The sequence below is a fragment of the Adiantum capillus-veneris genome, chromosome 8 (assembly GCF_014529385.1).
Source record: "Adiantum capillus-veneris isolate H3 chromosome 8, ASM1452938v2, whole genome shotgun sequence".
In the NCBI taxonomy this organism is placed as follows: Eukaryota; Viridiplantae; Streptophyta; class Polypodiopsida; order Polypodiales; family Pteridaceae; genus Adiantum; species Adiantum capillus-veneris.
Window position 1 is genome coordinate 107,921,477 of NC_140938.1, and position 140,000 is coordinate 108,061,476.

The 140,000-nt window shown below is 43.7% G+C and overlaps 1 protein-coding gene across 1 annotated transcript; it reads right to left on the reverse strand.

Moving 5' to 3' along the window:
* Positions 1-39,962: 39,962 nt before the first annotated feature.
* On the reverse strand, positions 39,963-90,471 carry LOC147452732 (cilia- and flagella-associated protein 52-like). Its single transcript, XM_086519006.1, has 6 exons — positions 90,007-90,471; positions 43,351-43,446; positions 43,192-43,275; positions 42,783-43,073; positions 42,602-42,661; positions 39,963-40,244 (listed from the first exon to the last, which is right to left on the reverse strand). The coding sequence occupies exons 1-6, from the start codon at positions 90,133-90,135 to the stop codon at positions 39,963-39,965; spliced, it is 942 nt and encodes a 313-aa protein (XP_086375132.1). The 5' UTR covers positions 90,136-90,471.
* Between the last annotated feature and the right edge of the window lie 49,529 nt (positions 90,472-140,000).

The window sequence follows — 140,000 nt, forward strand, 5'->3', positions numbered from 1 at the left end:
GATTTACTCAAGATGGCACGTAGCCATTGCTTCTCCTCTCAGGTAGGGAGGAAAGCTTAAAGGAGAGACGAGTGCTGAAAAGCAGAACCTGTACTCGCAGAAAGAGATGGACAAGAACTCTTGAACAGAAGATGAACCAAAGGACCACCAAAAGATAAATTTAGAGTTACTAAACAGTAGCCGAGTGCGGAAGAAAAGGAAAGATGAAAGCAGAACTGATACCACATTGCATGGGGCCCGATCCAAATTAGATGAACGAAAGTATAAAACTTTGCCGCTCTTGGGGCAAAGAGAAAGATAAAGAAGCCCTCATTTTCTTTGATAGAGGAGCCAAGGCCAACTTCTTTTCACTTGAATTCGCGCCTCGACTTGGAATTACGCCCGACAGGTTGAGGCCACAGGCGGATGCAGTTCTAGCGGATGTTGCAATTACACCGATCATTGGCAAACTTCGTTTGCAATGTCAGGGGTGTTTAGGGCACGACGAATTCTATGTAATGCCCTTGGGAGGTTGTGAAGTCCTCCTAGGAATCCCTTGGTACCACAAGAACAACGCCGTGGTTGACTATCGGGGTACGAAAGCGACTTTTGGCAAATGCAGGGCAAGAGAGATTGTACTTGGTGAAATTTAGTTTCTTTACTCGATTTTTCTTGAAAGAACTGAAAATGATTGAAGGTCGAATATGTTTGACCTTGAAAAGAAACGACAAGATTTTTCTACAATAGAAGTTGACTATTCTCTGAAGACATATAAAGCGAGTTACTTCCTTTACGTCGTGAAGATCAAATGATTGATTCATGGTAGTACACCACCGAACCAGCCACCTTACAGCGTAAGCAGAGGCCAAGATAAAGAAACAATGAACCAGAACATATTTCCACATTACAAGGATTGATGATATACTTGACAGACTTCAGAATTCTACTTGCCGAATTGATATGAAGCGATTATCATCAGATCTGTAATTCTCCTGGAGATGTCTACAAGACAAGTTTCAGGACAACTTTTTGGATTTTCAGAGAATACCGATCATTTGTGGGTTTTCCAGATACTGAGGAAGCATAAATTGCTTATACATTTGAAAAAGAGCGAGTTGTTCTTGCCTGAGATACATTTCTTGGGACACATTGTCCCAACAAAAAAAGTACAGATAGATTTGGCCAAAAATGACACTATCCGCGATTGGCCTGACTTGAAGAATGTTCATGCAGTTAGAAGCTTCTTGGGCTTGTGTTCTTACTACCGGTGGTTCATTCAAAAATTTGCAGAGGTCACTTCCCCCTTTGCACATTGTGACACAGAAAGGAGTCCCTTTCTCATGGGGACCCACAGAGGTGATTGCCTTTCAGACATTGAAAGAGAAATTGACTACTGAACCAGTATCGACTTTGCCGGATTTGCAAAACTCATTCGAAGTGTATTGTGATGCTTGTGGTCGTAGTCTGGGTGAGGTCTTAATGCAAGAAGGCCATGTGATTGCCTATGAAAGCCGATTGTTTTCAAGGCCAGAATTGCCAGCACAGATTTATGAGAAAGAGCTATTGGCAGTGATCCATGCTCTTACTCAGTGGCGACATTACCTACTCGGAGCCGATTTCACGGTCTTTACTGATCATCACAGTTTACGCTACTTCTTGTCACAGAAGCAGCTTTCGAAAAAGCACATGCGGTGGGCCAACATCTTGTCACAGTTTCACTTCCAGATTGTCCATGTTCAAAGACAGAAGAACTTGTTGGCATCTGCTTTGTCCTAAAAGCCGTTAGTCTTGGCTATTTCCGCGATTCATCATAGAAGCATCGAGGTAATGGTTGATCACTATACCACACATCCAGATTTTTCGGATGTATTCACTCGAATACAGAATGGGGAGGTAGTAGCGGGATATTCCGTATGGGATGGGATGGCTACTTGATGAAGAAAACGATGTTGTGCGTTACACAGCCGTTGAGAGAAAAGGTTCTCACTGAAGGAAATTGTCCACCTTTTACGGGTCACCGCAGCATTGACACCACCTTGAAACGTGTGGAGTGTTACTTCTTTTGGCCAGACTCAAGAAGGATGTGGACGACTTTGTACGCAGTTGCTTTGTAACAGACTTGGACACTCCAAGTCAAAAATCAATCGCGACGACACCAAATAACCACTTCAAAACAATTCACATATCACAATAGATTTGCACTGGCCCGGCGGAGTTCTGTGCCTAGAGATATTGGCCCCAAAGACTAGAGCCCCTTTCGGTATTTCTTTTTATACAAATCAGTTCAAAGTACAAGAGAGTGGCTAGGGTTTCACTCTCAAACTCTGCGTCCAGATGCTCTAAGAAGTGAGGCCCTCACCACTAATTTAAAGGTTACAAGGGATGCCGAAAAGCAGAGCCCCAAAAGCTTCAAATCAAAAGCAATTGCTCTCTCTCTCTCACAGAGAGTCAAAACTTGAAAGCAAAAGCATTCTCTCTCTCTTTCTCATTAAGTAGAGAAAAAGCGAAATTTGCGTCGCTCATCATTTAAAAAATAAAATAAAATTATTTATTATTATTATTTTTTTTTAGCCTCCACGATTTCCGAAAATTAGGGTTTTTGGCAAAAATTAGGGTTTGCAGGAATTTTAGGGTTTTTGTTGTCCGCCACGTCATCACTTTGTGACATACCCCCCTCTTGAAAGCATTGTAATCGACCGCGATTACGCCTGCAAAACCGACAAAAGCCATAAACCGTCTTAGCAGACACTAACTGTTAGTACGTACGTACTAGGAACACACATCTAGCACATGTACAAAATCAACAGTCACATGACACGACATCACAAGACATCACATGACATTCAACATTCATTCGGATCTTAGACCATGATTTATCGGCAATGTAGCTAGCAATCACATCTAGGTCCAATCAGGACCTCAACGATGTCCGATTGACTAACCCCTATTGCAACCATGTCTATTCGAGATCAATCAGACCAAAATGCTACAGTCATTTCGTCTATCAGTTCCTACACTCACAAGAAGTCAAGAACAAATCAGTATCATTATCAGGAATTCCATTTCATAAAGTCATCCAGCAGAATACTGTCAGCTCTCAGTATCCCTGAAGCTCAAAGAGACATCAGTGACTTTAGTATCAAAATCAAGGCATCTGTTGACAAAGGAGCGGAGTGACTCCCCTCTTGTGCATCCCATTGCACTAGATCTCTGGCTAAGCTGAGTTTCTGGGTTCCGTTTGGAGTAGACTATACTAAACCAAAACATCAAGGTAAAGTTTCACAATCCGAGGAGTATCTGCTAGGTTCTCCTCCTCCATCCACTTCGCATCAAATGCAGGAAAGTTCTTGAACTAAACCAAGAACCGCCTTCGGACTTTACCTTTCTTCGTATCGTTATGTGCCAAAATCTGTTCAGGAACAAGGATCTCCTTGTTTTCTTCCACTTCGGGTTGCTCATCAAGCTCCCCATCATCGTGCACATCACCCTTAACAAGGTTCAAGAGACTCACATGCAATGCATTATGAATCCTCCAAGTATCTGGCAGTTTCAATCGGAAGGAGACATCATTTATCTTGTTAGTGATCTGGAAAGGTCCGTAGTATCGCATACTAAGCTTTGGAAAAAGCCTCTCCTTTCCCTTTCTCTTTCGTAGGCGTGCCTTGTCAAAAGTAAGAGCACCCAATCATCCTCCTTCAATTTTAAGTCGCGACGATGGCGATCCGCTGCCTTTTTCTGTCGTTCTTGAGACTCTTGCAAAGTCTCGCGAACCTTGGCAAAAGCCGTATCCAAATCTTGCGAATAGTCATCCGCTTCAAATATCTAATCTTTTGTGCTCCGGAAGGATGGAACCTTTGCAGCACTTTCAACAATCTCAAATGGCGTCTTCCCCGTCGAAGAGTGTATCGTGTTATTGTAGGCAAATTCCACCAAAGGTAAGTTCTTTTCCCATTGAGTCTTCTGATCCGAGATACAAGACTTCAATAAATCTAAAATCATTGAATTGGCAATCTCAAATTGCCCGTCAGTCTGCAAGTGGAACGATGACGAGAACTGCAACTACGTGCCAATGTTCTCCCAAATTGCCTTCCAAAACAAACTCATAAATCTAGGGTCTCTGTCGGAGACAATCGTCTCAGACGTGCCATGTAATCGGAAAATCATCGTGATCATTCTGTGTTCTTGGGAGATCAAAAATGAAATCCATTGCAATACTTTCCCAGGGGTGGGTGGGTATGGGTAAAGGCTGCAACAATCCATGTGCCTTATGCCTGTCAAACTTGACCTTCTGGCATATCAAGCAACTGTGCACAAACTCTTCCACATCCTTTTTGAGTCTCGGCCCAGAGAAGTATCTCTCTACCCCCTTCATGGTGGTAGCAATGCCGTGGTGACCCGTAAAAGGTGGACAGTGGCATTCAGTCATAACCTTATCCCTCAACGGCTGTGTAACGCACAACATAGTCTTTTTCATCAAGTAGCCTCCCCGAAGGGAGTATCCTGCTACTGTCTCCCCATCTCGTATCCGTGTGAAAATATCTGCAAAATCTGTATCTGTAGCATACTGATCGACCATATCCTCGAAGCTCCTATGATGTATCGCGGAAACAGCCAGAACCAACGGTTTCCGAGACAAAGCATCTGCCACCACATTCTTCTGTCCCTGCACATGGACAATCTGGAAGTGGAACTGTGACAAGATGTTCGCCCACCGCATCTGCTTTTCCGAAAGCTGCTTCTGTGACAAGAAGTAGCGCAAACTCTGATGGTCTGTAAAGACAGTAAAATCCGCTCCGAGTAGGTAATGCCGCCACTGAGTAAGAGCATGGATAACCATCAAAAGCTCTTTCTCATAAATCTGTGTTGTCATCTCCGGCCTAGAGAACAAACGGCTCTCGTACGCTATGACATGGCCTTCTTGCATCAAGACCGTACCCAAACTACGACCACAAGCATCACAATATACTTCAAATGACTTCTGCAAGTCCGGCAAAGTAAAAATAGGTCCCGTAGTCAATTTCTCTTTCAATGTCCGAAAGGCAGTCACCTTTGTGGGTCCCCACGAAAAAGGTACTCCTTTCTGTGTCAAGGTATGCAAAGGGGAAGCAACCTCTGCAAACTTTCGTATGAACCGCCTGTAGTACGAACACAGTCCCAAGAAGCTTCTAACTTCATGGACATTCCTCAAATCGGGCCAATCACGGATAGTCTCTATCTTGGCCGGGTCCATTTGCACTCCTGCTCTGCTGACACAATGTGTCGCAAAAAGTGTATCTCTGGTAGGAAAAATTCACTTTTCTTTGCATTAACCACTAACGTGTGATCTCGTAATGCCTGAAAGACTTGAAGCAGATGATCTCTGTGTTCTGCCTCATTCTTGGAGAAAACAATGATGTCATCAAAGAAAGTGCCAACAAATAGCCTGTACTCTCGAAAAATCCTGTCCATCATCCGGTTAAATGTCGCAAGAGTATTGGTTAATCCAAAAGGCATCACCAAAAGCTCAAATAACCCAAAAGTCGTCCGAAAAGCTATCTTGTAGACATCTCCTGGCGCTATCCTGATCTGATGATATCCACTCTTCAAGTCAATCCTGCTAAAGCACGAGGATCCCTGTAACCTGTCAAGTATATCATCGATCCTAGGAATCGGAAATCTGTTCTTGATGGTGATTTTGTTGAGAGCGCTATAATCGATGTACATTCTCCAAGATCCGTCTTTCTTCAAAACCAACAACACTCGAGAGCAATACGGTGAAGTACTAGGCTAGACAAGACCCTTTTCCAAGAGGTCCTTCACTGGGTTCATAATCTTTTCATTCTGTACTCGGCTCACACAGTAAGGTGGCCAATTCAGTGGCGTGCTTCCAGGTATCAGATCAATGGTTTGATCTTCAAGCCCTCTGAAAAGCAATCGGCATGAGTGTGGAGAAAAATCTTGGCGTTCTTTTGATCAGGTCAAAACATATTCAACCTTTATCCATCGTTTAGTTCTCTCCCAAAAGAATGAGTAAGAAACTGAAGTTCATCAAGTACAATCTCTAAGCCCTTCATTTATCAAAGTCGCTTTCTCGGCCCGGTAGTCAACCACGGCGTAGTTCTTGTGGTACCAAGGGATCCTGAGTAGAACGTCACTCGCGTGCCCTGAACACCCCTGTCATTGCAAAGGAAGTTTGCCAATGCTCGGTGTAATGGCAACATCCCATCCAGGTGCCAATCGAACTACCTCCGCCTGTGGCGTCAGTCTGTTGGGCGTAATTTCCAAATCAAGCCGCCAATTCCAAGTGAAAAGAAGTTTGCATTGGCTACTTCAAAAGAGCTTCCTGATCCTTCACTTTGCCCAAAAAGCGGCAAAGTTTGTACTTTCATTCATTAGATTTAGTGCAGGTCCCACGCCATGTGGTACCAGTTCTGTTTTTCTATCTGCCACGTTCCTTAGCTACTCTCGAACTCTCAGGCCTGTCGTCGTCTTTATCATGCTGTTATTTCTGTGCCTTTTTAGGGCCCTTCGCGGAGATATGTCCATGTTCCCCGCATCCAAAGCACTTCCCCTCTCTGATGAAGGGAGCTCTCTCCTCGGGAGTAAGCTTGGGTCATGCATCCTTTTTCTCTGGGTTGCTCTTTTTCTTTCTACTTTCATTCCCAAAAGTCTGTTCGGCTCGTTGTGTCATGGCCTCATCTGTGGGGTAGGTCAGACTGCCAGAGCGAATAGCAAAGCCCCGCTTCGCATGACTCATCAACTCCTGAATAGAAGCTGACTTCTGTTCCAAGCAGTGATCTCGGATCTCTGTAGGTAGACCCAAGGTAAACCGCTCAATCTGTTCTCTAAATGAGAAGAGGCGGGTAGAAAAGAGCTCCAGAATCTTTCACAATAAGCATTGATTGTGTCTTTCTTGGTCATCCGAAGATGGTTCCAAGCAGCTCATATATCTCGTTCATATTCTTGCGTCAACCAAGAAGAAACAAAAAGCTTTTCAAATTTCAGCCATTTAACTGGCGCACTCCTGTTTAAAAGAAGCGCGGACCACCAAGTACGAGCATTCCCCTTAAGGTAAGAGGTAGCTCTCCGAATCTTGGAGTGCTCTGAATAGCGTCCTCCCGCGAAAGCGATGTCAAACTGCTGTATAAAAGACAAAGCCTTCGAAGCATCTGAGTATCCTGAAAAGTATCAAACTTGATCGAGTGGCCACCTTCCTTAAACTCTCGGACTTTCTTGCTTTCATCTTCAAGAAAGTCATACTGGTTCGCTTTGTAAAAAAAATTATTCTTGTTCGCATAAAAGTTTCCATGATCAGAATCTGAGCTGTCTGTAGACAAGTCCTCAGTAGAACTGTCAGTCTCTGGGCGAGATGTAGCCTTCTTCTTGCCCTTTCCGAAGCTTTGTTTCTTGCTTCGCTTTTAACCTTTTCTGTCTTCTTCGCTCGAATCTAAAGAGCTAGAAGAACTATCAGAAAAAGAAGAAGAAGAAGAACTGGGTACTCCTTCAAATCGAACACGCTTCTTCTGTTTCTTTGCCTTGTCAAATGTCGACCGACGACCCAAATATCCCGGGAAGTCAGTGCCTTTCTTCTGCTTTTTGCCGTGCTTTTTGCTTTTATTTTGCACGTCGAAAAGCTGAGCAATCCGTGCATCAACCACGTTGTCTAGTTCCTTCTCCGTATATTTCTTGGAGGCAGAAGGTTTCTTGAGAGCAGGTTTCGGGAGTGGTGTTGTGGTTCTTTGCCACTCCATCTGTACCTCTTCCAAAGAGGTCTGGTTCATATATTTTTCCATCTTCGGGTCCTTGGCAAAATTGAGCATCATCTTTGTTGCATCGCCAATCAATTGACGACGCTCCATCTCTCTTTGCTCCGCCTGAGTAGGCCGAGGCGGGCCATACTCTCTGTCTGAATCTTCGTTGTGATCCCAACCCGCATCTCGAGATGCAGAGGGAGTCGACTGATCATTGCCTGAAGCCATAGGTGCCGCGGAAAAAAATAAAATTTCGGGGATCGGATTTCCCGTAGAAGAGAAATCGCCCGTGCTCTGATATCACTATAACAGACTTGGACACTCCAAGTCAAAAATCAATCGCGACAGCACCAAATAACCACTTCAAAACAATTCACAGATCACAATAGATTTGCACTGGCCCGGCGGAGTTCCGTGCCTAGAGATATTGGCCCCAAAGACTGGCGCCCCTTTCGGTATTTCTTTTTATATTAATCAGTTCAAAGTACAAGAGAGTGGCTAGGGTTTCACTCTCAGACTCTGCGTCCAGATGCTTTGAGAAGTGAGGCCCTCACCACTAATTTAAAGGTTACAAGGGATGCCCAAAAGCAGAGCCCCAAAAGCTTCAAATCAAAAGCAATTGCTCTCTCTCTCTCATAGAGAGTCAAAACTTGAAAGCAAAAGCATTCTCTCTGTTTTCTCATTATGTAGAGAAAAAGCGAAATTTGCGTCGCTCATCATTTTCAACCAAAAAAAAATAAAAAATTATTTTATTTTTTTAGCCTCCGCGATTTCCGACAATTAGGGTTTCTGGCAGAAATTAGGGTTTGCAGGAATATTAGGGTTTCTGCTGTCCGCCACGTCATCACTTTGTGACATGCTTGGTATGCCAAACGGTCAAGTTTGACAGGAATAAAGCACAGGGATTGTTATAGCCTTTACCCATTCCCACCCGCCCGTGGGAAAGTATTGCAATGGATTTCATCTTTGATCTCCCGAAGACACAAAGTGGGCATGATGGCCTTTGGACAATCATCAACTGATTCAGTAAGCAAGCTCACTCCTCTGCAGTAAAGAAGACAGTTAAGCCCGATCCTTTGTCAAAACTGTTCAAATATATGGCATGTCTGAGTCCATTGTTTCGGACAAAGATCCCCGATCTACTAGTTGTTTTGAACGGTAATCTGGGAGAACATTGGCACATGGTTGCAATTCTCGTCCTCGTTCCACCCGCAGACAGATGGGCAATTTAGAGATAGCCAATTCAATGGTTTTGAATTTGTTGAAGTCTTCTACTTTGGATCAAAAGACTACATGGGAAAAGTATTTGCCCTTGGTGGAGTTTGCCTACAACGACACACGGGAAAGACGCCATTTGAAGTGTTCGAGGGTGCTAAGAAGCTTCTTCAATTTCTAAGCACCTGAGACAAGATTCTTTTGAAGAAGATTTTTGAAACAAAGTCTAGTAGGCATGGAAGGCCATCTAGTTGTTTAATGGAGGAGAGGTCGTTCTCTTTTGACAACAATGACCAGATCAACAAGAAAACCAAGAAGTTCAAGGAAGGGAGTCAAGCCAAGACACCCATCGAGCCCTTGAGTTGAACAACAGTTTGACGTCGCCTTCTCTGGAGCGTGGTTCTCAGAACATTCCAGGGAGCGAAAGGCGGCATCTTACTTGAAAAGAACGATGAATATGCAAGAGATGTCATCATGCCTTGGCATCGCTTGCAAACGACTGAGAAAGATACATTGGATGACTACTGCGAGAGATTTTGGGATACTTGTCGAAGATTCTTTTGAAAGACCAGATTGAGCGGTTTTGCTATGGTTTGCTAAAGAGATTCAAGACTATCTTTAAACCAGAAGTCTGACTCCATGGGACATGACTAAGCAACGATTTGGAATGCATGCCGGCTCATTGATTTATGCGACGGACAGGATAGTATCAAAAAGGCAAGAGTTTTCCAGTGAAGAGAAAGAATCAAGGGAACCGGATGATACATCATCACAGGATTCTGGTGAATCAGAGGGTTCCGACAAACTAAGGAAACCATATGCAAGTTATTCAAAGGATTACAGAGAAAGAGGAATCAGATGATAGTGCCTCTTAGGGTTTCGATGATCGACTCTGACGTACCAATGGACAAGGAAGCGAAAGACGCTACCCGCAGGTCCCAGGGCACAAAGAAAGAAAGGAAAAAGGGAATCAACTGGTAGATCAAAACATTCCCTAGACCCAAGATAAGATTTTTGAAGCCGACCAGTACATAAGGGACTTAGACACTGCTTTTGCCAAGGTCTGGAAGGCTTTAGAGAAATCTCAAGAAAGACATAAGAAGGCAGCAAATTGACATCGTCGCGATTTGAAATTAAAGGAGGACGGTTGGGTGCTCTTACGTTTTGAGAAGACACGCCTAAGAAAACGAAAAGGAAAGGAGCGGCTTTTTCAAAGCTTGGTATGAGGTATTATGGAACTTTTCAAATAAAAGAAAAGATAAATGATGTCTCCTTTAGACTGAAGCTGCCCGATACTTGGAAGATTCACAATGCTTTGGAAGATTCACAATGCTTTTCATGTGAGTCTCTTGAAGCCTTTTAAAAGCGATATGCCCGATGATGGGGAGCCAGATGAGCAACCCGGAGTGGAGGAAAGCGTGGAGATACTCGTTCAAGAAGATATTGGCACACAAAGATAGAAAGATTAAAGGTAAAGTGATTAGGCGGTTCTTGGTTAAATTCAAGAACTATCCTTCATTGGATGCGAAGTGGATGGAGGAGGAGGACCTAGCAGATACTCCTCAGATTTTGGAACTTTAACTTGAAGCATTCGGTTTAGCATAGTCTACTCCGATAGAACCCCGACTTCAGCATGGGTGAATCTAGTGCAGCGGGCTTGCGCAAGAGGGGAGTCGCTCCGCTTCTTTGTCAACGGATTACCCCGATTTTGGAATAATCACTGATGTCCCTTTGGGTTTCAGGGATACTGCTGACACTATTTTGCTGTACGACTTTATGAACTAGAATTCCTAAAAATGAAACTAATTGATTTGTACTTGACTTGTTTGAGTGCAGGAACTAAAAGACGAAATGACTGCAGCATTTCGGTTTCATAAATCTTTATAGACATGATTGCAATAAGGATTAGTTAATAGGGCATCTGTGAGGTCCCGACTGGATCTAGATACGATTACTAAATACGTTGCCGATTAATCATGGTCTGAGATTTGGAAGGAATTTAAATGTGATTTGTCATGCGATGTCCTGTGATATCAAGTGATGTCTTGTGATGTCCGGTGATGTGACTGTCGATTTGTACAAGTGCTAAATGTGTTGTGTCTACTGCGTCTATACTAACAGTCAGTGTCTACTAAGACAGTCTATGGCCTCTGTCTGTTTTGTGGGCGTAATCGAGGGCGATTACAATTCATTCAAGAGGGGGGTATATCACAAATTGATGACGTGGCAGTGCAACCCGGACACACACATGGCAAAGTGATGATGTGGCTAATTGTATGGAAATCCTTGATTTTGCGCTGACAGCTGACATGGCAATACTGTACAAAAATCCCTTATTTTGCGCTGGCTACTACCGTGGCAGTACTGTGCAAAATTCCGTAATTTGTGCTGGCTGCTTTTTTACCAGTTTTTGAGGATCAGTTGCTTTTGGAACTTTTGCTTTTGAGTTTGATTGATTTTGGGACTTTGCTTTTGGCATCCCTTGTAAGAATAAAAGAGCCCTAAGGGCCTCACTCTTCAGGGCATCTGGACGCAGAGTCTGAGAGTGGAGGACCCTACGGGAGTTGTACTTTGCACAAAGATTAATATAAAAAGAAATACCGAAAGGAGCGCCAATCTTTAGGGCCAATACCTCTTGGCATGGAACTACGCCGGGTCGTGTCGTCTTTTTTGAATTGTTTTAAAGTGAATCTCTACTGTGTCGCGGTAGAATCTAGACTTGGGGTGTCCAAGTTTGTTACAGCATCAACTAGGAATTGAGACTGACATATTTATGAGAGTGCCAGCATAAGCCAGGATATGCCAGTTATGTCATCCCCACCAGTCATCACTTCTACAGAGGAATGGGGTCAGTATGCATCATCTCTCTACACAGTCTCGGGGTAGCCACCTCTTCCGGATCCGCCAAAGCCATGCCCACACACATGTGCTTTCTTTACGACCGAGATGGTAAAGAAGGCCATTGATAGGATGAGGACCAGGAGAGCATATGATCATGATGGCCTAGTAGCAAAGCATTTTATACATGCCAGAGATCTACTTGCAGAGCTCCTAGCAGTGATGTTCAACCGGGCCATGTGTGAGGGCCTACCTGATACTTGAGTTTGTCCACTATCGTACCTATCTTCAAGTCAGGAGACCCTATGGAGCCTGGGAACTACGACACCATCATGATTGGACACACATTGGCACTGTTGTACGCATCCATCCTTGAGCAGTAGTTGAGTAGATGGGTAGAGAGAGAGGGTGTGTGGACAACAGGACACACGGGTTTCAGGAGAGGTTTCTCTACTCTTGATCATATTCTGATACTCAAGGCCATTATTGAGGAAGGGAGATCGCGTGGGAGACATCTCTATTGTTGCTTTGTGGATTTCTCCAAAGACTTCAATACAGTGCCTAGAGCTAGATTGATGCGCAGACTACAGTAGATGGGGGTACCCAAAGAGTTGATTTGGCGGATCATGGCTCTGTAAAAGTCAATAGTGGGGCATGTACGCACTCCAGAGGGGATTTCTGAATTGGTTCACTCCACTACTGGGGTGAAACAGGGCTGCCCGTTATCCCCTACACTATTTGGCATATATGTGGATGAGGTTGTTGACTACATTGAGAGGGACAGTGATAGAGGAGTACAGTTGGCAGGGACATGGATTCCACTATTGTTATATGCTGATGTTATTGTGTTGATTTCTGACTCCCCGGAGGAGATGCAACATTCATTTAGATGCTTTGTACACATTTGCCCACGATAGTGGCTTCTCTGTTAACCTCCGGAAAACCAAGGTTATGGTGTTTAACACCACAGCACAGTGGGTCAGGTCGTCACCACCCACTTTTACGTATGTTTAGGAGACCGTGGAGTATAAAGATGCATACACCTATCTCGGGGTACTCTTAAGTGGACCGGTGTTTTCATTGAGGAGAGCAACAGAGACTAGATTGACGAGAGCTTATGCAGCCTTGGGAGGATTGGAGAAGATGAAGGTGCCATTTGAGATCAATGAAGGTGCTCCGAAGGTTCCACCCTTCCTAAGGGCTAATGATAAGATTTTTGAAGCCGACTAGTACACGAGGGACTTGGACACTGCTTTTGCCAAGGTCCGGGAGGCTTTAGCATTCATGGGGAGCCAGATGAGCAACCCAAAGTGGAGGAAAGCGAGGAGATACTCGTTCCAGAACAGATTTTGGCACACAATGACAAAAAGATAAAATGTAAAGTGATTAGGCGGTTCTTGGTTAAATTTAAGAACTACCTGCATTGGATGCGAAGTGGATGGAGGAGGAGGACCTAGCAGATACTCCTCAGATTTTGGAACTTTACCTTGAAGCATTCGGTTTAGCATAGTCTACTCCGATGGAACCCCGACTTCAGCGAGGGTGAATCTAGTGCAGCGCGTTTGCACAAGAGGGGAGTCACTCCGCTCCTTTGTCAACGGATTACCCCGATTTTGAATAGTCACTGATGTCTCCTTTGGGTTTCAGGGATACTAAAGGACTGAGTAGTATTTTGCTGTATGACTTTATAGCAGGAATTCCCAAAAATGAAATGGATTGATTTGTACTTGACTTGTTTGAGTGTAGGAACTAAAAGACAAAATGACTGCAGCATTTTGGTCTCATAAATCTCTATAGACATGATTGCAATAAGGATTCATTAATCGGGCATCCATGAGGTCCGGAAGGGATCTAGATGCGATTACTAAATACATTACCGATTGGTCATGGTCTGAAATTTGGAATGAATTTGTCTGTGATTTGTCATGTGATGTCCTGTGATGTCTGTTGATGTGATTGTCGTCTTGTACAAGTGCTAGATGTGTCGTGTCTAGTGCGTCGGTACTAACAATCGGTGTCTACTAAGACAGTTCATGGCCTCTGTCTGTTTTGCAGGCGTCTTCTTTCAAGAGGGAGGTATGTCACAAACTGGTGACATGGCAGGTCCACGGACACACACTACTGACGTGGAAGATTCCCGCAGAATGCGTCGACAGATTGACGTAGCAGTGCCGTACGGATCTCCGCAAATTCCACTGACTGTACGTACAACCGCAAAACGCATTGACATGCTGACGTGGCACAGCGTACGGAAATTACGCTGGCTGTTTTAGCAACTGTTGGAAGACCAGTTGCTTTTGGGAACTTTGTTTTTGAGTTTAAACTGATTTTGGGGCTCTGCTTTTGGGTATCCCTTGTAAGAATAAATAAGTCCTTTGGGACTCACTACTCAGAGGATCTGGACGCAGAGTCTGAGAGTGAGTACCCGTGGACTCTCTTGGACTTTACACATAGATTAATATAAAAACAAATACCAAAAGGGGCGCCAGTCTTTGGGGCCAATAACTCTTGGCACGGAACTACGCCGGGCCGTGTCGTCTTTTGTGAACCGTTTGAAGTGAATCTCTTCTGTGTCGCGGTAGAATCGTGACTTGGGGTGTCCAAGTTTGTTACAATGGCTAGTAAGTTCCGGGTCAGGACCCAAAGGTACTTCAAATAAAATTCCAGTAGACTTTTGGAAGCGCCAGCTTGCTCTGAATGCTCTTTTGTAGGACCGGTATGCTTTCAGAAAAGCACACGCCTGATGCTCTGATACCACTGGGTCACAAGACGGGCACCACGTGCCAATAGAAAAGAACAGACTGAACACACTTTTAGCACTTCAATAACAACTGAAACTAAAAGAGAGAGAGCACACGCCACATGGAGTGGCGGAATTCCATTCCAGAGTATTGGCCCCAAACCTTGGCGCCCCTTTTGGTATTTCTTTATATTGCATCAACACAGTACAAGCCGGTACTCCACGCTTTGCACCTTCTCCCACAAGTGTGTCAAAGAATGAGCCCTAGCCTCATATTTAAAGGCCTTGGCCATTAAAAGCAGTTATAGTGAAAAAGCTTCAAACTCAAACGCAACTGGCCCAAAAGCTGGCGCTGAAACTCAGCCAGCACAAATCACGGAAATCCGTACAGGCTGCCATGTCATCAGTCAGAGTGAAACGCAGAAATCCGTTCTGCCACGTCAGCAATCATCGAAAAACCCTTAATTCCGTACAGTTGCCACGTCACCAATCTCTCCACGTGTGTGTGTGGCCTTGCTTTATTTTAATGCCTTTATGTCACTTTGGGCCCCATCGGATGGGGTCCCACAAGTTGGTGGGAACTTCAACTTCTTCAGCTACTTCTTCTTAGGGTTTAGGCCCCTCAGTCGGGATCTGCATAGTGGCTCCGTTCTTCAGTGGCTTGACACATCAGCAGTTTGTGACATCCCCGCTTCTTGAAAGAAAGTAATCGTCCGCGATTACAGCATATCTGCAAAACAACTCAAGTTAGCTCAAAAAAAAATCCGAGGGTCATTCCGAGGGACAATCAGTTTGCTCTTTTTGTTAAGGAGTTGGTTTCTCCTTTCGTCAAGATCGGAACTCTTGATATTCCCGTATAGTTGCCACGCCACCAATCTCTCCGCGCGTGTGTGTGGCCTTGCTTTATTTTAATGCCTTTATGTCACTTTGGGCCCCATCGGATGGGGTCCCACAAGTTGGTGGGAACTTCAACTTCTTCAGCTACTTCTTCTTAGGGTTTAGGCCCCTCAGTCGAGATCTGCATAGTGGCTCCGTTCTTCAGTGGCTTGACACATCAGTAGTTTGTGACATCCCGACTTCTTGAAAGAAAGTAATCGTCCGCAATTATAGCATATCTGCAAAACAACTCAAGTTAGCTCAAAAAAAATTCCGAGGGTCATTCCGAGGGACAATGCGAGGGACAACCAGTTTGCTCTTTTTGTTAAGGAGTTGGCTTCTCCTTTCGTTCAGATCGGAACTCTTGATATTCCTACGTAGTAAAATTAGCCATCACACCCAGATCGCATTGATCTTCCGCGGGTGTCTGAATGCACTAAAATTAGATACCCAGGCAATCTCATCCAATTAGGAATATTCAGTGGTTGGCACATAACAATGCAACACAAATGCTCACATATACATGTTACAAGACATATAAACATAAAGTCGCCGATGAACACTCCCCCCGCAAATAACCATCCAGGTCTAGGCCATGAGCTGTTCAACGACTCCCTCATCACTCCTCCCACAAATAACCTAAAAAGGTCCGGGCCATGAGATATAGAGGCCTTTTACGACCAAACACCCCTTAGACCGCAGCCTGCGTCGTTTGAAGGTGCTGAGAGTAACCCTGCTCAAACATCTTAATACTCCCCCCGCAAATAACCATCCAAGTCCGGGCCATGAGTAAAAACAACACTTTTCAAACATTTAATACTCCCTCCGCAAATAACCACAAGGGTCCGGGCCATGAGTATGAACAGGCATTCTCAAACATCATTTCTCAGTACTCCACCCGGGAGTAAAATCACCAATCATTGAAACCGGTATTAAAACCAGAGTCAAACAATTCAAATCAGCACCAAGACAGGTTTAGCACAGATACCATCCATTCCAAACAGGATCACCAAACAAGTTCTCAAACAGAACTCAAACGTAAAGAGCAATCTCGACGTCAGACGAGCTCGAAAAGTCTACTGACTTTCCATCCTGAAACCTCCACCAAAAATTAGGGTTAGGTTCCTTCCATACGGTCGTAGCTGACCACAAACAGCATGGTCCGTCAACTCTTGAACAAACAGTCTTCCTCTGGCGGCGATGGTAGTCCCAAGACATAGCAATCACACCGGACCTCCAAGGTTATCAACAAGAGACACCTGCTCAAAGATGTCTAAAGACTGCAAGTTGTAATCTGTTAGGGTTTCTGCGGCAAGCATTCCAAGATACCCCACTTTGCCAGAAGTTGCACTCCGAAGGAAGTTGTCAGAAACCATATAATTTCGGGCAAATTTTTTTTTGAAAGCTTGCCAAGTCCTTGGAGTGAGCGGCTTGGTAGCTATATAGACTTCCACCACCGCATGACACTGCATCTGAGAAAAACAGCAACTCCAAACAAATCTTGGATCCTTCTTTGCAAGTGATCTTTATGGCTTATACCCTCTAAGACATGAGCGGTGAAGACGGGAGCGCGCCCGACGCACGATGAAATAAGGGTGGGAGTGGCTATCACAAACTGGTGACTTGGCAGGTCCCCAAACACACACTGCTGACGTGATTCCTGCAAAACGTGCCGACAAGCTGACGTGGCAGTGCCGTACGGATATCTACAAATTCCACTGACTGTACGGACAGCCGCAAAACGCACTGACATGCTGACGTGGCACTGTACGGAATTCCGTGATTTACGCTAATAAGCGTACGAAAATTACGCTCGCTATTTTAGCAACTTTTTGAAGACCAGTTGCTTTTGGGAACTTTGCTTTTGAGTTTTAACTGATTTTGGGGCTCTGCTTTTGGGCATCCCTGTAAGAATAAATAAGTCCTTTGGGACTCACTACTCAAAGCATCTGGACGTAGAGTCTGAGAGTGAGTACCCGCGGACTCTCTTGTATTTTGCACACAGATTAATATAAAAACAAATATTGAATGGGGCGCCAGTCTTTGGGGCCAATACCTCTTGGCAAGGAACTACCCTGGGCCGTGTTGTCTTTTGTGAACTGTTTGAAGTGAATCTCTTGTCGCAGTAAAATCTTGACTTGTGGTGTCTAAGTTTGCTACAGTGGTATCAGAGCACGGCCGATTTCTCTGCTACCGGGAAATCCGATCCTTCTCTCACGACACTTATGGATTCCAAAAAGAATCAGTCGACTTATTCTGCATTTGCTGATGCAAGAGGAGATTACGAAGAAGATTCAACCGAATTAACAGAGGAAGAGTATGGGCCATCTCGGCCTACTTAGTACAAACTTCAAGAGATGGAACGTCGACAGCAGGTTGATCAGTGCACAAAGCAGATGATTAAATTTGCGAAGGACCCTCAATTTGCAAAGTTTTTGTCTCAGCAATCCATCGCTGAAGTGCACACTCAGTGGCAGAAAGCCACCGAACCACCCATCAAACCGGCAATCAAGAAACCTCCTCCGAGGATGTTTACAAAACAAGAACTTCAAGAGGTGGTTCAGACTCAGGTCAGTCGGCTTTTGGGCGCGAACAATCAATCCAAAAAGCAAGTGAAAAAGTGCATGAAGGGGACTGACTACCCTAGTTATTTGGGCCGCCAATCTTCTTTTGCATCTACAAGAAAGCAGAAGAAGCACGTATGATTTGAAGGACTACCAAGTTCTTCTTCTTCCTCTTCTTCTGACAGTTCTTCTAGCTCTTCTAACTCGAGCAAGGAGGATAGTAAAGGCAAAAGGCGAAGCAAAAAGCAAAGCTTCGGAAAGGGCAAGAAAAAGGCAAAGAAACCTAGATTCCTCCCAGTTTCTGATAGCTCTACAGAGGAGCCATCCTCTGACAGTTCAGACCCAAATTGTTTTATGCAAAGAAGAAGCACTTCTACAGAGCCAACCAATATGACTTCCTCGAAGACAAAAGCAAGAAAGCAAAAGAAATCAAAGAAGGTGGACATTCGATAAAAATTGAATCCTTTTCTGGATTCCGAGATGCTCCGAGGGCTTTGGCCTTCATCCAGCAGTTTGACATAGCCTTCTCTGGAGCGCATTTCTTAGAGCACTCCAAATTTGGAGGGCTGCCTCTTTTCTAAAAGGCAATGCTAGAACATGGTGGTCCACTCTTCTTCTGAGAAAAGAAGCTCCAGTCAAGTGTGTAACAAACTGCTGACGTGTCGACCTACTGAAGAACGGAGCTACCGGCTGAGGGGCCTAAACCCTAGAAGAAGCAGAAGCAACAGAAGCAGAAGCAACAGAAGAAGCAGCAACAGATTTCCAGAAATTCTACTGATTGTTGACGTGGCAAAACTATACGGATTTCCGCTTTTCAGGCTAGCTGTGCTGACGTGGCAGAACTGTACGGATTTTCCTGTTTTGCGCTGGCTGATGACGTGGCAGGCTGTACGGATTTTCGTAAATTACGCTGGCAGCTTTTTGGCTTTGCTTTTGAACCAGATGCTTTTGACTTTGAAGGCTTTTTACTGTAAACTGCTTTTGGGGCCTAGGGCCTTTAAATATGAGGTTAGGGCTCATTCTCTGGCATGCTTCTTGGAGAAGGTGCAGAGTCTGGAGTACCGGCTTGTACTGTGTTGATGCAATATAAAGAAATACAGAAAGGGGCGCCAAGGTTTGGGGCCAATACTCTCTGGGGTGGAATTCCGCCACTTTGTGTCGCGTGTCGTCTCTCTGGAGAAGGTGCAGAGTCTGGAGTACCGGCTTGTACTGTGTTGATGCGATATAAAGAAATACCTAAAGGGACGCCAAGGTTTGGGGCCAATACTCTCTGAGGTGGAATTCCGCCACTCCGTGTTGCGTGTCGTTTCTCTCTCTTTCAGTTCAGTTGTTATTGAAGTGCTAAAAGTTTGTTCAGTCTGTTCTTTTCTATTGGCACGTGGTGCCCGTCTTGTGACAGTGGTATCAGAGCATAAGGCGTGTGCTTTTCTGAAAGCATACCGGTCCCACAAAAGAGCAGACAGAGCAAACCAAAGACTTCTGGAATTTATTCGAGGTATCTTCGTCCCCGAACCCCGACTTATTAGCCACTCCCACCCTTACTTCATCGCCCATCGGGCGCACTCCCGTCTTCACTGCTCAGTCTTACAGGGCATAAACCATTAAGATCACTTGCAAGACAAGGATCCAAGATTTGTTTCGAGCTGCTGTTTTTCTCAGAGATAGTACCATGCAGATGTTGATAGCTACCAAGCATCATACTCCAAGTACTTGGCAAGCTTTCAAGAAAAAATTTGCCCAAAGTTATATGGTTTCTGACATCTTCCTTCAGAGTGCAACTTCTGGCAGAGTGGGGTATCCTGAAATGCTTGCCATGGAAACCCTAGCAGATTATAACTTGAAGTTTCTCTACATCTCCCAGTAGATGTCTCTTCACGATCAGATGACGTTGGAGGTCCAGTGCGATTGCTATCTTGAGACTACCATCGCCGCCAAAGAAACACTGTTTCTCCAAGAGTTGATGGACCATGTTGTGCTCGGCTACGACCCTATGGAATGAACCTAACCCTAAATTTTTGGTGCAGATTTCAGGTTGGAAAGTCAGTCGACTTTTCGAGCTCGACTGATGTCAAGATTCCTTTTAAGTTTGAAATCTGTTTGAGAACTTGTTTGGTGATCCTGTTTGGAATTTGTTTGAAATGGATGGTATCTGTTTTGAACATGTCTTGGTGCCGACTTGAATAATTTGACTCTGGTTGTAATACTGGTTTCAATGATCGGTGAGTTTCCTCCCGGGTAAATAGTGAGAAATGATGTTTGAGAATGCTTGTTCATACTCATGGCCCGGACCCTTGTGGTTATTTACGGGGGGAGTATTGTTGTTGTGACTCCCGGCCTAGACCTGGGTGGTTATGCGGGAGGAGTATTAAGAAGTCTGAGCAGTGGTTACTCTCAGCACCTCCAAACCACGCAAGCCACGGTCTAGGGGGCGTTTGGTTGTAAAAGGCCTCTATATCTCCCGGCCCGGACCTTTTTAGGTTATGCGGGAGGAGTGATGAGGGAGTCGTTGAATATCTCCCGGCCCGGGCCTTGTGAGGTTATTGTTCATCGGCGGCCTTATGTTTCTATGTCTTGTAGCATGCATATGTGAGCACTTGTGTTGCATTGTGATGTGCCAACTACTGAATATTCCTAATTGGATGAGATTGCCTGGGTATGTAATTTTAGTGCATCAAGACACCCGTGGAAGATCAGTAAGGTCTGGGTGTGATGGCTAATTTTACTACGCCGGAATATCAAGAGTTCCGATCTGGACGAAAGGAGAAGCTAACTCCTTGATCAAAAGAGCCGAAAGGGGAAGCTAACTCCTTAACAAAAAGAGCAATCTGAATATCCCTCGGAATGACCCTCGGAAATTTTTTTGAGCTAACTTGAGTTGTTTTGCAGATATGCTGTAATCGCAGACGATTACTCTCTTTCAAGAAGGGGAGATGTAACAGACTGCTGACGTGTCGACCTACTGAAGAACGGAGCTACTGGCCGAGGGGCCTAAACCCTAGAAGAAGTAGAAGCAACAAAGAAAGCACCAACAGATTTCCGGAAATTCCGCTGACTGCTGACGTGGCAGAACTGCATGGATTTCCGCTTTTCACGCTGGCAGTGCTGACGTGGCAGAACTGTACGGATTTTCGCGTTTTGCATTGGCTGATGAAGTGGTAGGATGTACAGATTTCCATAAATTACGCTGGCAGCTTTTTGGCTTTGCTTTTGGATCAGATGCTTTTGAGTTTGAAGGCTTTTTACTGTAAACTGCTTTTGGGGTCTAGGGCCTTTAAATATGAGGTTAAGGCTCATTCTCTGGCATGCTTCCTGAGAAGGTGTAGAGTCTGGAGTACCGGCTTGTACTGTGTTGATGCAATATAAAGAAATACCAAAAGGGGTGTCAAGGTTTGGGGCCAATACTCTCCGGGGTGGAATTCCGCCACTCCGTGTCACGTGTCGTCTCTCTCTCTTTCACTTCAGTTGTCATTGAAGTGCTAAAAGTTTGTTCAGTCTGTTCTTTTCTATTGGCACGTGGTGCCCGTCTTGTGACAAAGTGGTTGAAATTCAAAAGGCTCTTTATTTCTTCTTGGCTGATCTGCGAGTACGAACGGGATATACGAACCGCTTGGAACCATCTTCGGATGACCAAGGGAGATTCTTTGGATGCTTATTGCGAGAAATTTTGGGACTCTTTTCTACCACCCTCTTCATTTAAGGTCTCTTTTAAGGAACAGATTGAGCGGTTTTGATGCAGACTCCCTACCGAGATCTGAGACTACTGCCTGCAACAAAAGTCAAATTCTATTCAAGAATTAATGGATCATGTGAAACGGGGTTTCTCGATACATTCGGGAAATTTGACTTACCCCATTGATGAGATCAAGAAGCCCTGATTTTGTTCGATGGAGGAGTCCAGGCCAACTTCATTTCACCTGAATTGGCGGCGCGGCTCGAGATTACACCCGACAGGATGGGACCACCAGCAGAGGCAGTTCTAGCGGCACCCGGATGGGACATAGCCATTACACCTATCATTGGCAAACTTCGGTTGCATTGTCAGGGGTATTTAGGGCACGAGGACTTCTACATAATGCCCTTGGAAGGTTGTGACGTCCTCCTAGGGGTCCCTTGGTACCATAAGAACAATACCTTGGTCGATTATCGGGCAAAGAAAGCAACTTTGACGAATGAAAAGGGCCGAAAAATTGTACTTGACGTAAAACTGAAGGGCGAGTCCGTCCCTATTGTATCGGCTTCGGCCATTTCCAAATGAATGAAATCCAGTCTCTTTGTTTACTCGATCTATTTGAAAGAGTTAAATGATGAACACAGAACGAACATGTCTGAACTTGATAAAGAACGCCAAGATTTTCTCCACACACATGCTGATTATTTCTCTGAGGGCCTGCCAGGCGAGTTGCCCCCATCTCGACCTGAGGATCCCACCATTGGTCTAAATCCTGGAAGCACACCATCGAACCTGCGACCTTACCGTGTTAGCCAAGCCCATAATGAAGAGATCATGAACCAAGTGAAAGACCTTCTGGAAAAGGGTCTTATCCTGCCGAGTACTTCACCCTACTGCTCTCCAATGTTGTTATTAAAGAAAGACGGATCTTGGAGAATGTGCATTGCTTACAGAGCTCTCAATAAAATCACAATCAAGAACAGATTTTCGATTCCAAGGATCGATGATATTCTTGACAGACTACAGGGATCCTCTTGTTTCAGCAGGATTGATTTGAAAAGCGGATATCGTCAGATCAGAATCATTCCGGGAGATGTCTACAAGACAGCCTTTCGGCCGAGCTTCGGTTTGTATGAATTCTTGGTGATGCCTTCTGGCCTTACCAATGCTCCAACGACTTTAAACTGAATGATGGATAGGATTTTCCGAGAGTATAGATCATTTGTCAGCACTTTCTTTGATGATAATATAGTCTTCTCCAAGGATGAAGCAGAACATAGACATCATATGCAACAGGTATTTCAGGCATTGTGAGATCACAAGTTAGTTATCAATGCCAAAAAAAGTGAATTTTTCTTGCCGGAGATACACTTTTTGGGACACATCGTCTCAACAGCAGGAGTACAGATGGACCCGGCCAAGATTGAGACTATACGTGATTGGCTGGATTTGAAGAATGTTCATGAAGTTATAAGCGTCTTGGACTGGCGGTTCATTCGAAAGTTTGCAGAGCTAGCTTCGCCGTTGCACGTATTGACACAGAAAGGAGTCCCTTTCTCATGCGGACCCACAGAGGTGACTGCCTTTCAGACACTGAAAGAAAAACTGACTACGGGACCAATGTTGACTTTGCCGGATTCGCAAAGGTCATTTGTAGTATATTGTGATGCTTGTGGTCGTAGTCTGGGAGCAGTCTTAATGCAAGAAGTCCATGTCATTGCCTATGAGAGCTGATTGTTTTCAAGGCCGGAATTGACACCATAGATTTATGAGAAAGAGCTTTTGGCAATGATCCATGCTCTTACTCAGCGCGACATTACCTACTCGCAGCCGATTTCACGGTCTTCACTGATCATCAGAGTTTACGCTACTTCTTGTCACAGAAGCAGCTTTCGAAAAAGCAGATGCGGTGGGCCAACATCTTGTCACAGTTTCACTTCCAGATTGTCCATGTTTAGGGACAGAAGAACTTGTTGGCATCTGCTTTGTCTTGGAAGCCGTTAGTCTTGGCTATTTCCGCGATTCATCATAGAAGCTTCGACGACATGGTTGATTAGTACGCCACATATCCGGATTTTTCCGATGTATTCACTCAAATACAAAATGGGGAGATAGTAGCGGGATATTCCATACGGGATGGCTACTTGATGAAGAAAACGATGTTGTGCGCTACACAGTCGTTGAGGGAAAAGGTTTTGACTGAGTGCCACTGTCCACCTTTTACGGGTCATCACGGCATCGACACCACCTTGAAAGGGGTGGAGCGTTACTTCTTTTGGTCGAGACTCGAGAAAGATGTGGACGACTTTGTACGCAGTTATTTAGTATGCCATAAGGTCAAGTTTGACAGGCATAAGGCACAAGGATTGTTACAGCCTTTACCCATTCCCACACGCCTCTCGGAAAGTATTCCAATGGATTTCATTTTTTATCTCCCGAAGACACAGTGTGGGCATGATGGCATTTGGACTGTCATCGATAGATTTAGCAAGCAACCTTACTTCATTCCAGTGAAGAAAACTGTCAAGCCGGGATTGAAAGGCATCGAGTGAGAGAGCTCGATGCTGCTGCACGCTCCCCCCCCCCTTGCGCCATCGCTCCCCCTCACCCCCCTTCTCCTCCTAACCCTCGCGCTACCCTTAGCCACCCCCGCGCTGCCCCCCCCCTCGCCCTCGCGCTGCACCCCCTCCCTCCTCCCGCCTTCGCGCTGTTTCCCCCACCCTGCCCAGCCCGCCACCTCCTGCCCCCTGCTGCCCGCCGCCCTCCCCCCCTAGCCCTCCCGCTGCCCCCCCCACTCCTTGGCTGTTTTCTCCCACCCCCCCCCCCCCCCCCCCCCCCCCCGCAGCCTTCTATACCCGTGCTCGCCTCCTTTTCCTTCCCTCCATCCCCCCCCTTTTTTTGTCCGCATTATCTCCGAAGGGTTTTCTGCGCCTGGCTCTGCAACACCTTTTCTTCGGACAAGTGTTCGGCGTTCTCGGCTGCAGATTGTTCTTCTCCGTCCGCTTCTTCGACTCAGCAGTAGACACAGATGGAGGCTCCAGCTCCGCCACAGAGAGACTCGCCTGAAGCCCCCTCGCCCGACCCCGCTGAGCCCACCATTCGACTTGCTCTTTCGCCGACAGAGCAAGCGAGCCTTGCCGCAGAGGTAGAGCGCTTGCAGGCGACTTCTGTCATCTGCAAGGTTCTCGGCACCCGTCCTAGCAGAGGAGAGCTGCGAGACCTTCTCCAGGCCCGCCTTCTCGCAGAGGTGGGCAAGATTTTGGATGTCCAGATCCTCGGACGGGGGTACTACCAGATCGAGTTCGAGACTTCCGAGATGGCCTCCAAGGTCATAGCTATGAGTCCACTCGCTATCCGAGCATCACGCGCCCACTTTCGACAGTGGCGACACGGTTTTGACCCGACTTCGGATGTGCTAGTAGAGGAGGCAGACATCCCCATCTCAGTCTGCTTTCCGGGTTTACGGAGGGAGTACCTTCCACTGCTCTCCAGGATTGGCTCCGCCATCAGGACTGTTCTGGAGACACCTCGTACGGCAGCATCAGTAGCTGCCAAGGCGGCCAGCATCCCTTCAGTTCGAGTTTTGGTCAGAGATACCCACACGCTCCCGAAGGTCATCCTTCTGCCTCGGGTGAGTGGGGGTTGGTTTAGGCAGAGTGTGGAGTACTCGGGTCTCCCGAACCAGTGCTTCATTTGCAGACAGATGGGCCACCTAGCGAAGGCCTGTCCACGGAGGAGGCCTCGACCTGCACCTCAGCCTCAGCCCCAGCCTGCCAAGGCTTGGCCGCAGCCTCAGCCAGCGACACAGCGCACAGATTCTGAGCCACCCTCCGAGCCTGGGGCTCCAGCGGAGGAGGGGTGGCAGCAGGCCCGTGGCCGTCGACTCCAGGGGCCACAGCGACAGCTTGGCACTCAGAGTGGCCCTCAGGTGCCTACTCAGCAGCAGTGGGTTCCCACGGGGAACCGCTTTGGTCCTCTTGAGCAGGAGGAGCCCCCTACGCCAGCCTCCTCTTCCGCTTCACCCTCGCCAGCCCCCCCACCTTCAGATTTCCCCTCTTCCTCCTCATCCCCTCCCCCGCCCTTTGCTCCCACCCACTCCTCACCTCGCCCCCCTGTCTCTGTCGCCCCGCCCCGCTTCTCTTCTCCTCCGCCCCCCCCAACTCCTTCTCCCCCTCCTCCTGCTTCAGTACCACAGTCGACTCAGGAGACTGGTCCCTCGCCGGCGGCTAGGAGATCTCTTGGCAGCGCTTTTGCCACGAGTCGCCTAGCGAGAGAGGGCCAGCCCTTCTTGCGGCCCCCTTTGCAGATTCAGACATCTTCCCTTGCAACTATCCCTCGTGGTCTGACGAGCATTGACCTCCGACGCCGCTGGGACTTCTTCGATTACGGATTCACTCGCTTTCTCGGCGATTCTGCAGCAAACCACGAGGCAGCCTGCTTCAGGGTCCACGCTCTGTTCCTCGCCGCTAGGGGGACAGAGGCCTTGGTTTCTCCTTTCCCCTCTGTGGTAGGACCGAGACAGAGTGGTCCCTCGACTCAGTGGTGGGATGGTTGCATACACAGGTTCTCGAGTTCTCTCACCACATGGGAGAACTTGGAGTTACAGATTTGCTGCAGGCTTTGTGGCCACTGGCCAAGTTTGTGGTGACACCCCCAGACTCAGCAGGATGTAGGCACATTGTGGTGTACTTTTTTGCTGATACACAGTGTTTGCCTTGCTATGTATACATACATGAGGACTCCTGGACAGAGGAGGTTGCTTTACGCACGGCTCGCTCTGCTTGGGCTTGGGCCAGGCACTCACTACAGGCTCGCCTATCTAGAGGACGCTCGGATGCGGATTACTCCCCATCCAAGCCTGCCTCGAACATAGCCCGTCTTGCTGCTGCGGCAGCATCTGTTCTCTCTCGCTCCCCATGAGGATCGTCTCGTGGAACGTGCAGGGATTAGGTGGGCCCCAGTTTCAGCGACAGCGGGGCCGATTGCGTCAGGAGCTTCAACGTTGCCTTGTGGAAGGAGAGATTGATCTCCTTATGCTTCAGGAGCACCATTTGTCTGAGAGCCGCATTCGGCGATGTGGTCAGATTTTGCGTGGACATTATGATACCTTTTGGTTAGCTGCTTTTGGACCTGGAGGCATCCAGGGTGGGGTATGTATGACTATTGCGGACTCATTGCAGCAGGCCATTGTGGGCAGAGGGATTATTGTGCCAGGCAGGGCTCAGTGGATTACTGTGCAGGTTCAGGGTGGCCTTGTGGGCTTCCTGAACATCTATGCGCCCAATGTGGCGAGTGCTCGTGCAGAGTTTTGGTCACAGATTGTTGAGTCTTTGCCACACGTTGACCATTGGTGTGTAGGAGGGGACTTCAACATGTTGGAGGACCCCTCTGACAGGATCGGAGGCAGCCATGCTACTGTGCATGGAGTCGAGTTAGCAGCTTGGGAGAGGTTGTGTATGACTTTGAGGGTCTCGGATACATGGCAGCATTCTGGCTTTGTGAGGCCTCCAGAGAGTCTTGCCTTCTCTAGATCAGACCGCAGAGTGGGAGGAGTGAATCTATCGCGGATAGATCGCTTCTACACTAGTGACCACTTCAGTGACTTGGGGGGATCAGTGGGCATCCTAGCAGGGACATCCTTCTCGGACCATGCACTAGCGATCCTCACAGTGGCAGACAGGCAGAGGTGTGGGAGCACGATGCTTCGCATCCCAGAGCGGGTCTTGTTGGACACAACACTCAGAGAGAGGGTAGAGGCTCTTTGGACACAGGGCATGGACAACCAGGCTCTACCGGCAGACAGAGTGGCCTTAGGCCTAGCTCAGCTTAGCCACTTTTTTCTCCAGGAGTCTTTGGCTCGACGGGCTGCAGCAAGAGAGGTGGAGCAGCGTCTCAGACGAGGCATTGCTTCACTACAGAGGATGCAGGAGCAGCATCCAGACAGTCCATGGTTGGAGGAGCAGTTACAGCAGGCTCGACAGGAGCTTGCTTGCACAGAGGAGAGGCGCCATGAGTTTGCCTTTCACCGACAGGCATCTCAGTGGACTCAGGTAGGTGACAGAGTGACAGGTGCTTTTTTTGAGACAGTAGGACCTCGGCACTCGCATGCCAAGGTCAATCAGCTGAGGAGACCCGATGGGTCAGTTGCTTGTGAGCCTGAGGATATGCGTGCAGTTGCTATTGACTTTTACCGTGAGCTACTGTCGGTTGAGCCCCAGTCAAAGAGATAGGATGCATGCAGGGAGCAGGTTTGGGGGCAGATGCCTTGTCTTGTGACTAAGGAGATGCGCCAGAGGCTGGAGATACCTCTTCAGCTTGAGGAGCTGCACACGGCTCTTAGGGCCCTTCCTCGTGGTAGCTGTCCAGGTGAGGATGGGCTGACTCCCAGCTTCTTCTTGGAGTACTGGGACTTGCTTGGCCCAGATCTTTGTAGTGCCTTTCAGTACATTCTGCACACAGGAGTGATGCCGGATAGCATGAGTGAGGGCCTGATTTACCTCATTCCAAAGGAGGGTGGCTCCTTGGATGAGATTCGACAGTGGCGCCCCATCACCATCCTCAACTCAGCCTACAAAATTCTTGCCAAGGCTCTGAGTTTGAGGATTCAGCCACTTTTGGAGAGCCTTATACATGGGACTCAGACAGGTTTTGTCAAGGAGCGCAGTATCCTTGACAACATCTTCACTTTCTGGGAGGCTTCTGCCTTGGCACGTCTCCGTGGGGAGGACCTTGTGATTCTTCTTCTCGATTTTGAGAAGGCATACGACAGAGTTGACTGGGACTTTCTAAAGGGCACGCTTCGCAGGATGGGCTTTTCAGATGCTTGGATCAGAGGGGTGTCAGCTTTGTACAGACAGGCTCACAGTCAGGTGCTTTTGGCAGGAGGTAGAGGTGAGCGCTTCATGCTCACACGATCGGTCAGACAATGTTGTCCTCTTGCCCCCTTTCTCTTTTTGTTCTATGCGGAGGCGATGAGCAAATTTTTGGTGTCACAGCAGGTTGGTTTGAGGGGCTTAGCACTCCCTATACGGGGAGATGAGCTTCTGGACGCTGAGTTTGCCGACGACTCAGCCTTGTACTTAGAGGGCCAGGAGGCCAATTTACACAGGTGTGGGCAGGCTCTAGAGACCTTCTGCTGTGCATCGGGCGCACTGATCAACTGGAGAAAGATAGTGGCTTTCTCGGTTGGCAGTGCTCCTGTGCCAGAGTGGATGCCAGGAGAGGGTTTCAGGTGGATTCCTCCAAGGACTGCAGTTCGATACTTGGGTTGTCAGGTTGGTTTGGATTTGTCCCCCGAGCAGCAGATTGCTCCTCTTCTCCTGTCCATCAGGAGAAAGCTGTTACACTGGAGCTCAGCACGACTTTCGCTGGCTGGTAGTGTAGTAGTTGCCAACCAGGTGTTGTTGGCAACTATGTGGTACATCACTTCTTACTGGATCTTCTCGAGTTCTTGGTAGAGAGGCTGATCAGGAACTTCCTTTGGTCAGGTTGCGACACTCAGGTTGCCCGAGCCAAGGTGGCTTGGTCGGTCATCACACTCCCTTGTTCTCAGGGAGGGCTTGGGATCATTGATCCAGCACAGCAGAGCAGAGCCCTTCTTGGGAAGTTCGTCGTCAGAGGACTTCTTCCAGGCGAGGAGCCCTGGAAGGAGTTCTTGTTGCAGAGGCTTCGTGCCAGGGTGCCTCAGTCAGGAGGCCCTTGGCAACCTTCGACCAGATGGATCTTTACAGAGTTGCGCCGAGTTGGTTTGAGCAGGAGACTGGAGGACCGATTCGCTGTGAGTTTGCTTCGCTCTTGGGAGCTCTTACGGCGTGGCCTAGAGCAGAGACAGCCGACATGCACGGAGGAGCGCCTACGACAGCCCCTCGTCTGGAACCCCATGGTTAGCACTCAGAGAGGCCACTTGGTTGGGAGTAGGCCTCATGTTTCTTGGGGTCCCATGGCAGCAGGTCCAGCGCGCTCTCTAGGTGACTGGCTAGAGTTCACAGGTTTGTCAGAGGAGGTGCAGGGTGTCCAGCTACAGGGCATGAGAGGGGTTCAGAGCATGTGTCAGGACATCTCAGAGTCAGTTCCAACTGAGTGGCTCACGCCTCTCGAGCGAGTAGCACCCCGATGGATGGGAGCCTTCACACGACTGGAGGTTCTCATCTCAGTCAGGGCTTGTTCAGAGACTGTCCCAGCCCTGTTCTTCGAGCTTCAGGGTGGGGGACGATTACAGCGAGTTACAGTAGAGGCCCCGCACGTAGCAGAGTGCTGTTTCCAGAGGATCCGAGTTGTGGGCATCTGTGGGAGGACTTGCATCAGACCCTGACCCAGCAGCTCTCGAGACAGGACACTGGAGGCTATGGGCTTGGGAGTGTTGTCCACTGGCACGAGTACATTGGGATCCTGGTGAGTGGCTTTGGAGGGACCCCTTCTCTTTTGCAGACCACCCAGGAGTCCCTTTCTTTCAGTACACTGTTCGGCTTGGACGTCATATACTTGCAGCGCAAAGAGAGGCCCGCCCCGCTGCAACACGGCATTGGCAAGAGGAGAGGGTCTCACAGTTGAGTTCTTGGCAACTTTTTAGCAGAGGCTGTGGGACTCCAGACAGCCGAGGCGCGTCACTTTGTTCCAGTGGTTGGTTGCACACAGAGCCACAGCAGTAGGGAGCTGGCTTGTGCATAGTGGTCTCTCGGCCGCATGTACAGCCTGTGACCAATTGGTGGAGAGTCAGCGACACTGTCTTTGGGACTGTCCCTCGGCCCAGCAGGTGTGGCTACGAGTTCTTCGGCTGATGCCTGCCCTCTCCACGGCTCGACAGTACACTTGGGGGGCAACGGCTTGGTCCACCCTCACGGGCCCGGCACTACAGTTTGAGCTATCTTCCACCAGCAGGATGATAGTGATACAGGGGGGGCGACCTACACTCCAGCCTGCTACAAACCTTACTCCACAGGAGTGGTGCAGTGAGAGAGAGGAGTGCTGGGAGCTCATCAGCGGCCTAGCTCTCTGGTTCATCTGGCGGGCCCGTTGTTTCCGCATCTTTGAGGCTCGCCCTGTGCCACCAGCAGAGACTGTTCGTGACTTTTGGCTAGAGCTGATCCATACTCTCAGGGGACAGCTTGAGGGACTACAGGGCAGCTCCGACCGCATGCGGGAGCGCCGCGAGGCTTTCCTTCGACTCTGGCGCCCTGGGCCTTTCTACACCATGGTCCAGGGGGTGCTCAGATGGCACTACTGTCCACCTGTGTGGCTCTTCCCTCCTCCCATCTCTTGATTTAGCCCCATTGTATATATGCTGTTTTTTCATTGGGAGAGTCTCCCCATCATGCTTGTTGTAGCCCTCTCTAGCGGAGGTGGATGTAGCCCTATGGGCAGTTTTCATTAACTAATAGAAGGATCTTTTTCTCGGAAAAAAAAAAATTGTCAAGCCGGATCATTTAGCGAGATTGTTCATTGCACAGATTTTCAAACTACATAGTATGCCTGAGACAATGGTCTCAAACAGAGGTCCCCGATTCACGAGTTTGTTTTGGAGGGCTATTTGAGAGAACATTGGCACACGGTTGCAATTCTCGTCATCTTTCCACCTGCAGACAGATGGGCAATCTCAGATTGCAAATTCAGTTGTACTAGATTCATTGCAGTCTTACATTTCTAATCAGAAGATTCAATGGGAAAAAATTTTGCCCTTGGTGGAATTTGCCTACAATAACACGATCAACTCTTTGACGGGGAAGGCGCCATTTGAGATCATTGAAGGTGCTCCGAAGGTTCCACCCTTCCTAAGCATTAAGGATAAGATTTTTCAAGCTGAAAGACTTGAACACTGCTTTTGCCAAGGTCCGGAAGGCTTTAGCAAAATCTCAGAAACGACACAAGAAGGTAGTAGATCGACACCGTCCCGATTTGAAATTAAAGAAAGACAATTGGGTGCTCTTACGTTTTGAAAAGGCATGCCTAAGAAAGAAAAAGGGAAAGGAGCGCCTTTTTCCAAAGCTTAGCATGAGGTATTATGGACCTTTCCACTTAAAAGAAAAGATAAATGAGGTCTCCTTTAGACTCAAGCTGCCCGATACTTGGAAGATTCACAATGCCTTTCATGTGAGTCTATTGAAGCCTTTTAAAGGCAATGTGCTCGATGATGGGGAGCCAGATGAGCAACCGGAAGTGGAGGAAAGCGAGGAAATACTCGTTCCAGAACAGATTTTGGCACACAAGGACAGAAAGATAAAAGGTAAAGTGATTAGGCGGTTCTTGGTTAAATTTAAGAACTACCTGCATTGGATGCCAAGTGGATGGAGGAGGAGGACCTAGCAGATACTCCTCAGATTTTGGAACTTTACCTTGAAGCATTCGGTTTAGCATAGTCTACTTCGATAGAACCCCGACTTCATCAAGTGTGAATCTAGAGCAACGGGTTTGCACAAGAGGGGATTCACTCCGCTCCTTTGTCACCGGATTACCCCGATTTTGAATAGAGTCACTTATGTCCCCTTTGGATTTCAGGGATACTAAAGGGCTGAGTAGTATTTTGTTGTATGACTTTATAACAGAAATTCCCAAAAATGAAATGGATTGATTTGTACTTGACTTGTTTGAGTGCAGGAACTGAAAGACGAAATGACTACACCATTTCGGTCTCATAAATATCTATAGAATAAGGATTAGTTAATCGGGCATCTGTGAGGTCCGGAATGCACCAAGATGCGATTATGCTGATTGGTCATGGTCTGAGATTTGGGATGAATTTGTCCGTGATTTGTCCTATGATGTACTGTGATGTACTGTGATGTCCGATGATGTGACTGTCGTCTTGTACAAGTGCTAGATGTGACGTGTCTAGTGCGTCGGTACGAACAATCAGTGTCCACTAAGACAGTTTATGGCCTCTATCTGCTTTGCAGGCGTATTCTTTCAAGAGGGGGGTATGTTACAAATTGGTGACGTGGCAGGTCCCCGGACACACACTACTGACGTGGCAGGTCCCCGCAGAACGCGCCGACAAGCTGACGTGGCAATGCCGTACGGATCTCAACAAATTCCGCTGACTGTACGAACGATCACAAAACTCGCTGACATGCTGACGTGGCACTGTACGAAATTCTGTGATTTACACTAACAGTGTACAAGATTTATGTTGGCTGTTTTAGCAACTGTTGGAAGACCAGTTGCTTTTGGGAACTTTGCTTTTGAGTTTAAACTGAGTTTGGCGCTCTGCTTTTGGGCATCCCTTGTAAGAATAAATAAGTCCTTTGGGACTTACTACTCAGAGCATCTGGAGGCAAAGTCTGAGAGTGAGTACCCGCGGACTCTCTTGTACTTTGCACACAGATTAATATACAAACAAATACCGAAAGGGGCGCCAATACTTTGGCCGAGGTAAGCATAAAGGCTGGATCTGTGCCTGAGCCCTCGTAAAAAAGATGGGGGCCGGGCATCGGCATCAACCATGAGACAGATCCCCAAGTAAGAAATCCATGCTGAACACCTACTCTGCTAAGTAGAAAGCAAACTGCAAGCCACACTACATGGGAAGCTGAGCATGACCAAAGACAGTGTGCAGATGACTCAGGGAGTCGTAAAGGACAGCGAGTACATAACGGATCATGACCCGTAGTAGCTAGGCAAGTCCCAACTGGAAGTCCCACATGCGCAATCATCCACATGAAAAAAGAAATACGATGAGCCGCATGTAAATCCCAGATGGCGGACCAAAACTGTTGCAGATAGGCATGAGAGAGACCTGAATGTAACCAGAAACACATACGAGTGGGCTGCTCTGGCTACTGTCTCATCAATGCTAACCGTCCAATCCTGAAAGTGTACTCAAAGAAGGATACAGGTGCACATGTAGGGTTAGAGTGAGGCCAATGTCACTCTCCTGGGTCCCAATATAGCTGAGATAGGGCACGACTCTCCCACACCCAAAGCCTCCAAAGTGCAGCATCAACTGAAGCGAAACGAGGGTCAACACAACGACGCTTCCCGCGGGAGCCAACTACTCTGATTGCCTCCCATCGAGCTCCGGGAAGGATAGGATGTGGAAAGGTGGCATCATATGTCAATCTAGCATGAATCCCCTTAGACTGGGCAGTATCAACTGTGAACAGCATGGTGTCTAAACAAACTAATAAGAGAGTGCTCTGAGCAAAGAGGCCTTCCCAGCTGCAATGGGGAGGCATCTGAACCGTGCCTCTCATGACTGCATCCCACTGTGAAGGAAGGGCGGTGTCAATCTCAAGCAATCTGTCTGCCACCCCACGACCAATGTCATAATGCTCTACCACAAAATCAGCATCTAGCATCCGTGTCTCATGAAACAACCGCATAGAGGCAGCAGGGCCAACGTAACAGGCAGCCCAATCAATGTGAGTCCGCTCTCCAAGCTGACGGGGTGGATCAACCGAAGAATCAAGAACTACAACATTTTAAATGAGAGGCTGGCGCTCAATCTCCTCACCACATGAGGGAGGTGAGCGTATGATAGCCCGTCGCATGGAAACCCAAATCTGAAGGAGTGATCGGATAAAGGGGGAGAGGGAGGTGGTGGACAAGGGGGCATCAGTAAAGAGAAAACGATACCCTGTCTGCCAAGTATGACCATCTCTAGTGCCGAGTCGTGGAGTGACTGTGCAAAGAGCGGCCTGAAGAAGCATCTTCCAAGCTTCTTGTCCGGGAAAAAGACCCCGAACAATAAGCTTGGTAAGAAGGGCGCGGCTCTGTAACTCTGGATCAATAATGCCAAGGCCTCCCTCTGACCTAGGACGAATGATCGTGGGCCAGCGGACTCGAGCACGGGTATCAATAGTCCTGTCTGTGCCACTCCATAAAAAGTTCCGCACTAGGCAGCGGAGCGGAGCTATCACACCAGAATGTAACATCCAGCAAGAAGCCATATACCATACTATAGCCAGAATGACCTGGTTGGCGACCAATGCACGACCAGCCAACGAAAGATGGCGTGAAGACCAATGGCATAGCTTCCTGTGAATAGACTGTAGCACGGGTGCAAACTGCTGCTGTGAGGTAACATGTAATCCAACCTGAAAGCCCAGATATCTGCATGTCTCACCCGGTCGCAGCCATGTGAAACCATCAGCTACCCCCTAAGTAGGTATGTCATCACTGCCGACCAGTAACCCATAGGATTTATGCCAATTAATGCGTGCACCACTGGCAATGCAAAAAACCTCTAGGGCCTCCCGCATGGCATCAAGAGCAGCTAGCAAATAGCGTAACATGAGCATAGTATCATCAGCAAACTCCTGATCGATAAGGTCTGGAGCTGTAGGTACTGGCATGGTCAAGCCACAAAATGCATGACTCTGAGCACAAAGAAAGTCGGACATAGTCTCTCCTACAAACAGATACAGATATGCTGCTAGAGGACATCCTTTACGGACAGATCGAGAAAGCTCGGCTAGCACTTGAGTCATCCCGACACCTAGCGCTACAAGGGGACACAGCATGTTGGTATGGACAAATGACATCATGGTTTCAGCCACACGGCTTCAACATGGATAGACTGCTTCCATTCCAGTACTCCTTGGATGCACCCTCCCTTTCTCTCACACGGATGGAGACCACTAGACTTATACGTCAGATACGACAAGTACATGGATACAGCCGCTACAGCATCTCCTCCAACTAACAGAGGATGGATATGTGATCACATCAGCCTATATGGACACTCATTTATCCTATGGGATACGATGTGCTATTGGTCAGATGCACACATCATTGCATCAGCTAGAGACTGAGAATGGCAGATTTAGGAGAGTACTAACAGAAGCCAGAGAGAGATTTGTCGCAGTCCAGTATACTACGAGATACGAGGCCTCTTTCACTGTCTATTCAAAGAAGACGTTGGACCGTTGACTAGAGTCATGAGATATCAAGATCAAAGATGCCTTAGGTTGTTTTTGTTAGATTACACCACTCTGCTGCTTCACAGGTCTAGGGCATACATGTGCGGCTAGTATGTCTCCGAGCTGGCCACCCATAGCCTAGGTTGCTCCTGGTCCGGCCACCTGAGTTTGGGGCCGGCCGGGCCGTCACTTTTGTCCGGGCGCCCACATATATTTCCATATATCATTTTTCTGTTGGGTCATGGGGATTTTTATCGGTCCTTGCCCTACTTCCCCTTGGGCACCTGTTTATGGAGCCAGACCCACTTCCACATCTCACAGAGATCACACATCTGATTGTATTGGGTCTTTTGCTCATGGTAGTCATGGGGGGCTGATCGCCTCCTCTTCACCATCTCTGGCGTTTGTGTCTTCTCTCTCTCTCTCTCTCTCTCTCTCTCTCTCTCTCTCTCTCTCTCTCTCTCTCTCTCTCTCTCTCTCTCTCTCTCTCTCTCTCTTCTGCACAGGCGCTCTCACATGGTATCAGCAGCTTCAAGCTCTGCCTGTTCTGAGGCACTACATCACATCAGGTTCTTCTCCCAAGGGCTAGATCAGCCAGCGTTTTTGCAAATTGGAGCCAAATCTGCCAACGTTTTTGCATCAGCTAGGCAAGCGAAGGAACGAGAGAATTTCTGTCGCGGAGGACCTCACCTCAATCTGCATTTTTTGCAAGAAACATCAGATCTGCTGATTTCCTTGCTAGCGCTACCATTTCTGGACATCTTTGTTGTGGAAAACCCATCCAGATCCATTTGCGTTTTTTACCTTCGTCTGCGTTTTTGGGTTTTCAACCCATTTTCGGCGGTTTTATTGGTCACTTTGTGTCGTTGACACCTTCCAGAAGTTGCTGGGCACCTAGGGTACCCATCAAGCCTTTGTTTTTTCAGCAAACAGAAGGTTTTTGGTGCCAAAAAGTGCAGCAAAAGTGGAAAGCAAATTGACCTGCGTTTTTGTAGCAGGAGGGCAGCGCTCATCGTCTGAACCCCGGATCTCGCCACCACCTACCCGGCTTTACATCTGGTGCATTGCCGGCAAGTATTATCTCCATCTTCATCAGATTTCAGCCATTATCCCTTGCTGTTTTCTCTGTTTTCAGCCCATCTGGGGCAGTGATAGTGATTCACCACCCTTCCCTACACCCTCTGCACCGGTCCAGACGCTACCGGGAGTGTACGAGCACGCTGAAAATCGTTGGACAGCAGCGTTTTCATCACCTTGCAGTTGCGTTTTTTGGTGGACAGCAGACACACGGCTTGTGTTTTTTTAAAGAGGATGAAGTTACCTCTTGCCAGGACACCATCCGATGGTGGTCCATGTAGTCTCTCAGTGACTGCTGCAGTACACGGTACCTTCGACATCAGCTTGATCATCTACGGGCGTACGATCCTTGGGATATCCTTCATTCCGGCCATCATTCGACGGTTGCGCACTCCAGCGGGGGTGGTGACTTGTGGTTTGCTATGGACACACCTATGCACTCATCAGAGGAGTTCACACAAGATATGGCCATGCTCATGGCATATGGGATTCCGACATTCCCAGAGAGGACACCACCATCTTGGGTGGACAGACACTTACCACTTGACGTCAACACGTCATATCACTTGCTTACCCAGGAGCATCTACATGGAATTAGGGAGAGGATCGTGGATCTCTTCTTGGGCAGGCTCATTGCTTGGATCTACAGACTGGAGTGGGACTTCAGTTCTTAAGACTCTCTTGGAAAGTTTACCCACAAGATGCGGGGGATCAGGCATCCCGCAACTACATTCTGAGTCACCCGGAGCTTGGCTTGGATGGTAGTGCAGTTGCTCTTCTACACTCCTGATCGTTTGGATTGCTACCTTCAGAGTTGCTTACACTCACCCTCCGTAACCTTACAAAACACACTTAATCCCCCAACCTGGGCAGTCAGCCACTCCCAGCTCATTCACATTGAGAGCCACACCGAGTTACGGTTTGGTATCGTTGTTGGCACGGATTCTGTTTTGATTGACACCGGAGGATTGGAGGCAAGAGATACAGGCAAGACGACGCAGACATCTTAGCCTGGCCTTTCCTCTTCTCACAGGATCTTCACAACACAGATTGCTCAGTCTAGCTTCCCTACTTCTACAAGATGATTACGGTGCTGACAACTTGGTTTGACCACACCTCTTCTCAGAGGTCCTTCACAGCGCAAACTGTTGAGTCTGGCTTTCCCCTCATCTTGGATTACCCTACCTACTGACAAGACACCATCCGGTGGTGGTCCGCGCGGTCTCTCGGTGATTGCTGCACCTTACTATAGCTTCTACAGTGCAGACTGCTTAGTCTGGCTTTCCTTGATTCGGAGGACGTTTACGGTGCAGATTGCTACATCTGGCCTTGCTAGAGTTTTACACAGCTTAGCCACCTGGCCACACTGGGTTGTAGGTTCATGCATTGACAGGCTTCCGGTCATTCGCATGATGGTTCTTAGGCTTCTCCATTTTCTCCAGACAGTTTGACTACAGACACCACAGATCCTATTGGGTAGGACACTTGCAGGTCTATTGGCACTTCTTTACGACAAGGAGTTGTTTTCACACTCAGTTCGGGACCTTCACGCAGTATCTTCACACTGCATTAGCGGAGTACAACAGTTTGCTACTGCACTTTACCAGGGAGATCTCTCGACGGTTCGAACACCCCAAAATACTGCTACACTCATGGAGTATTGTCCTTCAGTGGACATCGCAGCAGACATCTTCATCATTTGCCTCACATCTTTGGCTTCACGCGGTTTGTTCACCATCAGGTGCTGAGAGGGGGTGTTAGATTTACACCACTCTGCTGCTTCACAGGTCTAGGGCATACATGTACGGCTAGTATGTCTCCGGGCTGGCCACCCATAGCCTAGGTTTCTCTTGGTCCGGCCGCCCAAGTTTGGGGCCGGCCGCCCACTTTTGTCCGGGCTCCCACATATATTTCCATATATCATTTTTCTGTTGGGTCATGGGGATTTTTATCAAGCCTTGCCCTACCTCCCCTTGGGCACCTATTTATGGAGCCAAGGGGGTACCCACTTCCACATCTCACAGAAATCACACATCTGATTGTATTGGATCTTCTGCTCATGGTAGTCATGGGGTGCTGATCGCCCCCTCTTCACCATCTCTGGCGTTTGTGTCTACTCTCTCTCTCTCTCTCTCTCTCTCTCTCTCTCTCTCTCTCTCTCTCTCTCTCTCACACGCGCGCACTCTCACAGTTTTTGCTAGAGTTGTGCAGACACAGGGAAAGTCTCTTGAGGAGACCACGTAGCGGGAGACATTCACAGAGGGAGATCACTGACTTCTTTAGAGCAGGGACTCAACAGCCGGACGAGCATGCTTCGCAGCACACTTTACAGCCCACTTCTAGCAGAGGTATATTAGTGGACAGGGCCACTGAGCTCGAGAGAGCTAGACACCCACATCTACGGGGGCGACCACGACATCGACGGAGGCTCCAACAGAGAATCAGGACTAATCTAGCACGACATGGGAGATGCCCAGTACGATTATATACAGAGGCGGACATTGATGAAGCTCTTTAGCGACCGATGCAATACTCTCTCGGACAACGCCCGATGGCGGGCATCCTCGGGCATGGATGATGATGAGATGATGATTTTCAATCTAACTTTTTAGTCTTTTAATCTTTTAGTTTTAGTCTTTCACTTTACTTCATTTTATTTTTGTACCCAGACATTGGATTAGATCCACAAGGATTGTATCATTTTGGTCTCATAGGTCATTTTGGCCTTTTGAAGACGTTTAATATAACATTTCATTTCATTTCATTTCTCTCACTCACATCCACCAAGAGAGAGAGAGCTAACCCTCCTTGGAGAATAGGGAAAAGAAAAGCGAATAGAGAGTTCATACCAATGACCGAATATGGGCCAGAAGCTGGGTCCCCCCTCCCCCCCGGAGTATCTTTATGAACGGGGAAGAAAGAACACAAGCACATGAACCTGAAGGTGGGGCTTGACACCCACAGTCCGTTTTGAATCTTGATCTTGATGTAGCTTAGGAGAATCCTCTCCTTGATTGGATCTGGGCATGGCTTTCGACTTCCTATCTAATCCCTCTCTGCAATTTTTTTATTTATTTTTGGGCGAAATAACAAGGGCTTGGTACCCTTTTTGTATTACGTAATCAAATCACAGGCCCGAAGGCATTACATCAGTCTATAGGCACACAGAATAGCGGATCTGATAGTTAAAAAACCCAAGATAGCCATTTATTTTTCATTCTTGTATTGATCCTTAGGTTTTAACCCTTTGTCTTTCATGTTTATCTCGAGGGGGGGTTTCACTTCAGTTGTAACTTGTAATTTGGCTTCAACCATACTTCTAACTGGTATGTGGCCTATTATGTACAAGCCCCGTCCTTTTTTTAAATTTGAGAGAGAGAGAGAGAGAGAGAGAGAGAGAGAGAGAGAGAGAGAGAGAGGTCATTCGCACCTTACAAAGTAAAGATTGCAAACAGTAGTCCCCGCATAGAAATCAAATGATCCTGATTTCAAACTGTTGAATGCTGCCACGATCGATGTTACAGACCCTTCTAACTTAGTGGAGCAAACACACTTCAAGCTCTCGGCCTTCACAAGGGAAACAGTTCCATCGCCACCACCTGCTAACAAATCGCCAGTGGGAGTCACAGCACAATGTAAGATCCCCATCTCAATCTTCACTTTTGGGCCATTATGACGAAAGACTTTCGGTCCAAGACTAACCTATAAAATGAACCACCATGGACCTTTAGTAAGAAATAAAACCCAGAAATTTCAAATAGGGATTTAAATAGAACAAGTTACTGCCATCAGAAATATGTATTTTGAACACCCTAAGGGTGAGGACAACTTCCAAAAGTAAGGCCATCCTTACTGCTAGTAACTCAGAGTGGAAACATCGTGTACATTTAGAACTTGCTTTTCATTGATGAACCTAAGTAATACAATGAAAAAAAAGACTTATGCATCAAGCTGACAGCATATGTTACCCTACTATTCAAGTGAAAATGTGTACCATCCAGCAACCTGTGAAGTCACATAAAGCAATAACACAAAATAACAAACAATTTGAGGGCGTCATGAATTTGTGTATTGTCTATGCGGGCTGCACTGTAATACATATCTCACAATAAGGAACTTAAAACGTACATGATTGTGGTTCGTACCAAATGCCTACAAACATTTTGTCAAGCACTAAGTGCAAGCAATATCACCAGTCAATATTAAGACATCGTGGAAAAATGGAGCATTAAAAACAAGCATATGAAGGTGAAATGTGATTTTAAATTCTGAGTGCTGAAAAAACAGAGCTTTAGAGTTCTTATCAACCTAGCCCCGAGATTTGGCGTCTTAAAAATGTTGGGAAGGGGCAGACACGGCCATTTACATTTATCTAATTTTATTCCTTTGATTGAATTGATTTGATTGAGAGTAGTCCAAACAATTGGCAAGTGGCAATGAATCTTGCATTGCAAGAAACATTCTTTCATTCTCAAAGACAAATTTTTCCAGCTGCGAATTCAGTCCAAAGTCGAAACTGTTAGCTCATTCCGCTTGCTTTGTACTCTTTTGCAACAAAAGCGGGTTGTACTCTGTACTACAGTGTACGTGAAAATCCTATAGGTCCCTCTTATGGCCTGGCCAGATTAGGAAAGAAGTTCCACCAATCCATATGTTACATAGCCGAGGCCTACCCCCTATATATATTGACCCATTCCTACTAGACATCCTGCAGTGATTTTCAAACAATTATCAATGTTTATCTCCATGAATTGAACACCTGAATGTACCACTGCTGTGCAGTTCTAGAAAAGCTAACAATGCATCCCACAAAATTTCCAGGGTACATCAGAAGGGTTTCAGCATTCAATACACCTTTCAAATACACCAAGTTGAAATAGTATTGCTTGAAGGAGAAATACTACTCTTGAAAGTAGAAATTGAGGACACTCGTCCTGAATAGACCTCGGAACAATATCAACAGAACCATGAGATTGTCACGTAAAGTCACGTAAAGGTCACAAACTGCCCCTCTTGAAAGAAGAGCAATCGTTTGCAACTATATCTACAAAACTCAATCAAGTCAAGTCAAAAATATCCGAGGGTCATTCCGGGATCATTCCCGAGGGTCATTCAGTTTTCTCATTCCATATCGGAGCTCTTGATATTTTGGCGTAGCAACATTAGCCATCACACCCAGACCGCACTGATCTTTAAAGGGGCACTAAAGTCGCATAACGAGGCAATCTCACCCAATTTTGAAATATTCAGTGGTTGGCACATCACAATGCAACACAGATTATTACAAATGCAAGTATTGGACATAAAAACATAAAGTTGTTGATGAACACTCCTCCCAAACAAAGGTCCCAGGCCATGAGAAATTCAAAGACTCCCCCATTACTCTCCGGATAACCAAAGTCCCGAGCCATGAGATTTAGAGGCCTTCTGCAACCAAACGCTCCCCATACCGCAGCCGCGTCACTTGAGGTTCCAAGTAGAACTAAACGCATTTGTGAGGGGGAGGAGGAGGGGGAGGGATCAAAGGCAATCTATTGATGTTCCTGTGTTAATTAGTTACACCTATGCGAACCAAAATCACAAGAAACTATACTCAATATATAAGATACCAATATACAGGGGGAGGGGGAGGGACCAAAGGAAATCTATTGATGTTCCTGTGTTACTTAGTTACACCTATGCGAACCAAAATCACGTGAAACTATACTCAATATATGAGATACCAATATACAGGGGCAGGGGGAGGGGGAGGGAGCAAAGGCAATCTATTGATGTTCCTATGTTACTTAGTTACACCTATGCGAACCAAAATCCAAGTGGTATACCAATATATTGAGTTATACCAATACGACCATCATAAATGATATTGCTCAGAAGCCCCTGATTGTAGATAAAAAGATTTAATGAACCAATCAATGCACATATGTGGAAGACTGGACCAGATAAGACCACAAGGGCAAATTCTCCCCCATAGTTTCCCCAGATAATTATAAGAAAATTCTTTACCACAGGTTCCCAGCTTTAAGTGTGTCTAAAATAAAGAGTGACATTGAACAAACCTGCATTATGTCTCCTGATAAAGTGCCAGCATATACGAACTCATCATTGCCATCAATAACCTGAATACACAACAAAATAGCAATGTGCCAAAAAATATTACCATTGCTGCATTCTGAACTTGAAAACTATTCCATACAAATTAACAAAAAATTTCATAAACTTGTGTGAGAGAGAGATTACCAAGGATAGCATTGTCCGCCTCAATTTGCCAAAGTTGGCCTCCGTAGGTCTAAGTAAGCGCATTGCTACATCAAATTCCCAAATGACTATTTTCATGCCCCCTGCTGTAACAAGCTTGTCCTCTGTGGTGTTAAAGAATTTGACTGTTTGAGCATAGTCCACAGGGACAGGACTTCCACAAACTGCTTTTCCTGTTCTCACATTCCAAACAACTAGCTTGCCATCATCCTGCCCGCCCACTGAGGCAAGGTAATTTGCATCACATGAAAAGCTTAATGCCTCCACTTTCACCTAGAAGCATTATGACGAGGCCAGTTGGCAATGCTACATTAAAGAATAAGGCATACATGGAACAACCCTCTGAGATCCATTCAGGATTAAGGTCAATTGTTGTTATCATAAAACTTGCCTTGTGAAGTGACATCCGGTGAATAAGCTTTCGTGCTTCAACATCCCATATAATGATATCTGCTGTAAAACCCATGTAGTTTACCTGCCAGGAGAGATCTTAGATCAATCAAGACGTGGATAAATACTTAAAGGAGTGACTCCCTTTGAAAAATCAAACCTGCCCAGTAGCCAGATATTGACCATCTTTTGATAGGCAAAGGCATGAAACCCTGTTAGTATGGCCTTCTAAAAATTCTTGAGATCTATTATCTCCCTGTAGAAACACAAATATAAAAATTTCAACTCTCTCTCTCTCTCTCTCTCTCTCTCTCTCTCTCTCTCTCTCTCTCTCTCTCTCTGCTGCTGCTGCGCGCGCTGCTGCCTGCATTGCCCCCCCCCCCCCCCCCCCCCCCCCACAGCCAGAAAATCAGAGTGACGGGGGAAAAAAAAGGAAAATTTTCAGTTTTCAGTTGGAGATTTTTTGAAAGAAAGTGCAACAACCTCCAGGTTTACAAAAGGCAAAACAATTTTGACAAAAACTCTGCAGAAAATCAGAAAAGCAAACATCAAGAATGTATGATTGATTTGGGGAAACCCTATGTATACACTATGCGGGACAGGGATGTATGCGTGATGTGGACATAGTGGGTTGACTTGGCAGAAGTGCAGATTGTATTATTTTTTGATGGAGGTCATGATTGCTTCGCCGGTGTGTAAGCCCCATCCGAAGGCAACCTTTGTGCTTACAAACAAGCGGATTACACAAATGGAGAGGGAGATGAAAGATTGGAAAGCAGATATGGAGGGATGGTGGAAAGAGAAGGCCAACCTTCTTCAAATGTTTCTCAACGAAGGTGCGCAGTGGAAGAAAGAGAAAGAGGACCTGCACGCAAAGCTACAAGCACTTAAGGCGGAATCCAAAGCACTTAAAGAAGAGGTCTCAGCTCTCAAGCGAGAACTTGCGGATAGAGCGAGCAGTGGACTAGAGGAGGGGAAATTCCAGCCTTCGGTAGTAGAGGAAATCAAGGTCATCAAAGAGCAGGTACGGATGATCAAAGAGGAGGAGAAACAAAAGATGGTAAAGACGTCTTCGTGGATGGATGTGATCACGAAGACGCAAAAGAAGGCGGATGAGGCCGAGAAGTGGATAGAAGTCGCTAAGAAAGGCAAAGGGAAAGAAACCACATCTGTCCCCACTCCTACAATCATCAACATGACTCTAGAGGAAGAACAGCGAAGGAAAACTAGAGCTTTGCATATAAGAGTAACCGGTCTAAAAGACCGAGATGATGTGGAAGGGGAAGTTGCAGAACTTCTCCGCATGATGGGTAGTGAGGCTACTCATACAAAGGCATGGAGGGTGGGGAAGAAGACACAAGGGAATGGGGAGACTTCAAAAGGGAGAGCTTTAATCATCCCTTTCCCATCCATGGAGGCAAAGAAGGACTTCTTGAAGAAGCGTCCTACACTAAAGAAAACGGGCATATTCCTTGGAGATGACCTCACTCTCACACAGCTTGCGCATATGAGAGAGGTAATGCCAGAGATTCAAGCGGCAAGGGAGAAGGGAAAGACGGCCTTCTACAGAGATGGCCGGGTTGTGATTGTAGAGAGGCACTCCACATGACGGTGCGAGACCCATGGGACCACACTCAAAGTTGCCACGTGGAATTGTAATGGATCTATGCGACTTGATGTGGGTGCTTTTGAGGATAGTTTCAGGGGAAGAGACATCGTCTTCTACTCTAAGACACATCAGGCCCCTGGGCAGTCTATGCCTCACATTAGTGGATATAGATGGGAGACTGCCTATAGACAAGAGACACGATCAGAGCACAGAGGGCGCGGATCACGAGGAGTGGCAGTGTTATTCAGGGAGGAGTTGCATCCATTGATACATATAGCCCGCAGAGATGAGCAAGCTAGGTACATGTGGGTGAGACTGAGAGCAGAGACAGACAAATATCTTTACATTGCTATTTGCTACTTTTCCCCCGAGCACGTCAGTGTATGCACCACCCAGAGGACAGCCCCCTTTCTCTATTTTGGATGATGACATATGGGAGTTCTCTAGAGATGGTGACATCATCATTCTAGGGGATTTCAATGCTAGGACTGCCCATCATCAGACAGTATTTTATGATACTTCAGAGGAGATGCTGAGAGAGCTGGATGCCGCAGAGACAGGCCTATCCAGACTATCACAAGATGGAGAACACACTGAGTATGGAAGACACTTGATAGACATGGGGACTGCACATGGATTGGCCATCTTGAATGGCCTACAGAGATTTCCCGCTTCAGGGGGTTTTACATGCTTTCCACACAGACATGGAGCTAGCACATTGGATTATGTCATGGCACAGCCGAGCCTCATCTCTAGTATCTAGGATCTCACGGTTGGACCCAGACCTGTTGGTGTGGCAGTGGATCATGCTCTTGTGTCAATGACCATCTCTTTTCAGTTTAGTGTAGCACACAGGCTACAGACATCAGCCCCTACTCGCTACACCTTCACGCGGGAGACAGACTCTGTATACATAGATGGGATCTACAGACGCCTATGCACAGAGGAGCCAGGGCGACCTCTGGAGGAGCTTACTACTATATTGACACAGACACAACATGATGCAGCAGCAAAGGCATACCCACATACCCAGCCTGAGCAGAGACGCCGTTCGGGGAGCATGCCCCAGAACAGTTGGTATGATGAGGAATGCCGGGACACTAGAGCTAGACTCCAGAGGGAGGTGCTTTTGGGGGACATCACTCACAAACAGTCACAGATTGACTTCCGACGCCTAGTGCGGCGGAAGAAGAGGGCATTTTTGGCTCTGCTAGAGCAGGATCTATATCAACTATTCTTGAGTCAGGAGTCACGTGAGGCATGGCGGCTCTTTCAAGAGCACTCTCCCCCCCCCCCCCCGCCATCACTTCTACAGAGGACTGGGGCCAGTACGCATAATCTCTGTACACAGTTCCTGAGCAGCCCCCCCTTCCCGACCCTCCCGATCCATGCCCACACACATGTGCTTTTTTCACCGCGGAGATTGTGAGGAAGGCCATTGACAGGATGAGGATTGGGAGAGCATACGATCATGATGGTTTAGTGGCTGAGCATTTCACGCATGCCAGAGATCTACTAGCAGAGCTTCTAGCAGTGATGTTTAACCGTGCCATGTGTGAGGGCTTGCCTGATACTTGGAGCCTATATACTATTGTACCTATCTTCAAGTCGGGAGACGCTATGGAGCCTGGGAATTATCGCACTATCATGATTGGACACACATAGGCACGGTTGTACGCATCTATTCTTGAGCAGCTGAGTAGATGGGCAGAGAGGGAGGGGATACGCGCAGCCGGGCAGGCAGGGTTCAGGAGGGGTTTTTCTACTCTTGACCATATCTTGACACTCAAAGCCATCATTGAGGAGGGTAGATCGCGTGGGAGACGGATCTATTGTAGCTTTGTGGATTTCCGCAAAGCATTTGACACAATGCCTAGAGCTAGATTGATGGGCAGATTACAGCAGATGGGAGTACCCACAGAGCTCATTTGGGGGGTCATGGCATATAGAGGTCAGTAGTGGGGCAGGTACACACCTCAGAGGGTCTATCCACACCAATTCACTCCACTATTGGGGTGAAGCAGGGCTGCCCGCTCTCTCCTACTCTGTTTGGTATGTATGTGGATGAGGTTTCTGACTACATTGAGAGAGATGGTGATAGAGGTGCACAGCTTGCAGGGACATGGATTCCATTATTGTTATATGCTGATGATATTGTGTTGATCTCCGACTCTCCGGAGGGGATGCAATGTCACTTGGATGCTTTGAATAGGTTTGCCCAGGAAAGTGGTTTGTCCGTCAACCTTGGTAAACCAAGGACATGGTATTTAATACCACCCCACAGTGGATCAGGAGGTCAGCCCCAGCATTCACATACGGCCAGGAGACTGTGGAGTATACATATCATAGTTACAGGGGACGGGGGGGATGGGCCCTAGGGCCGGGGGACGGCCGTAACCGGCCGGGAACGGAAGGGAACGCCGAGGGACGGACGCAAATCGGGCCGGACGGGCGGGTCGCAGGGGGGACGGACTGGGGACGGCCGGGGACGGACCGGAACGGCAAGGGTCGGACGGGGTCGGCCGGAAACGGCTGCAATCCATTCAAAAATTTGACAGTTTATGACCGTTTTTAACGGATTTGTGCAGCCCCAACTGCCACATTTTGGGAGCCTTGGCCCTTGGGAGGCTATAAAAGGCTCCCTTGGGCCTCTTAATACTCATAGTCTCAATGCTCATTCCATTTTCCTCAAGCTCAAGGCTCAAGCTACTCAATCATCAATGCTTTCCTCTCTACTCAATGCTCATTGCTCAAGCTTGAAGCATGACCATTGACTACTCTACACTCTAGTCTCCACTCTCAAGTCTCTCCCTCTTCTACCCACTTTGAAGTTTGAACTTTGAAGCTCTCCTCTCCCTCTTCTACCCACTTTGAAGCTCTCCTCTACTCTCTCCACACAAGCTCTCCTCTAACTCCTCTAACTTCTAAGCTCTACTCTCTCGAGTCTCTCCACCATCATGTCATCTCAAGCCGCTTCTTCTCGAAGGAGGCCCGCCATGCAAACGTGGTCGTGGTGGGATGAAGTCGACTTTAGCTCGCGTGGCAAAGGTGGCGGTGCAAGACCATGGACGTGCAAGCTATGTCCATACAAGAGAACGGGTGGTTCAAACAAAGTGCGAGCCCATCTTCTTCATGAACCCGGTCACGAGGTGAAGTTTTGCCCTCATGTAGCTCCCGAGAAGAGGTTGGATCTTCTTGAGAAGCTCACGGTGTATGAGGTTGCGGAAGCGGCCAAGAGGGGCCGTTTTGTTGCCGTTGATCCCCCTGCCACGGCGACACCGCGAGAGCAAAGGGAAGCCAACCTTGACGACATCTCTCGAACCTTCAAGAGCCATGCATCTACACCATCCTCTTCCGTTCCGCATCGCCAAACCACTCTCAATAAAAATTGGAATCCTAAATTGAAGGAAGAGGTGGATAGGTCGGTTGCCTGATTCTTCTTCCACGACCACATCGCCTTCCATGCTTCGCGGTGAGTTTCCCTTGGCATATGCACATTGCAATCTTCCATTTTGTATTCATAATGGGTTATAACTTCTGGACTCTCGACTCTCCATACTAACACAACATGCTCTATTTTGTGTGGATAGGTCTCCATACTTTCGAACCATGGTTACGAAAATAGGGGAATATGGCTCCTCTTATGTGCCACCTTCATCGGAGAGGCTTCGCACCACCCTCCTTGACAAAGAGAAGCTTGCCGTGGAGCAAGCGGACAAAGGAATTGTGGGAGACCAATGGCGTCTCTCTTCTTGTAGATGGATGGAGCGACACCCGCAAGCGGTCCATCCACGGGGTGGTGGCCTACTCTCGGGAGGAGATGTACTTTTTGGAGTCACATGATGCATCCGATAGTGGCAAGGCCGCCAAGATGCTTGCTGCGGAGTGGACAAGCACCATAGAGATCACCGGCCTGGAGAATGTCCTTTGTATGGTTGCAGATGGAGAGGCGTCAAATAGGGCAGCCGGAGCTATCATTGAGGGCATGTATCCCAGCATCCATGTCACATTTTGCATGGCGCATTGCCTCAATAACCTCCTCAAGGACACAGGGAACTTGTCATGGATTTCACCCACCATTGGTGACGCCTCTCGAATTGTCTCCTTTGTGCTCAACCATCAAAAAGTGCGCCATGAATTCTCAAAGAGGAGCCACTTGTCCTTGCTCAAATATTCAGAGACAAGATTTGCATTTAATTGGCTTATGCTAGGCCGCTTGTCTACATGTGGCGAAGCCTTAAGGGGCCTCTTTCTCAGTGATGAGTTCCAGGCCATGCCGGAGTCTACATCAGCAGTAGGATTGAAATGCCGAGAATGGGCCGACACCGCCGCTTGGTGGGACGAGGTGAAGACTCTTGACGCCATGGTCAAGCCTATTCTACACCTACTTCGAGTGGTGGATGGCTTGCAGCCATGCATTGGCAAAGTCTACGAAGCCATGGATCGGATGATAGAGGCACTTGAGAAGCTTGTGCCTGACCCTGTTCAGTATGCGGAGATTTATGGCTTGTGTGAGTCGAGGTGGAATGGATACTACTCTCCACTTCATGCGGCAGCTTATGTGCTTGACCCTGAGTTTCAAGGAAGGCGTCAAGAGACCGACAAGGAGGTGAGCAAAGGATGGTTGCTTGCATTGGAGCGCCTTGAGCCTAGCAGTGACATTAGGCGCAAGATTAGAGACGAGCTACTCAACTACAGGCAAAAGAAGGGCTCCTATGGATGTGTAGATGCACAGCTTGATCGCAACAAGATTGGCTGGGTTTTGTGGTGGGAGGACTATGGAGGAGATGGCCCACATTTGCAGCGCTTGGCTGTTCGTGTCCTTAGCCAAGCATGTACCACTAGTTGCTTGGAGCAACTATGGAGTGTGTACAGCCACATTGCCTCTAAGAAAAGGAATCGCCTTGGGGTTCAGAGGGCCAATGATTTGGTGTTTGTGAGCGCTAACTTGCGCATGCTTGCCAAGAGCGTCACACACAAGGCAGATCCTTTCACTGACTGGGAGATGGCACAAGAGAATCCATCTATGGCCGATACTCTTTTGGAGGAGCTAGAGGAGGATTTCGAGCCTCAATGCGAGCCTCCCGAGCCCTCATACGTCGCTGACGACCTCGACTACGACGACGATGTGGAGATTCAACAGGCGAGCACTTCTTGAGTTTGATGATCATTGATCACTCGACTCTCGAGTCTAGACTCTTGAGTCTACGACTCTACCTACTACATAGCCCTTTGTACTTTTTGTTATCCTTGAGGCCTCAGGCTTGTCTTAAGTCCTTTAGGCTTTTTGACTCTTGAGCCCTTGTGGCATGCACTTCTCATTTTGTATCCATCGATCATCGATGTTTTATTAGCACATTTCAGCCTATATGACTCGTGTTCTTTGGTCTATTTAGTGTAAATTTATGGTCAAAGTGATGCTCTATGTGTGTGGCATGTGTGTAGGTCAAAAAATGCCAAAAAAACACTTTTTTTTTTTTGCCGTTCCGACCCCCGTCCCCGTTTCCTGACTTTTGCCGTCCCGACCCCGTTCCCGACCCCGACCCACCATCCCATGTAACTATGATACAGATGCGTACACTTACCTCGGAGTGGTTTTTAGTGGGCCAGCATTCTCATTGAGGAGGGCAGCAGAGACTACACTGACCAGAGCCCATGCAGCATTGGGTAGATTGGAAAGGATGTGTTCACAGGTTCAGTTTCAGGAGCCTCGGACGAAGCTCTGGCTCTTTGACACTCTGGTGGCTTCTGCATTGCTTTATGGAGCTGAGATTTGGGGACCTTCATTGGATCATCACAGGAGGACAGGCCGCAGTGATGGATGGGGGGACATGGAGAAGCCTCTGGTCTCTATGATCTCGCGGTTCATTAGAGCCCAGGTCTCAGTACCACGTGCTATTGTTCAAGCAGAGCTAGCGGCTCCCCCACTAGTGGTTGAGGCGCTCGCCAGATCTGTCTCCTTCATACACCACATGTGGGAACTTCCCAGAGATAGATATTCCCGCCTTGCACTTGAGTCCTCTCGACAGTTAGCCATGCAGGGAGATACAGCATGCTGGTATGGGGAGATGACATCATGGTTTCAGGCGCATGGGTTCAACATAGACAGATTGCCTCCCTTCTGATACTCACTGGATGCACCCTCTCTGACTCTTACACAGTCCGAGATCACCAAGCTCATCTGCCAAGACTTGACTCAGCTAAACACCAGGAGGACATGGATACAGCCAGCACAGGAGCTGGGCACGAAGATGGCTTTCTACAGAGAGCATCTCCTCCAGCTTACGGTTGATGGTTTTGTGACGAGGCCCAGATACATGGACACCCACTTGTCTCATTGGGTACGATGTGCTATCGGCCAAATACGCACATCTTCACACCAGCTGCGGATCGAGACTGGGAGATACAGCGGAGTACCAGTAAAGGCCAGGACATGCCCCCTCTGTGACATCGAGCCTGAGACAGAGTTGCACTACACATGCCCCTACCCCGTGTACTACGAGATACGAGGCCGCTTCCATTGCTTGTTCAGAGAAGGCTTTGGACCATTCTCCAGAGTCATGCAGTACGAGGATCAGAGATGCTTGGGTTTGTTTTTGCTCGAGCTACGCAGACACAGAGAGAGCTTGATGAGAGGAGAGGCTAGCCAGTCTCAGAGACAGATCACAGATTTCTTTAGAGCTGCCATCACTGGACACCCGGAGGAGTTACTACCACAGCAGAGCTCGTCGTCTCACACCAGAGGCACATTGATCGACCGAGCGACTGAGATGGGGAGATCCAGACGCCCACGACTGCGGAGGAATACAGCATCGGCAGAGGCTGCATGAGAGGATTCGGATCACTTTGGCTCGACATGCACGACGCCCGGTCAGACTACTCACCATGGAGGAGATTGATGAGATCCGCCAGCGACCGATGCTGGATCTCTTGTGATCTAGCTATCCCAGCTAGCTGCTTAGTTCACACCTAGTAGTTTAGGATTCCATAGTATTTTATTGTGACATTTGTCATTTCATTTTTGTCATCTTGTTACTCTGACTTTGTATCAGATCCACCACATTGTAACTTTCTGGTCTCATAGGTCACTTTGGCCTTTTGAAGACGTGAATATAACATTTCATTTCATTTCATTCTCTCGCTCTCTCTCTCTCTCTCTCTCTCTCTCTCTCTCTCTCTCTCTCTCTCTCTCTCTCTCTCTCTCTCTCTCTCTCTCTCTTCAACAGACCCTATGTAGCTTGGTAATTATCGCACTATCATGATTGGACACACATTGGCACGGTTGTACGCATCCATTCTTGAACAGCAGCTGAGTAGCTGGGCAGAGAGAGAGGGCATACCCGCAGCCCCCGCAGCCGGGCAAACAAGGTTCAGTAGAGCCTAGAGTTTTCTCTACTCTTGACCACATTCTAACACTCAGAGCCATTACTGAGGAGGGTAGATCACATGGGAGACGGATCTATTGTAGCTTTGTGGATGGCTCAATATCCTCCTCTGAAGGGAGAACACCCAGACCATGGATAACTGTCATAACTCTCCAACAATCTCTATATACAGACTAGAAATAGCACATATACTGCTAGCCATGGATAACTGTCATAACTCTCCTTTGTACTTGTGCTGAAGAGAACATACCCACAACTAAATTGTGCAATCAATATCCAATACACAACATAACTCCAATAGTCAAACGGAGAGTAAAGGATCGGCTCGGGGAACTAGCCCGTAAAGAACACTGGGGCTGATTTGTAACATGCCAGAGAAGCTGGACGAAAAACTGCAAGGGAAGAACCTGCTATACTAGCCAGCCGTGGCCAAATCTGCACACCTGAAGAAGGGCTGCCCCCAAGGTTGGAGCTCTCCAAAGGGATGTATGGAAGAAGCATCCAAATGTTGCTGACTGCGGGAGTAGGAACTAGATGTCCCCACTAACTGCCGACACTATGTGCAAACCTGTCATCCAAAGGATCTCGACAAATCTGTTGTCGATCATCAAGAAAAACTGCCCATTAAGGGTTGTAAACCTGTCCCAAAACTGGTGTAGACTAGCTGACAAGGATCGTAAATTGTCCCACAACTGATACTGACAAGCTCACAAGAAGGCTAGGAAGTGACCAAATCTGTAGAGCCATACTACTACTTGGGAAAGGAGAAAACATGGAGAAAGGAAGGGTCCATAGTACATATTCCAACATAACCTCCTCGTACTGTTGTCATTGTTGGCTAAGGGTCTGGCACCACATGCTCCACCGGATAACTAAAGCAATCCAGCACTGCGATACATCCTGGAGTCTCCATCGGGTTCCTCTTGGTGAAGAGAGGTCGGGGTAATCAAGGGTAAAGGCGGGGAAGTCGTAGACAAAGATCCAAGGCCTCCACATACTGGCTTGCCCTTCTGCATCATAGTGATGGTTCGGTTCTGAACCTGGAGAGTCGCATTATTCTTGTCGTGCCGGGGGATGCCCAAGAGAACGTCACAATTGCCCAACTTCATAATGTGGAAATCAGCTTTTCCATGATAATCTTGTATAGTCATTGGAAGAGCACCAATGAGCGGTACCACTTTCTGAGTTTGCCCCGTGGCTAGCTCAGCTTCAATTTCTGCACCCTCTGCATCATAATCAAAGTGCATTTGCTTCAAGAATTCTGGATGGATGAAGTTCTTTGTAGCTCCGAGGTCAAAGAAAATAAGGCCTTTCAAGCCGTTGACTTGGCCATATGCTCGACACAATTCATTTGTACTTTCAAGGCGTATGCCAAGATATGAGGGACTAGTCCAATAGCGGGTCTAGCCCTCTTAGCCAGAGGTGACCCTGGGAATCTATCTGTCGTGGCAGCAGCTCGCTCAGGAAATGTATCGAACGTATGCCCTGTTTGGACACATTCGAAGCATCGACCTTCTTGTAACAAGGTGTCTTGTTGAAACGTACGAGGAGAGAGGATCTCCCGGCTACATGGACCGCCTACAGATACACGTCGGACGAACCACCCGACCATAGCCACCTTCCGACATGCCATGTCAGGGAAGAAAAGAATAAGAAAAAGAAGAAGTGATTTCCTTACCCTTCTATTAAGTATATGATTGTATGAGTTTGCTCCTTGTAAAAGCCAAACCCAAATACTTTTAGTCCTTGAGTCTTGGACATTGCTATAAAAAAACAAAAGATTAGATTGTTGAGATAGTTTCAATTTGGTAGGACTTTCGCTTCCCACGCTGCTTGTCAAAGTTTGAAACCTATCATATGCTTTCGTGTGTGCACTTTTGCAGATGGCTATTAGTTTGGAAAGTTGGGCGGGCATGCATGGTGGCCCGTCTTGACATTCTCTCACAGCCGACTTTTGCTTTTTGCAATGGCAAATAAGATGCGCCAACTCAACGCAGGCTTCACTTGCCTGCCCCAGTGTGACATGGGCCTAAACAAATAAGATGGTGGTGATGTATAAGAGAAAACCAATATAATTAAAAGGTTTCTTATGATGTGGTATATAGTATATACCTTGTTGGAAGGCAATCTCAAGTGTCAAGTTCCTTTTTTAGACAGCCCTTGTATGTGGCAAGACATGAAAGGGACGCACCATTAGGAGTGTACTTGATGGTAGCTTTAGAAACAAGTCACAATTGGACAAAAGATCAATGGTATACAGGTGTCTCATGCAGTGGCATGTAAGGACAATAATGAATGCATGCATATTTAAATAGTAGCATGATAGCATCCGTGAGGCTCAAGGCCAAAACTTTTCAAGGTGAAGACGTGACATTTCATATTCCGCATCGTGTCCTAAATTGTTGCTACTTAAGTCATGGTATTTTGCCTCATCATCGTGTGGAAGATCCGGTACAAAAACTTTATCTCCTATCCATTTGCAATCAATTATCTCTTTTGTTTCAATCATTTTAGATATATCTTTTGTTTTTTGGATAGCAGTCACCATCAAAAAGGGAATTATGTCATAATCATCCTTGTTGAAAAATATAATATTGGTTACATCGTTTACACAGACATCAAGAATCGCCAATACTTCCTCCCATCCAAAGGGTATAAACAAATCCTCTGGAAATGGTTCCTTCATTTAGTAATTATCCTCTACTGAGCGCTCTAGGATGCAATCCTCCTTCCTTATACTTCCGTATTTTGATAGGGCCGCACATCCAATTATGAGCATCCTTTTCTAACCAAGCAGGCAACTGTGCTTCATCATCTATAGTGCCGGCCACATTGGCCGTGTTCATACTACGTCCGCCCGGACACTAGACGCCCATCCCGACGGCATCTGGGCTAGATCCCCTCTCCTGTGAGCGGGACATAACATACTTCCCCCCTTAAGAACCATTGATGTCCTCATCAATGAAGTGGGAATACTGAGCCTTCAAAGCTCTAACAGGTTCCCAAGTAGCAAACCTTTCAGATTGACCCTTCCATTTACAGAAGGAATATACTCAGTTTGCATGTCTTGCCATACATTTTCCTCGATAGGCACAACAACGTCAGCTTCGCCCAATTTCACTTTAAGGCAGCTCACATGAAACACCAGATGTACACTAACATCCGAAGGAAGAGCCAATTTGTAGGCAACTTGGCCAATCTTCTTTGTGATCAAGAACGGACCACAATATCTAGCTAAAAGCTTATAATGCTTTCCTGTTCGCATAGTCTTGGAATCCTTGGGTATCTTCAGATAGACCCATTGTCCCACATCTAGAGTCCTTGGAGACCTCTTTTGATTAGCATAAGTAGTGACTCGGTCACGAGCCGTTCTTATACTATCCTTAGCCAATTCGAGCATTTCCTGCATGTCATACAGGAAATCACGAGCTTGGCGTTCCTTGACTTTCTCTAAGCCAATAGTAATTGGGGATTTAGGCTAAAATCCATATATCAGCATGAATGGGCTAAATCCAGTAGCAGCATGCTCGCTACTATTATAGGCAAACTCTAATTGTGGAAGATACCTTTCCCAATCAGACTGCCTATGAGAGACATAGGCTCTCAACATGTCCTCTAACATCTCATTCATCCTCTCAGTTTGTCCATCGGACTCAAGATGGTCAGAAGATGACATACTCAACTTTGTCTGAAGGTGAGCAAAGACATCTCGCCAAAATCGGCCAGTAAACTTAGTATCACGATCACTGACGATATCTTCTGGGAGACCACACAGCTTATAAAGCTCATCGACAAATAAAACCGCCAACTCATGGCTTTTTACTGTCGACTTCGTTGGTATAAACTTCGCCATTTTTGTGAGTCTATCGACCACAACCCAAATAGCGTCATTGCCCCGACTAGTATTTGGCAAACCAACGATGAAGTCCATGGAAATACTCTGTCACTTGGCATCTGGGATTTCCAATGGATGTAGCAGGCCAGCTTTCCTGAGGCGCTCTGCCTTATTGACCTGACACTGAGCGCATCTTTTCACATAGCTCTCTATGTAAGAGCGCATTCTTGGCCAATAGAAATATCGCTTGACCAAAGCCAAAGTTCTCTGGATGCCTGGGTGCCCAGCGCTAGGAACATCATGGCATTCGCACAAAATCCTTTGTCGAATCTCATCGATTTCCGGCACACAGACTTTACCATTTCGGAACAATAGTCCACCTCTAATGGAATATTGTTGCTGTCTCGTCTCTCCAGCACGACTCACTTGGGTCTCCGGACCACCCAAGCCTATATGCGAGTCATGCCCCACCTCGATCTCGTTCCATATCTTACCGAAATGGCCATCGGAACAACATAGCCCTCGGAGAGAGAGAGAGAGAGAGAGAGAGAGAAATCCGTCGAGATTTCAGCCATAGACAAGGCATTAACATGAGGAATCCTGCTGAGTGCATCGGCAACTCGATTGCTGGATCCTTTTCTATAACGGATCTCAAAGTCAAACTCTTACATAAGCTCAACCCATCTAGCCTTCCGGCCTCTGAGATCACCCTAATCACAGATATAGTGCAAAGAGTGATGATCTGTCCATGCAACAAACGTAGAGCCATACAAGTAGTACCGCCATTTCTTCATGGCGTGGATTACGGCGTAGAGCTCCTTCTCATACGTCGGATAGCGCATCTCAGCGTCAGAAAGCTTCTTACTTTCAAACGCAACAGGACGTCCATCCTGATATAATGCCGCACCAATAGCATAATCACTAGCATCCGTTTCAACCACAAACGGTTTGCTAGGATTCACAATGTGTAATATTGGCGCAGTAGTCACCAAGTGCTTTAGTGTCCGAAAGCTCTCGTCGAGACGCTCATTCCAGACAACAGGGGGATTACCTTTACGATGAGGACCCGAAGTCTTCGGCCCTTTCACCCCTCCTTTTAAAAGTTGCGTAAGCAGAGCGGGAACTTTAGAGTAATCCTTGATAAACTTGAGAAAGAATCCAGTAAAGCCTAAAAAGGACTTTACTTGGCGTACATTCTTCAAAATGGGCCAATTTCGCACTTTATCCAACTTTTCAGGGTCGACGCGAATTCCATCGCGAGTAATGATGTGACCCAAGTACAGAAGCTCTTTCTTAAAGAATTCACACTTAGAAGCCTTAGCGTAAAGCTTCTCAGTTCTCAATACTTCGAGAACAGTGCGTATAAATTCACACTTAGAAGCCTTAGCGTAAAGCTTCTCAGTTCTCAGTACTTCGAGAACAGTGCTTTAGTGTCCGAAAGCTCTCGTCGAGACGCTCATTCCAGACAACAGGGGGATTACCTTTACGATGAGGACCGAAAGTCTTCGGCCCTTTCACCCCTCCTTTTAAAAGTTGCGTAAGCGGAGCAGTAACTTTAGAGTAATCCTTGATAAACTTGAGAAAGAATCCAGTAAAGCCTAAAAAGGACTTTACTTGGCGTACATTCTTCAGAATGGGCCAATTTCGCACTTTATCCAACTTTTCAAGGTCGACGCGAATTCCATCGCGAGTAATGATATGACCCAAGTACAGAAGCTCTTTCTTAAAGAATTCACACTTAGAAGCCTTAGCGTAAAGCTTCTCAATTCTCAGTACTTCGAGAACAGTGCGTATATGCACTAGGTGCTCAGGCAAACTTCGACTGTAGATCAAGATATCATCGAGAAATACAACAACGAAGTTGCCTAAAAATGGTCTCAGCAGGTCATTCATCATCTGCTGGAACGTAGCTGGAGCATTGGTCAAACCAAAAGGCAAGACCAAAAACTCGTAGTGACCATAACGCATATGGAAGCCTGTCTTAGGAATATCTTCCACTTTGATCCGTATCTGATGATAGCCTGATCGCAGGTCTATCTTCGTAAAATACAACGCTCCATGGAGCCGATCTATCAGATCATCCATGCACAGGAGCGGATACTTGTTCTTGACAGTGAGCTTATTCAACCCCTTGTAATCCACGCAGAAGCGCATAGTGTTATCCTTCTTTCAAGAAAGTAACAATGGCGCTCCCCACTGGGATTTGCTAAAACCTCTATCGAGATAATCCTTCAGCTGTCGCTGAATCTCGTCCTCCTCGGTTTTACTAAACCGATAGGGTTGCTTTGAGAAGGGCTGACTACCAGCCACCAACTCAATGCCATGATCTACTCCTCTCGAAGGCGGCAAGCCAAGCGGTAGATCATCAGGAAAAACATTCTTGAAATCAGTCATGATTTCGCAGATAAGGTTGGATTCGTCGGAATCCCCAAGTTCAATAGAAGAACATGAAACATTATTTACAGACTTCTGTTTACAAAGTGACACAGATACATGAGGCATGTTCTGCTTAACAAAAACAAGAGAGTGATGTACATAGTCTATATACAATGAATCTTGTTAATCATAAAACCATGGAATTCCTAAAATAACACCTGCTCTGTCCAAGCGCATGATGTGGAAATCCACGTTCTCTTTGTAATCAGCCAGCTCGAGCGACAAGTCTGGAACCATCTGATTCCATACATCTGTATCCACGCCACGAGTCATCTTCACGCGATACTCATGGTCACTGTCCCGCGTCCGCAGGCTCAGTTTCTGCACCAATTTTGCATCCACAAAATTGTGTGAGCTTCCATTATCAAGGAGTACGGTCACGTCGTGACCATTGATCTTCCCGGGGAAACAGAGAACATCGTGCTTATCAAACACTTTGGTGCTAAAGTACAATTAGTGCATGAACTGTGCGTTAAATGATGGATTTCAACTTGAACAATATCAGAGTTACCTGAGATCTTCTTGGGGCAATCCTTGATTTGGTGACCCGTCTGGCCACATCCAAAGCAAGCCCCCTTCTTCACTGCATCAACAACTAAAGCATTTCTGGTTTTCTTCTTTTCCTAAGAAGATCTTGCGATGATTTGGACTTATGCTGGAATCGGGGTCGCTTCCTCGAAGCACCCTCACCGGATTGATGGTCTGCATTTCTTTTCTTCTCATAATTCGCTCCATTTATCAAATGGAACGTCCTGGCCTTTGCCATTGCATCCTCGACACCAGTCGGGGCTTTGTCCTTGATCAAGGCCCAACGGTAAATCTTCATGTAACCCCAGCAAGTACATGTGCACGGCGTGCGTAGAATCCACCTTGCAGAAGGTGAGCGCCTCTTTGAAAGTTGTCGTATATTTATCAAAAGACTGAGTTTTCATCGAAAGACTCTGCAGTTTGGCATAAGCTTTCAAAGGGTCCATTTTAGCGAAATCCCTCTTGAATTTCACACAAAAATCGGCCCATGTCGTAGGCTTTTCTGTCATGTCACGCCACCAGGTAAGCGCCTTGCTGCGCAGATAGAGAGGAATCGTCTGAATCCTCCGTTCATCATGCTCCCCATGGAGATCAAAGTATGTGGTCCACTGGTGAAGCCATTTATTTACGACCAATTCCGTACACTCCTTCTCTTCTCTTCAAAAATTTGTAGTTTTGTACAGAATTGTGGCAGTCGGACCACCCTGCGAATGCCCAAAAGCAGCAATCTGCATCCGCAATTGCTGGAGATGGGTTTCCCCCTCGGAAATACGCGCAGTCGTCGACTGAGCCATATTTTCGAGAGTAGAAAGTCGAGAACTGAGCCCCTATACGACCCCTTCGAGAGAGGCCAAGCGAAGGTTCGTCTGAACATTCGCGCTTTCAAGAGCGGTAACACGCTGGTCGAAACTCTGGAAAGTGCTTGCAATCCATGTGTAGAGTACATGCGTGAATGGAATTTGGATGTTACCTGGCGCATCGTCACGCTGCACATCTGAGCTGGAGGAATCCATGGCAAAGTGCGTGAAAAACTGGAAGTTTCACGCGAAACCAGGCCTTTTCTGCACTTTTCGATCGCGAAAAGTTGAAGTGCGAAGAGCTCCACGCGTCGGCGTGAGCGTCTGAAGGCGAGCAGGTGATGGCGGGAGCGCGAGCACGTGAGAGAGAGTAGGCTTTCGAGAGGAGCAGGAGAAGCAAATTTGAGGTTTCTGTAAGCTCTGCAGGTTTGTATAGGTGGGTTTTTAATAAATCGCAGGTTTCAGACCATAGTTAAAAAAAACTCAAAATGTCCTGGCCCTTTTAAAATAAAAGGGGCCACTTAAATGAAGCACCAAATACATGGTGTCAACGCAGGCCTGGAAAAAAAATCGAGCGCCAACGCGACAGGAGTACATGACGCGTAGAGAAAAGAGGAGGCGTTGGGGCTTGTGCCCGCTTGTGGCTAACACACGAAGGGGAAGTCCACGTCGGGAGCAGCCTCCACGCTGGAAAAGGCTGGCCTCTCTCTCTCTCTCCTGTAGCGCTGCTACAAAGGCATGCTACTTCTCTGTCTCTCCCCTTCACAGCAGAAGAACCAACAGGCCCTTGCTTGCAAGAGAGAGGTACTCTCTCTCTCTCTCTCTCTCTCTCTCTCTCTCTCTCTCTCTCTCTCTCTCTCTCTCTCTCTCTCTCTCTCTCTCTATGCTTCGCACAGAGAGACGTACAGAGAGATTGAAAGAGTTACAATATGCTGAATTTTAATCTAAAGCAGTAAATTAATGATAAAATACATTGATTCTCATCGAAAACCGGTAAATTCGGTAAGAATCCTTTAGTTTTCAGCACTTCCACACGTTAAATCGCTGAGTCAAAAATCAGCAAAGAAACACTAATTTTCACCTGCATGCACACTCATGAGAAGAAAAACCAGCAATTAAACAATCATTTCGTCAGAAATTGCATGAGACAAAGATTATCTGACTCGAACCTATCCGTAGGTGTGCACACAGTCCCTCGTGCAGCCAAGCCGGCTCTGATACCATGAAACGTACGAGGAGAGAGGATCTCCCGGCTACACGGACCGCCTACAGATACATGTTGGACGAACCACCCGACCATAGCCACCTTCCGACAGCGAAGGACGTAGGTGAGCACCTGTAAGACCGAGCGTCCCATACCACCCGGCCTCACCTCCTCGAGGTGACCTCGCGCACTCCTAGCCTCGCGGGCTAACCACTACCACTCTACCAGTGGGGGTCGATAACTGCAAATGAGGCCTTGGCCTCCCTTTTATAATAATGGCCCACACTGGCCGTGTTCATACTACGTCCACCCGGACACTGGACGCCCATCCCGACGGCATCTGGGCTAGATCCCCTCTCCTGTGAGAGCGGGACATAACACTCGTTGACGGTGTGTTAGACGAGGCCGTTGAGGCTAGTTTTCACGGGGTTCCCGAGAATTTGTTCGTTGTTTCCGGGAGTTCTGGTTAGTGGCTGGAGTTGCTTTCGTGGTAAACTCCAACTTTCCTTTCATCATTTTGTAGCCGACCGTTGCATGGTCCATAAGCTCTTGCATGGTTGAAACTTGCTTAGACAAACAATATTCCTGCAATGGTGATGGTAATCCAATCGAGTAGCGCTCGCATTGTTCCTCCAAGGGAATGAACTTAAAGAAGGACATCGGAAGGTAGACGTCGAGAAACCTTTGGTTATTGTCACAAACTGGTGACGTGGCAGCAGGCCCCCGGACACACACACTGTTGGCGTGGCAGCAGATCTCGGATATTGCACCGACAGGCTGAAGTGGCAGCCTGAAAATCGCGGCAAAAATTATGCTGCTGACGTGGCAGGTCGTACGGAAATGCGTCATCTACGCTGGCTGATTTTTTATAACAGCTTTTGGGACAATTGCTTTTGAGAATTAAAAGCTTTTGAGTTTAATGCTTTTGGGGCTCTGCTTTTGGGCATCCCTTGTACCTTTAAATAAGTGGGCAAGGCCTCACTTCTCAGAGCATCTGGACGCAGAGCCTGAGAGTGAGCACTTGCCTACTCTCTTGTACTTTGAGCACACATTAATACAAAAAGAAATACCGAAAGGGGCGCCAGTCTTTGGGGCCAATACCTCTGGGCGTAACTACGCCGGGCCGTGTCAATTTTGTGAACTGTTTTGAAGTGAATCTTTGTTGTGTCGCGGTAGAATCTTGACTTGGGTTGTCCAAGTTTGTTACAGTGGTATCAGAGCATAGAAAGATGCTTCTTTTACGGAGGATCCGATCCCTTTTGCAGCACACGCAGACTTTTGTGAAAACATCTTCGAGCCCCAACCCCAGACTTAATAGCGATTCCCACCCTTCATACATCGCGCATCGGGCACGCTCCCTTCTTCATCGCTTTGTCTTACAAGGCATAAGCCATAAAGAATCCCAGATTACACATGGGTTCTCGTGAAGAATCTGACAGAGATGACACCTCTCAGTGGGAAGGCAAAGAAAAGTTAAAAATCTAGCGCACGAACTAAAGAAAAGAATGAAGATTTGGGCAAATTTTATTTTTTTTTCAATGGACAAGTTTGCCAGAACGGAGCACAAACGTCAATTGCAGATTGGCATATGTGTGAACAGATTGATTAAGTACTTCAGGGACCCGAGATTGGCGAGACACCTGAAGAATCACTCGATTGATAAGATTTACTCGAGATGGCATGTAGCCATTACTTCTCCTCTCACGTAGGGAGGAAAGCTGAAAAGACAAACGAGTGCAGAAAAGCAGGACCTGTACTCGCAGATGGACAAGAACTCTTGAAAAGAAGATGAACCAAAGGACCACCACAAGATAAATTTGAGAGTTACAGAACAGCAGCCAAGTGCGGAGAAAAGGAAAGATGAAAGCAGAACTGGTACCACATTGAGTGGGGCCCGAACCAAATTAGATGAACAAAAGTACAAAACTTTGCCGCAAAGTGAAAGATAAAGAAGCCCTCATTTTCTTTGATGGAGGAGCCACGGCCAACTTCTTTTCACTTGAATTGGCAGCTCGACTGCGAATTACACTCGACAAGCTGAGGCCACCGGCGGAGGCAGTTCTAGCGGCACCTGGGCGGGATGTTGCCATTACACCGATCATTGGCAAACTTCGTTTGCAATGTCAGGGGTGTTTAGGGCACGAGGACTTCTACGTAATGCCCTTGGGAGGTTGTGAAGTCCTCCTAGGAATCCCTTGGTACCACAAGAACAACGCCATGGTTGACTATCGGGGTACGAAGCGACTTTTGACAAATGCAGGGCAAGAGAGATTGTACTTGATGAGATTCAGTTTCTTTACTTGATTTTTCTTAAGAGAACTGAATGATGATTGAAGGTCAATTATGTTTGACCTCGAAAAGAAACGACAAGATTTTTCTACAATAGAGGCTGACTATTTCTCTCAAGGCGTATAAAGCGAGTTACCTCCTTTACGTCGTGAAGATTCCATGATTGATTCGTGGTATACACCACCGAACCGGCCACCTTACAACGTTAGCCGAGGCCAAGATAAAAAAACAATGAACCTAAACACATTTCCACATTACGACGATCAATGATATACTCGACAGACTTCAGAATTCTACTTGCCGAATTGATATGAAGAAGTGATTATCATCAGATCTGTATTGTTCCTAGAGACGTCTACAAGACATCTTTCAGGACGACTTTTTGGATTTTCAAAGAATACCGATCATTTGTGGGTTTTCCAGACACTGAGAAAACATAAATTGCTTATAATATGAAAAAGATCGAATTTTTTTTCCCGAAGATACACTTTCTGAGACACATCGTCTCAGCAGCAGCAGGAGTACAAATGGACCCAGCCAAGATTGAAACTTTACGTGATTGGCCCAATTTGAAGAATGCTCATGAAGTTAGAAGCTTCTTGGGCTTATGTTCTTACTACCAGCGGTTCATTAGAAAATTTGCAGAGGTTACTTACCCTTTGCACATTCTGACACAAGAAGAAGTCTCTTTCTCGTGGGGACCCGCAGACGTGACTGTCTTTCAGACTTTGAAAGAAAAAATTGACTGCGGGACCAGTTTTGACTTAGCCGGATTTGCAAAATTCAATAGAAGTATATTGTGATGCTTGTGGTCGTAGTTTGGGTGCGGTCCTTGTAAACCGGCCTGTTCAATCCAAAAAGGACAGTAGACTTTACTTTAAACCTTGATTTAGCTTTCACCCATTATTAGTCGTCTATTTTACCTGTACTTTCAAGACACAACAAAGGGGAGAGGGATACAGGCTGCTAGATTGCACCTGTATGAGTAGACGGACACCAGATTGGCCCCTAACTTAGGCGCCCCTTTCGGTATTTCTTTATTGTTCAAAAGAGAGAATAAACGTTGTGGTTCCCTACAAGCTGCCCCGCACAAACTCGGCTGAATTTCCACTGTTCCAGCCCGATTTCGGCAGTATAACTGTACTAGAACCCTTCACAGTCAATATTCCCACGCATTGGCCGACTTTCCCGACGCATACGGGCACTTTGCAAAACCTGGTGAGAATCTGCAGCACGCTGAATTCTCTGTTTTCAGCCCTGAAATTGCGCCAGATCACCTGTACAGCGGTCCCCTTGCGTCCCCGAACCTCCTGGGGGTATTAGGGTCCGTTTAGGGCCAAAACCCTAAACCTGCAAAAATACACAGCAGGCTGTAATTCACTGTTTCGGGCTCCGTTTCGCGTGCCGGTCGCATCCGTAGACAGTCCTCGAGCTCCCGCACCTGTAGGGCTACTTGCCCTTTGAATCGGACGAGATTTCTGGCGTGAAACCTCTCCGAATTCACCTGTACCTGCGGGGGGATTAGCCGCTAGCTAATCCAGTACCTGTGCAAGAGGCTCTTGCCTCGGCAATCGCGCATGAACCCACACAACTGTACATTGGTCAAATGAAGAGCCCACTAGAGGGGCATAACATACTGCCAAAGGGGAGAGAGAGGGCAGTGCGTAGCGTGAGGGCATCACTCCTGGCACCGCACTGTACATAGGAGGGAAAGCAAGCACTCCATAGCTCTTAACCTGTGACAAAAGCTGCAAATGAGCCTCTCCCAGCTTAAAATTCAGCGCCAACTCTCTCTTGCATTAGAAACTGCACCAGAATGTGCCACTTGGCACATTTATAAGCATTTTCCCGTTTCGGGGTTGCCGTCTAAAAATATCCCAACCGGTTGCCCAGTTGACTTCACGGCAGAGTAAGAAAATGTTCCCCTTGTCATTCCGGCGGTAATGACGTCAACACATTTTCAGGTCCCAAAATAGCAGTTCCCTAAATTTTAGGAGATGCTACCGTTGTATCTTTCTAGGTCATCCGACCCTCTTTGTACACTGCGGCCACATCCAGAACTGAAATGTAGCCTCTATAGCAAAGGATTCCACTTTGGCTAGTCAATGACCCCGCTTGGCTAACCATAGTCCTTGTCTAACCTTAGTGCTCTCTTGCCCTCAAGCCTGGACTCTCTCTGGACAGTTCCACACTAGCTATGCAATGCAGGGCAGTTAGATTTCCCGAGGGGTGTTTCCAAAAAGTGAAAGTAAATAGATAATAAGAAAGAAATCAACAAAAAGGATAGATAGTAGTCACACGCTGGTGACATACCCCCCTCTTGAAATCTCAAACGTCCTCGTTTGCATCTATGTCGTTCATGCTCCCAGTCAACACTGATGTATTCAACACCTGTCGACACATATACGACACATACATGCTCATTGTCAACCCTGGTGTATTCAACACCTCGTCGACTCATGTATTGCCTGCGTGTGAACCCTGTCCCAATGACATAGTGGTAGCTTCGCACTCTGCCATTGCTTTGAGTCACTAACTGTCCAATGACAAAATGATAGCTGCACATTTTGCCACTGTCTTATAGTACACGTTGGATCCCGTAACACTTTCGAGCATACCCAAACCGACAGTTTAAGAATGCACTTACACATGTACTCTTCAATAGAAGCAATCACTGTATCCTTGACAAACTGACAAGAAATACTCACTTCTATAGCACTAACCAAACTTTTGGACATTCCATAAGAGCAATTGCCAAACTGACAATCTGTACAGCTCTAACATTCATGTAACAGGTATTTGATTTGAGCTCACTTTAAATACCATGTACATCATTTGTTTCAGAATCCATTCTCACACTGACAATCCATTTAGCTTTGAAACTCAAGGGGTCAAGGTAGGTTGCAAATCTAAGGCTTCCAGGTAAAGTGATAACACAGTTGGTGACTCTGCAAGTTCACCTTCTTCCATCCACTTCGCATCCATTGGTGGATAGTTTCTGAACTTTACCAAGTAACGCCTAGCAACCTTGCCTTTCACTTTCCTTTCTTTGTGTGCCAAAATCTGTTCAGGGACCAAGATCTCGTCAAGTTTCTCGACTTCCGGCTGATCTTCAGCTGGCATATCTTCTGGCACATCACCCACATAGGGTCTGAGAAGACTCACATGAAACGCATTGTGAATCTTCCAACTGTCAGGCAATTTCAGCCTATATGCAACATCACTGATTATGTCGCATACTTGAAAAGGCCCATAGTAACGCATGTTGAGCTTTGGAAACAGTCTTTCCTTGCCCTTCACCTTCTTTAACCTTGCCTTTTCAAAGCGTAAAAGCACCCAATCACCAAGTGAATATACCACTTCACGACGGTGACGATCAGCTGCTTTCTTTTGCTTTGCCTGAGTCCTTTCTAAGGCCACTTTGACCTTCTTGTACATTTCATCCATGTCCTGAACATACTTATCTGCTTCAAATATCTTGTCCTTTGTATGCAGTATGGGAGGAACTTTCTTGCCACCTTCAACTATCTCAAAAGGTGCCTTGCCAGTTGATGAATGCACTGTATTATTGTATGCATACTCCATCAATGGCAAATACTGCTCCCACTTTCCTTTATGCTCTGCCACATAGCACTTCAGCAGATCTAGGACAGTAGAATTGGCCTCTTCTGACTGCCCATCTGTTTGAGGATGAAATGACGAAGAGAATTTGAGCGTGGTGCCCATATTCTCAAACAAGCCTCTCCAGAACAAACTTGTCATGCGTGGATCACGGTCGCTAACAATCGACTGTGGCATGCCATGATACTTGAAAATATTGCTCATAAGCAAGCGTGCCATCTGATCTGGCTTTATCTTCTTCCTGACAGGAATAAAATGAGCCTGTTTGCTGAATCTGCAAATAATGGTCCAAATACCATCGTTTCCTGTCTGCGTTCTCGGAAGATCAAAGATAAAATCCATAGCAATACTTTCCCATGGTTTATCTGGAATAGGTAGTGGTTGCAATAACCCTGGTGCCTTTTGCCTGTCAAACTTGACCTTTTGGCATATTAGGCATTCTCGCACAAAGGCATCCACATCCCTTCTCAATGTAGGCCAATAGAAGAATGTCTCAACCGCTTTAACTGTAGCATCGATACCACGATGCCCTGCATACGGTGGGACATGACTCTCTTCCATAACTTTGCGTCGCAATGGCTTTGTGACACACAATCTGCCATGCATCATCATGAACCCGTCTCTAAGAAGATAGTGTTCATGACGTTGTCCATCCATTAGTTGCTCGAAGACCCTTGCAAAATCTTCATCATTTGCATACTGTTCTCTCATATCATCAAGTTCATGATGATAAGGAATTGACACAGCTGAAATTTGTGGCTTCCTTGACAAGGCATCAGCCACAACGTTCTTCCTGCCTTCTACATGCACAATCTGAAAATGGAACATGGACAAGATATTTGCCCATCGCATATGCTTCTCAGATAACTTGGTCTGTGTCAAGAAGTATCGCAAGGTCTGATGGTCCGTTTGGACAACGAAATCTGCACCTAGCAGGTAGTGTTTCCAACTTAAGAGCGCATGAATCACAGCCAGTAACTCTTTCTCATAGACCTGCATGGTCATCTCTAGCCCTTGCAAAATTCTGCTCTCATAGGCTACTACCCTGCCATCTTGCATTAGCACTGCACCAATGCTAGTACCGCAGGCATCACACTGGACCACAAATGACTTCCTAAGATCTGGCAACACAATGACTGGATCCGAAGTCATCTTTTCCTTTAAGAGATTAAAAGCTGAAATCTCTTTCTGTGTCCATCTAAAGGTGACTGCCTTCTTTTGAAGAGCATGTAAAGGAGAAGCAATCTCAGCGAAATTTCAGATAAACCTTCTGTAATAGGAGCATAGTCCCAAAAAGCTTCGGACATCATGCACCGTCTTCAAATTTGGCCATGACTTGATCGCTTCAACTTTTGCAGGATCCATTCTGACACCATCCTTTGAGACAATGTGTCCCACAAAGTGAATCTCTTCTAGAAAAAACTCACTTTTCTTTGCATTGATGAGCAACCTATGACTGCGTAGCTCTTTGAACACAATGACCAAGTGATGTCTATGCTCCTCTTCATTCTTTGAGTAGACTATCATGTCATCAAAGAATGTATCAACAAACTGCTGGTGTGGACGGAAAATTCTGTCCATCATCCTATTGAACGTAGCAGGAGCATTTGTGAGACCAAAGGGCATCACTAAAAATTCGTAAAGGCCAAACGTCGTTCTAAAAGCAGTCTCGTGCACATCCTCTGATCTAATGCGGATCTGATGGTACCCACTCTTTAGATCTATCCTGCTAAACATAGCTGCTCCTTCTAATTTGTTCAGAATATCATCAATTCTAGGTATCGGGAACCTATTCTTGATGGTATTCTTGTTCAGTGCACGGTAGTCGATGCACATACGCCATGAGCCATCCTTTTTCTGCACCAACAACATTGGAGAATAGAATGGAGATGAACTGGGCTGAATCAGCCCCTTTTCTAACAGCTCCTGTACTTGGCCCATTATCTCTTTCTGCTGAGCCGCACTAACCCTGTACGGAGGCTTATTTGGTGGGCTACTCCCTGGCACCAAATCTATCGCATGGTCCTCGGGTCTCTCTGGCGGTAATTGAGACGGTAATGAATCGGAAAAACAGTCACTATACTGTTGTAAAAACATTGACCTTTCTTTATCTAGCACAGATAAATTTGATTCATCACAATCTGACACTTCACGTGCAAAAACCAAGTACGCAGAAAGATGCTTTTTCATTACAGAAGTAATAGCAGAAGCTGATACAGTGGGAATAGACTCCCCTTTAAGCTTTACATCCAGAATGTGAGTCTTTCCCCTGCTCTGTACAGTGATCTTTTTGTTGTAGACATCCATGATTCCTTGTACACGAAACAACCAAGGAATACCTAACAACACATCACATCCGTCCAGTGGCATGATGTAAAATTCTTCAGCATCTACATAGGACTGGATATGTAGACGCAACTTTCCAATGATGGGTGTCACAGCCTCTGTATGGCCAGGACATGCCAAACCTGCCTCTGCTGTATACCCCATCTCTTCAGGTCTGATTCCCAACTTTGAAGCCAATTCTGGGGAAATGAAGTTGGCTTTGGCACCTGGATCAAAGAAGATAAGCACTGTTTGATCCCTGACCTTTCCCCATGCTCTGCAAAGCTCACTTGCATCTGAATTTGGCTTGTCGCCCACCATATCTGGCACTAGACCAGCCATGGGCTTCTTTCCTTTCTTGTCTTCCTTGTCATCAGAATCAGCTCGCCTTTTCTTTGTAGGACAATTGTAAGCAATGTGGCCAGGCTGCTCACATATAAAGCATTTGTTCTCTGTCCTCAGGACCTTCTTTTGCTCTTCTGACTTGCGAGGAAAACGTATTTTCCATTTCTTTGTTGGTCCTTTTTCTGATTCAGCCGTAGCTTTGTCTTTCCCTGCGTTGGCTGACTCATGAGTCCCTTTAGGAGCCTCATTGGGAACGTGCTTCTTGGCTGAATTTTTCTTGCCTGATCCTGCCTTGACGCCAGTGTTAAATTCACAATCTTCTCCCTTGAGCAAACCATTGCCAGTGTTTGCTACCTCGATGAGCTGCGTCAAAGTAGTGACTTTTGTCTTTGTACAGTACTTTCTCAATCCTTTAGGTAGGCCACAGCAGTATTTTTCAATTTGTTCTGTCAATGGCACAAACCTATAGGAAGTTACTGGAAGTAGATCTTTCCAAAACTTCCGATTGTAATCATCCAGATTTCTGCAAGTGGCAACATTTAGCTGGTGCCATTCTGTCATGACATCTGCTTCAAAATCATCAGATAACCATGCTGCTGCAAAAATCTGCTTGAAGTAAATCCATGTGGACGGAGCTTGCCCTTGAAGCAATAAAGTTGTCCACCATTGTCCCGCATTCCCTGTCAAGAAAGTGGCTGCCTTGCGGACCTTTGAAGCCTCTGTAAAGTTTCCCCCTGCATAGGCCTTGTCAAACTGCCGGAGGAATGAGAGAGCCTTCTTCCTGTCATCAAACCCTGTAAAGGTCGTGAATGACACACCTTTGCCACCTTCTTTGTATGGAGTTGGCCTCTCCAGCGGCGTTAAATTGTCATATGGAAGTGACTGAAACATGGGAACACTATTAGGGTTCATCTGTGTTCCTTGGCCGCTATTAACTTGACCTGGAAATGCCATATTTGGCTGCTGATTTGTAATTCCAGCCATACCAAAATTTGCCTGTGGCATCCCAAATTGGCCCTGAGTGCTCTGAAACCCTGGTTGCATACCCATGACACTGTACACGGGGTTAGGCATCATCGTTTGAGCACCCCCAAACACTGTTCCTGGCGTGTAAAACTGATTTCCAGGTGCATGACCAGCCATGCTCTGGAATACTGATCCACCTCCAAAATAGCCAAGGTGTACTGAAGGTGGTGGGAAGACCTGTTGCATAGCCTGTAGGTTGCTTCCCTGCCCATTAGAACCAGCTATAGGCTGCTGAAAGGTGGCGGGCTGAACTGGTACAGCTTGAAATACTGGCATCTCAGCCACCTGTTCTTTCACCTTAGGCACAGGTTGTGGAGACTGCATGTTCTCCGTCAAGTGTACAGGTGTTTCCATTGACTGTGCGGTATGAATCACCTGTGCTCGAGCCTTAACAGGCTTTTGAATATGATCCAGTGACCCAACTTGCTGAGACGGAACAGGAGGTTGCAGAAAGGCTAAAAACCTCGGATTCTGCATCACTTGTGTGAACATAGCCACAGCAGTAACCAACTGGGTCCTCAATATATCATCATCTGTCTGTGGTGGTCTTGACGACTCACCCACTTCATGTGTCCGTTGACCCTGTGAAGAGGAAACCTCTTCAGTCACATCATCTGGTCTGTCAGCCATAATTGCAATTCCCTGTGTCTGGTCTATGATCCCCTGTGTCTTCAAGCCCAAAACTGACCAAGGCTCACTTCTATGGGAAGAAGTGATTTAATCCCGTCGATGGAACCATGTAAACCGGCCTGTTCAATCCAAAAAGGGCGGTAGACTTTACTTTAAACCTTGATTTAGCTTTCACCCATTATTAGTCGTCTATTTTACCTGTACTTTCAAGACACAACAAAGGGGAGAGGGATACAGGCTGCTAGATTGCACCTGTATGAGTAGACGGACACCAGATTGGCCCCTAACTTAGGCGCCCCTTTCGGTATTTCTTTATTGTTCAAAAGAGGGAATAAACGTTGTGGTTCCCTACAAGCTGCCCCGCACAAACTCGGCTGAATTTCCACTGTTCCAGCCCGATTTCGGCAGTATAACTGTACTAGAACCCTTCACAGTCAATATTCCCACGCATTGGCCGACTTTCCCGACGCATGCGGGCACTTTGCAAAACCTGGCGAGAATCTGCAGCACGCTGACTTCTCTGTTTTCAGCCCTGAAATTGCGCCAGATCACCTGTACAGCGGTCCCCTTGCGTCCCCGAACCTCCTTGGGGTATTAGGGTCCGTTTAGGGCCAAAACCCTAAACCTGCAAAAATACACAGCAGGCTGTAATTCACTGTTTCGGGCTCCGTTTCGCGTGCCGGTCGCATCCGTAGACAGTCCTCGAGCTCCCGCACCTGTAGGGCTACTTGCCCTTTGAATCGGACGAGATTTCTGGCGTGAAACCTCTCCGAATTCACCTGTACCTGCGGGGGGATTAGCCGCTAGCTAATCCAGTACCTGTGCAAGAGGCTCTTGCCTCGGCAATCGCGCATGAACCCACACAACTGTACATTGGTCAAATGAAGAGCCCACTAGAGGGGCATAACATACTGCCAAAGGGGAGAGAGAGGGCAGTGCGTAGCGTGAGGGCATCACTCCTGGCACCGCACTATACATAGGAGGGAAAGCAAGCACTCCATAGCTCTTAACCTGTGACAAAAGCTGCAAATGAGCCTCTCCCAGCTTAAAATTCAGCGCCAACTCTCTCTTGAATTAGAAACTACACCAGAATGTGCCACTTGGCACATTTATAAGCATTTTCCCGTTTCGGGGTTGCCGTCTACAAATATCCCAACCGGTTGCCCAGTTGACTTCGCGGCAGAGTAAGAAAATGTTCCCCTTGTCATTCCGGCGGTAATGACGTCAACACATTTTCAGGTCCCAAAATAGCAGTTCCCTAAATTTTAGGAGATGCTACCGTTGTATCTTTCTAGGTCATCCGACCCTCTTTGTACACTGCGGCCACATCCAGAACTGAAATGTAGCCTCTATAGCAAAGGATTCCACTTTGGCTAGTCAATGACCCCGCTTGGCTAACCATAGTCCTTGTCCAACCTTAGTGCTCTCTTGCCCTCAAGCCTGGACTCTCTCTGGACAGTTCCACACTAGCTATGCAATGCAGGGCAGTTAGATTTCCCGAGGGGTGTTTCCAAAAAGTGAAAGTAAATAGATAATAAGAAAGAAATCAACAAAAAGGATAGATAGTAGTCACACGCTGGTGACAGTCTTAATGCAAGAAGGCCATGTCATTGCCTATGAGAGCCGATTGTTTTCAAGGTTGGAATTGCCAGCACAGATTTATGAGAAAGATTTTTTGGCGGTTATCGATGCTCTTACTCAGTGGCGACATTACCTACTCGAAGCCGATTTTACAATCTTCACTGATCATCAGAGTTTACGCTACTTCTTGTCACAGAAGCAGCTTTCGGAAAAGCAGATGCAGTGGGCTAACATCTTGTAACAGTTTCACCTCCAAATTGTCAATGTACAGGGACAGAAGAACTAGGTGGCAGATGCTTTGTCCCGGAAGCGCTTAGTCTTGGCTATTTCCGCAATTCATCATAGAAGCTTGGAGGACATGGTCGATCAGTACGCCACAGATCGAGATTTTTCTGATGTATACACTCGAATACAGAATGGGGAGGTAGTAGCGGGATATTCCATTCGAGATGGCTACTTGATGAAGAAAACGATATTGTTCGTTACACAGCCGTTGAGGGAAAAGGTTCTAACTGAATGCCATTGTCCAGCGTTTACGGGTCACCGCAGCATTGACACCACCTTGAAAAGTGTGGAGCGTTGCTTCTTTTGGCTGAGACTCAAGAAGGATGTGGACGACTTTGTACGCAGTTGCTTGGTATGCTAGAAGGTCAAGTTTGACAGGCATAAAGCACAGGCATTGTTACAGCCTTTACCCATTCCCACCGCCCCTGGGAAAGTATTGCTATTGATTTCATTTTTGATCTCCCAAAGACACGGAGTGGACATGATGGCCTTTGGACGGTCATCCACAAATTCAATAAGCAGGCTAACTGCTCTACAGTAAAGAACACAGTTAAGCCTGATCCTTTGGCAAAACTGTTTGAATATATGGCATTTCTAAGTCCATAGTTTCGAACAAAGATCCCCGATCTACTAGTTGTTTTGGACGGCAATCTGGGAGAACTGTAAGGTGCAGCGGACTTTGCTAAAGATAGTGCTCCGAACTGTGCTCAAGGTTCGTTTTGTTCTTATAATAGGAAGAGCCTTCCATTCGTAATAAGAGAGTGCAATAGACACAAACAAAGTGAATGGAGAACGTGAATGGAAGTGTATAAGACTGAGAGATAGAGAGAGAAGAATACGACACCACAATGTTGTCAAAACCCTCCTTTGAAGGCCCCACTCTCTATGGCGAGAGTAGTCTACTTATGATTGCACAAATCTCTACAATGCTTGGACTTGCTGACGATGAGGACAACGACGAGACGGATTGAAATCTGAAAATGCTAAGGGCTGAAATCTGCAAATCTTTATCTGCTGAATTCTGACTCGATGTCGATGACGCCACGCTGAAAATGCAGATGCTGAAATCTGCGTTTTCTGGGCTGAAACTGTAAACCTTGCGGAATATGACCATGCTGCTGCAGGAAGGTGAGATCTGCCAGGTTCGGGGGTTCTACTGCGCGTACTGAATGCTGAAAACTGAAAACGCTGATGCTTCTTGTTGGTTCCGTCGCGGTAGATCTGCAAAACGCTGAAATGCTTGGCAGATGCAAAAACGCTAGGGCTGGTATGGCTGTGGATAATCTGCTAACGCTGGGAGGCTTTTGCTTCTTGCTGTCGCCAGGAATCTACAAGATCCAAAAACGCTGGCTGATCTGGTCCAAAAACGCTAGCTCTATGCTGTGGAGAAAAAACGCTAGGCCTCTTGGGTTCTGCTGAGAAGTTGCCTGTTGAGCTTGTGCTCCTGCTGCCTCTTCTGCCAGAAAGTGCTAGCTTTAGTTTGCTTATATATTATCTTAGCAAAATTGCCCTGCCTAGTTTCCAACAAAAGTCACTTAAAAAATAATAAGTGAAAAATGTCAAAAATAGGGGAAAAAGATCTATGCACTGTAAAAATGCTACTAATGGGATCTGATTGGAATTTGATGGTCATGTTGTGTGCAGCCAGAGGATATGCATCTAATCTAAGTGTCTGGACATGCACGGTCAGCGAACAGACTCACAAAAGTGCCAGATCACTTCCTATTCTAGACTGACTTCATTGAACTGAACCCTGGTCATGTTGTAGCTTGTCCACGGACACATAGGTTGGATGTGTCACGTGACATCCCCTCCTTTTCAAAGTGAGGTACTGGTACCGAACTGTATGGCGTCGAGGGAGATCGCCAATAGCATCCGGAATCCTGAAAAGGACTCTTCGCCGGCACACTCTAATGTGTGGGTCGTGCGGTACTTGAACTTCATAAAGGTATGCAACGCTTGCTTCTTTGGGCCGCGCCGAAGGCGACACAAAGTCTTCTGTGGCTCCTTCAATGCTTCAATTTCGTCTAGAGTCATGCTTCTTTCTTCTTCAAGAATCTCCATGGCTGAAAATTCCTGAAACCACTCCAACACAAAAACATGAACATACCCATTCCATGTAAAGTGAGTGGACAAAATCTTGTCTCCCTCAAAGACCGTGCATGCAATATAGATAAACAAATAGACGGAGTGCCAAACCGTTCACCACACACACACAAACAATGAGATCGAATCTTGTGTTTATGATCTAAATCAATCAACTATGGCAATTCACAACGGAAATACCCATGCTTGGTGCTCATACTTTCTTGTGCTCTTTCTACAAATGTGTCATGCCAAGGAAGAGACATTGAGTGTGACTTCCTTGAATGCATACTTTTCAGCTTTTCATGAACAATCCGCATACATTCGTGCTCATTCATGAGTGAAACGTGCTCAACGTACAATATGCCATGCCTAGGAAAAGGGATCACATAAAGATGCTAACTAAAATACAGGAAACGATCACGAATGAAACACTCGAACAATGCGTGCTAACTAATCATGGGAACATATAGTACTTCCTATGAGGGTTCTTTGGACCTAGGCTCGAGAGCTAAGATCGGTTCTTCATGTTTGATCGAATCTTCCTGGGGGGGTTTTGTGGACCTCGACTCGAGAGCCAAGATCGGTTCTTTGTGATTGATCGAATCTACAACGAGGTTAGCTTCGCTAGAAAAAGCATCAACTGAACCATCATCCAGGTGAACAATCACGTCTTGATCATACAAATCATCATGCGTGTGAGAAATCACATCGTGGTCATGCAAATCATCATGCTCGTGAGAAATCACATCTTGATCATGCAAATCATCATGCTTGTCATTGTCATCCAAATCATCATGCTTATCATTATCATTCAATTCATCATGCTTATCATTGTCACGCAATTCTTCATGTGTGTCTTGCTTTGGAGAAGAAGAGACTCAGAGAGAGTCTCCTTTTCCTGATTCTGTGCAAACTGCGCCTGCACAATAGAAAAAAGCCGCAAGAACTCTTTCATGTGTTGGTCGCTCTGTTCTTGTCTTGCTTTGTTCTCGCAATCAAATTCTGCTTCTCTTCCTTTGTTCTCGCGATCCAATTTGGCTTGACTTTCTTTGGCTTCCAAGTCGTACTTACGCTCTATGGCTGCCACTCTTTCTTCGTAGTCACGATCTATGGCTGCCATTCTTTCTACGAACTCCTTGTCCATCGTCCTCTTGTCGAAAGCCTCCATAGGAGTTAGGGCAATCCTTGTCGTAGATGGGGAAGAGGGAGGGTCGGAAAAACCTCCTGGTGGGCAAAATTCTTCTTCGCCTCTCTCATGCTCATCACCTCCAAGCGAAGTATCCATTCCGCTTCGAGTGATGACCATCCACTGAAGTCTTGGGTTCTTAAGTTCACGAGGACTTGGGTTCTTGTGGGTCTTGGGTTCTTGGGGGTCTTGAGGTTCTTGGGTTCTTGAGGTTCTTGAGTTCTTGAGGTTCTTCTTTCGCTTGCAATTTGTGTTAGAGAAGGATCTTCTCTTCAGCCGAGTTCTCGCTCTTTTCCGCGGACGCACCCCTTGGCGGCCTTGCACTCACACCAAGGTTGCTTTTCCCCACCTCACGTCGATTGGCCGGCCGCTAAGTGCACGGTCCGCTCTCAATGAGTGAAAAGAGACACAAGGGGAGGCTGGACAAGCCCTCTTTCTTGGGATTCCTGTCACTCTTCAAAAACAAGATTAGGAATCGACACGCCCAAAGTGCACTTGGGTTCGTGTGACCTCAACAAGCAAAAAAATTTATGTGGTTCTTGTGGTTCTTTCCTTGAGTGATACAGAACACTACCAAAGCTGTGATACCAATGTTAGGTGCAGCGGAATGAATGTTTGAACTTTGCTCAAGATGAGTGCTCCGAACTGTGCTCAAGGTTCCTTTTGTTCTTATAATAGGGAGAGCCTTCCGTTCTTAATGAGAGAGTGCAATGGACACAAACAAAGTGAATGGACACTGTGAATGGAAGTGTATGAGACTGAGAGATAGAGAGAGAAGAATACGACACCAGAATGTTGTCAAAACCCTCCTCCGAAGGCCCCACTCTCTATGGCGAGAGTAGTCTACTTATGATTGCACAAATCTCTGCAATGCTTGGACTTGCCGACGATGAGGACGACGACGAGACGGGCTGAAATCTGAAAATGCTAAGGGCTGAAATCTGCAAATCTTTATCTGCTGAATTCTGACTCTATGTCAATGACGGTACAACGATGACGCGCTGAAAACGCAAATGCTGAAATCTGTGTTTTCCGGGCTAAAACTGTAAACCTTGCGGAATCTGACCGTGCGGCGAGGATCTGCAGGAAGGTGAGATCTACGAGGTTCGGGGGTTGTACTGCGGGTATTGAATGTTCGGGGGTTGTATTGCGGGTACTGAATGCTGAAAACTGAAAACGCTGATGCTTCTTGTTGGTTCCGTCGCGGTAGATCTGCAAAACGCTGAAATGCCTGGCAGATACAAAAACGCTAGGGCTGAAAATGGTCTGGCTGTGGATAATCTGCTAACGCTGGGAGGCTTTTGCTTCTTGTTGTCGCCACGAATCTGCAAGATCCAAAAAGGCTGGCTGATCTGGTCCAAAAATGCTAGGTCTATGCTGTGGAGCAAAAACGCTAGGCCTCTTGGGTTCTGCTGAGAAGTTGCATGTTGAGCTTGTGCTCCTGCTGCCTCTTTTGCCAGAAAGTGCTAGCTCTGGTTTGCTTATATATTATCTTAGCAAAATTGCCCTACCTAGTTTCCAACAAAAGTCACTTAAAAATAATAAGTGAAAAATGTCAAAAATAGGGAAAATAGATCTATGCACTGTAAAAATGCTACTGATGGGATCTGACTGGAATCCGATGGTCATGCTGTGTGCAACCAAAGGATATGCATCTAATCTAAGTGTCTGGACATGCACGGTCTGCGAACAGACTCACAAAAGTGCCACATCACTTCCTATTCTAGACTAACTTGACTGAACCAAGGAAGAGACATGGAATGTGACTTCCTTGAATGCAAACATTTCATCTTTTCATAAGTAATCCGCATGCATCCGTGCTCATTTATGACTGAATCGTGTACATCGTACCATATGGCATGCCTATGAAAAGGGATCACATGAGGACAGTGACTAAAATACAGGAAACGATCACGAATGAAACACTCAAACAATGCCGGTTGACTAATCATTCAAACACATAATACTTCTTGTGGGGGTTCTCTGGACCTAGGCTCGAAAGCCAAGATCCGTTCTTTCTGAGGGGTTCTATAGACCTCGACTCGAGAGCCAAGATCGGTTCTTCATGATTGATGAAATCTGCAATGAGGTTAGCTTCACTAGAGAAAGTATCAACTAACACATCATCCTTATGAACAATCACATCATCTTCATGCAAACTATCATGCTTGTCATTATCAGGCAATTCATCACGCTTGTCATTAGCATTCAAATCATCATGCTTATCATAATCATGCAAATCATGTGTGTCATGCTTGGGAGAAGAAGAGACGGAGAGAGTCTCCTTTTCCCGAATCTCTTGCATTTGTGCCTGCACTTGAGAAAAGAGTCGCAACATCTCTTTCATGTGTCAATCGTTCATTGCTTGTCTTGCTTTGTTCTCGCGATCAAATTCTGCTTCTCTTTCTCGCGCTCACGATCAAATTCTGCTTCTCTTTCTCGCGCTCACGATCAAATTCGGCTTGTCTTACTTTGGCTTCCAAGCGTGCTTGCTCGCGCTTACGTGCTATGGCTGCCCTTCTTTCTTCGTACTTACAATCAATTTCTGCTTTTCTTTTTGTTGTTCTTGCTTCGCGTTCTAACTTGCTGTCCATAAACATTTGCTCCAACTCCTCCATAGGAGTTAGTGCAATCCTTGGCGTAGATGGGGAAGGGGGAGGGTCGGAAAAACCTCTTGGTGAGGAAAACTCTTCTTCGCCACTCCCATGCTCACCACCTCCAAGCGAAGTATCGATTCCGCTTCGAGTGATGACCATCCACTGAAGTCTTGGGTACTTAAGTTCACGAAGAACTTGGGTTCTTGTGGGTCTTGGTGTTCTTGAGGTTCTTGAGGATCTTGAGGTTCTTCTTTAGCTTGCAATCTGTGTTTAAGAAGGATCTTATCTTCACCCGAGTTCTGCTCTTTTCCGCGGGCGCACCCCTTGGCGGCCTTGCGCTCACACCAAGGTTGCTTTTTCCCACCTCACGTCGATTGGCCAGCCGCTAAGTGCACGGTCCGCTCTCAATGAGTGAAAAGAGGCACAAGGAGAGGCTGGACAAGCCCTTCTTTCTTGGGTTTCCTGTCACTCTTCAAAAACACGATTAGGAATCGACACGCCCAAGAGAACTTGGGTTACGTGCGACCGCAACAAGCAAAAAAATTCTTGTGGTTCTTTCTTGAGTGATACAGAACACTGCCAAAGCGCTGATACCAATGTAAGGTGCAGCGGAAGTAAATGTTGAACTTTGCTCAAGATGAGTGATCCGATCGTGCTCAAGGTTCCTTTTTCTTACGGAAGGGAGAGCCTTCCGTGCCCATAATGAGAGAGTGCAAGTGATCACAAATAAAGTGAATAGACACTGTGCATGAAGGTGCAGGAGACTGAGAGATAGAGAGAGAAGAATACGACAACAGAATGTTGTCAAAACCCTCCTCCGAAGGCCCCACTCTCGATGGCGAGAGTGGTCTACTATTGATTGCACAATCTGGTACAAGTGCTGATGCAAGTCTAAGTGATGCTATGGCCGAAAACTGTATGCTGCGAGGACAACGGCGCCGACGACGACGACGCTCTCTGCTACTGTGACTTTGTATGCTAAAAAACGTTGTCTTTCTTGCTTGGAATCGCTGGATCTGCTGCCCTTTTATCTGCTGAATTCGCTGCCTAAAAACGTTGGACTCCTGCTGTTCAAAATGCTGTTCAAAACGCTGATATTACTGGCTGTGGTTGCTGTTCCACAGGATGAAAACGCTGGCTTTAAGGGCTGAAAAACACCAGGCTGAAGGGGCTGAAACGCTGGCTTTTAGGGCTGAAAAACGCCAGGCTGAAGGGGCTGAAAACGCAGATCTGATGCTGTTTTCACATGCTGAAAAACGCAGGTTTGATGCTAATGAAAAATGTTGGTTCATTGGGCTGAAATTCTTCTACTGCGGTGGAAATTTGCTAACTGCTGTAGAATCTGCTAACGCTAGTGGATCTGCCATCTGTTGTGGTCGCCAGGGCTGATCGACTGTGCAAAAACGCCAGGGCTGGTCTATGGTGCAAAAACGCCAGTGTTGATGCTGTGTTGCAAAAAAGCTAGGCCTTGCTTGGGGGGGGGGGGGGGGTTCTTGCTGAGAAGTTGCCTGTTGAGCAAGGTGCTCCTGCTGCCTCTCCTGCCAGAAAGTGCTAGCGCTAGGTTTTTATTTATACGACTTAGCAAAATTGCCCTACTGTCACAAAGTGATGACGTGGCTACCGACAACAGAAACCCTAATTTCTGCCAGAAACCCTAAAATTCCTGCAAACCCTAATTTTTGCCAAAAACCCTAATTTCCGAAAGTCGCGGAGGCGGGAAAAAAAAAATATTTAAATAAGCAACGCAAATCCCAGCTTTTTGCTACGCAAGGATTTTGGATGAGAGAAAGAGAGTTGAATTGCTTTATTTTAACTCTCATTGAGAGAGAGAGAGAGAGAGAGAGAGAGAGAGAGAATTTGCTTTTGCTTTCAAGCTTTTGGGGCTCTGCTTTTGGGCATCCCTTGTAACCTTTAAATTAGTGGTGAGGGCCGCACTTCTCAGAGCATCTGGACACAGAGTCTGAGAGTGAACCCCGAACTGATTAATATAAAAAGAAATACCAAAAGGGACGCCAGTCTTTGGGGCCAATATCTCTAGGCACGGAACTCCGCCGGGCCAGTGCAAATCTATTGTGATCTATGAATTGTTTGAAGTGGTTATTTGGTGCTGTCGCGATTGATTCTTGACTTGGAGTGTCCAAGTCCGTTACAGTGGTATCAGAGCACGGCCGATTTCTCTTCTACGGGAAATCCGATCCCCAATTTTTTTTCCGCGGCACCTATGGCTTCACGCAAGGATCAGTCGACTCCCTCTGCATCTGGAGATGCGGGCAGGGATCACAACGAAGATTCCAGCAGAGAGTATGGCCCGCCTCGGCCTACTCAGGCGGAGCAGCGAGAGATGGAGCATCGCCAGTTGATCGGCGATGCAACGAAGATGATGCTCAATTTTGCGAAGGACCCACAATTTGCAAAATACATGAGCGAGACTTCTTTTCGAGAAGTGCATGAGCAGTGGCAGAAAACCACTACACCACCCCCGAAACCCACTCTCAAGAAACCTTCTGCTCACAAGAAATATTCAAAGAAGGAATTAGAAGAGGCGGTTGATGCACGGATCGCCCAGCTTTTTGACGCGCAAAAGAAAGCCAAAAAGCACGGCAAAAAGCAAAAGAAAAGCACTGACTTCCCGGGATATTTGGGTCGTCAGTCAACTTTTGATAAGGCAAAGAAACAGAAGAAGCGTGTTCGATTTGAAGGAGTACCCAGTTCTTCTTCTTCTTCTGACAGTTCTTCTAGCTCTTCAAATTCGAGCGAAGAAGACAGAAAAGGTAAAAAGCGAAGCAAGAAACAAAGCTTCGGAAAGGGCAAGAAAAAGGCAAAGAAGGCTAAATCTCGCCCAGAGCCTGACAGTTCTACTGAGGACTCGTCTACAGACAGCTCAGATTCTGATGATGGAAACTTCTATGCGAACAAGAAGAATTTTTACAAAGCCAACCAATATGACTTTCTCGAAGATAAAAGCAAGAAAGTCCGAGAGTTTAAGGAAGGTGGCCACTCGATCAAGTTTGATACCTTTTCAGGATACTCAGATGCTTCGAAGGCTTTGTCGTTTATACAGCTGTTTGACATTGCTTTCGCGGGAGGACGCTATTCAGAGCACTCCAAGATTCGGAGAGCTACCTCCTACCTTAAGGGGAATGCTCGTACTTGGTGGTCCACGCTTCTTTTAAACCAAGACTGTGCCAGTTAAATGGCTGAAATTCAAAAAGCTTCTTATTTCTTCTTGGTTGACGCAAGAATATGAACGAGATAAACGAGTTGCTTGGAACCATCTTCGGATGACCAAGAAAGATACAATCAATGCTTATTGTGAAAGATTCTGGAGCTCTTTTCTACCCGCCTCTTCATTCAAGAAGATCACGTTCAGAGAACAGATTGAGCGGTTTACCTTTGGTCTACCTATAGAGATCCGAAATCACTGCTTGGAACAGAAGTCAACTTCTATTCAAGAGATGATGAGTCATGCGAAGCGGGGCTTTGCCATTCACTCTGGCAGTCTGACCTACCCCACAGATGAGGCCATGACAGTAGAAAGAAAAAGAGCAACCCATAGAAAAAGGATGCACGACCCAAGCTTACTCCTGAGGAGAGAGCTCGCTTCATCAGAGAGGGGAAGTGCTTTGGATGCGAGGAACATGGACATATCTCCGCCAAGTGCCCTAAAAAGGCACAGAAAGAACAGAATGATAAAGACAACGACAGGCCTGAGAGTTCGAGAGCAGCTGAGGAACGTGGCAGAAAAGACAGATAGAAAAGCAGAACTGGTACCACATGGCGTGGGACCTGCACCGAATCTAATGAATGAAAGTACAAACTTTGCCGCTTTTGGGGCAAAGTGAAGGATCAGGAAGCTCTTTTGAAGGAGCCAAGGCAAACTTCTTTTCACTTGGAATTGGCAGCTCGATTTGGAATTATGCACGACAGAATGACGCCACAGGCAGAGGTAGTTCGACTGGCACCCGGATGGGATGTTGCCATTACACCGAGCATTGGCAAACTTCGTTTGCACTGACAAGGTGTTCAGGGCACGCGAGTGACGTTCTACTCAGGATCCCTTGGTACCACAAACTACGCCGTGGTTGACTATCGGGCCGAGAAAGCGACTTTGATAAATGAAGGGCTTAGAGATTGTACTTGATGAACTTCAGTTTCTTACTCATTCTTTTGGGAGAGAACTGAACGATGGATAAAGGTTGAATAAGTTTTGACCTGATCAAAAGAACGCAAAGATTTTTCTCCACACTCATGTTGATTGCTTTTCAGAGGACCTGAAGATCAGACCATTGACCTGATACCTAGAAGCACGCCACCGAACCGGCCACCTTACCGTGTGAGCCGAGTACAGAATGAAAAGATTATGAACCCAGTAAAAGACCTCTTGGAAAAGCGTCTTGTCCAGCATAGTACTTCACCGTATTGCTCTCCACTGTTGTTGGATTTGAAGAAAGACGGATCTTGGAGAATGAGCATTGATTATAGCGCTCTCAACAAAATCACCATCAAGAACAGATTTCCGATTCCTAGGATCGATGATATACTCGACAGGTTACAGGGATCCTCGTGCTTTAGCAGGATTAATATGAAGAGTGGATATCATCAGATCCGAATCACGATGGGAGACGTCTACAAGAGAGCCTTCCGGACTACTTTTTGGATTATTTGAGTTTTTGGTGATGCCTTTTGGCTTAACCAATGCTCCTGCGACATTTAACCAGATGATGGACGGGATTTTTCGAGAGTACGGGCTATTTGTTGGCACTTTCTTTGATGATATCATTGTTTCTCAAAGAATGAGGCAAAACACAGAGATCATTTGCTTCAGAAACTTTTTGGGACACTTTGTCTCAGCAGCAGGAGTGCAAGTGGATTCGGCCAAGATAGAGACTATACGTGATTGGCCCGTTTTGAAGAATGTGTTCGTACTACAGGTGGTTCATACGAAAGTTTGCAGAGGTTACTTCCCCTTTGCATATCTTGATACAGAAAGGAGTCCCTTTCTCGTGGGGATCCACAGAGGTGATTGCCTTTCAGACATTGAGCAAGAAATTGACTACAAGACCAGATTTGACTTTGCCGGACTTGCAGAAGTCATTTGAAGTATATTGTGATGTTTGTGGTCGTAGTCTGGGTGCGGTCTTGATGCAAGAAGGCCATGTCATTGCCTACGAGAGCCGAATGTTCTCTGGGCCGGAGATGGCAGCACAGATTTATAAGAAAGAGCTTTTGGCGGTTATCCATGCTCTTACTCAGTGGCGGCATTACCTACTCGGAACGGATTTTACTGTCTTTACAGACCATCAGAGTTTGCGCTACTTCTTGTCACAGAAGCAGCTTTCGGAAAAGCAGATGCGGTGGGCGAACATCTTGTCATAGTTTCACTTCCAGATTGTCCATGTGCAGGGACAGACGAATGTGGTGGCAGATGCTTTGTCTCGCAAGCCGTTGGTTCTGGCTTTTTCCGCGATACATCATAGGAGCTTCGAGGATATGGTCGACCAGTATGCCACAGATACAGATTTTGCAGATATTTTCACACAGATACGGGATGGGGAGACAGTAGCAGGATACTCCCTTCGGGAAGGCTACTTGATGAGAAAAACCATGTTGTCCATTACACAGCCATTGAGGGAAAAGGTTATGACTGAATGCCACTGTCCACATTTTACGGGTCACCGCAGCATTGCTACCACCATGAAGGGGGTAGAGAGATACTTCTTTTGGCCGAGGCTCAAAAAGGATGTGGAAGAGTTTGTGCACAGTTGCTTAGTATGCCAGAAGGTCACGTTTGACAGGCATAAGGCACCAGGATTGTTACAGCCTTTACCAATACCCACCCACCCCTGGGAAAGTATTGCAATGGATTTCATTTTTGATTTCCCGAGAACACAGAGTGGTCACGATGGTATCTGGACTGTTATTGACAGGTTTAGTAAACAGGCTCATTTCATTCCAATGAAGAAAACAGTCAAGCCAGAACATTTAGCGAGACTGTTTGTGGCCCAGATCTTCAGATTACATGGCATGCCTGAGACGATTGTCTCCAACAGAGACCCAAGATTTATGAGTTTGTTTTTAAAGGCAATTTGGGAGAACATTGGCACGCAGTTGCAGTCATCGTTCTACTTGCAAACTGACGGGCAATCTGAGATTGCCAATTCAGTGGTTTTAGATTTATTGAAGTCTTGTATCTCGGATCAGAAGACTCAATGGAACTTACCTTTGGTGGAATCTGCCTACAATAACAAGATACACTCTTCGACGGGGAAGACGCCATTTGAGATTGTTGAAAGTGCTGCGAAGGTTCCATCCTTCCAGGGAAAGGAGAAGCTTTTTCGAAAGCTTAGTATGCGATACTACGAACCTTTCCAGATCACTGAAAAGATAAATGATGTCTCTTCCGATTGAAACTGCCAGATACTTGGAGGATTCACAATGCATTGCATGTGAGTCCCTTGAAACCTTTTAAGGGTGATGTGCCTGATGATGGGGAGCCTGGTGAGCAACCCGCAGTGGAAGAAAACGAGGAGGCCCTTGTTCCTGAATAGATTTTGGCACATACGGATACGAAGAAAGGTAAAGTCCAAAGGCGGTTCTTGGTTAAGTTCAAGAACTTTCCTGCATTCGATGCGAAGTGGATGGAGGAGGAGGACCTAGCAGATACACCTCGGATTGTGAAACTTTACCTCGATGTTTTGGTTTAGCATAGTCTACTCCAAACGGAACCCAGAAATTCAGCTTGGCTGAAGATCTGGCGCAGTAGGATGCACAAGAGGGGAGTTACTTTGCTCCTTTGTCAACAGATGCCTTGATTTTGATACTAAAGTCATCGATGTCTCTTTGAGCCTCAGGGATACTGAGAGCTGACAGTATTCTGCTGGATGACTTTATGAAATGGAATTCCTGATAATGATACTGATTTGTTCTTGACTTCGTTTGAGTGCAGGAACTGATAGACGAAATGACTACAGCATTTTGGTCTAATTGAGCATTTTGGTCTGATTGATCTCGAATAGACATGGTTGCAATAGGGGTTAGTCAATCGGACATCGATGAGGTCCCGATTGGACCTAGATGTGATTGCTAGCTACATTGCCGATAAATCATGGTCTAAGATCCGAATGAATGGTGAATGTCATGTGATGTCTTGTGATGTCTAGTGATGTCCTGTGATGTCGTGTGATGTCACTGTCGATTTGGTACATGTGCTAGATGTGTGTCCCTAGTACGTAGGTACTAACAGTTAGTGTCTGATAAGACGGTTTATGGCTTTTGTCGGTTTTGCAGGCGTAATCGCGGTCGATTACAATGCTTTCAAGAAGGGGGTATGTCACAAAGTGATGACGCGGCTACCGACAGCAAAAACCCTAATTTCTGCCAGAAACCCTAAAATTCCTGCAAACCCTAATTTCTGCCAGAAACCCTAATTTCCGAAAATCGCGGAGGCGGAAAAAAAAATTAAAATTAAAATAAGCGACGCAAATCCCAGCTTTTTGCTACGCAAGGATTTTGGATGAGAGAAAGAGAGTTGAATTGCTTTATTTTTGCTACGCAAGGATTTTGGATGAGAGAAAGAGAGTTGAATTGCTTTATTTTCACTCTCATTGAGAGAGAGAGAGAGAGAGAGAGAGAGAGAGAGAGAGAGAATTTGCTTTTGCTTTCGAGCTTTTGGGGCTCTGCTTTTGGGCATCCCTTGTAACCTTTAAATTAGTGGTGAGGGCCTCACTTCTCAGAGCATCTGGACGCAAAGTCTGAGAGTGAACCCCGAGCCACTCTCTTGTACTTTGAATTGATTAATATAAAAAGAAATACCAAAAGGGGCGCCAGTTTTTGGGGCCAATATCTCTAGGCACGGAACTCCGTCGGGCCAGTGCAAATCTATTGTGATCTCTGAATTGTTTAAAGTGGTTATTTGGTGCTGTCGCGATTGATTCTTGACTTGGAGTGTCCAAGTCCGTTAAACCTACCTACTTTCCAACAAAAGTCACTTAAAAATAATAAATGAAAAATGTCAAAAATAGGGAAAATAGGTCTATGCACTGTAAAAATGCTCCTGATGGATTCTGATGGAAATCCGATGATCATGTTGTGTGCAACCAGAGGATATGCATCTATTCTAAGTGTCTGGACATGCACGGTCTGCGAACAGACTCACAAAAGTACCATAACACTTCCTATTTTAGACAGACTGAACTGAACCGAACCCTGGTCATGCTGTAGCTTGTCCACGGACACATAGGGTTGGATGTGTCACGTGACATGCGGAGCCTCCAAGATCATTCTTCAAGGATACAAAGATTCAAATTGGGGTGGAGATCGAGCTGGACGACGATCGGCTACGAGTTACACCTTTTCTTATGGCTCAGAAGCAGTTTCATGGAGCAGTAAGAAACAGCCTAAAGTTGCCTTATCATCCACATGGCACATAGGCAGAGTATTGGGTTGTTTGCAGTGCTACATGTGAGTCAATGTGATTATGGAGGCTACTTTTAGAGATTGGCTTGCCACAGCAGACAACCAAAATCTACTCTGACCACCAGAGTTGTATAGCCATTGTGAAGAACCCAGTTTATCATGACCAGACTAAGCATATAGAGATACAGTCCCATTATGTTCGTGAGAAGACCAAGGATGACTCTATTCGACTAGAGTATGTTCTGACATCCAACAACCCTACTGATATCTTCACCAAACCTCTACCATAGCCGACATTATCCTCTCATGCCAGCTCCCTTGGGGTGGTTCCACATCCAAGACCTGAGAGGGGGTGTTAAAAGAGTTTCTGGTGGTGGCTCTAGCATCTACCAGGAGTAGATCAGGGAGTGAGGGCTGTTTTGTGACTATGTCTGGCCATACCTGAGGTAGATGTACTTTCTCGGCGGTGCATTCCACGGCGTTGCCCACCATGTTACTCAAGGTCAAAATCTCAATTGTGCTGCATTTTCCATGCTAAATGTGGACAGTATGTCAGTTATTAATGACTTTACACATTTATAAGTTATTGATGGATAGTTTTGGGTTGTGGGGTTTCTACAAGGAGTTAGCGCATATTTGTGATGTCACTATATATGCAAACTCCCCCCCCCCATATAATATTGTATAGCAGAGCAACCAGTGTTAGGGGCACACGCCCTCTCTATAGCGTTTTTCTCTCTAGGGTTTTCGTTGCGTGCTGACACCCTCTTAAGACTTTTTTCTCTCTCATTTTTCTTCCAATTATCTCTCTCTCTATCACTAGCACTCCCTCTCTCCACTACTCCCCTTGCTTGGATTGTAGGTTGGGTAGCGGATCTTACACCCATGCCCGTTCAATGGGTGATACTCGATTGGAGGACATTTCCGAGGAGATATGTCGCGATAGATCCGAGATCCATTGGCTGCCTGGTCCCGAGAGGAGGTTTGCTCACGGTTGCAAACGAGATCATCACCCAATTCACCCTTTTCCGATGCACCTTTGACACCATACAGTTCACTTCTATGGTTTTATTAATATAAAAGAAGTACCAAAAGGGGAGCTAGAATTTGGGGCCAGTGCATCTGGAAGTGGAACCCCACCACCCCGTGTCTCAACTACAGTTGGTTTCAAGTTCAAGTATTGTCCATTTTTTGAGTCTATTTGTGTGTCTGCTATGGATTCACCACCTTGAGAGAAGGCTTGCTTGTTACAATGGTATCAGAGAATCAATCAATTCTTCTTCTACGGAGGATCCGGTATGAGAGGCTCAACTTAGCAGGGCTATGCCAATGGATGCGGATTCAATAAATTTTTGACGAAGGATATGCAAGTTAAATCTTGTGTTAGTCGACTTCTCAAGTATACAAAGCATCCTCACTATGCGAAACACATACACGATAAACTGCTGACCGAAGTTTACAAGAGATGGCAAAAGGTTGCTAACCCCAATCCCAAGTTGGCAATGAAAGTTAAAAGCACATCTGAAAGCACAAAAAACACTTTTTTACTGACGAGTTCGAGAAAGCAGTATAGAGCACCAAGTAAACAAGTTGATGAAGCAAAAGAAGCATTCATGCAAAGAACAAAAGTCCAAGTCTTTTCCTGGTTATTTGGGCCCACATCCCACTTTCAAAGAACTTGCGGAGAATGGATCTAAGAGGGGATATCACCGTTGTGTTCACTTTGAGAACAACAACAGTCCTCGTTCCAGTTCCAGTTCTAGTAATAAAGAAAAGTGGAGATCTTGGAAAAGAAAGCATCAGGAAAGCACGTCTCAAAGGCATTACACGCGTTCTAGCAATTCCGCTCAGGATGATTCTATGACTTCGGACAGTTCAAATGACAGATCCTTGGATATTTCTAACGACAAATCTTTGAATCTCGGAAAGAAGAAGAACCACTTGATTCGAAAGACAAAGTATGACAATTTGGAACCTAAAAAGTGCACGGATGCTAGGACTTTCCTTCCCTGTTATTGTGGCCAGTTTCCCCCATTTGTGGTTCACTGGCTGAGACAGTCTATGAGAGTAACTCATAAGTCATCATTCCATGACAATCTAATGAGCCACATTTATACAAAAGAAGAAGCCCCTCCTTATTCCAGCTTTCTCAGCCCCAACTCTCATTGCAAAATGGCAGTGCCAGCCCCTTGCCCCTAGCCCACCTCAGGGATCTTTCCCTGGCGGCAACTTCTATCAACAGTTTGGCCATGGCTGGTTGGTGAGTCAGACCAAACAATGTAACACGGGCTCCCAGATACAATAATCACCTTCATGGCTTCTCAACAATCATTCCCTCTGAGCCCTTCCTCTTTCCTTCTCACTAAAACACTAATTCATTTCAGTAGGTTGCCTAAATGAGCACTATAACTGTTAGCACCGGTCTCTAAGCACAACACAGATTCCCTATCCTCAAGTTAAAATGCAATTATACTTTCCCATATGCTGTACTTTATATTTTGGATCATAGTTTGCAGCTCAAGATTTACAAATTTCAACAAGGGTTATACTATGTTCAGCTTCGGAAACACAGAATCAACATTTATTATCCAAGCAGACCAAGAAAGAGGAAAACTCTGATAAGGAGAGGCTTACTTTGTGGCGAAGGACAACACAGGTGCCAAGGGCATAGAGGAGGGTAGAACAAGGCTGCAGTAACTGTAGACCGCCTGGAGCCATACCATTGAAGCCAATGACGATACCAAGCGGCAGAGGGCGAGCCATTTCCAAATGCAGATAACAAGCCCTTAGCAGAACTGAACAATTACCCACTTAAATTGCAGGAAAGAGCTGACTTCTTGCTGGGGCTGATAGCAGAATTATTGCAGAACTTTAGGGCTTTTCAGGATGGAATGTCGTGCATTGCATTCTAGCAATACATAAACGCGGCCAGAACCATCCTGTCTATTCTGTCAAAGCAGCTGCCCGAGAGTATACCGCAAACCCAGACACATGGAAGACCTGCTCCCTTGCTCGACTTCTTGCTGTAACCTCGAGGCTCCCGAAACACTACTCTTCAGGAAGTTCAGGGTGCCATGCAAACTGAGTCATTTAAGTTAGTTAGCGCCATCTTCTTGTAATAACACGGCTGCCCAAAGGTTTTTGGCGTTGGCGCTTCAATTTTTTGGAAAAAAATTTTGATTGGCGAATGAGACTCAATAGGAAGTGACTATATGCATGATTGGTACCCCTTACTGGTAGGTTCCTTATTTTATTCACATTCGTGTAGATTCCTCCGCATAGATTCCTCCCAACCATTGAGCCTCGTCTGCAGTAGCAAAATAACCAACCATGAGCGGGCTTCGAACCTTCGCCCATCTCAAACAGCAACCTCAAGTTGTTGAGCTAACTAACCCAGCTCGACTGGCTTTCTGCCTGCGATCGGCACCTCCTTTTTTTAGAAAAAAAATCATGTCCTGGCCTACGCTACTCAGCACAGCCCTGCCCTATCGAAAACCTTGCATGGAGCCCAACCTTGCCCGGCGCTCAATCATGCCGATGGCATCGCTGCCATGCAGTTGCACATTCAGCAAAGGCCCTTCCCTTTTTTGCAGCTCCACAATCGGCACCCATTGAAGATTCGTTGTATACTTTCTTTTTTGAAAAACGTTGGCACATACTTGCACCACTCTATTTATATTCTATAGTTTCCTAGATTCCTTTGGGAACGATATCACCCTTGCCAAGGGTGACATGCTTTCCACCTCCAAAAGGAGGGCTCGATCTTATGCGAAGCAAAGGAGAGACTTGTCTCCTATCCTACACCACAAAGGCCAAGGCGCCGATTTGCTAGAGATCAACACCCTTTTCTTTAAACAAAATGATATCACCACTACCGTCCTCCCCCCCACTCCGCCTCGTGCTCAACATCCCTCCTGCCCCCGTCTCTGTCCCCTCATCTTTTCCCTTCTACTTGCATAGCCTCCACCGCATATCAACAAGGATTCTCCCTTTTTTTTTAATTACCTCCAGTTGGTACCCCTACTTGCTTTAAAAAATTAAATTCACTACCTACATAGTGCATATACAAAGTGCAAGGTGAAAAGAAACTCTAAAGGTCTATTTATATGGACATAAAAAGTCTTTTGACTTTCCACTGCCATGGGTCTTTTCATTTCTTAAATTCACACTTCACTTATGCACTTCAGATGTTTTGAAGTGATTTTTACTTTTTGCTTTCTAAAAGAAACCTTAGTGTTGTGTTGGGTTAGGGATGTTTTGAAGGGATTCTTAATTTTTGCTTTCTAAAAGAAACCTTAGTGTTGTGTTGGGTTAGGGAGACTTTCATTGTTTTCAGTGCGCATGATAGAAACTTACTTTAAATGTTTATTTCACTTTCATTTCATATCCTAAATGTGTTGACTTTTTTTTTGGAGATTTACTTTAAATGCTTATTTCACTTTCATTTCATATCCTAACGTGTCTTTACTTTTTTTGCATTCTATTGTTTTAGAATGTTATAATTCTAGTAAATTGTATGGATACACACACACATATATATTAATGAGTTTTTTTAATTCACATTTCATTTCACAGCCTCACATGGATTGACTTTTTTTACATTCTATAACTTAATTCTAATCAATATTCAGGAAAATCTCTTTTATTAAGCGACCGTCGACTGAGTTTCCTTCCCACAAAGAACCGAACCGGAAATACTAGCATAAATTTAAAATTTGCAGGATTTTTGAACTATTTTCTCAACTATTTAGTCTCCATTTTCAATCGGCTTAAGACTAAGCTGAGGCAATCCTTTCTTGAACACTGATTCTACTTAAACTCAACCTAATGATTTTATCACGTTCTAATTATTTTAGAAAGCCATCGTGATTCTTTCACTTGTTTAGAGATTGGGGAGACCTATGTACTCCACCCTTATGGCAGCTTGTATAGTTTATTACATTTATGCCAAGATTCTTCAAAATCTCTTTCTTGTCCCTAAGGGAGGATTTGCTACAATTTCAAAAGAGAGGGCAAGACTCGAACCCACCTAGCCAAAATAAAGAGCTTTCAATTTGTTTCAATAACCATTGGAGCAGCTTTGTTCACATGTTGCAAATAGCAAGCCGTAAAATGTAAAAAAATTACCTGCATGTCTCCAACTCCTCTGTCGTTGTCCTCAAACTCTGCGTGTATCACGCTCATCTGTTCGTCACCTCGTCCCCCACCAGCTTGTCCTCTCTTGCTCTTTGACTGTTGCATTGCCCGACAACTTTCATTCACCTTCGAAAGGGATCCCGCTTAATTTCCTTTTTGGCCTAAGAAGGCCATATACAAGAGTTGGTAGAGAAAATGTGCAAATCTCTCACCATCAAAAGTTTCACTATCACATTAAATGTAATGTACCCTTTGTTTGCACTTTAGTCTTTTCATCACCATTTGATTACATACAATATGATTTTTTCTTCATTTTAGTGTTTTAAAAAGGTGTCTCTATATTGGTGTTGATGTAAGGCATTAAAAATGTATAAAGAAGATCCTCTCCCTCTCTCTAATTTATGAAAATAAGGGTAAACTAGAAATTCTTTTGATTTTTAGGTCAAAATTTGAAGCTTTTGCCGATAATAACACTAAAACTTGTGTAAATTTCTCGATTTTTATAAAAGCAACCTCAAAATATAACTGAGATTTTACAATTTTAGCCGATTAAAATACATTGGACCCCGATTTTTTTCCAATACTACCTCCCCCCCCCCCCCCCCCCCCCCCCCCTCTCTCTCTCTCTGTCTCACATGCATTCCTGAGAGACAATCTCTTCATAGTGAAGGTCTAAGGCAAACATCTAGGCTAAGATAATGAACCAATTGCATTTGCAATCATGACTTACAAAAGAGGGTGGCCTCATTAAATTTTCACTTGTTTTCTTCCTATGGGCTTGGGGAGCATGTTTAAGAGGGTTCCCTCATAGATTCTACCATAGTTTTGATTGAAGTTCCATAAGAGCCCTAGAATTCCAAAAACACTCTCCAAGCTCCAGCAACAGCAAAATTTTCTATTTTTGGATGTTCCAACCACCCTCTAAAAAGTAGATCCACCTTTGTTATAGTTTGTAGGGGGCTAGGATGTCAAAAGGGGAGAGAAAGAGAGAGAGAGAGAGAGAGAGAGAGAGAGAGAGAGTGTGTGTAAGAGAGAGAGAGAGAGAGTGTGTGTGTGTCAATATGGAGGGCCCTTTTTCTTTGTGCGGGTTTCGTGGCTTCAACGTTGTCATATAAGGACATGCTCGCATGGAAGAAGAGAACCTTGAGGGAGGTGACTAATCGCTCACAAGGCCTCTTTAACCATGAAAACCCCTTAGGTGCTAACCTAAGAAATTAAAAATTTTCGCCCTCATACCACCGTTCCGTTTAGATTGACCCTTTACACAATAGACGAGGTATTTCCAACCCTCGAAATTATGGGTAGGTCGTGTCCCTTTTGGGAGCTCTTTAAAGAGTAAATAAATGGTTGATAATAGATAATTTTGTAGGTGAGCATTGAGTACCATAATTTGTGTTTTCTTCCAAATTCATTTTTTTATGTACGTCGTGCAAACATATATAAAAATGGATGGTTTGGATGTATATACATATACATATATATATATGTGTGTGTGTGTGTGTACTACAATGAACATAGAGTCTTAATGGAAAAATATGAAAATTTTAAAAAACTAGCCAAGAAACAAAGAAGATGCTTCCCGATTATTTACTTACTTACAAAGTAGTCGGATAATATACATTGAATTCCAAGGCAAGTTCTTAATTTTTTTTGGGATGATCAATATAATTCACTCACAAGTGTGAGTTTTGCTATTAAAAAAGATATTATACATTTAAGTCCAAGGACATGGTGTATGCTAGATTATAGAGTGGTGTGATTGGGATGACAACCAAAGTTTGATATTGACATGTGCCTTCTCACAACAAGGTGAAGACTTCACGATGGCCTCAAGAAGGCATCATTTTTTCCTCTAATAAATGATTATTAGAACACATTTGACATGTTAATGGACCTTGTGTGTCTCAGCTTAATATTGTGCCGTTTTCAATTTCAAAAATGTCAATTGAGAGTAAGGGGAAAAGGAGATTTTTTGTCCCAAAATAGAGAAAATAATATAAAAACTTAAAAAATAAATCAAAAATTAAAAAATTCCTCTTAGCGAATTCAAGAAAAGAAGTTTTATATGTCTAGAAAATGATATTTCTTGAACACTTTATTGGAGAGAGATTAGAGAGAGAGAGAGAGATGCACGTGTATACACACATGCTCATCTTCATAATGAAAATATTCAAATGAATATAGTAAGGTATGAAATGACTTGAAATGTCACCTAGAAAAGTTAATGTGAGGGTGACCATTTGATGGTGAAAGAATTGCACGTTTTTCTCTACCACTTCCTATGGACTTCTTGGCCAAAAGAAACGTTCAGTTCTAACTTTGTATTTGTTGTGGATGGTGGCCAATAACCACTGGACTTTCTCGTTATTTGTAGGGTCTACAGTAAACCTCCACATGATTAGCTTAGCTATGGACATGGATGAGATGTGTCATAACATATAGTAACAAATTTTGTTTTTGCATGTTAATCCAAGGCCATAAAATATAATTATCCAATAATGGCTTTTATTTTGATGTTATTAAAATGTATCGGTTCATAATGTATTATTTGGTACAACTCCACTTTTATGATGCAAACTTGAGGTATTTTTTTAAACATAAACACACACATACACACACCCATCGACAAACTCTCTCTCTCTCTCTCTCTCTCTCTCTCTCTCTCTCGTTTATCACCCACATGCATATTACACCCACACACAGACATCCTCCCTCTACTCTTTCAATATCTCTTTAAGATTTACCATATACACCCATGCTCTCTTGACCACATACATACACACCCACAACCTCTTAATGGGCACACAAACACTCACTCATATACATGGGGATATTCACCTATACGCAAACGCTCCCATGCTTGCCTTCATATGCTCAATGCACTCATGGCTGACATTTTTTGTATTTTCTCTTGTTGATGATGATATAGTGTGCGTTCAAATCTATACTAGTATAAAAAGGGGAGAGATTCAATCCCCCCTGCCACGTGGCGTGACCTCATGCATCCGATTGAATGGCGGACGTGACCTTGGAAAGCCGCCGGCATTCATGTCGCGCGAGGTGCTTGAATGAGGTTGGTACCAGCTGCGTGGGGGGGGGGGGAGAGAGAGAGAGAGAGAGAGAGCGAGAGGTGGTGGTGGTGCTGCTGCTTCGACTGCTTCTACTACTTCTTCGCCTTCGTCTAGCACAGGTACGTCCAGTCCTTTTTTGTGTCCAGCTTTATTGCGTAAGCTGTTGCCCACCCGAAAGTAGACCACCACCCTCGACCTCTGTCGCAAAAGCCGCTACATGAGTTGCCCGCCCTTGACCACCCTTGCATGCAGTCGACCACTGTAGTCCCCGCCAGCTACAGTTGACCAACCCCCGCCGCTGCAGACGTGCCACTGCACCGCTGTCTTTTGTCAACTCGCAGCCGCAGTCGACCACTGCAGTCCCCGCCCGCTGCTGCAGTTGACCAGCCCCCGCCCGTTGCAGTCACGCTCCTCTGTCCAGCCGTGCCGCTACACCGCTGTCTTTTGTTAACCACGCTGCAGCCACGCTGACCACAGAGAGAGAGAGAGAGAGAGAGAGAGAGAGAGAGAGAGAGAGAGAGAGAGAGAGAGAGAGAGAGAGAGAGAGAGAGAGAGAGAGAGAGAGAGAGAGAGAGAGAGAGAAATGATATATTGAAATGTGTGTGTGAGAGAGAGACTATGTGTGTGTGTGTGTGTGTGTGTGTGTGTGTGTGTGTGTGTGAGAGAGAGAGAGAGAGAGAGAGAGAGAGAGAGAGAGAGAGAGAGATAGAACAGGGAGAGAGAAAGAGATGAAATGATATATTGAAATGAACTTGGAGAGAGAGAGAGAGAAAGAGAGAGAGGGGGGGGGGGGGGGGTAGGAAGAGAGAAAGAGATTAAATGAAATGAAATATTGACGTCTTCAAAAGGTCAAAATCACCTATGAGTGCGTTGTGTGTGTGTGTGTGTGTGTGTGTGTGTGAGAGAGAGAGAGAGAGAGAGAGAGAGATGTAATGAAATGAACGGTGGGATGGTGTGGATAGGGATAGGGAGAGAAAGAGGGAAATCAAGAGATAGTTATAGAGGAAAAAGAAAGAGGGATAGAGAGAGAAATGGACTCGAGAGAGAGAGGGATAGGAAGAGAGAAAGAGATTAAATGAAATAAAATATATATATGCATCTATTGACTCCCAAGTTAATGAGGCCTTCTTACAACGCCAATGTATCACGGCTTGGGAGGAATCCGGAGGTTCTCGCTTCAGCCATTACACCACAGACATTGCCCCAAACTACAAATCTCTCTTCTTCTCCGAGCACGGTAACCAAACCCATCCATACATCCTTGAGCCCAACCCATTGAGTGCGATCCGCACCATTGCCTCCATTTGTCTTAGCTCGCATTCTCTACGCTGCAAGACAGTACGTTGGGGCACTGGCGAGGAGTCTCATCGACTTTGCACCTTATGCCCTCGTCAAGTGCGAGAGAGTGAGTACCACACACTACTTGAGTGCTCAACTTTTGACCACATTAGGTCCTCTTTTCCCCACATTCAGCCATGAGCTCTCCCTACATACCTTCCTCTCCCAACCACTATGTGGACTCTCTATTGCGATGCTCATTTCAGCCATTTTTGAGCATCAAGAGTCACTTATGACCTCCACTCACACCATGTGACATGTTCATTTGGTCCCATAGGTTATATTTGACCTCCGAGGACGATAATAGAACTCTCTCTCTCTCTCTCTCTCTCTCTCTCTCTCTCTCTCTCTCTCTCTCTGTGTGTGTGTGTGTGTGTGTGTGTGTGTGTGTGTGTGTGTGTGTGTGTGTGTGTGTGTGTGTGTGTGTGCATCCTGCTAGAGCTTTGTTGGAGTGACTATCCTGAATTAACATTTTTTCCTTTAAATTACTTTTAACCTTGATAGACTCTCTCCTTTTGTTCTCTCTCTGTATTTGGTTTTGCCGATGACAATCGGGTTCTGTAGCTTATGCTACCTGGGGGATAGGAACTGCCCTCTAATGGTTACCCCATTAAAAACTCCTTTGCATGAACTATCTCTTAGTTAGATGAACTTGTAATTGAATTTTTCACATTATGGGCTTGTGATTAACTTGTGAGAGTGGGGCTGCTCGACGCGTATACTTGCATTCTCTAATGATATGCACGTGGGTTAGCTTAATGTGTGTGTGTCTCTCTCTCTCTCTCTCTCTCTCTCTCTCTCTCTCTCTCTCTCTCTCTCTCTCTCTCTCTCTCTCTCTCTCTCTCTCTCTCTCTCTCTCTCCTGTTTTTGGCGCGTGCTATTTGGGGAGGTTGATAGCCTGGATGGCGTGCTACACCCGCGGTGAGTTAAAGCCTCTCTACCGCCACTTCATATTCTCCCAAAGATAGGTCGACTGCGATTGAGACGATCCAAAGCAGATGTGCAGCCTTATAAAGGTGAGCCACTGGCTCACTTAGATCTTCATTCTGCAAAAAGTGTGTGTGTGTTCTCTCACTGTGTGTATCACCTTCACTAATACCTTCTTCAAGCTACACCTGAGGGCTCCGAAGCATGGCCCGAAGCAAGAAATCGGTGGTGGAATCTAATGAGGTTAAAATGAGTTTTTTTCCAGCAAAACGGTGTGGTCTTGTTTGTCTTGACTATGGATTGGTAGAGAATGTTTTGATCTCCCATATGGGGTGGTTTTGGGGTGACTGTAGCATTGGTTACGATTGGCATTATTGAGCACTTATCATTTGTAGCAAATTATAATGAATACATTGAACACTTAAGCTTTAGGAGGTTAGAATGGTTTTTTTTTTTGCAGGAAGGGTCAGTAATGCTACCACATTAATTTGCAAAATCTATTGAAAGACTACTTTGAGGTATCGGTGTGGATTGGTATTCCTAGCTATGGCCTTGACATATCTCCCATTGTGGGTATTATACCTTTATTGGCTCTAGACAGCCTTGTACTGCTCAATACGTTTGGCAAATCTGCCTCATGGATTAACCAACAAATGATAGGCTCCTTTATTTACCAATTGCTTCTGCATATTGACCTATTGTTGACATACCAATTACCTGAGTATTTTGGTCTGATTGCTTATAAGCTTGCAGGTTGTTGCTCAAAGCTATGATTCAGAGCAGTACCTTTATGCTTAGTGAGGCTCTGGTCTAGTAAATTGACCCTTTGCTTGTATTTTATGATTGTCTTTGTATTTTACAAGATATTGCTAGTGCTCTATCTTTGAGGGACTACCAGCAGTTACTGTGTTAACACATTTCTGAGCTTACCTTGGAAATCACTTGAGTCACTTTACTCTATGGAAGAGTGACTTGACTACTAGAACTAGGACTTGATTATGGGTTGAGGGAGAATAGCTGCTCTCTAACTAGCCTTGGCTTTGCTAATGGAAGCAATCATTTTCTGCTCAAATTGGTGGTGCCATCTAATATGGGATGTCAGGCACTAACATGGCCCCCTGGTAATTTATCTGACATTTACCTACTAAGTTAGGCACCAATTAAGGTTTGCACAAACTATTAGCCACTGCTGTATACAGACTGGTGTAAAGGACTTTTTTAGGACCATGGGTCAGATTATGTTGTACCATCTGCTAGCATGGATAATTTGGATGACTATGGACTGTTTTGGGGTTGGTTCTGGGTTGTTTTTGACAGCCTGGACCATGGGTATTGTTGACATAAGGGTTGATATTGTAGAGATCAAATTGCTGGCTTCGAATGGTACTGGTTGTTGGTATCCGATAGCTAGCATACTATGTGTACAGTTAGTTTATGGGTTTTGCAGGTTGTATTGGATGTTGATATTCGATAACTTGCTTACTTTGTATACAAGCATTATGGCCTCGAAGGGTATTGAATGGAGATATCCAATAGCTTGCATACTTTTTGCTTTTTGTACAGGTACTATGTGTAGTGTGGCTCCAAATGTATAGCCGAAGCCGTTCATATGGGTGATAAAATAGTAGTTTGATACGGCAATAGCTTCACCTATTGCTTTTGGGTTTTGAGGTTATATTCGTGATCTGGCTGGTTGATTATGCTATTGGTGAATGATGACTAAAACCGATATGGATTTAGGAGATATATTTTTTCTCATAATACTGCTCTTTGGGCTCTCTTCTGTAAACATCGATTTGCAAGGATTGGTGGAGTTGGGGCATCTTGCCAACTAATCTATTGCCATTATATATGGGCTTATCCTACTGGCTGTTGTGTTGTTCTGCCTTTTGAAGAGATTAGGTAATTGTCTCTGATGATGTGTACAGGTAACTTTGGCTGGTTCACATATTGTGGTCTCTCTTGGTTAAACAGGTTGGTAGGAAAATAAATGTTTTGGGGATACTAAGACAACTGGAGTTGTGAATAACCAATTGGGTGTGATTATTGGCAATGGTTTCTTATATTGTTGCTCTGTTTGAGGTTTTGGCTTGATCTACTATTCGACTTACTTACTAATGTTGTTTGAAACTCTGAACAAGGCTCTTTTGGTACTGGCCTTCTCGAACTTTTGGAGGTAAGTATGCTGGCAGCTCTTTGATGACTGGTGAAATTGTGTGCCAGTTATATATAGTGATACCATTTGCCGACCGGATTTGGATGGCCCTAGAGAATGGACGGAGTACTATTAGAAAATGTGAGATGTTGTCGAAGGTAGTCTTATTATGGATCAGATACGGCAACTAACACCATGTGTTGTCGCTTCACTTGAGGGGAATGCTACACTTGGTATATAGATATGATAATCGGCCTGAATTTGTGGGGAGTAAACCTTGTTTTTTGCTGGGCTGTTTTGACCTGCCTATTGTGCAGTCATTCTCCTCCTGGCGGGATATAGTAGCACGGGTAAACCTGGCTTGGAATTCATACTAAAGGATATCGTTGTGCGGGATGGGAATCTGCTTAAATTTGGAAGGATTGTTTTCTTGTTGCTCTAAGGATATTTTCGACTTTGAAAAATTGCATAAACTTAGTTTCAAAAAGTACTTTTAAAAGTTTATGAGCCATTATGTAGGAAGGAATATAAGGAGTAAAGGTTTTTTAGAACCTTATTTTATATTGAAGTTAAAAACTTTAACTTGGCATTAAAATATATGGTTAAAAATTTACACCTAACACTCTAAAATATATTTGTTTTTTTAAATCAAGAAACTGTTGCACATCACTTCAATTTGTACAGCTTGATCTTCTTTTTAAGATAGTACCAGGGTGACATGGATGACAACTAGGTCACCCCAGTTACCTGTTATGCGGTCTGAAAAATTGTTAACGAACAATTGTTTTCTTACTTTGGATGCACGTAAGTGTGTCCTTTCCTTGGCTGATGTTTGAGGGGATGTAATGCTGTACACTGATACTGTAACACTAAATCAGGACCTTCTTTCCCTAATATGGCCTGATACTGTGATGTATTTTTTTTGGATATTCAGTCGAAAGGAATACAAATTTGTCTCATGTGTTATGTATATTGTAAATAGATTAAACTCTCTCTCCATAAACACATGGGTGGATTAGGTTTTTGACCTATGGAACCAGGACCTAGTCTATAGGACTGTTATCCTTAGGAGATGTGGCTTGAAAACTGGATTTTCTAGGATAAAGGGGGTTTCCACACAACCATTATGACCTAGATCTTGGTTGGTTTTAGGATGAAATACCTACTAGCTCCTCTTTTTAGATCTTACTGACATTGATATTTTTTTCAGATTGTCCCTGTCTTTGCTGCTCTTGACCTTTCCACCCTTCCCTTCTCCTCGGCATCCCTGCTGGTGATTAAACTTATCCAGGACCCTTTGGCGATTTCTCTAGTAAACCAATTCTCTAAGGTTACAGAAACCCATGACTCTATCATGAATCTATTAACCTGTAATGAATGGGTTCTTATCCTCGCCAATCTGGTGGCTGAGACAAAAGAAGGAGTTCTTCACCTTCAAAAGTTGGCTTCTAACCTTGCTACAATTGAATCAAGTCATAAACACGATCTTCTTCAATTCTCGGCTAAAGGAGCCGACCTTTCTAACTTTATTAGGAAACTTTGTGGCCTAGCATCTTGTTTTGCCACTTCTAAATCTTTTGATCCTGCCAAGGCTCCAAAAGGCCTCTTTTGTAGGGATGATGCTGCTCTTGAAGCAATTAAAAGTTTTCAGCAGGGACTCAGCTCATCTAGTGAAACTTCTTTACTAGATATGGTTCCAAAAGTCTCGAAGTGTTTTCCCTTCTTACCTCCGAGACAAATTGCTATTGAAGGAATAGAGCTTGACCATCAACTGTGGGAGCTCCAAAACAAAGCGTTTGTGGCACCCATCTCGATTGAGACTTGGGTTTTTCTTGGTGCCTTATCTACCTCCACAGTGAAGACTGTAGACTAGAGATCCTCAAGGGAGTTCAGTTCTTGGATAAAGATGATGTCATTAAAGCACCTTTTACTATGCATTTCTTGGATTCAAGGAAATGCCCTATCTTATCTGGCATTTATGTCAGAACCAAGGGTACAATGACCTTTTCTAAACAAAGCAATGAATTCTATTCTGAATCAATCTGGAACATCTACCACCCCTAGATCAAATGTGCTTGCAAAGCTTTGGATGCAAAAGCTGATTGTGAGAGTAACATCCTTTGGTTTGATCATGCAATTTGGTTCCTCCTCAACCATCTGGAGGACCTCTTCCCATCACACACTGAGGAGCACTTTCTCCCTATTATTTGTTCTTGGCTTGGGGATCAGGCAAAGGAAGCTGTGCGAGCCCAGATCGCTTACCTTCACTTCAGGAACTTCATGTACGAGGCTCTGCAAGAATTAAAGTTAGACGCACCAAGTCATCTGCTCTCTAATTTAAATGCTTCTAAAGGCATCAAACATATCCTATCCCTTCTCAAACCTTCTTTAGATGCAGAGGAGTCCCCTAACCTCAAAAGGCCTATTGTAACAAGTTCTGCTTCACACTCAATCACATCTTTTTTGTTACCATATACATGTGGTAGTGATGTGTGTGAACACACTAGGACCGCCGGGGCATTTTTTCCCTCTTTAGGAGGTTTTTTCCCCCGTGCATTGTATATACGCCCATCACTCTAGGGCTATCTATCTTTCCATTGCACACTAAGTAACACACTCTCTATTGTGTGCCTTGAGCTTCCTTCGTCTTCTCCAAGCTGTGTGTGTTTCTCTGCAACCCTAATTCCAACAATTGGTATCAGAGCAGGTCACGTCCTCCCGGGCTTAGTCGCCAGCTGCTCCAGCACACGCCTGCTCACTTTCTCCGATTTCAGTGAGCTTTGGCGAGCGTTCGCAGGTCGACAAAATTTTTTCGCTTAAAGCAAATTTTGATTTGGGCTCATTTCGGCCTCCGTTTCCACTACGGGCAGTACTGCACACGCTATTTCGTCATTTTGTGCAGATTTTCTGTCATTGCCGTTTTCTGCATAACAGGTGCCTTATAGCCTTCTACGGTTTGTGCTATATAGCACAAGTTGTTCCCGCTCCATTTCTCCTATTTTCGGGCAGTTTTCACATCAGGTGCAGCATTTACCATGGCTGACAACAACAACACAGATGTGTTCAAGATGTTTGCTGCTGAGGACAGGTTGGATGGGGACAACTACCCTATGTGGGCTTATATGATGCAACATGTTCTTGTGTCAAAAGGTGTCTGGAACATTGTGCAGGGCATTGATGTACGTCCTGGTTCTGAAGATGTAGGCGATGTTGAGGATGTTGCAGGTCTTGCTGCAAGGATTGCAGCTGTTAGAGTTGTTTTGCCTACGGCAGAACAAGCTCGTTGGGATGTTAAGGATGCGCGGCTCATGCATTGATTGCGTTGTCTGTGAAGCGCACCATTATTCCTCACATCCGTTCAGCAAAATCTGCAAACGAGGGGAAAAAAGTTTTGGCCATAGTATTAAACAATATGGCAATGCGGTTACCAAGGGATGTAAGGAAACTCTTTTATCTAGAAATCAGGACCAAAGACTTTGCAATGCTAGGAAACACAACTTGTTGGAAGAGCATTGATCATTGTCACCTTACTTGCCATCAAGAACCCTTCCATCAATTCTTTATTTACATCCCCTACACTACTTCAACTTAGGATGTGACTGGGTCTAGAAGATATGTAAGAATACTTGGCAATGCACTCCTAATAAATCTTAACTCTATAGAGAAGAAGCTAGACACATCTGAACTCGAATGGTTGACATAATTTGATGATGCATTTTCCAAAGAACTTTCACAGTTATCGCTCAAGTGCAAAGTTGATAATGCAGTAGAGCTTATTTCAGGAACAGGCTTGGGATATTCTAGCAGGTCTTTATGCAAGCCGCAATGAGGCTAAAATTGCTTTGCTGCGTAAAGAGCTAGAGTCGAAGATTATGCATGAGGAAGATGATATGGACACTTTCCTTGCTAGTGTCAAGGATATCAATGAGCAACTCATTTCTGTAGGTGAAGTCATTTCGGACAGTTCCCTTGTGCAGACTGTTCTTAATGCCTTACCAGATTCCTACCAGACTTTTGCTAGTACTTGGAGACTCATGACCCAAGGAAATCCTGAAGTTGTCAAGTTTGATGCATTATGCACATTGCTGTTGCAAGAGTCACTTTCTAGAAAAAACAGGACTAGGCAGCGTGCAGTTGAACAGGCTTTTATTGCTTCTCAAAGAAAGGGTGGTAATAGTAATGCAGCCACTTCTTATGGTTCTGCTGCGAGTGGCAAAAATTCTGTTCCTAATGCTTATGCTGGCAGCACTTCGTCTGGCAATTCTGGTGATAAGGGCAAAAAGAAGATGCGTTGCCATTATTATAAAGCCAATGATCACTTGATCAAGTCGTGTCCTAAGTTGAAGGCCAAAGAGGCTAAGAAGAAAGAGGGTGGTTCCACTGCAAATGCTGGTTCCACTACAAATGCAACCATTGTTGAGTCTTATGTGAAAGGAGATTGTGATGCTGATGTTGATGCAGAATGGGCTTTTAGCGCAGAGTGCACTTACAATCCTGCTATCCATGATGCATGCTTGTCAGTTGCTGCAGATTCACATGTGTGGTATTTCGACAGTGGTGCTACAAAGCACATTACCTCACATCGTGAATTGTTTACCTCTCTCGAGTCTGTCCCTCATGGGAATTCAGTCACTTGTGCCAACAACGCATCTTATCCAGTTCAGGGAGTTGGAAAGATTGTGCTCACTGCTGCTAATGGCAGTTCCTTCACACTTGTTGATGCACTTTATGTACCTGGGATCAAGAAGAATCTCTTGTCTGTATCCGCACTTGCTAGACTTGGACTTGTAGTCAAATTTGTGGATGACAGATGTACAGTTCATGATCTCAGTTTTGGTGATGAAATTGTTGCATCTGGGCTTTTGTGCCGTGGGCTGTATAAGCTCACTTTGTATGACAAGTGTGGACAAAATTTTGCAAATGCTGTTGCAGATTCAAGGGCTATTTCAGATGCAAAACTTTGGCATGCACGTTTTGGTCATCTGAACTTTGCCAGTTTGCTGCGTTTGCAGAAATTTGATATGGTTGCTTCTTTGCCGCCTCTTGAAGCACCTGTCAAACATGTTTGTGAAGGCTGTATTCTGGGTAAAATGCAGCGTTCTAAGTTTCCAAAGGATGGTTCAGTTAGGGCCACATGCAGGTTGCAGCTTGTGCATAGTGATGTTTGTGGGCCCATGCAAACTCCGTCCTTGGGCAATTACCTGTACTTCATGACTTTCATTGATGATTACTCCAGGCATGCATGGGTATTTCCGCTTAAAGCGAAGTCCGAAGTTTTTATGTGCTTCAAACAATTTTTGGCTATGGCTGAAAATGTCTCAAAATGTACTATGGGCACCCTCCGTTCCGATCGAGGGGGGGAGTATATGTCTCATGAATTTAATGCATTTCTGGCTAGTCGTGGGATAAAACACCAATGTACAGTGCTTTATACACCTCAGCAAAATGGTGTTGCTGAGAGGAAAAACAGGTCACTAACGGAAATGGCACGATGTATGGTCAAAAGTCAAGCTTTGCCGCATTCTTTTTGGCTTGAGGCCATCATGTGTGCCACTTATGTACTTAACAGGTGTCCTACGAAAGCTTTGCAGTCTATTACTCCATATGAAGCATGGCATGATAGAAAGCCTTCTATTGAGCACATGCGTGTTTTTGGCTGTTTGGCATATGCTTTGGTGCCACAAGTGCAGCGCAGAAAATTGGATGATAAGGCTGTCAAATGTATTTTTGTTGGTTATAGTGCTGAAAGCAAAGGTTACAGGTTGTATCATCCGCAAACAAAACGTATTCTGGTTTCACGGGATGTAGTGTTTGTGGAAGATTCTGTTCAGCCCTTGCTATCATGTACTAGAGACAATAATGTAAGCTCACAGGACATTTATGACACTTTGTTGCCTCTTTTCAGTGGTGGAAATACGAATGTAAGTTCCAATGAGGCAAATGTACAGCCTATGGGGGTTTCTGAAAATGTTTTAGAACAGCCTATTACTGATGCAGATGTACATGATGTACTTGATGAGGAAAGGGCTGAAAATGAGCAGGCTAGAGGTATGCCAAAATGGCTGGTGCACACTTTGCGTGACAGTAAATTGGATGCACCTTTATCTAGTCGTACTCGTTCAGGCTCTCGCCATGCATCTTATGCATCAGATTGTTATGCTTTGGCTGTGTCTAGTTTACATGATGTTGAGGAGCCTTTGTCTTTTGATGAAGCACAGAATTCAGAAAATTGGATTGCTGCCATGAAATCAGAATATGATGCACTTATAGAGAATGACACATGGACTTTATGTGATTTGCCTCCTGGCAAAAAGGCCATTGGTACGAAGTGGGTTTACAAGTTGAAACGCAAGCCGGATGGTGAGATCGATCGCCATAAGGCTCGACTTGTTGCAAAGGGTTATGCACAACAAAAAGGCATAGATTATGAAGAGACTTTTGCTCCCACTTGTCGTATGACTACTGTACGTTTTCTATGTGCATTGGCAGCTCATTTTGGTTGGGATGTACATCAATCAGACATTGTTACTGCTTTCTTGAATGGTGACATATTTGAGGAAGTTTATGTAACGCAGCCTCGCGGTTTTGTCATAAAAGGACAAGAGGACAAAGTGTGCAAATGTAAGAAGGCTTTGTATGGGTTGAAGCAATCTCCTCGTGCTTGGTATGAGAAAGCTGACACTCATTTGGTTAAACGAGGCTTTCGTAACAGTCCAACAGAAAGCACATTGTATGTAAAGCGTGAGGATGATGTATTTCTCATTGTGGTTCTTTATGTTGATGATTTGCTGATCACTGGACCAAATGAGAGACATATTGCTGAATTTAAGGCTGATTTGAATGCTACTTTCAAGATGAAAGATTTGGGGCTATTGCATCATTACTTGGGTATACAGTTTAAGCAGTGTGATGGTGGTATTGCCTTGTGTCAGAAAAGTTACATAGAGACATTGCTATGTAAGTTTGGACTTGAGGATTGCAAACCTATTGCCACTCCCATGGAAACAGGTTTGAAGTTGAGTCTACATGATGTTGGCAATCCTGCTGATGTCACTCTTTACCAAACTGCTGTTGGCTGCCTCATTTATGTATGCAACACGAGGCCAGATATTCAGTTTGCAGTCTCGCAGGTCAGCAGATTTATGCATAGCCCAGGGTCTAAGCATTGGCAGGCTGTCAAGAGGATTTTCCGCTACCTTAGTGGCACTTTACATCTTGGCTTGTTTTATCCCAAGGGGGGATCATTGCCGCCAGACTTACATGCTTTTTCGGACTCAGATTGGGCTGGTTGTTTTGACACGCGAGTGTCCACAAGTGGTTTTTGTTTCATGCTTGGCAGTTCATGTATATCATGGTTGAGCAAGAAGCAACCTACTGTGGCCACTTCGAGTTGTGAGGCTGAGTACAGGGCAGTCTTCACAGCTACGATTGAGTGTGTATGGCTCAAACGCCTTATGGCTGACTTGGGTGTTGGACAGGACACTGCCAACACTATCTACACTGACAGTCAGAGCGCATTGGCAGTTGCGAGGAACCCAGTTTTTCATGCTCGCACAAAGCACATTGAGGTGCATTACCACTATGTCAGGGAGAGGCTCTCAGCACGAGAGATCAGCTTGGCTTATGTGCCAACACAGGACAACCTTGCAGATCTTTTCACAAAGGCATTGTCTCGTGAGAATCTTGAAGCTTTCCGCAAAGCTTTGGGCTTACTCCCCTTTGTGGACTGATCCTGTCCTCAGGGCATGGCACTTCCCTTTACTCATGTGCCAGCTCTCGTTCACCGCATCACTCCAGGGGGGATTTGTTACCATATACATGTGGTAGTGATGTGTGTGAACACACTAGGACCGCCGGGGCATTTTTTCCCTCTTTAGGAGGTTTTTTCCCCCGTGCATTGTATATACGCCCATCACTCTAGGGCTATCTATCTTTCCATTGCACACTAAGTAACACACTCTCTATTGTGTGCCTTGAGCTTCCTTTGTCTTCTCCAAGCTGTGTGTGTTTCTCTGCAACCCTAATTCCAACATTTTTTATCCCCTTCTTCTACACCATGGTCCTCTGACGGACGTAATAAAGCTAGAAGCTATGTCAAAGGTAGGGGGAAGAATCTCCCTATCAAGAAAATGTTTAACTCCTGATTGTATTACTATTTCATATTTATCGGACATCCTCTGGAAAGCTGTTATTTTGCAAGGAAGGGAATCTCAAGAAGCATATTGTTCATTGCCACTTTTCGAATCGGATTTTTGATTGGTTTACTCCAAAAAGTCTAAAACATTATGCTTTTTTACAATTGTTTAACAATATTGATCTTGTAGATGAACTAACTTTTGGTTGTACCTTTGATCCTCCCTTAAAGAATTATATAAATTCTACAAAATTTCTTACTACAAAAACAAAACCATCATGTATATGCTCGCTCTTTGGGAACTATTGTTCTGACTTCCGTGAATTTGGACAACACGTATGTACTACGGATCTGTCTCTTATTCAGTCAAAGGATATCAAGGACCTATTGAGCAAGGGTTTGAATCATATCTCGCTCCAACCACTAAATCCGCACTTGGCTCTTGCCGCATTACTTACTTGCTTGACTGACATAGTCAAGCTATTGAAGTTAGACAGTCTACAACATGCTAGACATGCTGATTCTTTAGCTTCTTACTTTCAAACATGTGTCGAGTCAATCCCACCTGCATGGATTAGCCAGGAAGCAACATGGCTTTCTCCCTCACTATCCTCTATGATACATAAACTAAAGAAGGATTGGTTTGTGGTGGGACTTGACAGACCCCCTCATATACCAATGTTTATTTGTAAACACTTAGCGAACATAATGGCTCAGTATAGACTTCAAGGACCAGAATTTTTGCTTTCTGAAATGTGTCTAGAAGACACCATCCAATACTTGGACTCTTCCCTAAGATACTCTAAATTATGTACTCAAAGTTCAAAATTGCCTATACTCTTTCCCACGTATAAGAGTCACAAACAGCAAAGAATATCTTACCTTTACATATCCCATCCCTCGGCAAAGATCCTCACACAGTCGAACATAATTAGATAGTCTAGACGAGCATATTATAGCTTACCTTTACATATATCAGCCATCGGCAAGGATCCTCACAAAGTCGAACATGATCTGAGACCATAATCAGCAAAGAAGAACCTTTCACCACCAGCCATTCAGTCTAGGCAACAATTTAATTCATCAGTACTCCAGTCGGAAAAACCAGTCACCTTATCACTATACCACTACCAGATATTAACAAGATTCGGCAAAAGCCAGTCGGCAAAAAAACCAGTCAAGACCAACATAAGATAGCTTACCTTTATGTATCAATCATTGGCAAGGATCCTCACAAAGTCAAATAGTTAATCTCAGTCCAACCCCCGATTACACACAACATTACCAGATATTGCTAAGAGTTAAGGTATACCAAGCCCAACCCCTCAAACTCAGAGAGAAGAGCAGTCTAACAGCCCGAGACCACCATATAGTGCCAAGAGTCAAGGTATATCAATCCCAAAAAGTCGGCCACCAGTGAATGTACAGCAAACCAGTCGGTAAAAAAAAAACCCAGTCTAGACCAGCATAGGATATCTCCCCCTCTCATATATCAAAACATCGGCAAGGATCATCACACAGTCAAACAATCAACCTTAGTCCAACCACTGATTAGACACCCCACTACTAGATATTGGCAAGAGTCAAGGTAAGTCAAGCCCAACTCCTCAATCTCAGATAGAAGAGCAGTCCAACAGCCCGCGACTACTCTTTGTCTCAAACATTACTCCATAGTGGATACAATGATTCGTGCATCAGTCCGAAACCACTGATTAGACTTATCATTACCAGATATTTCCAAAAGCTTCTAAGTTCCCCATTAGAAATTACAAGAGCATATAAATTATTTTGCATAGTTCAAACCGAAAATGGTGTAATCAACAGCAGTGAGATACCCAGCAGAAAAACCATCATTTCAGTCAGTTATATCAAAGCAAACCATATCCAAAGTGCCATTTAGTATTAAAATCACACAAGGTACCTCTGTAGATTCGGCCATTGATTTTTTGTTGGGACCCATCACCAAAAGACTTGCAGAGATGAATCCTCTCACCCACGGTATAGTGTGTGCAACAATATTGAAAAAGACAAGGTGAAACCTCTCACACCCTTACCCACTCAATGTATGCAAAAACATGAAAGAACAAAATATCCTTTGCTCAATGGCAGCTAAGTGAGCATTATGCTCACCTTTATAAGGTAGTGTCAAGCCTTGCAGTCTCCCGCCTCCGATCGTGGAGCCTGCTCACGAGCACATGGAGTCTGGCGTCGCATTCGAATGCCCACCCACCCGCGCAGGGGTGGTGCTAGTTGCATGCGCCCCATAGAGAGCAAGCGGCATTTGCAACATCCCGCAGAGAAGCACTAATTTCCTATCGCGCCGCGCTGTGCCTTCAAGTGATGATTAGTGACCTTTCCCCAATAGTACACGACCCAAATATAGCTGGCGTCCAAAAGTTATGGGTTTCATACACCTTATGGTCAAACCATGTTCCCACGGTAAAGAGTTACCACATGGTAGCATACAAATACTTACATGACCTAAATCCTCATGAGGATATTATAGTTATTCCCAAGCTTTGAAAGAGGGCGAGGGAAGCCCAGTCGGTCCATAGGGTCATTACCTGGTAGTTTTAAAAGCATAGTTTTATAAAATATAAAAAAAGGTAAGGAAAGAGAGATATACAGAGAGAGATGAAGAGATACGGCCATCCATTCTCCAGATTTAACAATAATGAATTAGTTCAGAGGTTAAGCTAGTGTTAGACCAAGCCAGAGGTAGGATGTGGTAGATCAAATCCTGTTGATACCAAGTAGAGAGAGAGAGAGAGAGAGAGAGAGAGAGAGAGAGAGAGAGAGAGAGAGAGAGAATCCATTAAACGAGCAGCTCCTCCCATGAGATAATCTATGATGGTTGCCTACTATTGTATCTTGCTCACAACAAAGAGGTAGAGATGCAAGCAAGCAAGAAAGAGTAGCAAAAATATTAAGACAAGTTGCATTCCCAATGTTTAAGCCAATGTCAAATCCAAAGTTGAAAATTTAAATATATGGAGGAGACGGATAGAGAGACGGACAAGAAATAGAAAGAGGGAGGGAGGGTATTATATAGTATTCTTCAATAATGTCCCTATGGTGCACATTAGCTATACATAACATGGTGAGTATACAATGGTCCTCTTTTCTTATCTTGGTGATGTTACTACTATTAGTTATGTAGTAAAAATGTTGAATAAGTCAATATTTTCTACTATGATGGAGAATCGATTATACAATTTGTGCTACAGAGGAAAACTACAAAGAAAGCGTTGAAAATTCTTCGTTTTGGAAGGAAGGATTCTATTAAAAGACTGGAGTCATGCTTAACTTCTTTGTTGCAGCAACGCGCGGGTCACATACTAGTATCTACTATGGAGCTAGGGAAAATGCTAAAAACTCAGGCATCCAAGTGTCATCTTAAGGGTGACTCCTCTTTTTCTTCCCTTTGAAGGCTATTAAAATAACCTCTCCTTTTCTTTCTACATCTACACAAAGTTTAACCTCACTATTTGTTGACCTTTTTGCAGTGTGTTTGTGTGTGTTGGGTTTTATTTTATTTATTTTTTTGATTTTGGGGGGGGGGGGGGCATTTCCCTATATCCACAACCTGCGGCAGTGGGGGCTCATAGGCCGGTATGGGACCACTAGTATGCATATAAACATGGGGGGCAAAATATCTTTATTGAGAGGCTTTGTAAACTTGTGCTCCATTTCTAATTATGAACACTTATTGTTAGTTGACACATATAAGGAGAAAATTTTGCACTCCATAATGGCCCTTCATGTAAATGATTGCCTTTGGCTCTATGTTGACCCTTACTCATGTATCCACTCCACTCCCCCTTTATTTATAGTGTTAATAATTTTGGAATAATATTTACTTACATAAATATTTAAAATCATATTTACTTACATAATTAAGTAATGATTTTGTAATGATAGGCAAGGAATTTAATTTATCTTTAATTACAAGCAAACAATCTCATCCTTTGTGGTATAATCTATGCATGGTGCTCAAAGGTAAAAAATATTCACTCTTGGTAGTGAAGATGGAGACATTATGGATATGAAGCTCCACACCCTCTTTTTTACTCTCTCGCTCATGGAAAGTAGAGAGAGAGAGAGAGAGAGAGAGTGAGAGAATGGTGAAAGATTCTCCATGAATACGTTTTATGAGTCAACGGTACCATCAACTATGAATTTTTATTTTGTACAACTATAGTTGTCTTTTTTATCTATGTCTGTACCTTCGTGAGTGGACATATTGTGATTTCCACTAAGTAGGTGGGTCACATATTGCCAAAGAAGAACAAAACTTTAAAGGAGAAGCTCATGAAGTGGTTAATTATACCATCCCTATTCGCAAGAATTCTTATAACCAAAGATTTCATTAACGTGATCACAAACACATGAACATGTTAGTAACATTGAGTGATTACATATCAAAAACATGTAATTAGCGTAACCCTCCTTGTAACCTATAAAAACCACCTGAGCCAGTAAGCTTGCTGGGCTCTTTTATTTTCTCTGTGGGCTCGTCGGGCTTTTATAATAGTCTAATGGTCCTGTCAAAAAAAAAAAAATCCAAGCATGCCATTTTGTATAAAGTAAAAACTCTGTCATTTTTAGCCTTTTGACTAGCCAGATCCCTGGGAAGTGTATCCTAACATCCGATATAATTATTTCTCCTTCTGAGCTGACCTAAAGTTACATAGTCACAAGTGGTATTTTTGGTTTGAACGTGATTCTTAATATGGTAACCACGTCTTTAAAAAATTAAAATCCTTAACCTAAGACAAAGGTACGATGCTAAACAAAATTGAATCTCTTAAGGGTCATGCTCATTACGACGAAGCCACTCGTCCGTAAAGGGGCTGGAGTTAGTTTTAGAAGATGAGCATATAGTAAAAATGAGTTGTTAGTCAAGGGTTGGATGTCTTGATTGGTGTACTAGGTATTTAAAGATCCTTGAAGTCTTGCATTTCACACCATCATAGGTTTTATTTGGTGTATATTGTTTGTCAATGCACAATATGAGAGCTACAATTCTTAATTGGGTGAAAATAGCTTCTACATATATTATCAAATGTATAAGGGGACTACAATTCTTGATTGGAAAAAAGTAGCACTCAAGTGTGTAATTGTATTGAGGATTTCATAGTATTGTTTTATGCATAATGTTAGGTAGAGAGTACATTGTGTAGTCTGAAAGATTGTTGGTGCATGAGATTGAAGTCATACATATTGCTACCTTTATTTGTGTTTTGTAAATAATTATCATCGTTCCAATGTCTAAGTCGATTATTTTTTGTTGCATGTGAAAATAATTGAGAAAATAACAAAATTTAGAGCCACTAAATAAAGACAATGTGATGTTTACAAATGTGTTTTTATTGTCTGCAAATTGCACAATGTGTAAAAGTAATCCTCAACTGTGTAATTGCATTGAAGAATTCATAGTTTTTGTTTTATGCATAATGTCAGGTAGAGAGTTCATTACGTTTTGTGAAAGTTTGTTGGTGCATGATATTGAAATCATACGTATTGATATTTTTGTTTGATTTTTGCAATTAATTATTACCATTACCATGTTTGAGGCCTCGAGAGTTGATTTTTTTTTGTACATGTGAAAAAAATGGAGTGAATAATACAATTTACCACCACCAAATGAAGATAACGTGATTTTTACAATTATGACTTATTGTTTGCAAATCCCATGTTAGTTATCATTGTTACCATGTCTGAAGACTCAAGAGTTGATTATTTCTTGTTACATGTGAAAAAAATGGAGTGAATAATAAAACCTACCACCACCAAATGAAGATAATGTGATTTTTATAAATGTGACTTATTATTTTCAAATCCCACAATGTGTAAATTTGATCACTTTCTTAATGAAGTTTTTAGTTTCAAGATATATCAAAAAGTAGAGAATTCTGTTTATAACTGAATATGTAGTTCTTATGCCTTTAGTTATCAAAATGTCGGCATAAGTGGTACGCAATTAGGAAAGAAAAAAAAAGCCCCCCAGCAAAGAGTGGGAGTTTACTCACAACATATGTGGTCGATATATGGAGTGGCAATGTAAATTATGCTTCACCACAAAATCAGGCAAGGATCCACGTATTAGGGACCATTTTTTGGGTAGCTTTACAAATCATTATCACAAATATAAACATCCTCAGGCACCACACAGTTGCAAAGCACTTGATAGAAGAACTCGTGAGGAAGGGTGGCAAGAGACAATGAGTAAAGAAATCTATTATCGATGCATGCCAAGAGCAGCCAGAGTTGAATACCAATCCTTGTAGTAAAACCAATGAACACTACTTAACAACATGTTCAAGGAAATACAATACCAAGGAGTGTTTCTTCTAAGCACCACAACAAAGTTGGGCTTGGGAGAATCCGACAAAGATCATTGCACCAAAGCTTTCAAACATAGACGCTAGAAGAGGCACAAAATGTGCTCGCAAACACAAATTTTTCAATGGACAATGGGAGTGCATTAGTCATGGTTGACAACCATCATTGGAAACATGCATGGAAGAAAATCGATAAGTACTATCCAAAATTTTCATTCCCTTCGTATTATATGATACAGAATGATCTCTTGAAAAAATGCTACTTCAAAGTAAAAGAGTGTGTTTCCAAAATGGTTTTTGGGAATATATCGATTTCTGGATGCACAATTGTGAGTTATGGTTGGTCTAATGTTCAAAGAAGTCATTCGATCAATGTTATGTTGGTTTGTCCAAGAAGAAAGACATTCATAAAATCTATTGATAGTTTTGGTGCTATTAAAAGTGTTAAATATATAATTGCAGTCTTGATCATGTAATTAAAGAAATAGGTGTTGAATATGTCATTCAAGTAGTCATGGACAATGCAAAGAATTGTAAAAATATTGGTAACATAATCAAAAAGTGCTTTCTACACATTTACACCAATGGTTGCAATATGGACAATTTAAACTTCGTGCTAAAAGATTGGTATACTAGTGAAAAAACTACATGGTTTGCCAAAACAATAGATGTTGCGTATAAAGTTGTGAAGTTCATCTTAAAACGACAAAGAATGCTTGATTTATATAGGAAGTGCATGTCAGTTATGTTGAATTTCCTATTGATACTCAATTTTACACGCACTATTACACGTTGGAATCACTCCTACGTAATAAGTGTGTTATGATTGATACTTTTAGCTGCATGATGTTTGACGATTGGCAGCTTGACCAATCTAAACGAGTGATAGAGAAGATTACAAGTTTATGTACAAGCCTGTTGTGTTGGTGGAGGAGTGTAATGGATATAAACCTCATACTGATGTCAGTTATGTTTGTGATTCACAACCTTGATCAAACAACACCAAATATGGGGAAAGTGTGGATGACTTGGTGGACAAGTTTAGAAAATCCTAAGAAGTTAAAAGAGTCTCTAGTAGAGAAGGAGCGTCGAATACCATTCTCTACAACGAAAAGTTTTGTCTAAGTACTTTCATGCATAACGTGTCTTACATGTTGGATTTACAATATTGGAATTTAAACTTGATGTCAAATACATAGGTGGTCAATGATTTCTATCAAGTAGTCAATACGTTCTACTCCAATGCTTAGGATCGAATTAATTGCATCAAAGAGATGAATGCATTAAGATTAAAAGAAGAACCTTTTGCAAATGGTCAATGACAAAAGAAACCTACATGGAAATGGTGGACGATGAACAATGGGGAGCATTACTCAACTCTACGTACACTTGCAATGAAGCTTTTGGCACAATGTGCAGCAAAATCAAGCTATAAGATAAATTGGAGCATGTACAAATATGTTCATAGCACAATTTGCAACAGATTATTAGCAAGCAGAGCTGAAAAATTAGTTTACATATTTATGTTGCATCATATTGAAAATGTTGGCTACGAGGAAGAAATACCTAGTTGGGTATACGATTGCCAAACAGATGTAAGTTCAAATGTTGATGTATCTTAGTGCACGGTAATTGAAATTGAAGAGAACCTCATGTTAGATGTACACGATTCAACAGAGCAAAACGGTGACATTTCAGAATCAATAGAAAATGTCATAAGATTGCAAGATGTGAAATGTAACTGAAGCTTATATTTTGAAACAAATTTTGAATGTATACAATGTTGATGTAAAGCAAAATTACAATATCTATTGTTGTCAAGGTTGATTGTTTGAATTTGCTTCTTCAACAGTAAATAAATTTCTAATTGCACGAGGGGTGCTTTGTCACGCTTTCTTGAATTTATACTCATTGGCTATCCAAAACATGTAATATATACCTTAAAATTTTTCTTGAGAAAAGATTCCACATCGTCTATTGTTCTACATTAATTGAATTAAGCAAATTAGGTGATAATAATGGCCACATGTCGATGTGTAGTATCCACTCCATCCATCAACAATCTTGTAGCATATTGGGCATTGAAAAGATAAAGATGCATGTGAGTGTGATGAAGGGACTACCCATGATGTAAAACCAGGTGACTTATGTGTGTCCCTTGAATATACAGGGGATTTACTCGTTGTGTCAAGTTTTGAACGCCTTGGCTTAGGCGATCGACTTTTTTCCATTTTGTTTGGGTTACTTCAAGGAGCCGTGTTATTTCTGCATCGTTCTTCACCAGCTATGTCATCAAAATATATTTTTCTCTTTTCAAGTTTATATATGTGCTTTCAACTATTAGTGTCAACTCTTCTCGTGTGGATGTCACACAGCTCTCCCTCTTATCAAGTGTGGCCACAATTGTCTCCTTTGAGGAGAAGTCTATTGGATGTTACCGTACAAATTGTGCATATAACATTTTTGCAAAGTACATCGCACAATATGCATTGTGTAATGGATGTCCAAAACTTCCAAGTAGATCCTCTCGGCGTTTTTCCTAATTTCTTGGTGCTCTAACTTCGATACTTTCCATCAGCCTTTCTTGATTTGTGTGTCTTTACATGGCCATATTGTCTTGATCATTTTCTTGCTCACTTATTTGTTTATGTCTTTCCATTATGCATGGTTCAGATTTTTGCATTTCAATAGTCGATAACCTGTGTGTGTCGCTTGTTGCGTTGATATGCCATGTGGTAGAGACTTCATGCATTGAAGAGCATTAATAGCTGCTTGGTGTTGAATTGCTGGTATTGCTTGTGCATCACATGTCTACTCTTGCTTAGCCATGGTGTCTTAGAACTGTAATTTCCCAAATATTAAATATCTCGGGCAAACATTTTTCTCTTAAACAACTACTCTTCAACTCTTCCGTTCAAAGTGTTTATACTCTATGACAAGACCACTCAAGCCCAAGATATCAGAATGCTTAAAGAAATCAATGCAACTATGGACAATTTGCCCATTGAACTTGATTTTTATAGATAGTTAACCCACTTAGCATAATTATAAAAAGTTGACCCACTCAACCCAATTTTAGATAATTGGTGCAAACACTTCAAATGTACATTAGACAACTTGATTGATATAGACAATTGATCCAAAGAACTTCAACTCATGTGAATTACAACAATATCACAATTGACTATAGATGATGGTCCAAATGACCAATCATTTACAATAATTGATAGTAATTTTATAAATGTTTTAGGATTAAAATATGACGTAAGTTCAACGAACAGTATTAAAATCTGTCTTTAAATGCTCTGCATTTCACAGAGGAGGTGGTTCGATTAAGCTCGAGAAAGGTTGTTGGGTTGGTTATCAAGGATGAGCATAAGTGGTGGCTCAAAGCTAAATCTAGCTTGGCCAACAAACAACTTAAGGAAATCAAGAAGGCAAGATTGCTATTCAGAGAGACCTTCCTCCAACCGGAGGCCTCTAACCTAGCACATTTTTTTAGGGCTCTGAAAGTCAAGAATGGCCAAGGCCGCATCCACTCGCTCTATGATAAATATGGAAATGTTGTTTAAAACCAAGATGAGATGGCTGGTCTAATGCTTAATTATCTTAGCCAGATTATTGGCCAGCCAGAGACCCGATCGCAAGAAGTGGATGAAACTTTTCTTGAGAGTGTCGAGCAGAAGATTCCCCAATTGGAAGCCAACCACCTAGAAGGGGCCTTTTCCAAAGACGAATGCTCACTAGCATTGCAAGCTTTGGGCAAGGAAAATTCCCCCGGCTAGGATATACTAACAACTAAATTTTTCAAAGAATTTTGGGATCATCTCAAGGTCCTAGTCACGTGGTTGGCTAACTAAAAGGGAGATTGAAGGGCGGTAGATGCAAGCGTGAAGAGAGGGCTAATCAAAACCATCCCTAAATAGGTCTGCTATTCTCAACTTAAGCATTGGCACCCCATTATTATGATGTCAATAGCATGCAGAATTATTTCCAAGATGCTCGCACTTAGAATTTCCCCTTCCTGAATAGAATCATTTCTTCCCATTAGCACGGTTTCATTAAAGGAAGATTCATTTATGACAACATCTTGGAAGCGATGGTGGGCATCAAATACGCAACCTTCACCAGACAAGAGTGTATTTTGTTGCAGCTCGATCTTGACAAGGCTTATGATAGGATAACATGGTCCTTTGTAAGAGTTCATGGAAGCTCTAGGCTTTGGGCCTCACCAATGTTGCCTCATTCAAGTATTGGGTGCTGGCAGCCAGACAAAACATCTATTCAATGATAGAGTTGTGGGCTTGTTTGAGGTAAAAAGGTCTATGAAGCAGGGATGCCCCTTGGCCCCCTTAATTTTTGCCATTGGGTCACATCCTCTTATCACGATGCTCAAAGCTAGTGCTGCGCAAGGGGAGATAGAAGGCTTGACTTTACTCGATAATGACCAGCTCTTGGCAAAAATGTTTGCAGATGACTCACTTCTCTTCTTGAAGGTGTGCCGCCAGGTTGTCAAGAGAGCTTTAGAGATTGTGCAAACGTTCACTGTGGCCTTGGGGTCCAAATGTAATATAGAGAAGTCGAGGCTAATCTCCCTATAAAAAAGCGACTCTTTCGACCCTTCTGTTTGGACATGGGTGATTGTCTCAAAAGGGAATATCTTCAGGCATTTGGGAGCCCCTTTGGGGGTAAATGTTACCCACAAAAAAAGATTTTAATGATTCCTTGAGAAAGTGAAACAAAAAAGAGAAGGTGGGAGTATGCTCTTCTCCCCTTTCAGAGCCAAATTAAAGCGAAAAATTCATTTATGCTCCCCTATATTGCCTTCACAAGAACAAGTTTGGGCTATCATGAACAAGGACATGATAGATGTAGCAAAACTTGGATTGAAAGGTGGACAGTGGAAAGGGGCAAGTTAAATGACAAAATTCTTGCCTCGGATTGGTCCAACTTACATTTTGGTGGCATCTCAGGGGAACTGGTGAGGAAGTGCAAAAGAGCCGTCGGGGTACTGGAGTGGGGAGAAGAAACCAGATACGTCAAGAACTCCATCTTACACTAGTCCCCCTGGATCTCTAAAGCTTTAGGACCACTTCAACATCCCTATTGGACAGATATTGCGAGAAAAGTGAATAAAAAGGGTCTTAAACGGCTTGGTCACTTTTGGGACGATCATAGTAAGAGATGAAAATACATTGACACGCTGACAACCCAGTAACAACTAAATGGCTATGAGATATGGCTAGCCAATAGAGTGCTAAAAGAACTGGACATTGTTGTAATGCCAATCTATGAATCCAGTTTCGAGTGGAAAGCCTAGAGATAGTCGAAAAGTAGCCTTTTCTAGAAACCTAATTCAAAAGGCATCAATGCATGAGGATAATTGGTTCAGCCCCCTCAACAAAATATGGAAAAGACAATGGCGAAAAGTTGAGTGGGAAGAAGTCATGGAGAACATCTAGAAGCCAAAGTGGCCTTAGAATATGAAGGTATTCTTTGTGGAAGGTGTTGTGGGGTGCTCTATCAACATGCGTAAAGATCCAGGAAAGAGGAATTGGATTCGATCTATGCTCATGTTGCAGGATGGATAGAGAAGACCTGGCCCACCTTTTCATGGAATGCCAGACAATCAAGGGCATGGCAGGGAAGATTTGCAAGTGGGTCCAAATGACATGGTAGATCAGGTTCTTCAAGACTGATCTATTCCTTGGTGGCAAAAAGATGAGAAGTCTTGAAGTTTTCTTGTATGCACTCAAACTGTCAGATACTTATTTTTCCACCATATATGGCAGGTGAGAAATTATTGGGTGTTTGAAAGAGACCTTGCTATGGCAAGCTTCTCAGACATCATCCAAGATAGTAGATTGACAATTTGTCTGATCGAAAACAAACAACACTCGGACGATTGGTATAGGGCTACCCATGCCATTGTGGCAAACTGCGATAAGTAAAAGATTGTTATTATAGTACACCTATTGTGTTATTGTTAGCCTCGGGGAGAGGACATCCAAGATGTAATCTTCAGTACCTCAAGGCTCGGCTTGAGGTTGAGGTCGTTTTGTAAGTTTATTTGAGATTTTAAATACATTCACTCACTATTGTGAGTTTGGCAAAAATAAATAAAAAAACTCAATAGGATCTTTCAAAGCTTGGATTAATAGGTCCCTAAGATTCCATCAAAAGAATATGCTCAACCTTAGTGATTCTAAAAACTGTAAAGCACCATGAAACTTGAGATTAGAAGAGATTGATCGATTTCTCTAGTTGTTTCAAAACGTTATATTTCTAAACTGTTAACCATGTTAATAGAAAAAACACCAAATTTCCAGCTAGTCCCACGATAGATAATTCCAAAGTAAATGGCTTAAAATGATTCACATGGAGCAATTTATTGTCTTTGGCTCGGTAAAGGCCTTCATATCCATATGGGTGAAAGTCTTTCAATTCTAATTGCTTGACATGTGTCCCTTTAAAAGCTGAAGGGAAAGAAAGCATTTCCTTTCCAATGCTATTTTTCAAAATTGCTTTTATTTTGGAATGCTAAATGTCTTAGTATCCATATGGGTGAAGGTCGTTCAAATTTCTTTGTTTGACATGTGTCCCTTTAAACGTTAAAGAGAAGAAAGCATTTCCTTTCAAATGATATTTCCCAAAGCTGCTTTCAATTTTTTTTTTTGGCATGGTGAAAAAGACTTTAAAGAACAAATGACTAATTTGAAAGCATTTCCTTTCAAATGATATTTCCAAAAGCTGCTTTCAAATGTTTTTTTTGGCATGGTGAAAAAGACTTTAAAGAACAAATGACTAATGATTTTGATCCATAATGTGAAGTATTGATTCAATAAATTTTTATGTGTCCATTTTGCTTCAAAGTGAGGACTTTGGTAATTGATAAGTCTTTTCTTTCATTTCTTTATGGTTTCTTAATGGTACCTTTCACTCACATTTCAAGTTTTATTATTTCTTATAGTGATTAGACCCGCTTTTTCATGTTGACAATTGAAATCTCATTTAACTTTTAGGTGTGTCAATGCATACCTTCAAATAGCATCCTATTTCATTAAATGGTTTTATTATTTTGTTAAATCTATTTGCATGAAAGCATTGAAATAATCTCTTGTTTTAGTTTGTCAATGGGTTTGTTTTTATTACTTTTTTTTAAAAAAAATATCAAGGTGAGATTTTCATCTTGTTTGAGTGAAGTTCTTCGTAATATACAGGGCATTTGTGAGTATGTTGTCATGATTTTGGAACGATTTATTTAAGCCGAATGTAAAGAGATTCCTTGAGAAAGGGGAATTTTAATCGAAAATGTAGGTCTTGCAGATTTTGCAAGGAATCCAGTTGTTGGGATAAAGGAAGATTAGAGGAAATGAAGTGCTGCATGTGGCAAGAGCACTAACGGGATGGTGGCAAGGGGTCTCACAGGCAACGCACAAGGGAGGGCGATGGATCTGTCGGTAGATGGTTGCATCCAAGGAAGCCACGTGTGAGGGCGAAGAGGATGGGCTAGGGGAGGATACCTATGTATCTTTTTTTAATATTGCAAAGTCCGATGAGGCGTCAACGAAGCCGTTGCAAGAGAATTGGCTTAGTGCAGTGTACATAGAATCGTGGATGATGCACATGGGTTTGATTCTAAGCATGCATGTGAATTTTACTCCTTGAAGTGAGAAAGTGGAAGCAATTGAAGGGATCTCATGAAGATTTCGCTTAATAGAAGTACAACAGAGCCTGATGCTATTGTGATTGAGTGTTTAGAGTAGACAATATAATTTTATATTAAGACGCACCAAAATTGACATGTGATTGTAGACACTTGTAGAAACATATTCAACCATAACAAAAGGGTTCATCATACTCTGATAGCTCAATTGGTGAGGCACTTGAATAGCATCCTCAATGATAGGGGTACATAGATAAATATATACAAATATATTTGTACACTCTCTCTCTCTCTCTCTCCCCCTCTCTCTCTCTCTCTCCCCCTCTCTCAGATGCACATACAGACACATACATTATCACAAACAAGGTGATTTGTGAAGGCACTTTAGCATTCAAAAGCAAGGTGAAGGTTCATGTTGGCATTCTCAAACAATTTAATAAAATGGATCCATACGAGACTCTTAAATGAAAAGATTTTTTACAAACTAATTAAGTCGGGGGGTGCACCATGTAATCATGTTAATATATAACGTGAGTTCAAAAGGAGGGGTTTTGTCATGATGACATCTTGTAATAAGTAAAGCCTAGGAGTAGTTGTGGTTTCTCTGTCAAGCAAAAAACTTGTAATCCTTTGACCCTCAAGGCTCAGTCTGAGCTTGAGGTTGGTGTATATTTATGATGTTCTTAATTCTATCCACTCACAATTGTGAGTTTTGAAAAAAAGAAGGCAAAATTTTAGGCAATTCAACAGAGATTCATTAAAATAATGGGTTTTTATATTGAATTTTGGAAAAATCCTAAAATAAGGGGTCATTTTATTTATTGAAACATGTTAAAAGAGGGGTTTTTTTAATACCCCGTGAATGCACGTTATATAGGGGGTATTGAACGGTGAACCCCCCCGAGGAAATTAAGTGATTTTAAAAAAATATTTTTACTTGGATTGTTGCTTACAATTACCAAACTTTTGCCTTTAAAAAAAGGGCTAATAAATCTTCAAAAGATAAATTTTACCTTTGACTAGGAAATTTACACCACAAAGGAGGATATGCCACCACTTTCAAGATCAAATATAGCTTTGACATTATTGGGGGAAGCCATTGACATGGCCCAACCAAAAGAGTCATGGCAAGCACTCGGCTTCTCTGATTTTCATCTCTTGCTTGCTCCCCAAAACTCTCAACTTACTTCAGTTCAGCAGGCTTTCGTGACTCCTCACCTTGTTGTTTTGGCATGCTAAAAAAACCTTTAGAGAACAAAAGATTAAATGATATTCATAAGAGTTTGATCCATGATGTGAAGTATTGATTCAATATTCTTTTAAATATATTCTCACCTGTAAAGAGTCCTTAAGAGTTCTTTTATTTGAGGACTTCACAAAGATTAATTTCATTAAATTGTTGAATTGTTTTATTATTTTCTAAGCTTATTATATTCTTTTGTTTTAGTTTTTTAATGTGTCTTTTGATTATATCGATTTTATTTTATTTTTTTCCATTTCATTTAAATAATAATAATAATGTGTAATATTTACCTTTCAACTTATTATTTAAGTGGAGCCTTCTCTAATATATAAACCATTTGTGATTGAATGAAGGGAGAGGTAGAAGAAAGAGTGAGAGGTTTATTGATTCAATATTCTTTTAAATATATTCTCACCTGTAAAGAGTCCTTAAGAGTTCTTTTATTTGAGGACTTCACAAAGATTAATTTCATTAAATTGTTGAATTGTTTTATTATTTTCTAAGCTTATTATATTCTTTTGTTTTAGTTTTTTAATGTGTCTTTTGATTATATCGCTTTTATTTTATTTCCTTTTCATTTCATTTAAAAAATAATAATAATGTGTAATATTTACCTTTCAACTTATTATTTAAGTGGAGCCTTCTCTAATATATAAACCATTTGTGATTGAATGAAGGAGAGGTAGAAGAAAGAGTGAGAGGTTTTTGCCGACAGTTCTTATGAATCTAGCTTGTGTATGGAATAATATAATGTATATTTTTAGTTTATTCCTTTTTATTTTATTTTGTTTTCAAATGATAATGTGCAATGTGCATCTTTCACCTTATTATTTAAGTGGGGCCTTTCCTAATATATAAACCCTTTGTGATTATATATTTATAATGGATAATATAGTTTTATATTAAAACACAACAAAAATTGCATGTGATGTAAGCACTCATTGAAACTTACTTTTCATAACTTAGCAGGCCTTAGTGCCCCTTCACCTTATTTCTCTCAAGTTTTGGGCATGCTAAAGGCCTTAGTGCACTATGGGTGAATGTCGTTTTATTTTCCTTGCTTGACAAGTGTCCGCCTTAAAAGTTTGTGGATGAAAAGAAATCATGGTCTTTTAAATACCATTTTCAAAAATTGAATTCACCTTTTTGGATTAAAAAGTGTATTCATAAGAGTTTGATCCCATGATGTAAAGGGTCCTTTGATTTAAGGACTTCATGAAGATTTATTTTACTAATTTGTTTTATTCATTCTTATGTTTATTAAATTTGTCTTTTTTATGAAAAACATAGTACTTAAAATTTTACTTCCTTCTCATTTTATGTTGCTTCAAAACGTAGATGTGCAATGTGCACCTTTCATAGTATTTAAGTGGAGCCCTTTGTAACAGACAAACCATTTGTGATTATATATGTATAATAAATAATACAATTTTATATTAAAACATAATAAAAATTGTGATTGTAAGCACGTATTTAAACTTATACTCATTCATCTCCCCTTAACTTAGCAGGCCTTTGCGCCTCCTCACCTTGTTTCATTCATCGCGTGTGGACATGATTTTGCTAGCATTTGTTTAGGTGGAATACAAAAAGATTCTTTTGCAAGGCTTAAAATAGAAAGGGAATGAAAAAAGAAAGGGGGGGGGGGGGGGGGGGAGGGGGGACATGTGGCATGATGGATGCCGGTGGGCGAAGGGAAGCCGGGTAGATAGTGGCAAGTAATTAGGGAGCCATGAGCGATGACAAGTAGACAGGTGCACGACAACAGGGTGTAGGCGGTGCTTGATTTCTCAGGGTACATCCTTGCTACGTTGTTTTTTTAACATTGGCATGTGATTGTTTCCACAGCGTTGTGATTTGATCGATGAGGTTTTGAATCTGAATTTTGACCTTAGAATCCAAGTACAAGCAAGAATCTGGCCAGATTCTACCTAATAGATTGGAATGAAGCCATTTAATGTAAGTCCAAGATCAAAAGTATTATGATGGAAGAATTTCATGTACAAAGAGAACATACATTTGTCAAGAAGTTCAAAAGTATACACTAGCCTCCAATTCTTTTCTTTTATTTGTTGTTGCAAGACGTGAAGTGAAGCAAGACACAAGATGTGCGAGTTTTACAAACTCAAAAGAAGTTAAATTTGTACAAACTAGACCAATGTAGACTTGATTGAACAATCAATCGTAAGGTTCAACTAATGAGAAGGCACTCTTGCAAATGGAAAACCATCAAATGATTCCATTAGATTGGAAAGGATGATACTTTTGTCGAGAACTTTCCTGTATGGATTTATCGTCTTAAAATGATACCCTGTACTTTCTCCACATCTAAGGGCCCCCCATTGGTAAGGTTGGGTCTCCTCACTTCTTACTTGAAAGCTATTTGATTGTCCTCCATGTCTTGTACATCCTCATTTATTGGCACGGCCAAAGGGCCTCGAATATAGCGTTGAGTATTCTTTTTCTTCTCATGTATGGCATAAGGTAAGACTGGGCAGACTAAGGGTCATGACAAACATGTGGTAAGGGGCTCTTATAAATAGCATCGCCAAGGGCCTATATAGGGCATGGTTGGGTGGTGATTTGCATGTGCCAATCCCCTCGGTTTCATATCGGTATTTGAGCTTAGGTGAGAAGGGGATGGAGAAGGGGCAAGAAGCGTGAGGGTCATGGACTCTCTTGGCATGGTACCTCCCTCGATCTCTTTCTCCAGCATGGACTCGTTTGGCATGGTTTTTTTCTCGCTCTCTCTCACAAAAGCAAGAGGCGTGGTCTCTTTTTTTTAGTTGTGAAGGAGACGAAGAAGACTGTGGGGATGGCGGCTTAGTAGGAGGAGAGTGCAGGACAAACCGCCATTTGCATGGCCGTCTAGTAGGGGAAAGCAAAGAGTAGAGCCCCAGTGACCAATACCAAAGCGTGAGGTTTTCACCTCTGTGGATTCACACTCGGAAGAGCAACCGAACTTATGTGAAGCAATTCTTTACTTTTGGGCATCTTACATAGAAGTTTCCAAAGTTTGGAATATGCTCTTAGCATACGAACTTGGGAAAATTTGGCAACATGTCTATCTAATTTTTTTATTGGAGGTAGATATGAACCAAGCCATGAGGGCATGCCAACAACTCTAAATTTCTCAGCATACATGGCTACGAGCCAAATTCAAGTGAAGGCAACTACTCTCAAAGGGAAAACAAGGTTAGACAATTTCAAGTTATGGCTGGTTTTCTGTCTTTAACTTTTCATTTGAAAAAGATTTCTCTATTGTGCAAAAGTGCTTTGACAGACTTAACAAAAATAAAGGCTTCTATTTCGTGCCAAATTACTATCCATTGACTTAGGATCAAAGAGAATGTCACACACATTTGGTAAAAAAGGATATAAGCTCACAACTATGTTTGGCAATGACAAACTATGATGTATCCATGTCGGTCCAAATCATGCAAGGCACGTATGGCATCAACTAAAACTATTAAACTGTCATTAAAGCCAAGGGCTTATCACAATATTTTTTTGATATGCATGCATGGCATGCTAGTACCGTGAGATTCATTCCACTCAATCATTGTTTAAGCTTCTACCTTATAACATCAACTACTCTATTTTGAAAGAGTTGAGACTAGTATGTTTGCTTGTGATCGTTGTATATGTATACATCCACGGGCATTTTACATCATTGGCTATATGCACAAGGTGTAGCCAGTATACATGACACTTTTTGTGGTAAGCAAGTAGGCATGGTCTAGCTATCTAACAACTAATTCATGAGATGACATGAATAGACTAAGAGAGCCTCAAAGCAGAGGATCTCTTATTTGAACACCCAAAAAAATCTAGTATGACTACCTTCTTTGGGGTGTTATATATCTTTCTCTTCTACCTGAAGAGAGATATGATTATTTCAAGATACAATTGTCAATAAGATTTAAATTGAGAGGATATGAATAATAAATTATGGCTATAGCAGCGATATTTCCAGGGGTATGACTCACCTAATTCCAATTCACTCCATGAGGGCTGATGGTCATTGATGCCTCCTCACAATTGTATTTTCAAGAAAATAAGTCCTCAATCTTCCAAAGGGGTTTGGATTGCCAAGGCCACACCTAGGTTTACCACCTTATGTTGCTTGCTTTTCACTAATCTCTAATTAGTGTTTCATAGGTCAACAACATACTAGGTCTTTTTAGGCAAGATTCTTGGTTGTATCACTTGACTATGTGTAAGTGAACGCTATGTTCAACCTCTAGATACACATATAATTTAATTTTATTTCATTTTTGAATAAGCGTTGATTGATTTTTTTGAGTAGGATATATAAACTTGAATGATTTCATCCATTTTTCTCTTTAAACACATGACAAGGTCATGTAGGAGCAAAGAAATTTGGGTCGTAGTGTACCATACACATTTTTCAACTATGCAGTTATGGACCTACATGGTAGGGTTTTGTTTTTTGGCACATGTTGAGACAAGAGGAGCAACATGGTCTAGAAACTCATAGATTTCGGTTTAGTCAGTGTGGAGCAAGGTTTATGAGGGTCTCTCTCACTCATGTCATTGAGTGTTTACAATTACCTCCACACACAAGTACATCTCGTACCTGACATATGTCATTTTTTCGGACATCCTTATATGAGACATCTTCCACATGTGGAGAACATGAGTCTCTAGGACTAACACTATCACACGTTATTTCAATTATGTGTCATGACAAAGCCCCTAGGTGCTGGTCGGATCCGTTTGTTAGCCCATTTTGAACATCTCATATCAGGAACAATTTCAATGGCAAAAAATTGTCAGATACCTAGTAAGACTTGTTAAGGTTACGCATATTGTTAAGCAACTTTAATGGATAGATGTTTACACATGTAGCAAGCTATGTTTTGTTAATAAAAATGTTTCATTTGGTACCTAGATATGATTGATTTTCATATTCTATTATGATTCAAATATGTTAGCACCGCTTTCATGTGATTGCAAGGGAAAGTATTTGGTCCTTTTCCTATGAGCATAATATTTGCCATAAGCATTGGCAAGTATGATCATGAAAATGTAGGTTTGGATCCGTTTTTGTTAAATGCGTGCAGAGTAGGTGTTATGGTCCCTAGTGTTTAGCAAAGACTGATTTGGAATAGCATGCAATTTCATGAAATTGATAGCTTGTAAAGTATATCGCATTATATGTGTAGTACCTTGGATGAGATTAATTGTGGGTCTATCAATCACCAATAGAGGTCGCTTGGTTTGGGTGATAGATAAGTTGACTAAACTTAGTATGGTTTATTCAATTCACTTTTTGAATTTCTAAAAATTAACCAAGTTGGTTGTTCATAAAATTATTGATTACTTAGCAATGTTTGATCCCTGTTTACTAGTCATTTTGGAAGACTGTTTGTGAACGGTGGGGAAACACACCTTAGTAATGCCAGTCATCCAGAGAGGATAAATGAATTACAAGTGTTAATTTTCTACCAAAGTATATGCTAAGCGCGTACGTTAGTACCAAGGAATCCAATTTGAAAGATTATCTCTCTAGTTGGAGTTTTCTTATCATGAGGCAAAGCATGTTGCGACTAAGTTTAGTCCCTTCATGTTTAGTTCAAGTTCTCAACCTTGATCACCAGCTATTGTGGGGTTGTTTACTGATGAAGAATGATACCAAGTCAAGGACTTCATCTTTGTTGATGAGTTATGTCAGCATTATACTTTCATGGAAAGTAAGAAGAGGTATACTTTTAGATACCTATTCCTTGTGATAACTAATTTAGCATAATCTTGTGAGTTACAAATAGAGTTTACACACTATGTTGGATATAGTTTGGTTACACAAAACAGTTGCAAAGGGACAACAATCTAGAAAATTAAGATGTTCTTCTTGATTCATTGGACCTCCTACTAAACAGTGTTCCAGTCAAATGGACAGTTGGGATCCATGAAGGATGCCAATGTGGAAAACATTAATGTTCTTATGAGGATATCATCACTTTTGTTTTTAATGACAAAAATTCTTCTCCAAGGGGGGAGTAATGTCAGGCCAGAACGGATACGGGGTTCATAAATAGCATGGCCAATGGCCTGTATAGGGCATGGTTGGATGGTGATTTGCATGTGCTAGTCCCCTCTGTCTCAAATCTCAAGTCTTTGAGTTCTAGCATTCTAACCAAAGAGTTGAAGTGAGTTTTGGCGAAAGCACACTCCTTTTTGGCACTTCCACCCTTCCACCTAATTCTCCTATCCTGATGGCATGGCTACCACATGGACCTGTGCTAAGGCTCTATTGTTTCAAACAAATGGACCTTGCTTCTTGAATATACTTTTTAGCCTTAGCTAGAAAGACTTTTTATATTTTTGAGAAGAGAAATTTTTTGACTGGTTGCAAAAGAATGGTCATTGAAAATGGAAGGGATGGTAGAGAGTGGCTGTGAAAGTTCCTTCATAAAAAATATAAATCATGATCTGAGATATAGGGCCCTCAATGATAAAAAGAGAGAGACGGTAGTATACACTTGTGTAAGACAATTGGCTTTAGTTTTGAGGAAGAGAGAAAGGGAGAAAGTGCTTAATACTAGTTTGATACCAAAACACGACACTTTAAGTGTCCTTTTTTAACAAATTTAAATTAAATGCTACTTGCATTAAACGGTTTATTCAAAAAAACCCTCTTGATATGCTTAAATATGTTAGCTAGAGGGTCTTTTAAAAATATAACCTTGCATTTTAGAATCTATCATGATCAGGAACTATACTCATCAAGTTGACCCTCATGAGACTGCAATTGACGCTTTGAAGAAATTGCCTTTATAAGCTCAAGAAAAAATGAAGCGACCTTGTAGAAAATTTTAGGTGACTCTTCCACAATTTTGCTATAGATAATTGAAAGTTTCATGTGCAAAAAAATTGACTTTGGAGTATATAAAATAAAGGAAAGTTCCATGTGTTTGATATGGTCATTTCAATCATATCGTTGTATACAAAGCAAATTATGTTTTTGATGTATTTGTGAGTTTTAAAAAGTGATACATTGCTTGCCCTTTCCATTGAGCACTCAAGGTGGCAAGTAACATGGCTTTGGTATGCAACAATTATTGGATCATTTTAAATATTCAAAACTGCATAAGAGAAAACTTTTATATTTTCATTTTTGAGACATAAGCATTCAAAACCTCAAATAATATCAAACTGTCCATGTAAATCAACTAAATGTATCAAATTACATGGTACATACACAATTGGTGTGCCTAAAACCTTGGTTTCAACGTTATTATGGAGAACTCAAGATTTTCAAGAGTTTTTACATGATTAAAAATTCAAGATAGAGTTCAAGCAACAAGATTTAATTGAGTTAGGGAGCCCAAAAAATACTTATTTTCTTGGTTTAAACATATAAAGTCATTTGTAGTTGTCAAAATTGCACTAGAATAGTACCAATTTCATGAGGGGACCTTTGGAACACCAAAATTATGCTCTTATTCAGCACCTGCTCAAGTTGGAAATTATGTCTATTGCTTGCATGTGACTTGAAAACTTATCTTTGAAGTGCATTCCATTGTTTTGTAACACTAAGTGCTAACACTTGGCTTTTATAAACATGAAAAAGGCCATCTCTACAAAAAGATATAATAATTTTATGATTTTTTTGGCAAAACAGCTTGAAATTTTACTAAAATTTATGTCTTAGAAGTTACCAAAATTCTCTCCATACAGATTGTATTTTGATATGGAGAAAAATCCAGTGTTTTCTTTCCCTCATAAGCAAGATGTAAAATACTTCTTTCTAGTTGGACAAATAAATTGCCAAAACTTGGTAGAAAAACAGGACACTTCAGTGTCTCAGGACACTTAAGTGTCCAATTACAGAACTAGTGTTAATGTCTACAATCTATTCCTCCTTGGAGCTCCTTGCACCGCTCGAAATGTGGCACCTAGTTCTCGCTCTTTCTCTTGCCGTCTATTGCACAACCCTCTATTTTCTCCTCTTCCCCAACATTAGGCTAGCCATCATATCTAACCGTTTCGATGCCTACTATAGTGTCAATTACGTGGATGTGTGGCAATGTGCGGCCTTTTATGGAGCATGATTGCATGCCACAAGCTCTTTAGCTAATCAATGGATGTATATTATTTGTATCTAGCAATTGTTCTTGTGTTGTCTGCATATTAAGAGTCTAGTTGATCTACTGCGGATCAACAATGGCATCATTCGTCATCCTTGGCTTACATGTGAACTGGGGTTCCATCCTCCTTGGGTTTGAAGGTGATGCTACAAGCAGTGCATTGTTCTATCTCCTTTTCCTTCTTGCTATTGTATGTGAGTGTAGAGGCATGACCGATAGAAGAAGACGTTGTCGAGGGATAACCTTTTTGGGAGGTGAGTGAAGACAACACCAAGCTATTGGGTATGAGAGATGCGAGAGAGGAGAAGAGTAGAAACAGAGAGACACACAACAATAGAGACCCAAAAAAGCACCGACAATATAATATATAATAAAATATGTACAACATACAACCAAAACCAATATATACTAGTAATTTTAAAATAACTATTTTGGGTGTTGTGAATGGATTGGCAAGTGATATGTAACCTAAAAGACTACCTCATCAGCCAAAAAGCTCGTCGATAAAAAATGAATCAAAAATCAAACACATAAGGAAGTCATCTACCTGTAATGTTGTGGCTGAAAGCTATGCCTCAGTTGGAATGGATTGTCGAAGTCTCCAACGTGCTCCACCTATGCTGTTGATGTTGAATTTTTGCCTTTGAGTAATGAGATTGGGAAAATAGTCTCTCAAGAGACTCCAAGAAAGGCTACATATGTGCTCTCTAATACACTCCCACCAAAACTGACTTGGGGTACTCCGGAGATGGTGTCGACAAGGATGGTCATAGTTAAGTCGGATAGGATGGTCGATGGCAAGGTTAAGGCACCATTGAGATGCTGGCAGGAGTCTGAAGTCGTCCTTCGCTGTCAGACAAAAGTGCCAAATCTACAAAATGATGTTGATATGTTGGGTTTGCCGATGCTCAAAGAAGTCAATGCCAATGTCATTGAGATGCAAAGAGATTCCAATCCTCTCTCTCTCTCTCTCTCTCTCTCTCTCTCTCACTAACCCGAGGCTGGCAGGATGTCAGAACAAGAGAGAAGTCTCTCTCTTTCTCTCTCTCTCTCTCTCTCTCTCTCTCTCTCTCTCACTAACCCGAGGCTGGCAGGATGTTAGAACAAGAGAGAAGTCTCTCTCTTTCTCTCTCTCTCTCTCTCTCTCTCTCTCTCTCTCTCTCTCTCTCTCTCTCTCTCTCTTCTTTTGTGTGTGTGTGTGTGTGTGTTCATGCAAGCTACAGACATTTCAAGGATGTTGATGCTTAGTGTGTCTGCATGATACACACATATGATCTCAAGGCTCACTCCCTTGTTGATTGTTTGAGAATGCTGCCCCTTTATAATATATAGCACCTTGTGTGGGTTGCAAAGCTTGTGGGATGGGCTTCAAGAGACCCCTCTAAGGTTTTTGTCGTCGTCGTTGGGATGCACTAGTCCTTAGGTAGCTCCTTGTGTGGCCTTGTGTGCACATGATGCATATACAATTCTCTCTTGCTTCCCTCAGTGCTTTGCATTGACTCTTGATTACTTAGGTTTTTGTTGTTGTCATTGGGATGCACTAGTCCTTAGGTAGCTCCTTGTGTGGCCTTGTGTGCACATGATGCAGACACAATTCTCTCTTGCTTCCCTCAGTGCTTTGCATTGAATCTTGATTGCTTGCACTACTCCCAAGATCCCTCTTCAGATCAGCACTCCCTTGCCTTTTTTGTGTTGCTTGCTAAGATCCGTTTGTTATGCTTTCCCATCATTGTAGTATACTAGGCCTATCAACTCGGTTCTTTTGCCTACTAGAACTACTAAAAAACCACAGTGATTTCAAAGATGTAGTTATTTTATTTACCCTTTGTTATGCTTTGTTATGCTTTCCAATCATTGTAGTATACTAGGACTATCAACTCAGTTCTTTTGCCTACCAGAACTACTAAACAACCATAGCGCTTTCAAGGATGTAGTTATTTTATTTACCAAAGCTTTGCAAGCCTTAAATATTTTCTTGTAGCTTGTGAACACTCTTGATCCATTTTCAGTAGATCTACCCAATCTTCTTTTGCAACTAAGGTCCCTTGAACCTTGGCTCAAGGGTGGAGCTAGTGCATATGGCATCGGCACTGGGGTAGATGCGACCTGAGAGAACCAGGCTCTAATACCAATTGAAGGACACACACTTGTGGTACCATTGGGGATGATCCTCATGCCAATGATAAATATGGATGAGAATTCATCCTAGCATACAACGTGTTAAGCATGATATCTCAAAACATATGTGTTTCTTGATGTTTGTAGACTCCCTTCTTCGGTGTGTTGGTTCTCATAAAACCCCCAAAATGTGGATTTAATCAATTTGTTTTAGTTATCATTTTGATGTCTTAAGCACCTTTTTGGATTGAGTTTTTATATAATTATGAAAATCCTCATAATTTTTGTACTTACTCCTACTCCTTATACAACAAAGAAAACAAAATTTCTTTAAAAAGAAAGGTTCAAAAATGGAGTTTTGTGTGTTTTTTGAGCCTTTGTTTCTTATGCATTTTTGCGATGACTTTCTACGTAGCTTGTACCAAAAACACTCAAAATACTACCCTAATCTCCCTAATGGTCATTGGAGAGTCTCCCAACTATGTGGCTACCACGGCTTCATGGAATCCCCTTTTCTTTCAAATCTACCTAAATGCTAACTTTAAAGATGAAAAAAAGAAAACTAAACCAAATCTTAGAGGGTCTTTTACTACAACAAGGATATATTTTCAACATAGCTATGTCCATGATCTCAATTAACCAACAAAGGTGGCAGATATGCCATGATGGACGATGCAACACAACTAGTTCCCAAACTACCCAAAATGGCGGGTAGTGATTTGACTAGTGCTCATAGTCTATGGTAGTCTTCTATGACTACATGAAAGTACAATGGATGAGCCTTAACCCAATCACAATGCAAAATATAAACAAATATCCTTATTCACTAGCGAGATGTGACGCAAACCTTGACCAAGTAAATTTGGAATGCAACCAAACTTATGAATAAGTAAGAGTAGTCAAAAACCAATCACAAGAGATCACTCCCACTTAAGTTTGAGACCACAAATTGTGATTTAAGGTAACCACATGCAATTTGTAGATTTAGCACATGGATTAGCTTCTACTTAGACCCACAAATCCAAATATGCAAATGGATTTGAAACAAAAAACCACTACTCAACTTATCAATTCCAAGAGGAGGGGAGAAAGAGACTTAAGCACAGTTCTAATAATCCTTAAACACACTTTCTCACAATGAAATCAATGAAGGAATAGTAGTTCTAGATAGAGAGAGCATTTTATTATCTAAGTGATAAGCAGAGAGAGGGAGATGGACACGTCAATGGCTACACACAGTGTTGAAACATCTCTCATAGTTCTCTACAAAAAACTCAATTAACAAACTACCCTTATAGAACCCTAAAGTTGGTATTTATAGCTAGGACAAAGCTAAAATGACCTAGGCTTTCAAAAATTACATTAATCTCATAGCTACATCACAATAATAAGATTGCGGGAATTTACTAAGAATTTATGTTAACTAGAATCTTCATCGTCGATAAAAATAAGCATTGTAAAAAATGTTGTCATTGCTTCCTGTGGTCTCTTGTTGGCAGCTTCCAACATATGAATATGGTGAGAGTATCAACTATCATCACTACCTAGAATTTGAGCCTTGAAAGGTCAAATCATGTGAATTTTCAATCCTCTTAGTAAGAATGGTGTGTAGGTGGAGAAGATTTGGTCAACTAGCTGACTTTTCTTTGTGGGGTCACTTTATGGCTTCTCAACTATAAATTATCCCATAGATTAGTTTTGATCTGAAGGTATTCCTTGCCAAGTTTTAGTCTATTTGGATCTTTGTTGGCATTTTTTGGGTCAATCTTAAGTTCACAATGGATTTACAAATATTGATGCAACAATTAATTTGGTCACGAAAGGTGTTGTAGTCAAATTAATTTTGATAGCTCAATTTTGTGAGCTATCTCATTTCAACATTGGGCAATCTAAAGTATTTGTATGATTCTCAATAAGACATACGATTTGACAAGGTCAATTATTTATAAATGACCGACAAGGCCGATTTTCTTTTGCCATGACATCTGTATGTTAACAGGAGCATTTGTTGGCAACGAGCACAAAGTCTCCATCATGTTTTATCCTTTTGATGTACTTATGTGAGGCAAGGATTCAATTTTAGGTATATTGCAAAGGCTTTCAAATTTTTGAATATGCTATCAACATACAAACTTGGGGGGGGGGGGGGGGACCTTGCAACATGTCTGAATGGTATTTCACTAGGTGTTGGTATGAACCGAGCCAAGAGGGCATACATGCTACATATAATAGATATCAACCTACCAACATATAGTACACATGATAAAGTCATGTAGGAGCATTTTTTTTTTTGAGAAAGTGGTGTATTAGGTACATTTTTGCACCATGCAGCTTTAGACCTACATGAAAGGGTTTTGTTTGGCACATTTTGTTAGTCACAAGTTGTGAAACATGGTCTAGGAACTCATGGAGTTTGGCTTAGCCAATGTGGAGCAAGGTTCATTGAGGGTCCCTCTCAATCATATTGCTGAGTATTTATAGATACACCTCCACACACAAGTACATCTCGTACTCAATGGATGCCAGTTTTTCTAACATCATTATATGAGACATATTACACATGTGGAGAATATGTGTCTCTGGGATTGACACTAGCATTTTTTTTCCCACTTACGTGTCTTGACAGAGTCCCTAGGTGCAGAGTCAAATCCGTTTATTAGACCATTTTGAGCACATAGTATCAAGAACAATTTCAATGGCAAAAAATTATCGGATACCACGTAAGACTTGTTAATGTTACAAGTATTGCTAAACAACTTTAATGGATGATTGTTTTTGCCTATAGCAAGGCTATGTTCTGTTAAAGAAAATGTTTCATTGTTTGTACCTAGAAGTGATTCATTCTCACATTCTATTATGGTCCAAATGTGTTAGAGTGGGAAGTACTTGGTTTCTTTTCATGGAGTTATTTACACGTATTATTCCCTCCTCTTCCATGTGTGCTATGAGCATACATCCACCATAATCATTGGCAACTAGAGTCATGAAAGTATAGGTTCAGATCATTTTTTCTGCTAAATGCATGCACATCGGGTGTTATGGGCCATAGCGTTTAGCAAAGGTAGATTTGGAGCGGCATGAAAATTTATGAAACTGATAGCTTATTAATCATTTTGCATCATAGGTGTAGTATCTCTATGAGATTTATTGTGGGTCTATCAACCATCATACAAGGTGATGGCTCGGTATGGGTGCTTGTAGATAAGTTGACTAAACTTTGTAACGTTTATTTGCTTCACTATTTAATCTCTAAAGTTAACCAAGCTGGTTGTTCATAATCTATATCAAACAATATTGGGAGTACTAGCCATTTGGACCGTCTATAAATGGTTGGGGAGAAACAAGTCAATATCAATATTGTCACTCATCCAGAGACGGTTGGGCAGCTTGCAACTCTTAATCTATTGCAAGACGATATGCTAAGTAGCGAGAAGTAATCCAATTGGAAAGATGACCTCTCTAGTTTGGAGCTGCTTATCACGATGTAAAGCACGTTGCGACTAGGTTTAGTCCCTTCATATTTATGTTAGGTTTTCAACCTTGATCACCGGTTATGGTGGGGTTGTGTACTGATGAGGAGTGACAAAAAATCAAGTACTTAATTTGTGCTACTGTAGCCAAGCTTTGATACCAATTGAAAGGAGTTCAAGTGCGGATGCAACATGCAGTGAAGAAAAGGAGTGCACAATGTATGATGGAGTTTGTAGTGAGATAACACTGCTTGACTCCTTATTCATATTTGATATATACTCAGCTACAACCATAATACTACAGTCAGTTGTACGCCTAGCACAATGAATGTGAAAAAAGGCCAACATCAGCTGCAAAAAACCATGACTTCCTAACCCAAAAACATGTGTGAGAGATCTGAAAGTTTACAAGTCCAAGTTGTTCAAGATATTTGAAGTCCTTCCATAAATCCACATAGAAATAATTCCATTGATTACCACTATGGTTATCATCACTGTTACTCCAAAAGGATGTTCTAGATCCTCAAAAAACCAAGAGACATTATGATTCAAAGATATATCTATAATAGTATGTAGTCGAGTCTGAGTAGCCATCTAGTTGATCAAACAATCTAGCCAACTGGTCATCATAAAAAGGACCAACAACCTTTAGAAAGTCCATCCAATTGATCTTTATATAACAGGTCCTAAATTTCCGAAGTACTAGTAATCATTCAACGAATGTACTCGATTTATGTGTTCAGTGTGATATATGTATCCACATGTTGCAAAATCTATGCACACCCACATATCCTACTATTACAACACTATCAATGCGGTTTAGAGTTTTGCACTTGGTGAACTCACAAACCAAACCCCATAATAATTGAAAAGGATATATAGACCAGAGACATCCCATATATATGCAAGTAAAAAATCTAAACGTATTGAGTAGGGGCACAAGCACCTACTTGTATGCCGATTACACATACAGTGGAGCCAGAGAGAATAAGGAGGTGGGAGAGATGGCTTCCCAGTACTTAGGCGAGCCAATCAAGCCAAAGATCATAAGGAGGTGGGAGAGATGGCTTTAGAAAACCATTCAACCACTATCAAAATCTAGTTATAAATTTACTTGATCTGTATTTGCTTACTTGTAGAATTGGTAACAAGAGTTTACTTGATCAATACCCTTTGTAAAGTAAGTATAAAAAACATGCAATTAAAAAAAAAAAAAAAAACTAGAAGCCTACCCAAGATCTTTTATTACTACCATGGTTAGCATCGCAACTAGATATGAGTGAAATCTGGTGATGTTACATATGTATTACCAAAATCCAATCACTCCCATCTCATAGGATATCATCGATATCGACACTCAATAGTCAGCGGTCATTCAAGGATGATCTAGTAAAACCCTAGCATATCAATTCCTTCATGTATCTAGATAACCAAGTAGATTCAACTCAAAGCCATCCAAAAGACAATATTTCCTATGCCACTGGATTAGTGACCAAAATAAAAAGATGAGTTAAAATGTACTAACTGGGTCAAAGTTATTTACCCTAAGATGTATAATTTAGACCTTGCAGCATAGTAAGTTCCCTCGAAATTGAGAAAAACTACAATATTTATGTGATTAAAGCTAGAATAAGCTATTCAAGGAGTTAAAGTCAGAAACATTTAAGTGACCTGTCAATTTATAAGATATAGTTTACACTTTTTAATGACTTTAATGCATGTGAAATCCCCAAACCAACTCTTCTCATACTTTACTTGCCTTTCATTCTCAATTATGTTTGAAAATGGCTTTATAAGGTCCTCGTTGTATATATTGTACACACACACTTTCCCTTACTGTTATATATCAAAACATAAGGAAAAGAAACCTACAGATCATAAGTGTTCAATGCTTAAAGTAATATAACAAACTGCATATAGTAGCCAATATATTCATCTAGATTTAAACCTTGGTCTTTGACTAGTACAAAATTCTATATGCATCCATCCTTTGGGATGAGCCTCCATTACACCTATAGGGAGAAGGATCTAGCTATTACCTGCATACATACAAAAACATTCAGTTAGAACTGGCTACATTTGTGCGTGTAGCAGCTGTTTACGTCGGATCCAATTCTTATCCATGTCACACTTGTAGACCTAGTTTACAACATACCCTGAGGATTGACCATTAGTTGAACTTTTAAGTAAGACCAACTCTGAGTGTAGCATCATATGTATCCAAATATTCACAAAGTTTCCCAAAGAAATGATTCCAAAGTCTTCTACCTAATATGATGGTTAAAGACCAATATACACCACCTCACCAAAATCGAGCAGCATTTCAATTGCAATTCAATTATTTTTCAAAAAATCAATTTATGCCATCTCTCAATGAGACCCTCCACCAGACGTTTCTGGATTCATTAACAAAAATAGTAGTTATTTCATGCATCAAACCTAGTGATAAGTCGCCTTATATTACCATCCTAATAAAAATCTAGTAACATCATGTTTGTATTTCAAATAAAATCCAAAAAAATCAGTAAAACTTATCCCAATAGTAAAAAATTCCCCAAATAAACGATTCAAGAGTCCACTAAGAAATATTATGCTAAGTACTAAATATAATGTTTTTTGAGGCAAAGAACCAATATACACACCCTACCCAAAATCAGCCATCATTTTGTTTGTCATTTGATTTTTTTTCTAGAAAATCAATTTATGTCATCTCTTAATGAGACCCACCACAGAAGGTTGATAGGTTTAGCATGTACTCCATATATCAAAAATTTAGCTCTCTGTCAAAGAAATAAAGGCATCACCATATTCATTCAATGAAATCAAGGCTATTCAACCAATATGAGTGCTTAGTCAACAAGATCCAACGTGTGTGTGTGTGTGTGTGTGTGTGTGTGTGTGTGTGTGTGTGT

Coding starts and splice junctions, on each gene's coding strand:
- LOC147452732 (XM_086519006.1), bottom strand. CDS start 90,135: ATGGCTCGCCCTCTGCCGCTTGGTATCGTCATTGGCTTCAATGGTATG. Junction 43,276..43,350: donor AATATCTGGCTACTGGGCAG/GTTTGATTTTTC, acceptor CTCTCCTGGCAG/GTAAACTACATGGGTTTTAC. Junction 43,074..43,191: donor ACCGGATGTCACTTCACAAG/GCAAGTTTTATG, acceptor TAATGCTTCTAG/GTGAAAGTGGAGGCATTAAG.